The sequence below is a fragment of the Ictidomys tridecemlineatus genome, unplaced genomic scaffold, assembly GCF_052094955.1.
Source record: "Ictidomys tridecemlineatus isolate mIctTri1 unplaced genomic scaffold, mIctTri1.hap1 Scaffold_36, whole genome shotgun sequence".
NCBI lineage: Eukaryota > Metazoa > Chordata > Mammalia > Rodentia > Sciuridae > Ictidomys > Ictidomys tridecemlineatus.
The window spans coordinates 1589183-1733361 of record NW_027522439.1 but is presented as its reverse complement, the minus strand read 5'-3'; the positions used below and the strand labels follow the sequence as shown (position 1 = coordinate 1733361).

The following is a 144179-nucleotide window of genomic DNA, read 5'->3' as shown; positions in this document are numbered from 1 at the left end:
TCGCCATACACATGTCTCAGGGAGTCACTTTTTTTTCTTTAGTTGTTGATAGACCTTTATTTTTTAAAAATTTATTTACATGTAGTGCTGAGAATCGAGGCCAGTGCCTCACTCATGCTAGGCAAATGAGCCACCACTGAGCCACAGCTCCAGCCCCTGGGCTGCATTTTTTTTATCCACCCAACAACAAAGGCATTTTTATCCCCCAGTTGATAGGTAAGGAGGAGTCCACTTCAAAGACATCGAGTGGCTTCTCCACCATTGCCAATAGCTAAATGGCTGAGCCAGACAAGAATCTCAGTGTTCTCCTCTGCACTCAGGACCTGGGAGCTTGGAGAAGTGACTTGGGACTGTGGGAAGAACTGGGGTCAGAAAAGGACGATGGGGCATCTCTCAGGAACAGAGACCTGTCGGGGCACCTAAGAGAGTGCTTGTACTCAGAAAAGGAATTCTCTGGCTAGATCCACATATCCCCCTGGGGAGGAGGCTGATAAGCAGGAGTAAGACCCTCCCTCCTGGAGGGACCTGCAGGGCAGGCAAAGGGGCTGGGGACAGTGCTCAGCTTTGCACTGGGAGGCTGTGGGTGGGGGTCAGTGGGAAAGAGAACTGTAAGGAAAGTCGGGTGTGGCCCAAGGACCTCAATCAGATGGGCCTCCATTTGCCCTCAGGGGCCTGGGACCATACACTGTCACTTGACAGAGATAAAGGGAAGGGAGAAACAGAGGGCCACATACCTACAGACCTGACCTCTTCTGTGTGAAGTCAGAATGCCAAGATTTCCTCTAACATCAATAAAACAATGTGTATTTCAGCTGACTCTGGGTTCACCTCCTCTGGGGTCAAAAGGCTAAAGGCCTGACATCTCAGAAATCCAGGCACTATGTTAGAAATCCTGTTTTCTCTCACCTCTTTTCGTGTGAATTGGAGAAGGCATCTGAGCCCTCTGGAGCTCTCTCTACGGTGCAGCTCCAGGCATTGACTTTGACACTGATCATCTAAAATGCCTATATTAATTTAATATTTGTTAATACTTTCCTTAAGTTTGTTCTTTATAAGTGTGGCTCTCTACATTATTTTAATCAGTGACTTAAAAAAACAAATGATGGGAATAATGCATATGTACATAACCTATTTAGTTTTTCAAACCCAGTAAGTTGATTTTATGTTTCAAGGTTTGAAAAACATTGTTTTCCTCCCCTATAAAAGGTGAACCCTGTTGGACGCTGAACAGAGCGAGAGAGGGTAGGTGGGTTAATATTTGTACTGCACTTGGAATTGCGGCAAGACACGGTCAGCGTCAAGAAATGTCAGAAATGTATTACGGTTATTATTCCTATCACCTCTACCTTTGTGGTTATTGTTTGCTTTGCCTGAACTCTCTGCAGAACAATTTACAAAAGCTCTTTGAGTCTGTGTACAGAAAAGCAACTCTCTGTCCTTAATTACAGTGATCAATTCAATATGAATTAAAGATACGTATTTGTCAACAGAAGCTATTTTTACCCAGATCCATAGGTTCTCTTGACCCTGGTTTCTCACGTGATCAATCAGAAGCATCTTGTGAAACAACTGTCCTGCTTAAGGATCTGACCTGGGACCATGCAATGTAGGTAACCACCTCAAATAGTCACCAGATCTTGAGCTTCACCTCATTATTTGCTCTTGGTCATATAACGATCTGCATAACGATGGGTGCATATGAAAATATTTCAACGTTAAGGTGCACATGCATGTCATTTTACCTACAGATAAATGCATAACAGAAAGTGAGAAAAAAAATCATTTGCTCATTTTGGTAAGTGGAGTAATGTTGGAATAATCTCATTTCCAGGGGATGGATGTTGTGATAAATGATTCTCAGTAATGTGCTGAGCTATCAGGATACTCTGGCCATTTATCATCTTGAATGCACACAGGCAAATGGGATTATTATAACAACAAACTGCAGCTACCTACGGTTTGTCCTCTGTGTGTGGAGGCTTAGCTTTTATCCTACTTGGGAAATAAAGCTTAAACTCAAGTCACAAAATTGGGGAAGTTTTCCCTTGAAATAACTCACTGAACCTGATCATTTTTTAAAAGAGAAAAATGAATCTGGCGGATGAATTATTGGGTGGTCTGGAAGTGCAGAAACTTAAAAAAAGAAGAGAATCTATGGAAACGGAACCTCCCAGCATCTGAGATGGGAAGAAGGCCTGGGAAGCGTGGAACGTTAAACCATCTTGGGCCACGTCTTCAAAGTCCCCAGAGTTTCCCAACACTGCCACCCGAGGGACCACACTTTTACATCTGCACCTTTGAGGAACACTCAGGTAAACCATAGCATAGCCGTGTTCACCTTGAGCAACGCAGGATTCTTGGGACAGCCAAGGTGTGAAGCTAGCAGAAGTTTCCAGTACCCTCAGATACAGATTGTGTGGCTATTGTTCGAGAAGGAAAAATTGGATTCAGCAGGGGGCTGTTTGGAAGAGGAAATGTGTTTCACTTTGCCTGAGCGATTCTCTCATCTGATTTTGAGTGGGAAGGTGCGAGAATGGGTGAGCAAGACTGTCGTTTCTGACAAAAGCAGGGCTATGGCAGCTGACCTCTCCCTCGCGCTGTGGTTGATTTCTAATTTAATTCTTTTTTTCCCCCCTGTGACTGTCCTATTAATACAGGCAGGTTGTTATATCTTGTGCTTGCCATTTTTAAAAAGCACTCGAATTATTTTCTGTGTTGTGTACTGCATTGGTAATAAGGCATCTCTTAAGATAGGATGCAGAAAACTGTGGGACCTGCAATTTGAAAAGAAATGCAGAGAATCTTTGGTGGGTAATGGTGGTGTCTCAGAAAGGATGAGTGAGGCCTTGCAGCTTACAGAGTGGGGTGGCTTCCGTAAGAGGTGTTGGGAAGATTCCTAACATAGATGGTCATGAGGTGGTTTCCAAACCTCTCACTTCCCTTTCTTTGCCTTAGAGGGTCACCCAGTAGGAAATGTGCTGGATTGATGGATGCTGACAGGGACTTATTTGTGGGAGAAATGAAAGTAATAAACTTCAAAGATTGGGACCCATTCTGAGTGTCACACTTTAAGAGGAGCAACAGACAAATTGCACAGTGCGGGAGAGGGAGGGAGCTAAAACCACATTAGTGGCTAGAAAGATGAAGTCGGGGTGGATATTTGGTCCCAAGTAGAGAAGACTCAAGGAAGATGAGACACCTGCTTGCCAACATTTGCAAGTCATCCGATGGAAGAGTCGTGGAGCTTATTTTGTGTCAGGGCAGATAACAAAATTGTCATTGGTAGGATCTCAAGGTAGAAAAGGTGTGTTTTCTGAGCTACCTGACTGTGGAATGTGCTGTCTTGTTGGGGGACAGTCACAGTCAATAGGTGCCACAGAAGCAAACCAGCAGGGCTCAGTCTGATGGTGCTGGGTGTGGAAGAGGCTGAGTTCCATTTATATTGTTACAGAGCCTGGGGCAGCCTTTTGGCCCCAATGGAACCACAGTGATTGAGTTGCTAAATCTAAGAGGTGGAGTTAGAAAGAAATGACCCATAGAAAGGGCATCTTTCAACGTTCTACTTGGCATATGCAGGTGCTCAGTGAATATTAGTGGGTGACACATGAGGAGTCATGTGTCAAAATGATGGGAATGAGTTCTGCAATCTGCCACCTTGAATTTGAAATTCCGCTCTCTGCTTATGAGTTGTGTGTCATGGAGGCAGCCCACTGACCTGTTGAAGCTCCAAATTCCCCAACAAAAGAAGAGACTTGGTAATTGTATCTCCCTTCTGGGTGGCTTTAAGGATTCAATGATGGACGTGATGGTCAAACCAAACTTGTTTTTACCCCATGCCCCACAGACCGGATCCATCAAGGAGTTGCATCTTCGACACTTTCACTAGAGAGTAGATGTCATCAGAAAAGACACAGAGGGACAGAGACAGCGTCCCACGGCCCCAAGCTGCCTTCCCGCTTTCTCCCAGCACGTACCGGAACATCTTCCTTTTGGGTCTTATGACTCCAGGACCTTCCAGGTACATCCAGACATTTTGAAGCATCTCTTTTAAAGGGTTGGTGAACTCAACAGTGACAACCATGTCCAAACCGACGACCGCAGCGCCTTGGACCTGAGTCAAGGGAGAACACAGCTCATCAGTAGCCTGTAAGACCTCTCTCCTGCTTCTCTGTTTCCTTCCCCATTTTCACTTTTGCTGAAATTTTTATAGTATGTGCAACCAGCCCGAGGAGGACAGCCTATTGCTCTGACTTGTGGATACCTATGGAGAAAAAGATGAAAAATTACTAATTAGAATCACACTCTTTCCCTCATTATAAAAACCATCCTAATTAGAGTTCGGGTTAATAGCCGTGGCTACTGGCTGCTTCGTGACCGCAGGCAGCGTGGGAGTGCATTTGGTGTAGCAGCAGCCTCCTCCAACAGGGCAGCTGAGTGAACTGGCTTCTGGAAAGGACTCAAACCTCCTATCAGGACGTGAAGGATTCCTGAGCTTGAGAGAGAGAGAGAATGTTCCGTGGGGCTCGTGCCTTCTTGCTTTAAATGTCTAAGGAGAGAGTCCTTGTTGTTGAACTTGAAGAGGAAGACTCTCGACACTGAAACAGGGGAAAGAATTTTTCAGCTACAGCTGCAACAGCGGATCCCAGGAGGGTAGAAGTCTAGGATGAGATACAGCTATTTGTGGGTGAATTTGTCCATAACAACTTCCCCAAGTATCAGGTATTTGTCAAGCAGAGACAACCAGAGTTCAATGCCAGCTTTGACCCTTGCTGACAGTGGGGACCCAGGTGACTCACTAATACTCTCCAAGACTCTCTTTTCTGTAAAACTGGCCTGGTGTTCATATGCGGTGATGTTTGTAGAAGGCTATTGTTATTATTATTATTATTATTATTATTATCCATTACACCGTGTTTACTATGCACCAGGCACTTGTAACTGCATACTTTCCCAGCACAAACTTAATGTGCTGGAAAATGGCCAGGGGACTATAGAATTTCTTTTGCTTAGGGCATGTGTATGCCAAATGGGCAGATCTGTACAAGACCTAAATCACTTGAGAACAAGATAAAAAAATAATATAACAATTCCTCCCTCATAAGAAAGGGGTGGGATGAGATAATGCACAGAAAGCTGTTTGCAAGGTTCATGGCAAAGGTGCAACACATTATAGCTCGTGCTTTTTTGGAGTAGCGATGCTCTAGGTAGCTCTATTTACCTTTTATTTTAGTACACTTTTAACTCCAATAGCGACCCAGTGTCCAGTAAATATTTGTTAAGTTAGATAAACTGTTTAGAAATGGAATTTGCTGGTTGCTTGAGTTTTCTAGGTAACAACCTAGTCATTGTTAGACCTTATTTCATTTGCAAGTGTATAACCTAGAGAAGTTTCTTTTGTGTGGAGGTAAAAAGGAAGGATGTTACACAGAGAAAAGGATCCTAGCTTACTGACTCTGTAGCTAAGAATAAAAATCTTATGGCTTTACTTTTTAAGTCTTGGTTTAAGATTCAGTTTATGACTATAGAATTTTTTTGTTTTTAAAATCTGTAAGAAAACAAAACCTTCAGCAACTTCCTTATGTTTGTTACATTCGTAACCCCTTGTCTTGGGCAGCAGGTTGGTGGAGAGATGGGTTCAGGGGGATCAGGAGTGGAGCAGACATGGTCAAGATGGTAACAGCAGCAGGTACACTTGGTTTGTGTGCCTTATCTACTAGTAGTTAGTGCTTTACAACTATGGAGATCTTAACCTACGCCAAACGATTAAGTTAGAATCTCAAGTAGTGGAGGTTTTAATTCATTTATTTTCAGCATCTTTGTTGACTACCAAGGACCAACCCCAGTTGAGAATTTATGGTTCTCACATAAGCCCCACAACACGAGAGCTGAATTTGTATCAGCTCCAAGGAACCAGAAAGGAGATTATAACATAATAATAGTTGTTCCTCTAAGAAGAATAAGGTTATCTAGGAAGGATCATTGGTGCTGGAGTTCCATTTTATGAAAGAGGAAACTGTGGTTCTGAGAAATAAGTATCTTGCATGAGAATTTGAAGCTATAGCCTGGAAAGGGACTCAAGGTCAAGTCTTTCTAACTAGAGAGGCTGCACTTAGAGCCTAGGACTCCATGACCAGAGGCGGCCAGCAAAGGCAACAACTAGGCCTTCACAAGATAACCCAAACCATTTTTGTCCTGAGGTCCAGACACCAGGCAGGAGCAAGGGAGTTTTCCAAATTGGGTGGGAAGCAATGTTGGATTTGGAGCCACGGTGAAAAGACTGTGTATAAATCAGGCTCAATGGGAGAGGGGTCAATAAAATAAGGAACACACTGGAATGTGAACCAGACATTAATTTTGTGGCTGCTGGGGACAGACTGCGAGTGGATTAACTTGGTTTGAAGGCTGTGGAATAGCCAAGAGTCAAGGTCTAGCCCAGAGTCAACCTCAACATGATTGACATCTTTTTGTCTGGACTGTAGGATATTTTGCAGCATCTCTGGGTCTATCTACTGGATGCCAATTGCGCCCCTACACCTCTCATGACCACCAAAAGCAGCTCTGGAAACTGTCAAATATTTCCTGGGTAGCAAAATCCCGAACCCCACCCCCCACCCAGTTAAAAACCATTGGTACAGACAAAACATGTGGAAGTCATTCTGAATTTGTTACTTTCTTCCCAGATGTAGTCAATGTAAACACTGAAGTACATTGAAATATGTTAGTTACATGGTCCCCTTGGTTTAATCCTCTGGTGTGTCCAGGACATTTTTTTTCCCCACGTTTAAGGAATTTAAAAATCCTCTAGATTTTTAAAAATACAAAATAAAGATTAATATTTATTTTTAAAAATCCTCTCTAAATTAGAGAATGTGGGGATGCTTCAGAGACATTACTGGTCAAAGTGTTTGCTTATGATGATTTTAACTGTCTCTGAGAAAAACATTTGGGGGCCATCCCCCTTCTCCATGGCACGCTGTTACAGGTATGGGCCTGAGCCCTCAAAAATCAATCAGCATTTGCTTGTGAATGAATGGAATTGAGAACATCATGCTGAGTGAAATAAGCCAGGCTGAGAAAGTCAAGGGTTGAATGTTTTCTCTCACATGCTGAAGCCAGAACAAAATAAGGGCAGGGGGGAAGTGGAGTCGGGGGGGGGGTGATCCCAGGAGAATTCAAGGGAGATCAGTGAAGTAGAGGAAAGGGTTTGAGGGAGAAGGAGGGGCGGGAAAAGGAAGGAACTGTGGAATGAAGTTGACCAAATTATGTGTTAAGTCCATCTATGAGCAATTATGCATTATGCACAAACATGGACACACCACAGCGAATTTCACCTTTATGTCTATTTATGAAGAACCCATTAAAAACTAATAAATACATAGAAGGGAGACCAGCAGAGTTGAGGAGGGACAATGGGGGAGGGAGGAGGGAGGAAAAGAGGTAAGTACTGGGGATTGAAAGGGAGCAACTTCTGTCCCATGCAGGTATGATTATTTCAAAATAAACCCCACAATTATATATAATTATAATGTCCTAATAAAAACATTAAAAGATAAATCTGATGGCTGCTCCTAACCCTTCCTCCCCATAGACGTACGCATCAACAAGTGCAAGATACATACACTGTGGATTAAATATCTTAGGGGATTCACTATGGACTCATAAAGTCTTTCCCAGGTTCTCGAGGAGCCCATGAACCCCAACTAAGAATCTTTCCCATGTGGTGGGCTGGCTCTACAAGAAGATTCCTGAGCTGTGGAAAACAAAGTATACCCTTACAAATGTGATAGTGCAGGTCAAATGTCCCTTCTCTGAAATCCCTTATCTTGAAGTGCCTTTACCTGAAAAACTTTGGTGTTTTTCAGATTTTAGGATATTGGCATGGACTTTCTGGTTAAACATCCTCAATATGAAATACTCCAGAATCCAAAATATTTTGAACATCTTGATTTCATTGAGAAAGTTTCAGCTTTTTTTGGATTAGGAATGCCCAACCCGAAATTTGGAAGACTGTTACCCAAAACAAAAACAAACAAACAAACAAAAACCCCAGTATGTCAGTATTGGTAAGTGGCATTTAACTTGGGAATGCCTCATATGTGATTGGGCCTTGTGGGTAAACTTCAGATTGGAATATGATCAGAAGATTGGGCTTTCTGGATAATTTCAGGAGCCAGGCCTCATCAATTATCTCTGTGATTAGCTGCTGACACATGTATATCAAAAATGCCTGAATGTCCCTGATGGAGAAAGACTTGAGGGAGATGGTGAGGTGGAAGGAGGGACTGCTCTCTGATTGGAGTGTGTTTCTTTTGCAGTTAACAAAGACTTGATGTCCCCTTTCTGTTGTTTGTCTCTTGTTCTCAGAATTTAAATTTCCTGGCCCTGACTACTGAGATGATACTGAATCTTAAAAACTCAGATCAACCCCAATATAAAAATCTGCCCAGTGGTCCATATCACCCTTCCTTGTCTGGGAAATGGAGGTGGAGGTATTCCCTCCCATTTCCTCTGGGGAAAATGGAGCCTACACATAGTATTTTCATGTTATGTGTTGATCAGGTGCTGTGTCATGCTACGGTGTCTATGAAATGCTGAGATCAATGACTATTTTGGGAGACAAGGTCTGTTCTTATTGAATTCTTCCATGAATTTTCACAACTCTCTTTTCTTTAATGCTATAAAAAACAATTCCTTATCGGTATAGCTGCATTTCTGATGTTCTTGCTCTTAAAAAACCTTAAGTAAAGAGACACTTTAGGCAACCCAGAGAAGGTTAGATCAAGCAGGAACTTTCATGTGTATCAACTTTACAGAAGCATATCTAATACATGGACTTGAGAAAAAAAATGTGTAAGTCTTACTTGGTGATATCAATTGCTTTTCCAACTATTTGATGGCTATGATTTATCTTTCAATATACTATTTTAAAATATCTCTGTTCTTTAAAAACCAATCTGTTAATATGATGCATTCCCAAGTTACATGCCACTCACCAATATTGACATACTGGGTTTTTTTTTTTTTTTTTTTGGTACCAGGAATTAAACTCAGGGGTACTTGACCACTAAACCACATCCCCAGCCCTATTTTGTATTTTATTTAGAGACATGGGCTCACTGAGTTGCTTAGCACCTCGCTTTTGCTGAGGCTGACTTTGAACTCTGATCTTCCTGCCTCAGCCTCGCAAACCACTGGGATAACAGGTATTCGCCATCACATCCGGCCTGAGTTCTTGTTCTTTATACTACTTCATGATTATGAGCATCTACTCCCATTCTTTTAAACAGAAAAGTCACACACACACACACACACACACACACACCAAAGGAGGGGCGATGGAGTGATTTTTATGTAAACTTTTTAGGAAGGAATTACTTTTTAGGAGACCACAAGTAATCTTTCATGGCTCTACAAAATGTATAACCGTTTTCAAAATTGAAACTGAAATGAAGAAAAAGAGTTTGAAAACGAGTGAGAATGAATTAAGTTGGCAATTTGATTCACACAATTTATGAGATTCACCTAACAGTTCTTATTTCAAGTGCTTTCAATCACGACTTCCATGTATTATTGAAATTGAGTTCTTTCCTTCTTCCTCATCTTATGGTCACTGCTGGTAAGAAGCAAATGCTTGTTTGAAAACTCTGTTCACTGGCTCCAGCAACTGCCTTGCTCCCAGCTAAGACCTGGGCTGGCATTTAGTGAATAATACTAAAGATTAGCATGGTCAGGTTGTGAGGTCAGTCTATGCTAGTCAATATGGTAGCCACTAGTCACATGCAGCTGATTCACTTAATTAAAGCTAACTGAAATTTAAAAATTCATCTCCTTAGGGGCACTAGCCATACCTCAAGGGCTCAAGACCCTCATGTGGCTAATGAATACCATATTGGAAAGTATAGATTTAGAATATTCCTATGATCATTGAAAGCTTTATCAACTTCTTTTAATCCTCACATGAGGATTATTTAATCCCCTACCCATGCAGTAGATTCTGTGAGTCTTCATTTTACAATGAAGAAATTGAGACACAGAACCATTAAGCAACTGTTTTAAGTTCACAGAGTAAGTGATGAGACTTGAATAGAGATAGACTAGCACCTCATCCTCCTTTAATGACACCCTATAGTGACTGCTTCATAACAACAACAATGAGGACAATAACTTACCTTTATTTAGTGTTCATAATACAGTTATGATTTTCATCATTTTACTTACATGATTATTTACTTGCATTATTTAATCCCTATAGGTCTGATTTGGAGGTAGACCTTATTATTAGTACCTCTATTCTATTAGTAGAAAAGTAAAACTTAGAAGATAAATAAAAATGCTTGCTGAGACAGTAAGTTGGCAGAACCAACCTGGATATAAATCTAGGTCTTTCTGATTCTAAAACATTCATCTTTAAATACTACCTACACTGTGATCTCTGACAGATGAGAGATAAAAATAGTAACTTTTTTGGTGAGAATAGCTTCTTTATTTTCTGAAATCCACTGAAGAATCATTTGCAGTGTTAGCTTTTTATGTTATCACTAAAACCTCTGTTGAGGACAATGATTATAAGTTGACCCTGAACTAAATTTGAAAACACATCTACCACCTACCTTTCTTTTTGACTTCGTGGGGAAAGAATTAGATTCCTACGCCCGAGTGAAATGTGACAAGGTGGCCTTGAGATCTTGATATACATTACCTGATGATAACAGGATTTTCTATTTAGGGTAAAGGTAGAGATATCATTTTTAAAAGACTATCCAGTAGCCCCAATATAGTGGAATTACAAGACAGGTAGGTGGGACTGATTTTACTCTGGAATATTTTCTTTGTGTGTGTGTCTTTTTTTATTTGTTCTTTTTAGATATATATGACAATAGAGAATATCTTGACATATTTATACAAACATAGAGTATGGAGAAATGCATAGACTGCAATATGATTTAGGTGTTGTGGCAGACAGTAATGTCTCATTTTCTATCTCAAATGCAGAGCAGTGCTGGGGGGTGGGATGGCAATCACACTTGGGAGTGGCAGGACTCACCCAGGATGGAGCCAGCACGTGCCCAGCTCACATCTGTCTGATTCTGTGGCCATCATTCTCCATGACCAACAGCCAGGAATGGGTAGTCAGCTTCCTAAGCTTGTTAAAGGTGTGGCTGGAGGTGTCTCATCTGGGGTGCCCTGGGGTAAATAGGCTTCATCTGCTCAGAGTCCCCGAGGGCAGGAACTCACAGAGAAATGTGTTTTGTTTCCTCCACAAATGGCCTGGGGCAGTGTGTCTGGGAAGAGCGTAGGTGTGTATGTGTGTGTGTGTGAGTGTGTGTGTGTGTGTATGATGATCTTCCAAGGGAGGCTAAGGAGAAAGTTAGTTGAACTCAAGGTCTTCAGGGGTTGCCACTGTGTGTCCTTTGGGCAGGTCACTTGAAATCTCTGGTCTTTAGTTTTTTTTAATGCAGTTACTGGAACAATTCAATGTAATATTCAGATGGCACAGCATCTGAGACATACTAGCATGTATGAAATCTGAGCTTTTAAGGGAGAAAAAAAAATTTCCTCATTGATGGTGAGGCAGTTTCCACCGGTACATCCCCCTAGGGGAAGGATGAGGCACAGAGAGGAGAACCATAGACAAATGGATTAATCCACTTCCCTGCTGGCTCCTGGCTCCCGGCCCCTGACTTCCCTCTTCAAGGGTGGGGTAGGCTGAGTTCTAGAGAAGGGGAGTGAGTCTCTGAGAGCACAGGAAAGCTGGAGAGAGAATGGGCTTGGTCAGAGGCACGGAGAGTATTATGGCCTGGATCTGGAACAGGCCTCAAAGGCCCATGTGTTAAAGGTTTGATCATCAGCCTGTGGTGTCACTGGGAGGTGGTGGGACCTTTAAGAGGTGGGGCCCCATGGGAGAAAGTCAGGTCATTAGGGGGCGTGTCCTTGAAGGTATCCTTGTCCTCCAGCCCCTTCTCCTTGCTCTTCTTACTTCCTGGCTGCTAGGAGGTGAGCAGCCTCCTCTGCCACACACTCCTGCCATGAGCACTGAGCCACCGCAGGCCCAAAACAATAGGGTCCAGGCACCACGGACTGACACCTCTGAAACCCTGGGTCAAAATAAACCTTTTCTCCTTTAAGTTGCTTTACCTTAGGTGTTTATCACAGCGAGGTGACTGACACACAGAGGAAAATGATCAGGGCCCAGGATGATCAGAACACAGGCTCTGTTTCCTTATTATGGTGTGATGACATTGATATTTGTGTTCCGACTGAGAAAAAATATGAAGCTCTCATCTCACCTAGTGGCTGTCAAGTACACTGGGACTCTTGGTGGTTCCCCCAAGTTTAATTTGTCCTTGGGATGAAGGTGTATGAATTGTGATGCTGAAGGAACAGGACCCCAGCACTCATCTCAGCAGCCCGCCTGCCTCACTCAAGGATATGGGCAGCAGGGAATCTGAGGATTCCAAGGTTAATGTCAATAAGAATTGTGGACATTTAATGAAAGGCTCCAGCTGGAACAAAATGTCAGGACTCTGGCTGAGGCCAACCCCACTAGTGTCGGCAGTCAGAAGAGATGTGGATGCGAGGCTGAGCTGCAGTGCCCCTGGGCCAGGTGGGGGGGGGGAAGCCCTTCTTTTCTTTCTTTTTAATTTTTTTTTCTTGGTCCTGGAGATTTAACCCAGAGGCTCTCTATCACTGAGCAACATCCCCTTTCCCTTTTTAAAAATTTTGAGGGCTGGGGCTGTGGCTCAGCGGTAGAGTGCTTTGCCTAACCCATGCAAAGCCTGGGTTCGATCCTCAGCACCTAAAAATAAATAAATAAAATAAAGCTATTATGTCCAACTAAAAAATAAATATTAAAAAATAATCGTGATTTGAGACAGTGTCTTGCTGAGTTGCCATGGCTGGCCTTGAACTTGCAATCCTCCTGCCTCAGCCTCTTGAATTGCTGGGATTGCAGAGGAACACCATGGTGCCTGAGTAGGGAACCCTTTCTTATGGTGAATGCAGCTCCCCACGAGGCTGTAGGGCTTAGAAAATGATGCGTGGGTTGGACTTGGTCCCCCGTTTCCCTCTCATCCCATATGGACACAGTCTGTCCAGGTGTTGCCCTTAAGAGAAGCCTGCACAGAAGAAGTCCCTGAACACTCTTTGGGGGTGTTGAAAGAGACACTTCTTGTAAGACCTATTATTATCGTCACCGATTTACATATGAAGTGGATATTAGCCCCAAACAGCCCAGATAGGATTATGAACCAGGAAGTCTGACCCCCGGCCCATGTCTTAGCCACTGAGATTCTCTTTCTCTACATCAGATGTTGCTGCTGACCCTCCTGGTTGTCTTGTTGCAGTTGATTTCCATGAGGACTGAAAACCGTAAAACCTGCCCTCAGAATGGGAGAAAGGCACTGGTTGCTGTTCCCATGTTATGGGCTACAGGCCCCAGACAAGCAACTCTGTAGCCTGGACACCAGCTGGATTCCCCGCTGTGGCCCAGCCTCTTCAAAAACCCAGCTGTTTATCATGAATTAAAATACTGAAGAGCTTTTTCCTAACTTAAATCAGCTTACAACAATCAGCACATGGGAAGGCAGAGAAAAATTCTGTCTGCTTTTAATAAAATACACTTTCTCATCAAAATATTTTGATAGCATGAGGAAAGATATGTGTGCTCATTGAAGTTTAATGACTGTCTCTCCCTGCTATTTTCCATATGAGGATCACACACCATGACTCACACATGGTGGGTGCTGGGAATCATTAATTAGAAACAAATTTAACCTAAACCCAAACTTTATTGCCACAAGGACCAATCAAATCCAAGATGGAATCTATTGGGATTTAAGAATGTGTGGCCATTGGTCTAATGGATTTGGTTGATAATGACTTAGATGCAGGTAGGTGAGGCCCAATACCTTCCAGGAACTTCTAAAAAGGAAGCTGGGTAAGAGCAGCTGGAGTCTAGCTGCCAGGTGACTCCAGTATCAGCTGAGCTTGAAGTTACCAGAAAATGCTTTGTCCAAGACCTCGAAGAGAAAGAAAGGAGGGCTCTGGGGAGGACAGAGTTGATGACCAGGTTCTAGCCATGCTCTGGGGATGGAAGCCTCTTGTCCACAGAGTCAATTGCAAAGCTCTCATCCATAAATGTGACACTCACCTCCAAACGGCCCTAAGCTGCCTTTCTTGGGTCATCACTACTCAGGCCTGGCTTCCAACCTCCACCCCAACCAAGGCTGGCTCTTTGCTGCTCTCCACACTTGCCATCTGCCTCCTGCCTGCCCTTGCTCATGTTTTCTTCTAGTATCTAGAATGCTCTCTCCATCCATCTGTACTGGTTAAATGCCATCCATTTATTGAGGATCAGCTACCCTTCTAGAGTCTTAAGTCATGAGCATTCAACTTTGAGTGATATCTCCTCTCTCAAAACACCTAGACCTCTTAGTCAAAGCAGTCCTCAACCCTGCTTCCTGGGAGAGTCCCAGGGTGAGAGCAAGGCAGCCCAGTGGTTACCTGCATATCCTTCTGAATCAGAAGGACCCAGATTAGAAGCTCCTCGCCTTCCCTCACCAGGTGCGCCATCATGGGCAAGTCACTTGCAAACAGATGAAATTGCAATAATAGCAGCAACCAACATATACCAGGTGTTTATTGTGACTCAGGCAGCAGACATCCACTGGCTCATTAAAACTCACAAGAACCCCAGGAAGCCAGCATTGTTATCACCTTTATGACACACCCGAGAAAACAGAATCTAAGAGAGGTGCAATGATCTGTGCAGAGTTACACAGGTATTATGTTGAGAAAACAGGTTTTGAACTCTTATAATTGGCCCCAGAGCCCTATGCTGCAAGGTACTATCTTCTCTGGACATCTGCAAAATGAAGATTCTACTAATACCTCCCTACCTTGTAGGGTGACACGGAGGATTCCAAAAGATAATACAAGAGAGAGGTGTCTAGTAATTTTGTGCTTAATAGATCACAGGTGCTATCACTGTTAGCACCGTGTGCTGGCCTTATCCCTCCTCTTGTCCATGAGCTATGGATCCGAGGGCCATGTCCCCGTAACTTATCATCTCTCCTGTTTTTCCACCCCATGCCTGGCACTTTGATCCATGGTGACCTTGGGAGATTCAGTCAGTGGGGAGTCCAATTCAGGCTCAAAAAGAAAGAGGAAGGATTCTAGCATTTTCCTAGCATTTGAGTACATATGTTCTAGATAATGCTGGACTCCAAGCCATTGTAGATTTTGCACTCTGGCTTGCATTTAACTCCCTCTCCAGCTCCTGTTTTATACCACGCATCTGCATCTAACTCATCTCACTGAGGTCTCCTGTGCGACAATTCAATTCCATGTTTTCCTACTGTTCTTTTCCCTCTCCTCCCTGGTCTTCCTCGAGTCTTCTTTCCCTGCCCCCATCTCTTGCAGTGTAAGTACTGTCATAAGCAGACCATGGCCCTGGATTTCCTATCACCAGTCCACTAAGCTGGGTCCCAGGCGCCCCAGCTTGTAGACAGAGTTTCCAGAATGAGGAAGGACCTCTCACAGGTTGGAGATGCCTCTGCAGTTTTTGAGGGTGTGAGACACTTCCTAGGAACACTCCTGCCCTATTTGGATTTGGTTTACCCTTGGGGTTCAGGAGGTTGGTGGTTACAGCTCATGTGTGCTGCCACACCCTCACCTCTTTCCTGAACAAACATGACAAAAGCCAGATTTCAAATCTCCCTCACACTCCAGTCTCAGTCAAATGTCCTGCCTCTAAATTAGTTTCCACTGAGCACAGCCTTCCTGATTCCTTGGTGGAAACCAAACCAAACGGAAACAACTCTTAGTAAAGTATACCCTCCTGGCCTAGGTCCGCTCACTGGTGGAGTAAGGTATTTCTGATTCTGCTCCTGGGGAATGAAACTACCCTTTCCGTAAACCCAGAAGAGAACAAATACTCCGTCAAATTAATAATGCCTAAAAGATCAAAGGTATCCGTTTCCTTCATACATCCAGATTATTATCAGTGGTGCAATTAGATTCTATGTTGTGCTGCGATGTGCGCCTCCATAGCGTGAAAAGCTTTCTCTTGAGACACTCTTGGGGATGAGCCACTGCTTTGTAATTAGGTGAGTATGCAGGCCTCGCCCCTGATGGGAAAGGATCCATAGACAGGCCCTATTCAACGTCCCCAAGAAAACAGCCAAAGATGTCTCCACTGTGCAGCTGGGGTGGGCCTGGCACCCTTCTCCATGGACAGTCAGCCATGAAGCGGCAGCCTTCCTGGGCAGGGAGCAGGGCAGACCTCCCTGATGTGGCCCTCTGTGCCTCAAGCTGTTGAATTCCAGTTCTCCCCGCATGAAGCACCCCTGGGGCGGCCCCAGGATGCACTCCTCTGTTTTGCATGTGTTTCTGATTTTGCCTGCAACCTTCACATCCTCATTTTAATCCAGGCTCTTAAGGCCTTTTAGGTCCATGGTGGGTCTACAGGTGGTAACTGGGGTGAAAGAGCTAAAAGGGGCTTGGAGTAGTCCACGTTCCTCAGTGGGCAGTACCATTGTATTCAGGTTCAGGTGGATCTCACCTTAGGGTGGCTCAGATGCCTTCCACACAGGAACAAACCAAGAAAAGAGGCGGAGGGAGCCAGTTCCCAGCCCTGCCTCTATAAGCCAGACTGCGAGGTTTGGAGGCCCAGCTCCCCTACTTGCTGGCTGTGTGACCTTGGACAAGTTATACAGCCTATCTGACCTTCAGTTTTCTCGTGGGTGGCGTGGAAATGTGCTACTTCCTACCTCCCATTGATACATGTGAATCTTTGATAATGGCATTCAGAACCCAGTCACTGAAAGGAAAAAAAAAGTCCCCAAAGGAAGCCACCACTTTGAATGCCACACAATGGTTACCAGCTTCACTAATGTTTCACAGGAAAGAAGGTCTACTCCCCACTTGGGCCCACTGCCCCCCACCTGGAGGGCCATTAAGATATCATAGGCTTATTATGGAGCTTTAATTCATCACCACTTTAGGGGAATGCAGCTGCTTGGGATCCCTGCTTATCATGTAACCACTTCAAGAAGAATGTTATCCAGATCCTAGGGAAGGGCTCTCAGCCATGGGTAAGTGGCAGGGAGTGTCACTCCCCCTAGCTCCCTGCCAGCTGCTCAGATTCCTGATTTGTGGGTGCAAAGGGGTCTCAAGGGGGTGGCTGATGACAGACACCGTCGAAAGCTGCAGTGGTGCCCCTGGGAAGCAGGAGAAGTAGGCTCCCTGTTTCCCGCCCACCCTCAGCTCTCCCCTGCCATGGCTCTGAGGGCTTTTCACAGAAATGTCTGGTGGTACCTGGTGAGGCACCATTGCAACCATCACCTAAGTGGACAAAACAAACCCGCAGTGATGGAAGTTGGGGAAGTGGCCCTCTTGGTATTGGTGAGGGGGTTACTGAGAGGGAAAAGCAGAAAGGAACTTCCTGCTTCCAATCTGCTACTGATTGCGAAAGTCATTGTCACAGAACTGTACATTTCAGCTTATGATCCTACTGTATAAAATTATACCTCTGTGAACAATCCCACTGTCCAGGACGCAGAGGGAGGTGACACAGGCGGCTCACATATCATATGGCATGCCTGACCCACTTTAGTCCAGAGACACGGAAAGTTCTGAGTCTCTGTGATGCATTATGCATCTTGATCTTCCTCCACAAGTGTGTTTATATCCACAGGTTATATTTATATCTGCAGTCACATCTATATATTTAAATCTGGAGAGACGAGGAGTGTTATATGTGCGTGACTATATATAGGGCAGATTAGTTCTTTCAAAGAACAGGAGGATCCTAACTCTATTATTTTTTTTTCAAGCAGGACACACACACACACATATCTAATGAACAACCTTGCCTTTTTCTCTTCCCTGAGATGCTAAAACTGACCTTGATGATGACCTTGGGGATGGTCTGCACAGTGGACTTCTGCTTGGCCAGAACGTCTTTGGTCTCATTGATGCGAGCCGTGACGAATAAGTGCAGGAATCCTTGTTCCAGTAGCTGGCTCATGTACTCCCTAGCTCTGACCAGCACCTCCTCTTTTTTTAAATTTTTTTTTATTGTTGGTCGTTCAAAACATTACATAGTTCTTAATACATCATATTTCACAGTTTGATTCAAGCGGGTTATGAACTCCCAAATTTACCCCGTATACAGATTGCTGTATCACATCAGTTACCCTTCCATTGATTTGACTGACGAGAAGAAAAACAAACAGGCTGTCAGCAAGACCTGAGACAAGATCTGCTTTACTTTTCCCCTTGGTCTCTCATCCTTCCCACATTAGCACATAAGTCACCAGGAATGTAGCCAAGGTTGGGGGTAAATGGAACAAAGAGTCAATCCAGGACAAGCCCTCCTGTCTCTTGGGTGAAGAAAGAATATGTTGGAAAATTTCATATTCAGTGAAATCTTACTAGAGAAAATGTGTCAAGCTCTCCAAACATGGCTTTTTTTGTTGTTGTAAAATGGAAAGCAATAACAAAGATGTCTAAAATGGAGGATCAAGGAGTGTTTTAATTGGCTGTTTTGATTTGGGTAGGGTCAATCCAAGATAGTGGATAGGGAACAGTGAAGTCCAAAGTCCTAGTTCCAAGAACCATCCCCTTGTAGAATAAGCAACATCTCCTGCAGGGCATCGACCACCCTTGGGCAAAACTGTCAACTACCAAAACCTTGTCCTTATAGCACTTTATATTTTCTCTCCAGCTTTTTCTGTACCAATCTGATTTCATGATTTTTCTATTTAAGAGACGGAAGTTGGTGTACCCGGTTCCCACCCTAGGACTCTCTCTCCCTCCCTCCCCTACTTGTCATGTAGAAGACCAAATGCTTATTTCCTCAAGTCACTGCTGTTAGTTTTTAGAAACTGGAGACAAGCCACAAAGGGTGACACCAAGAAGATGGGGGTGGTCTTGGCTCCCCTCTGATCGTCCTTCTATGGTGAGTTCTGTCTTGTGACTCTGGCCCTCCCTCTCATTTCCCACAGCCCAGGATGCTAGACAGCAAAGGGCAGTTCTTCTGGAGGCCCAGAGCACATTGGCATCTGCTGCCACCTGGCCATAGCCAGGTGTCTGTGCCCCACATCAGCTGGCAGACCCAGCAGGTGAATGGGTGACTCATGCCTCCATCCCCACCCCCCTACAGGCCACACACTCCATAAACAGTCACAGACTGAACATATCCTCTACCTTCCTGCCCAAGGTCTGGCCCAAAATGTGTTCTTTCTGAAGAAGTTGTTGAGGGAACAGTTCCCATGACTGGTGGTTTAAGTGTTGAGAGCAGCTCGTTTTAGCCCACCCAACTCCACAGAAGAAGTCCCCTAAGGAGGCTGAATGCTGCCTGTGGCCGAGGAAGCACCAGGGCCCAGGGAGGGTGCCTGCCTCACTGCTGCCCTCTCAGGGGTGGACACATCAGCCAAGGTCATCATGCCTGGTGGGACTCTCACACCTGGGGACCTGTGGCAGCCAGCCCTGGCCTGAAGATCACCAAGAGTCCAGGAAAGGCCTCTGCCATAGGCAGTGTCCACCCTGGAAGTCTCTTTACAGATGTGTAGGAGCTGTGACTGCTCTAGCTCCTGATCAAAAGAGTTCTTAGTCTTGGTTCCTTATCACGACTACCTGGAGTCTTCAAAAAACCTGCCATTCCGGATCCCAACACTGACCAATGGAGTCAGAGTGTTGGAGATTGGGGGCTGGGCATCAGTCATTTCTTTTCAAGTTCTTCAGCTGACTCTGATGTGCAGCCTGCGTTGGGCAGCATGGCTCCAACCGCCAGGGGCAGCCCTGAAGGACCAGCCCCGTGGAAAGCCTTGGCTGCAAGGAAGGGAACAGCCTTCTCACCCAGGCTCTTGCCACTCCAGATGTGGCAGCCCACCAGCAGCAGCCCCATCACCGAGAGCCAGTTTTCTGACTCCGTCACGCGTCTGAGTCAGAATTTGAATCAGACGTCAGGCGATGCCTGTGTAAGCCAGAAGCTCTCAGGACAGGAGGCTCAGACACGAGAAGGGGTGGAGATTTGGCAGGATTAGGGCAAATTTAGGACAGTTTGGATTGTAAAATGGAAAGTTCTGCATCCAAAGAACATCAAGCATGGATTCCTGGAAAACCAAAAAGATGAGCCATCTTAGACTGGGGGTTGTCAATGGCAGGCTGTATTATCCCCTCCAGGAGACATATAGCCATGTCCAGAGACTTTTTGGGTTGTCCCAAAAAGGCTGGGGGTGGGTTGCTGTTGGCACCTCGTGGGTAGAGGTCTAAGATGCTGCTAAACATCCTACAAGGCACAGGACAGCCCCGTGAGAGAGGTATCCAGATGTCAATAGAAGCAGGGCTGAGCAATCCTGCCCTCAGCTCTGGAGATGGCTGGAATATATTAGTCCACTGGAGATGAGGACTCAACAACTGGCTGGGTTGGCTTGGTTCAGGAGAGTGCTACTCTATTCAGAGCCTATTCTTTGAAGTTAGGCTCTTACCTTGACTTTGATCCCTGAATCCTGCTTCTCGAATGACCCACTCATGCAGTCATCACTGCACCTGAGTCTGGACCCCACGTCCTCCTGCCTTCCAGTGAGTGAGACTCCAGCCCTCTCTCCATTAAGTATGACCCCGAATGAGCTTATGACCTGTTCATCATCCCCAGGTCTGGATGCACAGAGTGGAAAAGCGTCAGGTCTAAGAGGACACTGTGCTTTGCCTACAGCTGCCTCAGTAAGTGTGATAAAAAAATGAACTCCCCCCTGCATATTTCTACAGGGGCTGTGTTTGACCACAAGGTTTCTTAGGCTAGTGGGACACGCTCTTGCTACCCTTATAATCTCGGCTTCAGGACTCCTTTCTTCTCAGAGGGAGCACATTCCCTGAATCACACAGCACTAAAGAAATCATGCTGTGTTTCGGAGCCCAAGAGAACAGTGCTCCTGAAATAGTCTGTTATGTAAGTGCTGTGTTTTGCCACTGCACAAGAAATTGTTCTAGATAAAGTTTGTTAAACGTGGCAAGAGAAGGAGGAATAGATTTTCACTCTGTGAGCTGCAGAGCTGGGATGAGGCCAATATCATTTATGGTGTCTGGGGAAAACCAAGGGAGACACAGACTGGAGCAGCCTCCACTCTTTTCCAAAAAGCAAAGAAAACTAAATATAGCCAAGTGGAAATGATAGCACCTTTGAAGGTACTGGGAGGTTTAAGTTATTCAGATCTCCTAAGCTGATTCTGGCCCACACACACCCTTTAATCATCAGGCTGGACAGTATGTCTCCCATCCCACTTGGAAAACTTTCTTTGCAACAGAGGCACCTCAGAGTGCTTGAGTGAGGTCTACAAGGACGTGGCTTTTTGCCGTGGACGGCAGTTTATTTCAGATGGCAATATGCAGTTTATTGCAGGTAATTTCGTGCCACCTATCTGTGAAGTAAAAGAAGAGTTGCCGACTCCCTTTTGCTTATTGAAGATCAGCCCTGGGATGGGCTGAGTGGGCGTGGCTATGTCAATATTGACTCAGGGTTAGGTTTGGTGAGCTGTCTCTACATCTGTGACTCAGAGGGATCATTTTTATTATTATAAAAATAATTATTGTGCCTTCTAGTCCATAACTCAAGTAAGCTCATTCTTTAATTGGAGAACCACAAAGGGCATTGACAGACAGAACCCTTGTGAAGGGGAAAAAGGCAGCTGTTTGTTTTCCTGTCCAGGGATATGTGCTGGACTATAGGGAATAGGGACATCAGCAAAGGAACTGGCCAAGTTTGCAGCCTTGGGCTCCCATCATTGCCTGATGGGACCTGGACTCTGTCACCTCCTTTGCCTCTGGCTGCTCTTTGGGGTCTTGAACACATCAACTCATCCTCCCAGCTCAGTTTCCCACAATGTTGGAAGTTCATCTTTACTGAGATCCCACCAAGGTATTGCCACATGCAGTTTCCTCCACAATCTCCTTGTCTCACACCACATGGCCAATGCATGGGCCAATCAGGTGGCCTCTACCTTCAGGACATGCCCAGATCTGACTAGTTCTCACTACTCTGTTACTGTAGCCCCATCTCTCAGGTGAAAAATTGCAACAGCATCCTAACTGGTCTCTAGGCCTGGGCCCTGCTCCCCATGTAGTCTCTCAACACAACGAGCTTTTAAAACCTGTTAGAGCTTTTAAAACCTGTCAGAAACCCTCCACTGGCTCCTCAGCTCACTGGAAACAGAGTTCTTATAAAGAGTTCTTATATGTCCTGTATCCACCATTTTTTTACTCCTGATTTAATCTATTTTCCATTGCTCTAACAAAATACTTGAGCTTGGGTACTTTATAAAGAAAAGAGTTTATTTGGCTCACAATTCCAATGACTCGAGGATCCAAGTGGTGTGGTGTTGGCATGCTAGCTATGTCATACCATGGTGGATAAACAAAAAGAGAACTGGCTGTGTGCAGAAGAGGCCAAGTTTGTGGGGTGGACTCCCGTTCTAAACAATTACAAGGACTGGTCTCCTCCTCAGTCTATTTATCTAGATATCCAGATATAGATATATGGATATTTAAATACAGATATAGATATAGACATAGGTACTGGGGATTGAACCCAGAGGTACATAGGTACTGGGGATTGAACCCAGAGTCACATCCCCAGCACTGCCCCCCTCCTTTAGTTTTGAGACTCAGTGTCACTAACTTGCTTAGGGTCTTGCTCAGTTGCTGAGGCTGGCCTCGAAACTGCAATCCTTTTGCCTTGGTCTCTAATGTCACTGGAATTACAGGGGTGGGCCACTTTATTATTATTATCATCATCATCATCATAATAAAAGTCTTAAATCTTCTAGTTTTCAAAGAAAATACCCTGGTGCTTCTTAACCATTAGCCACATTACCGAGTCTAGGCCTATTCACTTCCTTCATGTTCTTGGAATTAGAATCTTTAGAGATACTTCTGCATTTTTCTGAGAGATACTGTGGGCTGGGAGAGTCATCAGATCTAGAAACTTTGAGAAAAATTAAGACATGTGTTTCAGCCGGGGGGTGCACATCAATCTTGCTCGCCTCTGCTTTATAAAACTTGTGTGCATACCTTTTATTCCCTTTTTTCATTTTTCCTTCAATGCCACGTGTCAGGTCAACAGAAATCTGGAGCCCTAAATCTGGAGTCCTTCCCAGTCTCCCCCAACTTCACGTGCTCTGCCCAGAGACCAGTTCCTTTTGGGCTGAGTCATTTTGCCAGTTGTGTGGACACTGATACCAGCAACCCCAGGAAAAATAAGAGCAGCCATAACTGTAATCCCGGATGCAAGCTAAAGCATGTTGATCTCACTCTGCTTAAAATATTCTAAATATTTATAGTGATAAAAATGTGTGTGCAAGGGAGGCTGCAAAGGCTGAGTAGGAAGCCCCATGAGAGACAGCAGAGAGCCGGAAGCCCTGCACGGCTCCTGGATGGCACGTTCTGCCTCCAGCTTCCTCTCTGGATGGGGTCTCTCCCTAGACGTCTCGCTAATCAATTTTAAGAAACAGCCTCTACGCAGAGTTTATCTCTTTCTACCTTCTTGGTAAGTAAAGCAAAACACACCAAAAGTCTTTCCTATCTCAGGAGAGAGATACCAATAAGTGGCCTATTTTCAGAGATGGGTCATTTGGACACATTTCCCAGTTTCTTGTACAGTGCAATCCCCTTGGAATGGGATCTTAGTATAATGCAAATTCTGATTCAGGAGTCCTGGGTGGGTCCTGAGATTCTGCATGGCTAAGGGGCTCCTGGGCATACTGACACGGCTGGTCTGCTGGTGTGGGGACCACACTTTGGGTAGCCAGAAGTGAGGTGACTTTTAATTCTCATGACTCACGGGGTTCTTGGCTTTGAACATTTCAGTGTTCACTTCTATGTGTGAAATAGAAAAGATGAAAACTGAGGATTTTTAGGATAGGAGAATTCTGCCTGTGTGATTCACGTTCCTGAGCTCTGGGGAGAACTTGAATTTGACAGACAGCTCTGAGTGGGCGTTGTCAGTCATTGGGACAGAGAGCCAGATACCAGGTTCTGAGAGAAGCACACCCTGGTTTGCTTACAAGATAAGGGCTCCAGCGCCACGTTGAATGTCTCCTTCTTGAATTCCGTCTTGGAGACCCCAGTGTAGAAGGTGATGTTGCCCGAGAGATAGGCAGAGATGCTGTAACCGTTGGAGCTGTTGTTCGGGAAGGTGATGGTGATCTTGAAGTCCTTTCCCAGCACAGCATTTTCCACCTCAAAGTCCATGTCCACGTCTGATCTCGATTTGACCACGCCCTCTGTGTTGAGGGCCTTCTTAGATCCATACATGAGCGCTGTCTTGAGGGCCAGCTGCCCTTCCTCTTGACCTAGAAAAGACCCAGAGATAATGATGGGGGGAAAAATACAATCCACCAAAAAGAAGGTTATCTGCATAAACACACCGCACTGCCCTGGTTGGCTGCCTGGGAAGATCCACCACTTCCCTGGTGATTATTTTTGTTATAAATACTGCAAAATGAGGTTCTTGGAGAGGCGGTGACCTGCCCAGGCTGCTGGTTGAGTAGGTGGCCATGCCAAGGTCTGTCTGGAAAGAAGGTTACTAAACGTGTTGCTCTTAAGGTTGTTTCTCCAGGGCCACTAGTGCAGGGTGCAGCAGGTAAAATTTAAAAAATCAAACTTGTCTCAAATTATGGTGTCAATTTCTTTCCTGCCCTGAGTCGTAACCATAGAGCTGGAATCTGGAGTCCACTAAGCAAGGATTTTGGAAATAGCTGTCTCTTTCTGTCCCGCCTCCTGCAATATAAGCTTTCTCTGGCTCCTGGATGTTTCTTCTCCCAAATACAAGCCCCTCTTCCTTCTCTTCCCAATCTGGCCTTTTTCAATTGTTCCTTTCTGTGTTGACTCTGGAGGGCTGCTGCCCCACCCTTCTCTACCTTCCAAGGTGGTCAGTTGGCTGTTGGCAGAGTGCAGAAAGTTTTCCCAAATCATGGCCACCCCAGGACATAGGCATCTGGCAAGATGATAACTAGTCTTCCCTGTTTCTGGGTTAGATCCTGTGGAATATCCCTGAGTCGTCTAGAGATAGCTAAAGTTTCACAGCCTTCTGAGGCCTATCAGAGGCTCTGAGATTGCCAAAGCCAATGTCTCGGCTTGGCACCAGAATCATGAGCCACCACACAGCTTCGTAGGTTCAAACAGCAAATCTTTATTCCCGCTCTCACACCGCCTCCATACAGGTCCAGGGGAAATCGCGTTCTGCTGTCTACCCGCACAATTCACCTACTCCACGAGGCTATCTCCAAATCCCATTTTAATCTCATGAGAACTCAACGGGAACAAGCAGCAGGAACACCCTAATCCCAGCAATAATCTTCAACCTCTAATTTCCCTAAAACCCATTATCTTAAACTGGCAACACCTTAAACTCAAGGAGCCGGTTACTTCCTCAAACCTGATCAGCTCTAAACCCGGATCCGCCTTGATCCTTGAGCAAGGTCACCTTATTAAAGCATGCATGCAATGTCCCATCAAATGTCCTCTAAGCAGCATGGGGTACACTTGGCAAGGAAATTTCGATGCGTCATTCCTACTTGGTAATGGCCCTCAGCATGAGATAAAAAGTCCTAGAGAAGTCCTGTCTCACCCCCTTGCTGAGAAGCAGTAATGCCACTGCTCGAATCCCCATGCATACCCAATGTTTACAGCAGCACCATGCACAATAGCCAAACTGGAACCAGCCTAGGTGTCCAACAGATGAATGGATACAGAAAGTGTGGTAGATACACACACAGTGGAGTTTTACTCAGCCATAAAGAAAAATGAAATTGTGTCATTTGCAGAAAAATGGATGAACCTAGAGACCATTATGTTAAGTGAAATAAGCCAAATTCAGAAGGACAAATTAGAGAGGAAACAGGAAAAGAAAGGGTGAGGAGATCACATAAACAACAAAGGGAGATCGGTAGAGAAAAGGGACCAGGAGGGAGGAGGAGGGGAGGGAAAGAAGAAATAATGGGGAATGATATTGGCCAAATCATAATGCTATATTGTGTGCATGTCCAAATATGTAACATCAAACCCCACCACTGTGTACAACTATAATGCACCAATTAAAAAATGAAAAAAATTAAGAAAAACACTCCAGAAAGGAGACCTGTTCAATTTTCCTGAACACAAATATCTCAGATACTCTTGATCCTGAGCTGTGTTTAAAGGGCTGTCCATTGTTTTGTGGGAATGGACCAAAGTTCTTGTGCAGTTTGAGATGCGGATGCTGTTTTGAGGAACTGTCTTTCAGAGTTATTGAAGTGATTGGGTTGGAGATGAGGGCAGGGGGAGATGCAGAAAGGGTTTTCTTTGGAAGAGGAAAATTCCTGTTAGCCTGACTCCAGGCTAACTGTCCCTACAGAGTTTTACATGAAATGTTTGGTTTCAGAAATGAGCTTGGTGCTTCTGATATCCTCGAGCATCATGGAGGACAGAGATGAAGAGTTGAAGGCAAATTCCTGGACTTGTAAAAACCAGTCACCACAATGGCTAGTAGAAAGAAAAAAGACACTTTAAATAAAGAATGCTGGTTTTTATAATTATGTTAAGATATTATCTTCTACTTTAGTGAATAATTGAATGCAGTGATGGTGAAGAAGCCAATTAATCATGACTCCTAATAAGTGCTAATTATGTGTCGGGTGTTGGGATAGATGCCTGTGCACCACCTCATCCAACAACTCCACCAGCGAGGCACTGTGATGTCATCCATTGCCACATCTGCAAAATCAGGACAGCTTCATCGTGGAGTGGTTAGGTGGATCACAGGGAGTAGATGCATAATGAATGGAAGACCCTCTGGAACGACAGAGGAAATGCCAGCAGGTGTTGTGTGCAAACGTGGATGTGTGTGTGTAGGTGTGAACAATTTCCCCGATTGTCAAGACTGCGAGAATGTGCCAGAAACAGTTGGTCTAGGACAAGCACTGGCTACAGCACATGTTGATGGATCAATAGGAGGAAGATAATGAAGGGAAACAGGCAGTGGATCCAGGGCAGCAGAAAGTGCTGTGAGATATTTTAGCGGACATCATCTGGCAGATGGGTCCGTGAGAGAGAGGGCAGTAATGATCAGCACTTTGGATGGGGGCCAAATATGCATTTAGGTAAAAGGCAGGAGGCAAATTCCAGCAGCGGGAAGGAGAGGAGAGAGGTGCTGCCTTTGGGTACAGAAGCTGAGCTGGCTGTGGAAGGAGAAGGTGAGGAGAAAAAGCTTGTGTGGAGCTGGGAGCAACCAGAGAGATGTCCTGGCTGGTGGACCCTTGGGCCTCCTTCTGGGGAAGCATCTGCCATGAGAGCAGGGCACTGCCAGGCAGAGGCCGACTGGGCTATTACAGGAAGGATGGGCCCAGCAGGAGAGAATTTTGAGGTTTCCCAGAGCCTGACAGAGTAATTCCTGTTTCTCGGCAGTTATCCTTTGTGCTCTGGTATCTTAAAAAATTCAGGGCCACGGGCAATCCTGTAGTGATACGAGAGGTAATTTAAAGAGAGATTGTATTTTCTGAGATTCCTCTGTAGCCTTCAGGAGCAAGGTCAAAATATCTCCCTGTTAACGAGGAAGTAATCCCATCTTTTTATGTTGGATGAAGCCTCTTCTCATGTCCTGATCTTAGCTCCAATGTCAGCTGCTTGAGCCCCTCCCTGCTCTGTGCAATGTGTGCCCAAACCCTAGTCCTCTCATCTCTCTCTAAAACACATGTATTTTTTTTTCCTTTTCCTCATCAGAGCACTTGCCTCTGCATGACATCACCTCCCCTGCTGAGTCCTAGCTCCAGGGACAGGGTCTGTCTTATGTGCCTCTGAGTCCTAGGGACCTGGGGCCTCCTGGCTGAAGGATCTGGGTTTGCAGACACAAGCTGCTTTCAGCCAGAGATTTAAACTGGACTATTTAAACTTATCATGAAGATGGAAGCCTTCATAATAATTTTAAATAGTCCAGTTTAAATCATTTTACATGCAATTAATCCCATCTGTAAAGTGCTGTTTTGGTGACCATTCAGGTGGTCATTTGGTGCTGTGATAACCTCCGTGATGTCTCAGGCAAAGTGCCAGGCATGATGGAAACACAGCCCTCATGGGCACCAAAGGGACAAGTGGAGAACAATTGCAGTGTAGACACGCACATCCCAGATGCTGAGGCAGATGTTGGTGGAGTGTCTGGGGATATGAAGGAGACCCTCGACCTGCCTGGGGGCAGGGAGCATTTTGGGAGAGGGGGGTCTTTCAACACAGTAAGCAGAGGCATAGGGGTGAGCAGGAGCTTGGGTTGCTGGAGGAACTGGCAGCAGTGTGCCTGGTGCTGTGTCTGATGTCTGTGGGGCATTGCCAAGAGGTGTAGTGAGGGGGGAGTGTCAAAGAATCAACCAAAAAGAGAACTTGTGATTGCAAAGCTCTGAGTGCAACGGGAAGACAACGAGGGCTTTTGAGCAGTGCTATAACAGGCTCTGGCTTAAATGTCAGGTAATATCCTTGAGCAGCAAGGCAGGGGTTAGACTGAGGGAAGGGGAGGATGAGGTGGGGAAGCTAGAGTTGTTATTTTTCTTGGAAGAAATTATAATCACCCAAACATGGGAAAAAGAGCTTCCAGGATATGCTGGGAGCAGAAATCAGGGTGCAAATGGGAAAAGAAGGAAATGGGAAAAGAAGGAAAGGAAAAGAAAGAAAGGATTTATATTCAGGCAGCTCTTTCAAGATGAAAACACATTGCAAAGACACAACGAGGCACGTTTGGTGTGGAATACACTTGAAAAGGATTTTGTGATTTTTTTTTTTTGGTACCAGGGATTGAACCCAGGGCCACTTAACCACTGAGCCACATCCCCAGCTATTTTTTAATATTTAGAGACAGGGTCTCACTAAGTTTCTTAGGGCGTCACTAAATTGCTGAGGCTGGCTTTGAATTTGCAATCCTCCTGCCTCAGCCTCCCAAGCCACTGGGATTACAGGTGTGCGCCATCATGCCCTGCTAAATTTTTTGTTTGTTTAATGTAGGAAATACTGCAATGCTAATTGAAAGAGCAGGGGAGATGAAAATATGTGACAGAGGGGTCATAATTAATGTATTAAAGAAGGACTGGGGTTGAGACACGATTATAAAAGAAGACAGATCACTACAGTGTAAGCTTTCCGAATTCTGGTTTTTCAATGCTTTATAGTTGCTGAATCTTATATTTTGAAAAAAAAACAAAGTCATAAAATTGATATTAAGTTTTCATTTGTCAAAGTGGAAAAAATGATCTTCTTGCAATTTAATTAATTAAAATGATTGATCCCCAAGTCTGGTCAGAAGTTCTTTTCTATGTTTTTACTCGACTCCATGCTTCAGTATCCACACTCAGTGCTTATGGATGCAGATAAATTATATGAGGGATTCACTATGAAGATCAGAGTGGCGCGCACACAGCCAGCCCTTTACTGTCTGCCCGTGGTAGACATCAACAATCCATCACCCTCCTCACCGTTCAGAGGGATTCTCAGCATCCTTCTCCAAATAGCACTCCACGCCATCCTTTCTAAAATTAGAGTTTGAAATGTAGATGCCAGCCTTGATTAAGAGACTAATTATTCACCTGGAATCAAACTCCAGCTCAGAAGCAGCATGGGGGGAGGTGGTCTCTTACAACTATGTATGTCGATGTAGGAGGTCTTCCAGTTGGATCAGAACACACACTGACCTCGCCCTGATCCTGGTTTTCTTGCTCAATTCTGGAAGCCAGGACCTCAGAAGTCTTCCCTACAAACATTTGGTGCATTTTATTTATTTTAGTCTTTGTCTAACCAATCCCCCAAATTCTCTTTCATGGAATACTTTTGATCTTTCCTCTCCTGGCATCGGATGCTGTCCCCTTCCTGATTTGGGCTTCACTGTCACCTGTCACCAATGAGCTTGACAGTTAATGGCAGTTGCGTTCTGCTGCCTGTTTTGGAGAAGACATCTAGTTGTGTGGCTTGCTGACTGCTCTGAGCTCAAGAGCTCACCTTTCATTCTTCTAGAATAAGAAAGTCCACACTGTTTTCTCTGTCTTCCTGACTTTTCCTGGAGAACTTGCACCCCAGTGCTCCCTGCCATTTCCAATCTATTCTTCAGCATCACTGCTCTGTACCCAGTGCGCTGGCACACAGGAGGTGCTGATTCAGTGTGATTAAATAGGTGGATAAACCACAGCACCCCTTCTGGGGGTCAGTCAAGCCCCAAGATGGGAATAAGTGAATTGCTCCTTCAAATCTACTTGGAAAACGATGACAGCCCCTGTAAGTACAGCAGAAGTAATATGTATGCTGAGGACCACAAGGCCCTCCCTGAACCGAGTCTGGGTTGGGGACAGCATCTGTCTGCCCTGTGCCGAGCAATTCTCAACCAGCCTGGCCAGTGCTTGATTCTGTTTTTTTCTGCAGCTGGAGAGGAAGGCAGGTCCCTGCAAGCCCCCACCCCAGACAGTACTTGCAATGTAGCAGATGGTTAAGTGCAAGCTGTTGAACAGATGAATGCAGGAACATCTAATGAGAGAACATTGCAGCTAGTTTCTTTCACATTTTCTACGGAATTTCTTTTTTTTTCCCTTTCTAAATCTTTTTGTTTGTAATTCTATAATAAGAGGGCATTGCTTGTTTGTTTTCTTTTATTGTGCTTTTTTTAAACGTTTCTTTCAGGGAGAAGGAAAGAGAACCCTTTTTATCTATGTCATGCCATGGATGATAATAACCAAATGAAGGAGAGAAGCAACCTTTTCAGAAATGCAGTAAAAATTCACTAGTTCAAATGACAAAATTTCTGAATTTCCAACATGAGGCACCCTCATTTTTAATTCAGCAAGCTTTTTCTTTATAGTGCAAATTGCTTTTGTAAATAAGAGCAAGGAGACTGTCTAAAATATTTTAAACAATTCCTGCACTCCTTAGCACTTCAGGAATACCAATAAATATTTAGGTATATGCTAATTACTTATCATTTTTATCCATTCACCAAAATAAATGCCGAACTCTAGAATATCTGGAGGTGAATCATTTGCAAAATATATTCCACGTTTCCCATTAAGACACCCAACATCCTCACCTCCTGTCCCTGATTGACCTTGGGAAGCTTTGTCTTTGGTCACTGGGCGTCTGAACATGATGCATTGTTAAAGCCTGCAGTACCCCAAACATAGTGGACTATGTTCCTATTGCCTGGAAGCTCTGTCCAGCTTTCTTTAGCTGAGGTCTGTGACCTCTCTTCCTGAGCTTCACTTTCTGCATCCTTTGGTTGGATCAAGTAGCCATCTTCTTTGTTCTCTGAATAATAATCCTATCTCTTGCCTGGGGACAGAAACTATGTCCTGCTCTCTGCTAGAAGGCCTCACACCAAACCAATTGTGGAGACACTCAGTATTTATTGAGATGAAATTGAACTCAATAGTGTCATTTGGAGTATTCTGTACAATAAAAGTTAACAAAAAAACCCCACTATAACATTATTTTATAATTGAAACTGGCCTTCAACGTAATTGACCTGAATTAGTGAGACATTACTAACCTATTAATATTACATTACCTCCATCATGGGGTTTCTATGACAATTCAGTGGAACAATGTATTAAAAATAATTTGTAAAGTACTAAACAAATGTGAAGCAGTTATTTAAATTTCTATTATTGGACTAAAGATAAGATTATATTAGTTATACCATGTGTTCTAAAAGGATTATTTAAAATGAAAGTCCTTGTCAACAAGAACATATTCTATATTCTGTTTAAATACATACAACTTTGAACCAACTCATTTCACAAGCCAAGGGAAGGAGAATTCTGCCCAAAGCAAGCAACCAAATAAAACTACATTGGAGAACTGAAGCTGTGATGTGTCTTTCACTCATGAGAATTTTGACTACCAAATGCTTCAAATGCCAGTGTGTTTTCTAAAACACATTTCAGGGTGACAGTGACTGTATGCTGTATGAACTGGAGCAAAACTTTAAAAAAATAATTCAATTGAGGTAAATTACCTTCTTGGAATTTGTAAGTATCAGTAATATCATGTATGCCGTCTCCTTCAAGTTTTGGGTTACAATTAGTTTTCCAATGTGGGTGGTATCCAAGGTTTCTACCATGTGAGTGCCGTCTTTTTTAGCTGTGATGTAAATAAGATCACTGTTGACCTGGAAACAGGAGAGGAGAACATTCGTCATCATCACAGGACCTTGTTGCCAATCAAAGCGCTACTCACAATTCACAATAGCTGAAATATGGAATCAACCTAGGTGCCCATGAGTAGATGAATGGATAAAGAAAATGTGGTGTATAGACAATGACATAGTATTCAGACATTGCAACAATCAAAAACCTATCATTTGCAGCAACACAGATGGGACTGGAGGTCATTATTTTAGTTGAAATAAACCAGATGCAGAAAGACAAATCCTACATGTTATCCTTTGTGGAAACTAAAAAGTCAATCTTGTGGAAGAAAGGAGTGAAAGAGTGGTTACTAAAGATTGGGAAAGAATGGAAAGTATTTCAATACAGAACACCAAAATAAAAGAGATGAGGAATTTGTTCTCTCTGTCCATCTGTCTATCAAAGTCTGGTAACTATTGATTAAAACAATTTAGAATATATTTTAAGATGACTAGAAGAGTAAAACATTCTCAACACAAAAATAATTAATGGTTGAAGAGATGGAAATTATGACCCTGATTTATTACACGTTGTATACATGTATCAAATTACCACATGTATACATAAAGATGTACAAATATTATGTCTGTATTTTTTTAAAGGCAAAATCAAAAGGTTCTTGTCACCAAAATCTTTAACTTTCCATGGGGGTGGACATCTAGAGATCCCTAGAGTTGCATCATCCCTTTCTTCAACAGCACTGGATTCCTAGGACCACGCTCATTGTAAGATCATTTTGAAGTAAGAATATGCATCTGAGTACTCATGAGTAATTTAAATGAAGGCTATCTGGGGCTGGGGCTATCAGCAGCAACCATCTCCTTTTCCCATTTTCATACTGGTAAATGCAGCCACTTTTGAGACAGCCAGAAGAATTTTATGTCCATTTCTCACCTTCTTGCACCTCTTTTAAGCTGGTAGAGGGTGTGACCTCCTTCTAGGACAAGAGGTCTGCCAGGTGTCTTCCCAGAAAGAAGTCCTGCTTTGCAAAAGGAGAGAGAGGTACGTGGGAGAGTCTGTCTTTCTCTTCCTGCTTTCAGATATTTCCATGCAAAGTGATGTTTGAAGCTGCCACAACCACCTCAGGACAGTAAAGAGAAATACCACTGCCAATCAGAAGCTTGCAGAATAGAACGAGGAGAGGGTCTGCGGGATTGGTGATGCCATTCAGTGGCTAAACCACCCTTGGAACTGCCTGATGCAGGGTCTCTTAAATGAGAAAAGCAAATCTCCAACTGTGTGGGCCATATTAATTTTGTAACTTGCAGCCAAAAGTATTTTAGTAGAAGGATAAGACTAGATCATCCAAGAGAAGTTCAAGGAATTTTTTTGGTGGTTCAGCAAGCAAAATGTGCTACTTGGAAATAGTATCGTGGGACCATAATACATGATCCCCAAACTCCTCCAAGGTTCTAAATCTGTGCTTGAAAATTGATTCTCCCAGAGACTGTTATTGCATTTTTTATAATACTTTTCTTGGGTGTTTCCTTGATTAGCATAGTAGCAGGTAGGAAAATGAAAATACATATTCATGATGTATTTTCTATATATTTTCCAAGTCCCTTTCTCAGCCTCATTTCCCTTCTCTTTAAGTAGGGTAATAATAGTTCCTTCTTGATGGCCAGCAATATTAACTGAAATAAATGCATGCAAACTATTTATCACGGTGCCTGACATAGAGCTCACACTCAGCACATGTTATTAATAAGTATGCATTATTTAATAGTATTCTCAGATGTTGTTCAAAGTGCCAGAATTCTCATAATGAACAGAATAGATTTGGTCCCTCCAAATAAGGCTTACACAGTAGTAAGGGAGATTTCATGCATGAAGATCCCCTGGATAACTTTTAAAAAAAAATAGGAAATGTGTTGTTAAGGTCTTGGGTGGAACTCTAAGTCTATTATATTTTTAAAAGATGTATTGGTCAATTTTAATGAACTCCTGCATTTCAGTATAATAAGTACCTTAGGAAGATAAGATACTTGGGAGTACCTGGGATGGTGGCAGAGAAAGGGGATTGGCTAGAAAGTAGCAACCAAGTTGAAACATGTAAGATGCTTAGGAGTTTGAGAAGTAAAGAATGGAGGGAAGGAAGACTGAGATAGTCAGAGGGATTGGCAGGTGCAGCACCTGGGAGGAAGGTCTTGAGAGAGACACTGGGTTAGCTACCAGACGCTCTGATCCTGAGTGCATTCATTTGAGAAGGTCATATTAACCTCTATGAACTTCAGTTCCTGCTTCTATAACATGAAAATTAACTACACTTGTTCTACCAACCTTATAGAAGCTCTGAGGCCAGACTGAGATCAGATCTATGTGAATATGACTTGAAAAATCTCAAAATTGAGTAAAAATGGAATGGCCATTATTAGGTACCGGGGAAACAAGATGTTGTATTCCTAACTTTTAAAATTGAGGTTACAGAGATCAAATTTTCTCCATGTTCCCACAAAATGTTGTGAATTTTCATGAAGTCTGGTCTCTATTAGGGAAGGAGGTAGCTAACATTTCCTGAATATCCACAATGTTTCAAGGATATCTTGAAACACAACAATTCTGTGAGGTCTACATCATTATCCGTACTTTAGACGTGAGATTGCCAAAACTCAGAAGGCTCAGGAAAAGTGATTGTGGCTTAGAGTGAGTGGAGAAGTATTAAGCCCTCAGCCAACTCCTAGTTTGTCCTCTTGACCTTTATCCCAGGCTGGCCTGTGGTCCATCCCCTTGGGCTTCACCTGGGGCTGGCCCATGGTCGATGTACCTGGGCTTCATAGTCGACTTCCTCCTCCATATGACCCCATAGAGCCATGAATACTACCAGGCTTGGGGCTTTGGTGTTTCCACACTTGAGACTCATATTTCTGAGTGTAATTGATGGTGACCCCAGTCCTCAGCAGAACTCAATGGTGCTAGCCACATGAAATAAAAGTCTCAAATATGCAATCAAGCATCAGGACAGGAAGGGACAGAGAACCTATCTAAGGAATATTTGTCATTTTCAGAAATAAGTTAAGGAAACTTTAAGTGAGTTGCCTGAGAACTTTGGCATTCCCTCTGGAGGGGGCCATGAATGCCCAGGGCACTCCTCCTCCACCTGCTGCTGTCGAAACAAATAGCCTTTTTAATAACAGCCCTCACAGCAGCTCATGGCTTTCTAGAGAGACAAGGTTAAATATCAAGGTGGCAAATCCTGGGCTCCCCTTGAGCAGGGGTTAAGAAGTTAATTGAGGCTAAAATCCCAGTCCAGCCCAACAACCCTGTCCCTTGTAGAGAGAAAATGGGAAACACATAGATGGGATGGATTTTGTGTGTGTGTGTGTGTGTGTGTGTGTGTGTGTGTGTGTGTGTATTGGAGGTGGGAGGTGGAGGGAAAGTCCTCTTTCCAAGTGACATTGGCAAGCTTTCTTTTCAGTTTTGGCCACTAGTTTAATGGTTCTTTATAGAAGAATCACTGAGGGGCTTTTAAGAAAGAACAACAAAGAAACAAACAAAAACCAATGATAGGGTCCACCAAGACCAAATGACTCTATATAGTAGGACCATTGTTAAGCTCAAGGGTGTACTGCAAGGAATATTGCACTTGAGCTGTGTGACTTTGGTTGAGTTACTCAGTCTCTCTGAACCTAGTTTACATAATACTTTCTTCACAGGGCTGGTTGGTAGAGTTACTTATGGAAACTCTTCAGGTTTCAGGGTTATTTATTCTCCCTGTTTTAAATGGAGAAGGGTCTTAGTGATCATGTAGTTCTACCTCTTCAGATGGAAGGGGTAATGCTCATGTCAAATTGAGCATCTTGACACGAAATCTGATATTCTTTCCTGATGCAACACCCTCGCCTCTCTGTCAGACACAAGCACTTCCCATGTAGCTTCTGTCATTTCTCAGAGGCCCAGGAGCTCAGCAAAGGTGGGCTGAGGCCTCAGAGGCTCGAGGGTTCTCTCTGCAAACTTCCACCCACAGAATATAAACGCATCTGCACAGCTGGGAGAAGCTGAGACCTCTGCTGAGGGTGGACTTGCTTTTTTAGTTTCAGGACCCAGGACAGAGTTGACTTTGGTTTGTCAATTTTTTTCCCAAGTGGAGATAACCTCACTGAAATATCTGAGGAGAGCATGCTGCTTTGTCAGGAGCATATGGAGGCAGTGGGTGCCCAGCTGGGCCAGGAGACCTTCCTGGTACAATCACCAGTTAAACATCCCTGTGCTGGCCCTGTCCTCAGCTGGGGACTGTACTGTCCCAGGCCTCCGAGTGTGCTCTCTTGTGTTTTGTACACATGCCTTTTCGCCCAGCAGAACTGCTAGCACTTCTCTTCAATGCGATTCTAGCAGCTCGTTTGCTTGATCATATCATTCAACAATGAAAGAACAACAATTTGGTAGATACCGAATATGCTCTCAGCAGTGAGAATACAACAGATTCTACCTTCCTGATGCTTCTATTTTAGAAAGGTGAAAATAAACACCAAGGCAGGGCAGGTGGAAAAAATCAGGGCAGGTAGCAATCTTTCAAGTAGGATTGGGGAGACTGAAGACCTCTTTGAAGAGGTGACCGAAGCAGAGACCTGAATGCAGTGAGGGAACAGGACATGCAAATTTGTCCTCCACCCTCATAGGAGGAGAGGACAAACGGAGAGTGTCCCTCTCATAGGCAAAAGGACAGTGTGGGTAAAAACTCAAGAGCATGTCTGGATGCTTCCAGAAGAGAAAGAAGATCAAGAGGGCTGGAGGGAAATCAGCAAGCGGTGGGGTGTCCCGAAAGCAAAGGACTGCGTCACTCAGAAACTCTGGAAGCTTTGTAGTTAATTTAATTGTAAGGCTGCTAGGAATCTTCCCCTGGAAGATTCAGGGCAGGAGAGGGGCAACTTTGAATTTACATTTTAAAGGATAATTCTGACTGTTTTTTTTTTTTTGAGAATAGATAGGAGAAGAATAAGAGCAGGGTTAGGGAGGTGAATTAGGAGGCAACTTCAGAGAGCTCAGTGCAGTGTGTAGAGCTCAGAGGGTAAGGACGGTGATCAGGGAAATGGTTGGATCTGGGCTATTTTTAAAGGTATTTCCAACAAGATGCATGAAGGATAAGAAGAAAACTTAAAAAAAAAGATTCTTAAGTTTTATCTCTTAGTTGAATGAATGGATGAATTATTTTAGATCTGAATGGAAGATGTTTAGAAGATAAGCTGCAAGTTTTCAAACATTGACAAGTTTGAATTGAGAGCAAAGTATCTACTAAGAATCAGCTGCACAAGTTGCCACGGAGACTGGCCCAGAAGTAGGGAAGGAACAGCCTCCAGAGCTGTGGGGGTGGTTAACGAGGACCTGAGGGGCCATCAGGGCTGCTGCAAAAGTCGTCTCAGAGCCCAGAGTGCGGGCCAGAGTGTTCCCACATGCATGTACACATGCGTGTGTGGGTCTGGAATGAGATGCGAAAAGCAGGCAGCGAGCCAATCAGAAGTCAAGATGGAAGAGCAACATCTTCAAAGACAATCTGCAAAATGTCTTGCTAACAGGAGTAGCGAATTCTTCGCTAAGAACCCAAGTGTCTGCTGAGCCTGGGGACTCGGATGACCCCAGTGACAGAGGCCCTCTGCTCTCATCTCTTTAGAAGCCCTGGGCCACCCTGGGTTGGGGAGAGAAGAGGCAGGAGGACCTTCAGAGATGGAGGGACTCACCATGGTGAAGAGGGCATGAGTTGGGCAGGGGTCAGAAACCAGGCTTCAAGGGCTGGCAGAAATCTAGAAATCTAGAAGGATCACTTTCCTCCATGGAAAAAAAGAAGGGAGGATTCTCTCCATGAGCATTTCTCTAAGATAAGTCAGTGAACATGATGCTTGACCTGGTTCAGGAATGAGGGAGGGATGATGGAGACCGTGGTCACCATGAGAGGAAAGAACAGGCAAATCCTGGGACAGCAAGAGGAGGGTGATGTAGCAAGGAGGAGGGGGAGGCAGGAGCCAGCGCCACCGATGTGAGGCACACCCTGCACCCTGCCCTGCGTGCAGTCCTCCAACTCTGTTCAGCCCCCACTTCAGCCCCAGAGCTTCCCCTCCCACTGCCAAAGCACAACTCCATGGTGGGTGAGAGGGAAGTGATTATAACCTGCAAATCCCTATGACATTCCTAACACCCTGATTTATATTTAATAACAGCCCAAAGTGCTTGCATTAGCAGCCATTAGTCTGTTCGCCTGTGCAGGAAGGGCCTTCCCCTCTCTCCTTCGTCGCAGCCATAAAGCATAATAAAAAAATATCAAAAGAGGGTTTTGTGGATTTTAGAGAGATTTCCCATTAAGAGCTTCTCAGAGCATTGTAAACTATCGGATGGCAGCTGGGGAGGTTTGTACAAATCTTCAAATCCCAAAGTGAAATCAAACAGATAATATTCCAAGTACAGTCAGCCCGGTCTCCGGAGACTTCTAGAAGCTGCAATGGCGGCAGGTACAGTGCCGGGAAAGCAGCTCCTTTCATGGATTTCAGATCCGCGATTTTGCTGTCTGAATATTGGACACTTATTTTACCACCTGCTTCATTCTCCATGCTCCATGCCGCCTCCTCCTTCCCCTGCTCTTGTCCTGTGTCTTGTCATCTCTGGCAGGGAGGGGGTAACTCCGCCCCTTGGCTGGTCCCCTACCTCCAATGACAGTTCCATCCCATCCATGTGCCACAAGGCCACCAGTGCCCTGGTTCCCACTCCTCCTCAGTGAGGTCTCTCCCTGGCTTCCAAGATGAAGGACAAATCTCTCAGGACATCAGGCTTCCCAAGTGGACTTCCTTCAGTCTTCATGGTGTGACAGCCTGGGACAGCCTGGTGCCTCACTGGTACCCTGGTCTGCAGAGCGTTTGATTTGTCCTACGTGGCATTAGGATGCTCCAGTCATCCCCCTCTTTCTAAAATTCCTTCCTTCCTCTTCCTAACACTTTGCCTAAATAAGTACTAATAATCTCTCCCACGCAACCCCATGTTGCTCTGCTCCTATTACTAGGGCTACACAGATGTCCTTTGACTTATGATAGGGTTGTGCCCCAATAAGTGCATTGTAAGTTGGAGAGATCCAAAGTTGAAAATGGATTTACTACACCTGACCTGTCAAGCGCCTCAGCTGAGCATCACGGCCTTTTGGGGTTGGTTTTATTTCTCCCTGATGGGGGCTAATCAGGAGCTGCAGCTGGTGGCTGCTGCCCAGCATCACCCAAGAGGATCCTGCCAGGAAAAGGTCCAAATTCAAACTCTGAAGCATGGGTTTTACTGAATGTGCATGGCTTTTGCACCAACGCAAAGTTGAAAAAAATCACAGATGGAGCGATTTTAAGTGGGGGACCATGTGCACTTTCATGGGGTATCATCCTTGTCTGTACCTGGGTCCCCCTTTCCTCAGACAGTGCCTTGTGCTCTTTGATGTTCTGCTTCATTTCCTGGGTGCAGTTTCCCAGCTAATGCACCTCTAGGCATAAATGCAGGTCCTATGCTGACTGTACTGCTCACCTGATTAGTTTCAGGGTGCCCTCATACCACTCATGGTTCCCAACCGGAATCATGCTTCCCAAGGGCAGGAGCCTCTGAGTTCCACAGCACAGGGCCTGGCACACACTACTAATGACCATTTACTCCTTTTAGCGTACGCTGCCTGTAGCACTTACCAGCTTGAGCTGAAATCTTAGGATTAATATTTATTAGCTAGATGAGGGTGGAAAGGTCATTTAAAGACTCTTTCCTTCAATTTTCCTTTCTGGAGAAGGGGGAGAATCTTAATGCCCATTTTAAAGGATTGCTAAGAGCATCAAAGGGTAGGCAAAGTGACTACCTAGTAAGAACTCAATGCACGGGAGAGAGTGTTCAGTGTGTTTTTTGGTGCAAATATATTCCGGGGAAGTTCTGTCTCTCAGCCTTTCAAACATCCCCTCACCCCCTGGGCAGCCTCCTAGCTGAGCCTTCTTTACCTGACACCTCTTTACATTTCACTTGATTGTGGGTGCTCTCCTTGGAGCACCCTTCAATGGCTCCCTCTTCCTCTGGCCCCTACTCCGTTCTGCAATTTCAGACTCTTGACCCAAGGGTCCCATGAACCCATTAATTGGGTTGCATTTCTCCACTGGAGCAGCCCCCTTTTTACCTCCCTCTCTGTCCTCCTTATAACGAGCCTGGAGTAGTAGGATGTGGATTGCAGTGCCCAAAGACCACACTTTGTGTGTGTGTGTGTGTGTGTGTGTGTGTGTTTTGTGTTACACAGATTGCTGGGCTGGCCTGAGACGGGAGACAAATACCCTGAAACTTCCATTCATGGACTGTCTCTACCAATCTCAGTTGAGTGATCCAGTTAGTCCTTTGATTTCTCTGGAGCCATTGATACCAGTGAGTTTGTGGGCACAGAGAACTCAGCTAAGGTTAGGAGATTATTTGCTTTTGGTAGAAAAACAACTGAGAAACATCAAGGAAAGAAAACCATTAAATAAGAATTTCATTTAACATTAAGATCCTGAAGGTCGGAAAGCTGTCTAATTAGCTTTGTAAACAGGAAGCATACACCCTGTACCTGGGAATGGGGACATCACAACCTTGCGTCTTATCCTTTCGAGTGTTCAGAGGTCGGGAAGGGAAACGGTGCTTTCCTCCGGCTTTCCACTCACCTCTGCAAACACGAAGGGTGCATCAAACTGGAAGCAGACGTGGCTGTGCTTGATGGCTTGAACCGAGGCGGGGCCACACCGGTATATGCCTGGGTCACACAGGGGAAGATGGCATGAGTTTTTTCTGTCTCTAATCCTGCCCACATACTGGACAGGCCATAGCACTGAGCGTGGCACTAAAGAGACCAGGCCTTGGTTTTATCACTGATTTTCCCCACATACTTTCCCTGGCAAGAGAGGGTAGATGACCACTGTGTGTCATCAAAAGAGCTTCATAGGGATCGATTCTCAGGACTATATATAAATAAATGAAATAAAGGTCCACTGACAATTAAAAACATTTTTTTTTAAAAAAGAGAGAAACTCAACCCGAAATTGGAAGTCAGGGAAAGAACCTGGCAGCATTATTTCTGCATCTATTTTACTACCTACAAACAAAGACGAAAGTACGTTTGTATGAAGCTGTTGGCCTCCTAGGGCTTATCCCTTTTTTTTTTATTGGATTGCAGAATCACATCAGTTACACATCCACGTTTTTACATATTGCCATACTAGTGACTGTTGTATTCTGCTGCCTTTCCTATCCTCTACTATCCCCCCTCCCCTCCTCTTCCCTCCCATTTTCTCTCTCTACCCCATCTACTGTAATTCATTTCTCTCCCTTGATTTTTTTTAAACTACTTCCTGGTATGCTGGGAATGTTAATTGTCTTTGGCAGGTGTGATGTTTGTTTGTTTTGTGTTTTTGGACATCCTGGACCTATGTCAAGTTTAACTATAGAATTTGGACTTTAACTACACACCCTGGCCAATGCCCAAGCTGCATTCGGAAAGCCCGGGGTAGGGGGGGGTGGGGGGTTCATGTTTACTTTTCTAACATTCTTTAAATTTTAACCATAGTTACTAAGAGATTAGCTGCCATTCTTCTTGGAAGTCTCATGACTTACAACCCAGCACGGCAGAAAGTCTTAAACTTTCTTCCTTTCAGCCAAGTCTTAGAATACAGTGCCACTATGAATAGGTACTATTTCTGCATAAATGCATATGTATGCATTTTGCTATCTCCTATCAACACCTGAGGAAGTAGACATAGATTATCAACCATCCCCAGTTCACTAACTTTTTTTTGTATGAACTTATTAAAGAGAAATGGGGGCTGAGGGACTTATGAAAATAGAGGGTCAGACATGGCTGCCACCGCTTCATAGCGTTGGCAAATTAGAAGACCAACGTCCACACACCCAAGTTTTGAAAGGAATCAAGTGACATGAAAAAAAAAAACAGGTTCTGGAAGAACAATTTAAAGACTGATCTATAATTATTTGTCAAGTTCTTTATTTTCTTTCTATCTTTATATCCGATCACCGTGGACCAGGGAAGGCTGAACTGTATTTTATAGCCTACTAAAAATGCTTACATAGTTATTTTTTTTCCTCTTGTCTTCAAAACTGCTTATCAAAGCAAGAGTAGATGAATTATATATGTGAAGTTTTATATTCTTTTTCTGAAAGTTGTAAACTCATCAGGGTAAAGCTGACTATTGAAATGAAACTGAATCTGATTGACAGGTAGTACCTACCCTACGCCTGCCCAGACCCCAAATGCCATGCCAACGTAAAAATGGAAATAAATGTCATCAGGGGAACGTTTCCCCAAGGATGATGCAGCCTTACCGTCGCTGTTTTCCTGAGGGGTGCTGTCCACAGCCTGCCGGGCTCCAAATCCCACAGGAAGATCAGGCCTGGTCATCCACGCTTCGTTCCAGCAGTGGTAGTTCCTTAGAAAACACAATCGGAAGAGGTTAAACTTCACACCAGGTTTAGTGCTTCAAGAAATCCAAAAGCCCTAGGTGTGGTGGCACATGCTATAATCCCAGCTGCTCAAGAGGCTGAGGCAGGAGGATCTCGAGTTCAGAGCCAGCCTCAGCAAAAGCGAGGTGCTAAGCAACTCAGTGAGACTTTGTCTCTAAATAAAATAAAAAATAGGGATGGGGTGTGGCTCAGTGGTGGAGTGCCCCTGAGTTCAATTCCCGAAATCTACTCCCCCACCCACCTCTCCCTGCAAATAATAATAATAATAATAACAATAATCCCAACGTGACCCCACACATTTGCCAGCTTCACATAATTGGAATGGACTACGTTAAATCTGGGGATTCCTGGAAATAGTCTGGACCCCAGGCTTGAGTTTGCTGGGCAGATCTGCTCCTGTTGGCACCCCATGCAGGGACTTCCAGGTCTGGCTATGGCTCTCCCTCCACTAAGACCAGCTTCAAGGTCACCCAGAGATATTTCAATCAGTGTGTTTAACAGTTTTGATCTCAACCATTTTCTTCTGCCTAACGGAACAGTTCTTGCTCTATGCTCTAGGAAAAGGGGATACTGACTGAAACAGAAACACTTATCATTTGAATTTCTTGTACATAGCTTCAACTATAAAAAGCATATTCCTTTGTAGCAATTAATAAGCAATACATACTTGTATTTACAGTCTTAGGTCATTGCCATAGAAACTATAACATCAGCTCCTGATGCTAATTCTCGACCATTTGTGGCCATTCCCATCTGGTGCTCAACGGGAAGAACAGGTTGTCAGGGTGAATGTCTCTACCCTTTATCAAAGGTGGGCAACCCAGGAGGTAAGGGCCAGGCAAAATTCCACAGAACTTTGCATATGACCCTTGAAGCAAGAACATGGAATAAAATGTCATTGTGAATTGTATTATTATGTCTTTGAAAAGATTTGAAATTATATGATCGCTCAGAATCAAATGAGAGCACATTAACCTCTGAGCACTATGGAAAATGTTCATATAGTAATAACGATTTAATGATGGCGAGAGGGACTTACAGCCATCTTTGTTTATAGCACTGATGAATTTCAGATCCAACAGCCACCATTCTGTCCCGAACTGTCCTTGCACATGGTCCCATCTCTCCTGAGAGTGTAGCTCAGTTCTTTCTTTTTTTGGAACCAGGAACTGAACACAAGGGTGCTTAAACCACTGAGCCACATACCCCTCCATTTTCAGTTTTTATTTTGAGACACGGTCTCACTAAGTTGCTTAAAGCCTCGTTAAATTGCTGAGGCTGACTTGAACCTGCAATCCTCCTGCCTCAGCCTCCTGAACTGCTGGGATTAGAGGGGTGTGCCACTGCACTTGGCAAGTGTAGCTCATTTCTGATCGACTCAATTAAGAGATACTAATTTAACTCTGCACCCACTATGCACTGAGCAGCTTGCTAGGTGCTGGAGAGTCTGAGATGATCATGACATAAATTCCTACCCATAAAGAATGGAGGAATGACAAAGGTGCACCCCACTTGGCAGCGCGTTGTAGGTCTGCCGAGAGGTGTAGAGGAGAGTATCTATGTAGTTAGAGCAGAGATGGGGGTGACCCGTGCCCTAGGGAGGGTAACTCAAATTTAAAAAAAAAAGAAACAATTGTTGAAGTGACGCTTGCCAAAAAGGACACTCACTTGGGGTGCCACTGGTTTCAGGCAGGGACTGTCTTGGGGCCTTAGGGAAGACCTTCCAAAGTGAGAATTGTCTGAGTCCCAGAACCTAAAGGGGAATGGAGTAGATGGGCACAGGGAGTAAAGCAAAGTCGTGGAAGCATGAAATTGCAACTGTGGTGTGTGTGGGGAACTGTGTGCTGGTGGTTGGAGTGTGCTGTGGGGTGGCCCCAAAAAAGTGACCATAATTAGGGTGGGCAGGCAGTCCCCGCAAGTAGTACACCCAACAATCCTTTGTTCCAGGCGCAGCTCCAAAACCTTTGTGTATATTAGCATATCCCATGGTCCCTGCACCATATGAGTTCTATTATAATTACCCCCAGTTTACCAGGAAAAGAAGCTGAAGCACAGAGAGGTTAAGAACCTTGTCTTAGGACACGCAGCAAGTTAATAGTAGAGCTGCCAGGTCTATTCTCTCAATCTCTGAGTAATCCAGTAGGTGAGGATATGATTGTGAGATACTCTTCCGTCAAGTTAACAGTTGTGCTTTAGATTTAGGTAATAAGAAGCCATTGGAATCATTCAAGAAGGAGAGTGAACTTTGCAAATCTGTGCTTGTGGAAGTGGATGGAGAGGCCAGAGTGGAGACAGAGCTGACTCGTTCCACCCAAGGCCCTCCCACTCTGAAGTGCTGCAGTGGTCTGCCATGGACCAAAACTTTCAGTACAGGGATGGCTGTCACCATGGAGAGGGAGAGAGCCATCTGAATACTGGCAGGGCTCCAGGGAGTGCGAAGGCTTTGTCAGACTAAGATTCTGAACAAAGAAGGAAGAGCAGAAGGTTTGTGCTGGGGGTGGTGGGCGAGGGTGGGTGGCCAGCTCAATGGTGGACACACTGGACATTGCCTGCCAGTGGGAAATCCAGGAGATGTGACCCAAGAGGCACTTGTGCATATACTTGTGGCACCAGATTGAACACAAAGGAAGTCACTTGGGGTCCTTATGGATGGTGAAGGACGTGGAAAGAAGGGGTGGCGGCCGGCACATGACACAATGCAAGAAGACAGCTTTGATTATTTAGATGAGGAAAGACCTCTTGTGGAGGGGAGAACTGGGAGAGAAGCTGTGGGAATAAAGAGGCTCAGATTCCAAGAGTGCAAGAGGATGAGCCAGGAGCGTTCCGCTGGGCAGGTGTAGGAAGCAAGGCAGGGTCTGTTGGGCCAGGAGAGAGGCGCAGGTGGGATTGGGGTCAGTGTGGATCCCTTAGCAGGAGCAGGAGGCTGGTTGCCGCCTGAGAGCTACTCTATCTCTGCTCTGAAGCTGGAGGGAAGTTGTGCATGTTAAATAATGTGTGTGCTAGCCTCCTTCCAGGACAGCAAAGAGTGCCCCAGCACACAGAGGGATCCAGGGGAAAATAGCAGTAAGCCATTTGCAATCCCGAGTGGACATCGTCCTGCCTCCTCTACAATCTTGGGTGTTTGGATACCCAGGCTTTCTCTGTACCCCATCACATCAGAATAATAGGCTCCAGGGTGTCCTTATTTAAATTCAAGTCTCCTTGACAAGGATAGCCCAAAATAAGATAAATATGCTTTGTACTTCAGATCTTCAGATCTCAAGTAAAGACTTTCATTGAAGATATTTCTTTTCAAATGACCAGAGCTGGAGAAAAATTTTTTGTTTGCTCATTATGACATTGAATTGGTGACACGATATTTCCTTTCCAGTTTCAGTTGTGACTGAGAACGTTATCTGTGTTGAGGATCGGAGAGTTTTATAGTAGGATCAGGAACTTGCAGGCATGGGGTGAGGTGGAAGAGAAGTGACATCTCCTGGTGGGGCTGGACTTGACCAACCGGGGCCAAGCCAGTGGCTCAGCTCCCAGGCTGGCCATGAGCAGGGCAGAGGGGGCTTCCTGCACAGCTGTGGGTGCATCTTGCATTGTGCAATATTTTGTGCTCGGGGATGGCTCAGGGAAATGCCACAAGGATTTACTTTTGGCAGATCTAACTCTGTGTACACATGCTTAACTGCCTGTTCAGTCACTTTTCTAATTTATAAGCTTAAAAATAAATTCGACAATCAGACATTTCTGCCTAGGGTATTGAATAATTCTTAAAATAGAAGAGAAAGAAACGTTAGAGTCTGTCTTGTGGTAAGCGTGTAATGTCACTCTAAATTGATAACAGACAAGGTCCTTGTAAATCGAACTCACCACACTGAATCCTTGGTGAGTTTGTTACTGATGCTCCCGTCTTCTTCCAGGAAGATGTCCATCTGCAAATTGGCATCATTATCGTGGGCTGAGAAATAGTTGGTGATGACTCTTGCTGGAATTCCAAGACATCGCAAAACTACAAGGAAAGAGCCGTAGTCAGACATATCACCAGTATTTAAAGAATGCATAGTAGAAGGTCCTTCTGCACATGAGACTTTCTCAAAATAAAACTTCTTTGGACATGTTCTCAAATGTTCCACACTGAAGAAAAGTGATGTGTCCAACCCTCCTGGGGACCCCAGAGAGACATCTCACTGTGTGATGCTTTAGAATTTTAGTGGGTTATTAAATGAAGCCCACTAGCATGCAATTCCAACAACAAGGTTCTAATAGTTCATATTTACTTAGTTAATGGTTCCTTATTTCTGGAAATAATATAATAATTTAAGAAAACCACAGCCAATAGGAAGTTGGGAATTTACAAAACGATTCTTCAGTGGGGTTTCTCTTCCTGGCTGGAGTTCACTCTAGTGACACTCATTGGAGGGTGACACCACAGATTCATTTTAATTGTTGGATAATAAATTGCCTGGATGCAGCTCTTGCCATATGTACCTATTGATTAAACTTAATCCAAATGCCCTCCCTGGTTCCCAGGACGCCAGACATCAGGACTCATTGAAAATAATTCAGCTGACAATTTTAAGATTAATGACTTGTTTTTTTTCTCTTCCTTCAGAATAGTTTAGCATTTTTAAACAAAGGCTATGTGCCTCCTTCAACAGAACAACCTTGGGAATCCAAACCTGAGCCTGGTAGAGACTCAAGGGTCCCCTTCCTTAAAAGACTTCATCTTAACACCCCAAACAACGTCAATGGCACTCACCCCTGGCTTTTGACACCCACCTGCCTTGATTGATTGGCAGTCCTTGTGCACCCAAGGTCTTACCAATGAAATGATCCTTCCTCTCATTCTATTTCTGGTGGATTCTAATGTGAGTTGCTGGCCGCTAATTCGTATTATCACAGGCCGAGGCTTGTTCTAGAAAACCTGCTACCCCTTCCCTGCAATTTCCCTCTTCAATTCTACTCCTTCTATGACTTTATTTCTATTGTATGTTTCTGCATCTTCTTCATAGAAGACCAAGGCCTGTTTTCTGCACAATGGGACAGCCTTTGTATACAGAAGGCATGAGTGGATATGGTGAAATGCTCACTATTTTATCTGGCTCTAAGCTCCCCCAAATCGAACTAGTATAGTGATAGTAGGCATGGGGAGGACTTGGGTCCATTTTATTTTTTCAAGAATCATTTCACAAGAGTGGCTGCCTGTGTTGGGCACCTTCTCATCATCTTGGCCTGCAAGTTGTAGGAGAGGGAGGGTCTCCTTCCAATCTTCAGACCATCATGAAGTTCAAGTTTCTATCTAAAATTTGAAAGACCAACACTTCTAAGAGACTGACTTTTGTCTATTATTGCTCCCAAGAAATACATATTCCTTTAGCCCTTAGCTATCATCAAAAGGTTAAGAAAATATTTTTATTCAGTCGATGCCACCCGGAAACAGAACAGACAAAACAAAACTTAACAGTCTTAGATCATTGACCAAGTGAGTGCCAGACTGTTACAACTTTGAACTAAAATAGGTGGATTTTAACAATCATTTTAAAAAATGGCCTTGCCTTGGCCGCCAGCTTCTCTTTTATTTCATTTAAAAATGAAAAGTACGTAAAGAGCATAATGTTTCTCCAAGGCTGTAGAAGAGGCATGCGAATAAAAATCATTACCAATGATGAAAACATACTGAAATAAATGTATTTTTTAAAATATTCACTGAATTAACTATAACATTTTCTGGGCCAAGGGAGGCAAATGCCATCTTGAAAAATGATTCACAAGACTAAAGAGGATAATTCTGCTTCTATCTATTTGGCTCTACAGATTGGATGTTGGGTGGATTAAACACTGGAGAGGCAACCGAGAAGGTAAAGATTGTTCATTACTTTCTGATATCTAATTGCTCAGGGGCCCTGAGACTTACGTGTAAAGATGAAGATGAGACCACCTGCCACAATCCTTTTCATAATTGGGATTAAAATTAAGTGAATAGACTTTCAAACTTCTCAATGATATGCAAGCAAGCAAATAAACAGATTTACACAACTTCTCAATAACAAATAAGTAATATACATATGTGCATGTATATCATAATTAGTTTTTTAAAAATTTTTTAGCCTTTTAAAGGTATGGTTTCTGGGAAGAAAATGGCTCCTACTTCCCCCTACAGCCTCACTTGGCCCCTGTGACACTCCACGGCCTTGGGTGTTATGATGGATTATGCAGGATACAGTCCATCATTCTTTCCATAAAGATTCTGCAGTCAGAGAGCTATGAGCATATTTAGCCCAGTACGATTTAATTATGCATTGACTACATCCCAGAATAGTCACCCATTAATTCTATAGCGCCAACGGGGACTGCTCAGTCCCTTTGCCAGGTTATAGATAAAATGTTTTGAAGTAAAATTTCCTTTGCATTAAAAAATATTACTCAGCTGGATACTTACATGTGTTAAAAACACCAGCAAAAACCCAGCATTGGCCATACCGGACTGGGTTCACAGAGCTCCTGTATTCCAATAGAATGTCAACGCTTCCAGTTCAGGCTGATGGGGGGACTCTATAGGCATAGATATTGTCCCATGATCCAACGAGGACACCTTCATCATCTTTGGCATTAATCTAAATGAGGCAAGGAGAGACAAAAAGAAAGAAAGGTCATTTTGATGAGTCCCCTCCACGCTACGGCACTGGGCAATCTAAAGTTTCTGGCGCCTTCTGTGTGTCCTGCGTGATGCAAACAGTTCCACTTTTCTTCAATTCACCATTATGTTGCCAGAGAAAACTAAGTATGCAAAGAGGAGGCCAAATAACCAAGAGTCTCTCTTAAATGGCACAATATTAAAGCAGAGTAAGGCTGAAGGGCAGGTAGGAAGAGTTCTCCACCTATGATTTGGAGAATTTATACCTAGGGAACGTGATTTGTTCTAGAATAGTGCTGAGATTGACCAGAAGAAGAACTGCAAAAGAAAAATACTCAAAGGGATATTGTGTTGGTGGAAGAAGAACTCAAAACTGATGAAGGAGAAATCAGTGTTCTAATGGGCTTCTACTTCTATGATGGGCAGTAAAGAATTGAACAAGCTAACAGATGTTACCATAAGAACCATGGTGGGTTAATAGGAAAATAGATTCCCATGAGTGACTTATAGAGATTTTTTATTTATTAAAAAACATTTTCCTAATGATTATTTAAAGTGGTTTAAGCTTTATAGTTTTGTTAAAAGGAATTTCTGGGATGCTATATTTTTGATATGGAGGACATTTAGGCAGAGAGTGGCAAGATGGAAAATTACAGAAAATTCTGCCACACAGACTGTAATCCTTTAGGAACAGCAGACCTCAAGTGCATGAGCAAAGACCTTTTGTGTTTATTCAATAAAACTAAAGAAAGCCAGGAAGTATCAGTTGTGAGACAACCTGCCAGTATCTCTGAGCTCTGCTGAATCTACCTCTTTTGATGTAACTTTCATCACATTTGATTATAGTCAGAAGAGTCTAGGTGGAACAGAGAAATTTTTTTCTAAAAATAAGTGCTACTTCAACAATTTTTATAATTGACAATATTTTTTATAATTGACATGATGTTGTTTAAAGTCTGGCTACTCAAAGTGTGGTCTGCGGACCAGCAGTTTGGGCATTCTATTGGAGTCAATAGAATCCGTAAATTCTCCCTGAACAAACCTATTGAACAAGAAAGAATCTGTATTTTAACAGGATCCACTGGGGGTTTGTGTGTACAGCAGTTTGAGAAGCATAGGTCTGGATTATGCTGAAAATATTTTAGCAAACAATGCAAAATATGATTTGAATATTGTGCATTTGGATTATGAAAGTCATACATGAAATGTTGAAATATGGTGAGTTTTTATGTATTTGCTGCCTCACCAACTAAGAGCACAGCCTGAGCACCTACCCAGACCTTTCTCCTTGGCTTGATGCAATTAGTGGGAGAGGAATCTGTCTTCCTCACTGGCTCCTGAGTTTACGGAGATCAAAGACAAAATCTACGCCCTTCTGAATTCCAACAAATATTAGCAAAGAATTGGTACTTCAAAATAGTTCAGTAATCTCTTGTATATTCAACAAGCATATAGGCATTGTACATTGAAAATAATAAAACCAGGTCCCTGGAAGAGATGCAAAAGAAACCAATCAAATGAAAGTAAAGATTACTGCTGGGTGCAATGGTGCCCACCTGTAATCCCAGTGGCTTGGAAGGTTGAAACAGGAGGATCATGAGTTCAAAACCAACCTCAGCAAAAGAGAGGTGCTAAGCAACTCAGTGAGACCCTATCTCTAAGTAATATACAAAATAGGGCTGGGGATGTGGCTCAGTGGTCAAGTGCCTCTGAGTTCAATCTCTGGCTACCTCCTCACTCCGCCCAAAAGAAGGGAAGTAAAGATTACGATATTTAGATTGGAAAACATATAGGTAGAGTGGAACCCAAAGCGAGGAGTAATCGGTTGGAAGGGTGAGGATGTTAGGGGTTTAGTAGAGGAGATGATATTGTTAGCTGATCAGAAAAGGCCATCCACATAACATAGTGGAAAGAGTTCAAATAGCACTTGGAATCCTAAAACCATATGTCAGATTCAGGGACCCCTTATGGGTACTTGTAAGTAAACAATATAGGATGGCATAGAAAACACTAACAGAAAACACTAACAGAAAACACTTAGATGTTCAAGCATCTTCTTCTGTGAGGAACACACTCTCCATTAAAATGTGAGGTTTACTCTAGCACCAAGTGACTTTTCCCAAGAAGGGTCCTTTTGCAGAGTGCAATCTAGAAAAAAACCTATTCAATTCCATCTAAACATACTATTTTCCCCTCCATCCAGACAGGTCAGACGTCAGTTGGGTGAACAAGTGTTTTGGTAACTACTCAGTTAATGTATTCAATGTAGAAAAAATATACTTTCATGGTTTTTGAAAGACCTGTTCAGCCAGTTCTAAACTCATGCCTTTGATGTGAACTTTGACATTAGCCTGTGGATCCCTGAAATGACTGAGGTTTAGAAGGGTTTTTAGGCCATCATTTTGTCTTTATTCACCAACAGTAATTCTTCTTGCAGACAAACCAATTACTAAAATATCTGTATGTATGATAGTGAAGCCCAGGAGAGTGTTGGTAGACTATAATGTGGTCTGGTCTTTGTGGGCAGGCAGCTCCAGATTTGAACTCACAATACTTTTCCCTTATCATTGAGAAACAGAATAGGATCTATGCATCCCAGAGGTAAAAGTTCCTAAACTGTGGACTGGTTTTCAAATAGATAGCCATAAATTATAAGAGCTATTTATAGCATAAGGCTGAACTCGATCAGCTAAGGGGAAGAGTAAGAAAAAAAAAGCTCACTTCTCTATAGATATTTTAATTGTTAATGCTGAGTGCTTCTCCTGTTGCTAGACAAATCACAACTCTCATTTATTAGCATTTGCCCAGATTAGCTACTGTTTTCTAATTAGAACATTGATTTCTAACGAGCTCAGATACTGAAAGAGATAAATCTTAAGTGACAGATGGAAAGGGTTAAAGTAATCTCTCCTTCCCCAAACAACAGAATATATGTGAGGGACACTTCAAGAGCATGCTGGTACTTCAAGGATATGTCACAGTTGGCTGCTGTGATATTATATTGTCATATCAGCCTTTGACCAATGGCAGAATGAAATGTCTTGGTCTTGGGTTACCAGTGGTCAAGCAGACCATGTGAAGAAGCATTATTTAATTTCATTAAGGTTGCACTGGTATTGACCCCCACATCGTGCCTACAGAATTCGAAATTTGAAAAAACAGCCTCCTCCCCATTACTACCAGGAACCTCAGTGGCATAACAAACACAATGCAATCAACTTTAAAACCTGGAGCCAAGAGAAAATAATAATTTTGGAGTGAAGCAGACAGGCAGCAGAGCTCAGATCCATCAATTCCTTACTGGTGAGTCAACAGAATCTTGAGGCTTAAAATTTATCTTTCAAAATCTGGAAAGAAACAAGCTGAATTAAAAAATTCCAATCCTTTTCTTGTTCCAACCAGAATCGTGGAAATAATGCTTGTTGAGAATAGGAAACGGGTTTGCACCTCAAAAGAGGTGGAAACTCTGGGGCTATGATGGGAAAATGATAAGAAGCCCAAGAGAATCCCCTATGGCAATGGCTCCACCTCCACTGAGGGGGGTGAGTTCTGGAGAGAGGATTCAACAGAATCTTAAAAGAAAGAGCAGAGTCCAAGAATTCTAATGAAGATTGCCTTCCTCTCAGATAATCTCCCTTTCTCTCTCTCCAATCTCTCTGTGGGTATTAAAGAGTAGGGAGAATGTAGCACACTGGCCTCAAACTAGTTCAGAGGAGAAATCCAATCAACCTCAGATTGAAAAGAGAGTCAAGATTTCATCTCTTTAATCTAGAGTTCTTCTATTCCTCCCATGCTCCCCCTCCCTACCCCACTATGAATCAGCCTCCTTATATCAGAGAAAACATTTGGCATTTGTTTTTTGGAGATTGGTTAACTTCTCTTAGCATTATCTTCTCTAACTCCATCCATTTACCTGCAAATGTCATCTAGGTAGGGCAGGGTGGGAGGGGAAGGGAGGGGACATGGGGTTAGAAATGATGGTGGAGTGTGATGAACATTATTATCCAAAATACATGTATAAAGACATGAATTGGTGTGAATATACTACGTATACAACCAGAGATATGAAAAATTGGGCTCTATGTGTGAATAAGAATTGTAATGCATTCTGCTGTCATATATAAATAAAAAATTAATAAAAAATAAAGATGCATAGTAGTATCAAAACAAACAAGTAAACAACAACAACAACAAAAGATTCCATCTCTCAGAGCAAATAGGATCCCTGGAGAAGATTTAGGCAAATATTAACACAAACCAAAGGAAAAAATACAGTAAGGGGGTAAGGGTAAAGTAGAGAAGAGACAGAGACAGAATGAAAAAAAATTATACACAGAAAGGGAAAGCAATTAAGAGACACAAAGAATTTTCTCACAATCTCTTAAGAGGTCACAGCTCTAAAGGAACAAATTAAGGATCAAATCGTATCATTGGAAGGCTAATAATACGTAATTAACTACAAGAAACAGGAATAAAAGCACCACTAAAAATAAAACTAATGACATAATTAAAAAAATTCTAATGAAAAATGCAAGCAGATGATGCTAGAGAGAAGCTAATAGTTATTGAAGACAGAGATGATGTGACATAAGGATTTGTGTTCTTAAAACATACAACAGATAAAACAGAAGGGATTTTCATAATAGGAGAACATTTCACTTGATAGAGGGGACAACTGAATATATACATTTTAGTGCAATATTGTGCTCCATAGTTATTTTTGCTCACTACCTAGAAATGTGAATCAATTTGGACTTTAGGACAAAATAAGTCATTCAGTTACCTAGACAAAAGAGGAAATGAGCAACAAGTGAAGCAATCCTCCTGCCTGCAGACTCCTCCACAGTACCATCCAGTGACAAAATCCTGCCAATTAGTACTTCCATCATCCTAAGAGAAAGAACGGTTAACCCAAGGACACCTGGCACAGCTCAGATGCCGTGGGTGGGTGAAGATGACCAGCACACACTGTCAAACACGCAGGATCATGGGGAAGAGGATAGCTCTCATAAAGTGCTTGAAATGTAACATTGACGCAATTAAGGATTGGATTAAAGAAAGACACTGTGACAGAAGATTGGGTGGTGAGAAAACTCCACGTAAAGTTAAACATCTCTGGCAATTACAGTTGCAGAATGAATTTGAAATCTTGATAATGTAAAAACATTAATCACCATAGGAAAAATTAGACACCAGGGAGGGAAGAAGAGAAGAAGAATTAAAATGCTAATGTTTTAATGTGTTGGTCGCTCATAGTTAATTTGCACCATCTAAAATTAAAATGTAATTTTCAAATACATGATTACTCTATTCTTTTAATGGTTTTCTTAATTTGTAAATAACTTTAGGAGGATCTGCTAGGAAATAACATCTCCTGTAGCAAAGAAATGTTTATTTGAAGTTTAACAATTTCTTCTGTTGCAACTCAATTTTTTTCTTCTATTAAAAGTAAAATTTAATAAGGTTAAATAGAATTGGAGTATAATTAAATGTAATACTTTTAAATTAATTAACATGACACCATTTGACATAAATAAAAACAAAGAGATCAATGGAACACAATAGAGAACCCAGAAATAAATCCACACAAGTACAATCAACTACGTTTTGACAAAGTTGCAAGAGAATCTCACAGACAAAGGATACTCTTTTAAACAAAAGGGACTGGAGTAATTGGAGAGTCGCATGATAAAAAAAAATGAGTTTTGACTCATACCTTGTACCAAATATAAAAATTATCTCAAAAATAGATCATAGATCTAAATATGAAACCTAAAGCTATAAAGCTTCTAGAAGAAAACAGGAAATATGTATGTGTCCTGGGGTATGGGCAAAGATTTCTTAGATATAAAAGTAAAAACATGATTAATAAACAAAGCACATATCCTAGACTTAATCAAAATTAAGAATATTTGTGTACAATCAGTGACTTGAAAAATTGTGCTCTATAGTATAATGTGAAATGAATTGCATTCTGCCATCATGTATAACCAATTAGAATAAACAGATAATTTTAAAGAATTAAGAATATTTGAACATTTGCCCTTTGGCTTGGTGCGGTGGTGCATGCACGTAATCTCAGCAGCTCATGAAGCTGAGGCAGGAGGGTCACACGTTCAAAACCAGCCTCAGCAATTAGCAAGATCCTAAGCAATTTAGAGAGATTCTGTCTCAAAATAAAAAAAAAATTGTAAAAGGCTGAGGATGTGGCTCTGTGGTTAAGTGCCCTGTGTTCAAGTTACTGGGGGCAGATGGGGGGGGGACAGGTGGAATTTGCTCTTTGGAAGGCACCTCGAAGAAAGTGAAAAGAATGGAAAAAAATTATAAATCATATATCTGATAAAGGTCATCAACGAGAATCTGTAAAGAGCCTTTAAAACTCAATAATAATAAGAAAGCAAATACAATTTTAACACAAAAGCAAAATATTTGAATAAATAAGTACACTAAAGAAGATATTTAGGTGACAATTAAATATAACAAAATGTCTTTTACACCATTAGTCATTAGGAAAATGCAAATTAAACCCCCACAGCAATAACAATACACACTAATTAGAAAGTCTAAAATGAAAAAGATTGATTATATCAAGTACTGGGAAGGATGTGGAAACACTTAGGACTCTTTAAGCTTTTATACTTTTATATGATTTAAAAGCTATATTTATCTGTTTACGTATCTATATATTTAGTTGGAATGAGTCAATAAAATATTAGCAATGGCTTCTTCTTGCTGACAAAATTTGGGCTGATTCTTTTGAGGAATTTTTTTCTTTTCACTTATTTTTAGCTGACAAATAATTATGTATGTTAATGAGTACAATATGAAGTGTTGATTTATGTATGCATTATGCAAAGATTTCATCAATCTCATTAATACATCCATCACCTCAATAACTGATCTTTTTTTATAGTGAGAATGTTAAAAATGTATTCACTTAGTAATTTTGAAATATACCAGACATGGGGACCAATAACTGTGGTCACTGTGCAATGTAATTGATCATTCTATAAAGATTGCATCATTTTATCAATATCTTCCCTTTCCCCATTCCCCAACTCCCTCCCTAGTCTTTTGTAATGATCTTTTTTTTATCTTACCCTGTCTCTATAAGACTGACTTTTCTAGATTCGTTATGTAAATAAGATCATACAGCAGTTGTCTTTCTGAGCCTGGCTTATTTATCATAATATCCTTTTTGTGTCACACAACATATAAAAATCAACTCAAAATGAGTAAAAGACTTAAACATAAGACCTAAAAGTATAAAACTACTAGGAGAAGAAAACACAAGGAGAAGGCTTCACAGCATCTCTTTGGGCAATGTTATCTTTCTTGGATTTTAGGACTCCCCCATAGCACAGGCAACAAGAACAAAGATGGACAAATGGATGTGTTCACCTAAAAAGCTTCTGCACAGCAAAGGAAACAATCATCAGAGTAAAGAGGTAATTAATATTATTTTTAATTATCACCCATGCACTGGGTGAACATTTGCAAACCATACATCTGAAAATGGACCAATATCCAAAATGAATAAGGAAATCTATATAGAGAAAACAAACCCTATTAATAAGTGAGTAATGAAGTGATCAGACATTTCTCAAAAGAAGAATGACCAACAGATATATTAAACAATGCTTGTTAGCTCTAATCATCAGGGTAATGCAAATTATAAACACAACAAGATGTAATCTTATACCAGTTAGAATGTCTGAAATCTAAAAGATGAACAAAAAGTGTTGGCAAAGATGTAGAGAAAAGAGAGCTCTTGCACACCTTTGTTGGGGGTGTAAATTAGTATAGCCATTTTGGAAAGTAGTATGAAGGTTCCTCAAAATATTTAAAATATAATTATTATAGTGTTATGAGCCAAACTATATGTGCCTTGATCAGACAAACTCCATTTTACCCTGAGACTTCATTTCATATAAGAAACTGCTAGAAAAAAACACATAGGATCAACACTTCAATATATCAGTATAGGCACTGACTTCCTTAACAAGAACCCTAAAGCTCAAGGAATAAAACCAAGAATCCATAGTGGAGTGATGTCAATTTAAAAACCTCTGCACAGCAAAGGAAATAAGAGCATGAAGAGAAAGCCTACAGAATGGGAGAGAAATATTTGCCAGCTATTCCTCTGACCAGGCATTAATATCTAGAATATATAAAGAATGCAAAAACTGAACACACACACACACACACAAAACACAACACACAAAATAAAAAACCAAGGAAAAAATAAACAACCAAATAACACAATAAATAAATTTCAAAGAACTAAACAAACATACATTTATAGACATTCGCAAAAGAAAAAATACAAATGGTCAACAAATAGATGAAACAAAATTCAACATCTCTAGCAATTAAAGAATACAAATTGAAACCACATTGAGATTTTTGTCTTCTTCGAGTCAATGGAAATCATCAAGAATGCAAATAATAATAACATGCCGGCAAGGATGTAGGGGAAAAAGTGCACTTTCATTGTTGGTAAAATTGCAAATTAGTACAACCACACTCAAAATCAGTATGAAGATTCCTCAAAAGACTAGGACTAGAGCCACCATATGACCCAGGTGTCCCACTCCAAAAGGACTGAAATCAGTACACCATAGTGTTACATGCATGTTTGTAGCAGTGCAATTCACCATAGCCAAGTCATGGAACCAGCCCAGGTGTCCATCTAGATAACGGAAATGTAGTACCTAGACACAGGGAGTTTTACTCTGGCACACTAAATGAATGAAATCATGACATCTGCTGGTACATGGATGGAACTGGAGAACATTGTGCTAAGTGAAATAAGCCAGACCCCCCAAATATCCTTTCTGCATCAGAAAAAAGTGCCTAGTGGTGTGGGCTGCTGGTTTGCTTTCCAGGCTTAGGTCTACCTGGAGGGATGAAATTGGGCTTGTTCAAATATGGGGAGAGGCAGAGACAATGGCTTGAGGGTTAAAAAGGGAGGCTCAGTAATGGAGGAGGTGGACCATCAGGCACTGGGGAAATGTGGGAAATGTAGAAACACAGTGCCTTGTGGGTACGAGGCCCTTGGTGAATGGGATGAAGTTAGGAGAACTGGTCATGCTTGGCCTGCCCTGAACTTATGAGCTGGTTCTGCATTCATGCTGGGTAGACCTCCACCCTAGAGTAAGAATAAGACATGGATTTCAGTAAAATCTAAAGGAATAGGAAGAACCCTAAAGCATGACCCACAGTGGACTTCTCTCCAGTTTTGGTCATGGGGGCTTAAGTAGATTTTAAGTTGATACTGGCAAATAAAAAAGTGGCATTTCTTATTTTTTCTAATTTCCTGTAGTACAGACACTTACATTTTGTACAGTGATTTTTAAATATGTAAATGTACTTTTTTCTTCTGTGTGCCATTTTACATGGCTGTGATGAAATGACTTTTCTCTGTTATAAATCTATTATATCTTGTTAAATTTTAATGTGATTTTCTCATAAAGACTAGGATTTCTCTATAAGAAAAAATTCTATAAGAAAACAATTTTATACCTAATCTTATCTGTAATAGTTTCTCAAAGACTACTGGATATAAATTTGGGGTAGCATGCATTAGCTTCTAAAGCATAAACTTAGGTTTGGAAATGAGAATTATTACTTGTAAAAATCCTTCCATGGTTCTGTGAACCACAAGTCCCCAGCTACAGTCTGGTGGGGATCAATCTTAATTGCAGGTGGAAGTGGGAGAGGGGATGTTCAATTGTGCTCCATGACACTCTGGGATTTTGTAATGAACCTCGGTGGTTACCATGTTGGAGGGTGAAGCAGGAGAGGACTGAGTTTGGTGGGGGCAGCTGTAGTCACCACTTTGCTACAAGAAAAGCTGCTCCAACCTTTCTCTTTTGTGCACTTGGGTTCAATTGATATTTTAGAAAACAATTCTAGAAAACAAAATTTGGAAACCCATTAGTCTTGGGATGCAGCTGTCTGTTTCTTGTGCTGCCCTGCAATGGACCAAGTCCTGCAGCAGGGATAGGAGGGGAGAGGCCTGCAGATGAGGCGCTCTATTGGGTAACTCCATGGACAGGCATCCCAGCAAATTCACATAAGAGAAAAGAAATAGGGAGGCAGTCATCCTATTTTCTCCCTTGCCTGGCTCCTCAACCCTGATTCTTTCAGGGCTTTCATGACACTTAACAATAGACAGGGTCACACACATGATCCCAAGAAAAAGAAAGCCATCCACCTGCTCCTGCACTTTTCATAGTGGTGGGTTCAGCAAGCTGCTCTCCCCTTGGTATTGTTAGAAATGTCATGCTCTCTCCTGAATGAATGCCCTTCCACCCACAAACCCCTTCTTCTCCTGGTCAGGAGCCTATTGACTGTTTAACACTTGGCTGGTTTCACTCTGGAAATTTCTATTTCTTTGATGTCCTGACTCTGTGCTCATATGGCACTAGTTATGGTTTTGATATGAGATGTTCCCCAAAAGCGCACATGTGAGACAATGCAAGGATTTTCAGAGGCGAAATGATGAGATTCTGAGAGGTGGATTAGATCCTAGTCAGTGGATCAATCCACTGATATGAATTAAATGGCTATTACTGTAGGCAATTAGGGTGTGGAAGGAGGAGGGTCATCTTATGTCATTGGTGTGGTCCTCTTTGTTTCCATTACCAGATCGTATATTCCTGAAAGGAGAGAAAAAAGGAAGGAAGTTCCCATGCTCTTTTGTCTTTGTATTCCCAGTAATAGCACTCAATAAATTCTACTGAATGAATGAACATGATATCACGGGAGGATGGGTAGAGGTCATCTTTTAATATTTCTTTACGAGGTCACCTCAGTGGGTTAGTTTGGATGCCAACTGACATGCTGAAATTGGCAAGTTCTTGAAATTGTATAGAAATGAAAAGAACCTAGAGTAACCAAAGCAATACTGAAAAAGAACAAAGTTGAAAAACTACCTGATTTGGAGATTTACTATAACAACCCAATAATCGATACACTAGGTTGAAATGGTATAAGAATCAACAAAAACCAAAGGGAACAGGAGAGTCCAGAAGAACAGTCACACTTATATTTGTTATCTGATTTTCAACAAAGTCACCAAAGCAATTCAGTGGCGCAAATAATTTTTTTTCCAACAAATGAAAAACAACGTGAACTAACCTTAGTCTGCATTGTGATACATATAACCACTCCTATCAACTATCCTTTGGTACATGTCCATGAGTCATTCATTTTTTTCATGATAATCATTGCCACAAGAGACGATTAACTTGTGTCTCTCTCAGTAACTGAGGATTCTCATTTGGCCTCAGTATATTTTACTAGTTGACAATCATGACAGAAATAGCCAAAAGTGGGCCAAGAGAGAAACTGAGAGTTGACAAGCTCTCCAAGTGCTGTCTAGTTTCTTTCGTTGCCATATCACTGCCGCATGGTCTAAGGCTGGTTGGTCCAGGGCCGGTCTCCAATGATATTTGAATGACAGGTGTGGGTGGAAGGGAGAGGGGAAAATATAGAGCAAGAGAGGAAGGAGGTGAAGGTAGGAAAGAGAAGGATGAGACAGAAACCCCAAGTGCATGAAGGGCATATCCTCTGGACCTCTCTGGCTTTACTGCCGACTCTCCATCTATCCTGGGGACATTTGTCCCAGGAGACCAGCGCAGCTTCGGCTGCACAGCTTGGAGGGAGTGCTGAAAAGCAAGCACCCCCGTGTTTCAGAAATAGCCTGTGTGATTACAAAATAGATGCTGCATTGAAACCTCATTCCAGGAAGCAATTCAGGGAAAGCAAGACATTTAGATTGACTATGATTATCACATTCGAGAGATGGCTTGTAATAAATGTCTGTTTTTCTCCAAAAAATATGGGAAGAACAGGCATAAGAAATGTAACCTTAATAATTGAGAAACCAAGCTGTTTGCCCACAAATGGAAACTTCATTGCATTTCTGGCTTTTACCAGAGAGGAAAAAAATGAGGTCTAAACGGCTCATTGTCCCTCATTTCCCCCCACCTCAAGGAGCGTGATTGAACCAGACAGAGTACATAAAAGGCATTATATTTGTAGCCAAGGAGCTCATGTGATATGGAGAAAGGACAGGAATAGGGCAAATCCAGGGGAAATGTAACATTGAGGGTAGAACAGAGGGATCAGGCAGCCAGATATCATCTCCAGTGCCACCTGTGATCTTGGATAAAGTTACTCAACTTCCTGATACCTCAGTCTCTTCATCTGCACAGTGGTTATTTATGGACGGATGTGATTTCTCAATAGTGTCTGTAAAGATAATTTCTGTTAGGGAAATTCTCTTTTTCCATTGGCTTCCAATGAAATTGTTGAAAATCTTTAATAAACAGAAATGAGAATCCCTGGTGAATACGGTGACCTTATGGTATCATGTTTTGTTAGAAATGTATTAGATGCAGGGTGTAGTGTGACTCATGCCTGTAATCCCAACAACTCAGGAGGCTGAGGCAAGAGGATCACAATTTTGAGACCAGCATCCGCAGTTTGGGGAGGCCCTGAGTAACTTAGCAAGATCTTGTCTCCAAATTAAAAAACAAACAAACAAACAAACAAACAAAAAAAACTAAAAAGGGCTGGGGATGTAGCTCAGTGGTAAAGCACCTATGGGTTCAATTTAATAAAAAATGTAGGAGACTTGTTCTGACTTCCCCTTCATCATTGGATTTCCATGGTCATTCAGGAATTACAGAAATACCTTCGATTTTTAGGAGTACTTTGACTCTAAGTTAGGATTTAAAAAACAAAATCATTTCATAAGTGGTAATTTAGTATTTTACTATATTGGACTGCCATACCTTTCTACTAATCAGAAGATTCTCCAAAGGTGGCCACCATGGGAGCTCCTACAGATTGAGTTATGTTGCCATTTGAATGGTTACAAACACCACCAGAGGCCTCTCCTTTTTCTGCCATTCCAAACTGAAGAATGTCTTCCCTGATACCCAGGCATGAATCATGGAGACAGACGATAATAACCTCAAATAAAAGTCAATAGATCTGAGACACAGAAACTCTGGGCAGGAGCCTTGACTCTACCATGGAGCCTCCATCTGACAATGGCCATCAACTTGGGAATTTTGGTTTCTAGGATCCAGCAAGTTAGTAAGTCGTATCACTCTTACAAAACACCAAGCAGAGATTGTATGTTTATTCTCCCAAAGGTGGCACTGAATTACATCAGTGTGGTTGCATTGATGAGGTGGCACTGATCATTACCACCACCATTACCACTGGAAGTTCTGGTTGGCAATTATATAAACCAGGCACAGAATGAAATGGGAAAACAAATTACTCTTACGTAATCATGCTTTTCTTGATAGACACAAGATTCATTCCGTGATATGGGGAAAAAGCTCCTTGGTGGTAAAAGGTTGGAGACAATGGCCACCAACCACCTGAGTCCTCAGATTTCTTTGACAGTTCATTCCAAGAAAGGAGGCAGGGGTTGGTTGTCTTCTGAACCAAAGGAGCAGTTAGACATTGCTTCATACATTTAAAAGTATTTTTAAAATGAAAACTGTTAGGGAATCATACTGCGGTGAATTGTATGATCAGAGAGTTTATGTATTTATTTCTGACTCGGAAGTTCATTCAGAATGACTCAGGATGTGGAATTTCTAACTCAAGCAAAATTTTAAATGCAATCTGAATATTTTAAATGAAGGTTTGTTGCATGAAGAAGTCTTCTGAATGTTCAGCTTTCCATTCAAGGTGGGCAAGTAAACAACTAGAGGAAAAACTATTCAAAACATGGTTTTGTAGTAAATTCCCTGTGTAGTTGCGTGGCAACAACTCAAAGCAGTGTGGGCATGACTGTCTTTTTCATGTGTGGAAAGAAAAAAAAAACCCTTTCTAAATACTGGTTCAGGGGAAAAGGTAGAAAAGATGGACAAAAAAAAAAACTAGCCTTACTTTCAGTTTATCTGTGGGATCACTGGTACTTGAGAATCAGAAGCCATGAAACCCATTTGGTCTCAAAGGTGTATAGCTATGCATCTTGTGCTGGGCTCTGGAAGAACTCAGGATCTGCCTCCAGTTGTTAGATTTACTAGCTGGAGTCCAAGTTCTTTTTAGGTACACTAAAGAGTACGCAGAACATCGATTGGTTAAAAAAGTTCAATCTTGAGTTAATTCCCCAAAGGCACAGTCAGAACAAGGTATTAATGGGGATTAATGATGGCACCATGGTTCGATATTAGCAAAAGACTAGGGTTAAAAATAAACGTGCACACCTCAAGAGAAGCTGGAAAGTCCTGTCTGGCAACAGTGGAAAGCCCTGGAATTTTAAAATATGTAATTATATTGACATTTTCTTCCCTACCACCTTCAAATTTCCCCCCATTAATATCACCTTTTTTTTAAATCACTATAATTGAATCAAAATAGAGTTTCAAGGAATCAAGCAAGTGTGGGTGTTGGGACCCCATGGGACAAACTTGAGTTGTGGCAACCTTGTGTTTCCTGAATTGCAAAACGCACAAGTCCCAAGAGGAGCAAATCGATATATCCCCTTACTATGCTTTAGTGACTGAAAATGTGGATATAATTTCCACTGTGGAGAGAGGGCTTCTCTGAATAATAGTGTGGCTTATTATTGCTATGGGTCTTTGTTAGCCATTCCTCTATCTTTTGATTCAATATCTCAACACTCAGGGTTTAGTCCTGGGGAAACTTTTAGCTAAATTTGAGAGATTTGTTTTCCTAAACAATCGTATGTTTAATTCCACAAGAGAATTTGCTATATCATGTTGAAGTTTTCTATTTACTAGTCTGTCTATTCTATTAAACTATAAGCTCTGTTGATGTAGAAACAATGTTTTGTTCATGACTGGGCTCTTGTGCCCAGATTGGTAGTGCTGAGGCTCAATAAATACTTGTTGAATGAATGACTGAGTGGGTGAGTGTTTTCCTACAATCACAATCATTGCCACCACTACCAACATCACCACCACCACTATAATCATTATTACCATCACCCCACTATTGTTACCACCACCATTACCATTGCCACCACCACCACCATTAATCCTTACCATTACCACCACGCTTGCCACCATCATAACCATATCGTCACCACCATGGTGATGGAAAGAAAAAAACCTACCATCCATCACCTACCATCATCACCACCACCACCACCACCACTGCTATCTTCATCACCAGCACCATTATACCACATGTGGTACCTAATCCTTTTGGGACCTCTTTCCAAGGCACCCATTGACTTCTTCTATCTGGAATCTTCTGATTTACACCTTTCCTCGTTTATTCCTGTTTATTGAAATTCACCTACCTGTTCTGAGCTCAATTGCTTGGGGGCTTTTTCTTTTCTATGAGACAGCTGCTCAATTCGATAGAGAGCTGTGTTATTTGTCATAATGTGTTGGTAGGAGCCTTCTAAAGCGATACGACCTGAGAGCAAGGGCAATATCTAGTTCTAGCTCAGCCATTTTTTTTAGTGGTGTGACCTTGAGTGAATGACATCCCTTCCCAAGGCCTCTCCTTTCCTCATCAAAAAGTCCCCTGGAGAATCTTCCAGATCTCATGTGCTACTTTCAACACAGATCTTCTTTTATGGGTAAAATCTCACCATACAGAGGAACAAGTGGGCATGAAGGTGAGAGGCTCAGAGGGTTCACGGTGACTAAGCAAGCCCTTCTCTGCAGTAGCAGAGGCCTCTGCAGCAGCAACTTCGTCTCTCTGGGGAAAGAGCTCTGCCTACCGTTCCTGCCAAATCCAATTAGTCACGGGGCAAAGCCGGCACGGACAGGTAACCAGCAGCAGTAATGATGGGGTATTATCACTGCCACCCCCTCTCCCCAGGACCAGACTGTTCTTGTCACCTGTCAGGGAATAAGCATTTTGATACTATGACGGGGAGCTCAGAATCCACGTCTGGTGGCTTCATAGCAATTTAGGGCTGGCATGCTTTACTAATGGCATGTGAGTGAAGTGGATTTTCAGATGGCACAAAGCATCCTCCTTAACTTCTCCTGGCACATTTCCTGGCAATTTTCTTGGTGGAGACTGTCACATTAGAAATGAGGTGGAAAGGAAACAGCAATCAAGGGGTGCAATTTAAGAGAAGAAGCACAACGTTGGACAAATGTCGTCTTTTTTTTCTAATTTCCTCTTTTTTTCCCCTTTTCTCTCTTAAACAAATCTTTAGTATAGATTTTATAAAATGCACAAATCGGTATTTAGAAAAGCCTAAATAAAATTGGCTTAGGTGAGGCTATAAAAATCTCAGGCCCAATCCCCAGACAAGGGGATTACAGGATTTTTCTTTTCTCTTGGGAGAGTCCAGTAGTCCAAGGGTGTCCAGATTATCATGAAGTTTTCTTACTTCTATTTGAAAGAAAAGTAACAGCAACCCACAATAAGACGGGTATACTGAATGTATAAGGGAGAAAAATGGAAGAAAGGAGAACTTTGTTTTGAAGAATTAAAAAGAAAAAACACAAAATTCTTGCTGTCAATGGAAATTACAAATGTGATTTGAGTACAGAGACAAAGTTTGAATTTCAAGAAGAAGTGAACCCTGTAGTTGAGTTATTGGCCCCAGCTCACATATTATGTTAGCAGCAGAAACAGATCCAAGGTCCTATCTCCTGACATGGGACCTGGTCCTTTGTATGCAATGCTGTCTCCACTGTCCATTCCTTGGCAGAATAAAACCAGCAGGCTTTGAACAAATTAATCCTCTATGAAGGCCAGGAGAAAATGTTATTTCTGTTTCACAGCCAGGAAAACTGAGATGAAGAGGGGCTAAATGCTGTGGTTCTCACTAGGAATGACCTTTTACCCCAAGGGAGCATTTTACAATATCCAAAGACATCTTGGGATGTCACAACTGGTGTGGATGGGAGAAGGAGCTACTGACATCTGAGGCCTCACAACGATTAGTCAAGGTCATGTACACTGGACCATAAAGGTTTTTAGCTGGGGACTGTGCACCTAAAATCCAAGTGCATATGATTGTTATTAGAAAGTCTGCTCAGTTTCAGTCATTCTCTGTGCTTTTTTAGCACCATGCACAGTGTTTCCTTGCCTCTGTATTTTGGGTTACTGTTACTTTGCTTTTAAAGAAAACTTCATGATAAACTTCACGGATGCCAGAATCAGCCATAACCACAGTAAGTCAATTTGTCTGAGGGTCCCAGGTCATGCATGTGCTTCTTGCCCCTACTCAGCTCCATTTTCTTCAGGTACCCAACTAGGGCAGGGCTGTTTGTGCCCATTCCTTCCTGGCATTGGCTACTCTTAGGAAAGTCTGCCTGCCATTGCCCTGGTCTTGGCATGCACTGAAGTTACTGTGTCCCACCTTCGGGAGGATTGGTGTGTCACATGCATCTCTTTCTGAGAGTTGGTTTTTCTATGAGAGGAATTCCAGACTCTGCAACAGGCTGTGAGGCATTTGAGAGGGACTCAGAATAAAAACAAAACACCTGGTACATCAAGCTCTGTTGCTCCTGAAGCCTGGGCCTCATTCCTGGAGTGCATACAGAGGCCTGTCCTCCTGTGAATCTGGATTCCTGCTAGACTCTAACTCAGAGCTCTTGCTGGGTTTTCTAAATACAACTTTTCATACTTTAAAGTAAACCTTTGAGAAATTTGAAGGATTTTTCCCCTCCCCAAGATCTTTGTTTAACTGCACTCAGAATTTTAATGATTTTAAGAAATATCAAATTTCATGAAATTTCACTTCCGAAATTTTGAATTTCAAGGATTTGCGAACAGGAGCCCAACGGCCCTAAGGATTAAAAACCAGTTGAGACTTTTTTCTTAGGGTTGTTTTCTCTTTTTGGAGGCTCAATATTTTAGTTTTTAAAGATCACCACAACCGAATAGATGTTGGAATGACTCACAGAGCTGTTGCAAGGATTAAAGGAGATCACAGATATGAAAGGGTTTTGTAAACCATCACAATTTCTCTGTGTTGTGATCAAGGATAAGGAACTACAGATGTGGCTTAAAATTGGTCAGGTAAGAGTAGAGATGCTCTACTCCTTAACATACATGGTCTCGGTCTCCCCTTCCAAAAGCCAAATCCAACCAGAGCCAAACCATTGCCCAGACAGACTCTCTAATTCCAAACCTTGTAACTGGGGATATACATTTTCCAAATTAGAACTTCATAGGCTGTTTGTAATTAAAAAAATATTTCAAGGCAATTTGCAATAGCACTTCGGACTTAATTCCATACCTAACAACTTCTGCTTGGCCAGAGGCCACTAGAGACAGCATTATGTCAGATGTTCCCTTTCTGCTTTCCTCCTGTGTTGACTTGTGTTTCAGGGATTTCTGGATTTGTAAAAATACACCCAATGTGTGAGTAAGCTTAGGATGAGAGCCATGCCATTAAATATCGCTTAGGAAGGAATTAATTTGTATTTAATAACTCCTAGCTCTTCCCTTCCCACTGCAAACTTGTTGTGGTAACTTCTAAGAAGAGAAAAAAAGTGAAATTTTTTTTTGAAGTAGGAAAAATAGTTATCTAATATATATTGCAGGTCTAATATATATTGCTAACCATGGTTAGTATAATATTTCCAAAATCTTTAGAAATCATTGTATTTTCATTATGTAGTATAACTAACAACAGAAAACAAAGTCACTTTTTAATTTATTTCAGTGCTGGAATTGAACTTGGGGCCTGACCCATGTTAAAACACACATTCTACCACTGAGCTGCACCCTCATCCTAAAACCACCTCCACTTTTTACGTCCTCACATGTCCTAAATTTACAAGTAACTTAGTTCTGAAAAAATAGAAACCACCATAAGAAATTACATGCCATATCATCCTTGGACTAATATTTGTATGTCAGCAATACTGATTTTGTTTAAGTCAAAAGAATATATAGCTGGGTACGGGGGCACACACTTCTAATCCCAGCAGCTCAGGGGAGGCTGAGGCAGAATGATTGCAAGTTCAAAGCCAGCCTCAGCAAAAGCGAGGCTCTAAGCAACTCAGTGAGACCCTGTGTCTAAATAAAATAAAATAAGACTGGGGACGTGGCTCAGTGGTTGAGTGCCCCTGAGTTAAATCGCCAGTAACCCCCTCTCCCTCAAAAAAAGAATATATAAACTCAACTCAAAGATAAAATTCTTCAAGGAGAATGTTTTATAAAACTTAAGGACATTGCTAAAATCAAATTTTCAGTCTTTGTATGAAATAGAGCCTGTTTTAAGATTTTTTTTTCAGGAATATTATGCTCCTGAACCAAATGTGATACATATGTTTTTTCCACCAAGAGCTGTATGCTGGTGTATGAGTACCCAGGGTCCCATTTAATCTGCTTCTAACCCTGGCTCCAAGCTTCCCACTCATGGGTATTCTTTATCCTTTTCAGCCATCCCACTGCAGGATCTCTGTATCCTCAAAGACATTTCACGATAGCCTACAAAGAGTAGCATGAAATGTAGAACCTGTCTAGCTTTGGAGTTAAAAACTGACATCACCCTGCTTCCTTAAAATGGCATGGGAATACCTATTGCACCTACCTTATTAGATGACTGGGCAGAATTGATATCCACTTCATAAGCAATAAAGCTCTCTGGTGAGATATCACAGCTATAGAGACTAGAATTCTATAGAGCTATTTATTGTTTACTCTTAACACCAGTGTAAATGTGGAGAAAATCTGGGTCTTGTACATCTTTGTGCTCCTTGATGTTTGATTGATCGACCCTTTGATTAGTCATTGATGTATTTTTTTAAAGTCAGTTCTTAGTTGCCAGGCAAGAGGTTCTTAAGGATAACTGTGCAGTAGGATGATATCTATCAGCATTTGACTGAAGCCCAAGAAACATACAGTATTGAGATAAAATTTTTGTTTTACAGCACATGACAAGCTCAGAGAAGTCAAGAGCTATGCAGGGTGTCATAAGTCAGAGTGTCACAAATAAAAGTCTATTAAGTGTGAGTTGCTATTTCAACAGTTTTTAATGAACCAACAACTATGCTGAGGCAAGTGGTGCACGTGGTAGTTTTCAGCCATCAATAGAAGTTGCTTACCATTGCAGATCCAACCTGGCTGACTTTGATGGGATTCCCTCTACCAGAGAAGTCCATTTGTGCTCTGTCCATCACGTACAAACAAGCATCAAGGATGCCATCTTCAAACTATTTTGGGGGGAAAAATGAGAAGCTACTTAATAACCACTCTTAAAACAAGATAGTTTCTGTATTCTGGAGACTCCGGAGGCTAAGGCAGGAGGATTGCAAGTTTGAGGCCAGCCTCAGCTACGTATGTAGTGAGGCTCTAAGTAACTTAGTAAGACCTTGTCTTAAAAATAAAAAAATAAGAAAGGGCTAGAAATGAATGTGACTCAGTGGTTAAGCACCGCCAGGTTCAATCTCTGATATAAAAAAAAAAAGTCTCTACAGAAAATAAAAATAAATAAAATCACAACTTAGTGCCTAAAAAAAAAATGTGTATTTTCTACACAGTGATCTCCCAGAATGTTTAGTATGAACTGCTAAAGTGGAAGAAAGAAGTTCTTTATAAAAAATTTTTTCAGTGACGTACCTTTATAAAAAATTTTTTCAGTGACGTACAGAGGAACATCAAAGGATGCTAGAAATACAAAAGAACTACTAGAGAGCAGACGTGTCCAAGGGTCGTGAGCTGACTCAAAATTCTTTGAAAAATTGTACAAGTTAATTTAAAAGAGCTATCCAAGATATGACTGCAGGTGAAGGAAGGACTGATTGACAGAGTCACTCGGAAGTCTTTTGACCTTGGAAGTAACACGAGTTCTTATGTGTCTTGAAAATAAGTGGCTCTAAGGTGTGTCACAGAAAGGTCCTCAGGCCCACTTAGCTTGCACCCCCAATAGAAGGAGACTGCACATAGCAACTGTCCTCTACGGTACCCCTTTGATGACCTCAGGGCCAAGGGAGTTTCACTTAGATAATATCTTAGGCTCAGAGCAGGTAGACAGCATTATCGTGGGCAGAGCCCACGAGCCAATTCAGCTTCCTTAGAAGGAATGCTGGCCACAGGGACACCAGCATTGTCTTTGAGAGGAATAAAGGCCAAATAATAATAAGCTGGCCAGATGGGGAGTCTCTGCCTACACTGTAGGACACAGCGAGAGGAGACAACTTTAAATACAGGAACCTTGCATGTCACCGACCTGAGTACTGGTGACAGAGACCACCATCTTTCTGGCTCATTACCAACTCCTTCTGTACTAAATCTGGTTAGAGTATCAACTCTTGGGGGTACCTCAAACTGATGCACTGGGTGCAGTAATCTGTATTTCCACCAGTTTTCCAGCTATAAGATAAATAAAGAACTCATTATTCTGGTTCCCATAAGCCACACATCTCCGTTGTGTTTGTGAACATGCTAGCGGCTCTTGAGTTAAAGAAATTTACAAAGTTCACTATTCCCTGTATCTCTGCAAGCAACGGGTATGGCTGATTATTTTGGCTGAAAGACATAAACTAATGGTCTCTTTTGAATGATGGTAGCCATAGGGCCTGAGATCAAGGGTGCCTACCTGAAGGCATGCTGGCTCGGAGCACCCTGACCCTGACTCCTTATTTTCCTTTCTACTTACCTTGATAACTTTCCCCCCATTAAACTATCTGAAGAGAGTCAAGTTAGGGCCATAAAGGGTCTCACAAGTGAGTTAGTTTTTGTGAGAACAGCTTATAAAGCAAGCCCACGCCATGTACATGGCTAGTTCTTTTTGTTTCTCCATCATCTTGTGATACAGCCTAGGGGGACCTTCCAGAGGCTGAACAGACGGGGCTTTCCAACCTGGGACTCTGAGCTTCCAAAACCATGAGCTAAATAGATTTTTTTCCTTTATAAAGTCTCACCCTCAGGAATTCTGTTATAGCAACAGAAAACAGACTAAGACATCACATTACGGCTAGAAAATGGGGATCTAACATAAAGGCACTGGACAACAGACAGTAGTCAAAGGTGATGTCTCTGAGGAAGGAGAGGGCTTTTATCTGGGGAGCCAGGAAAGAATCTAAAAACAAGGCAAGCAAACATAAATCTTAGCTTGGCAGGATATCAGAAACATAGGTGGGCAAGCCTGGACACTAGATAGAGCATTCTCAGAAGTTAGGGTGAAGCTTGTCACAAAGCTGGCTGGTGGCAATAAGAGTTCATGACATGAGTCCCAATGGTCAGCCTGGGGCTGAGGGTGAAAGACATATGGAAATCCCATATGGAGGTCAAAGCAAGACACCAGAAGTTATGAATGTATCATGTGACTTGTTGTAGTCAGGTTCTGTGGAATCTCTGAGATTCCAAGGTTTTCTGGATACTCAGAAAAATAATGCACAGTTATAGTCATCTCAGCCAGGAATCGCTGAGAAATTATACATTCACCTTTTCTTGTAGTGCTAACAAAAAAAAAAAGCATTTTGAATCATAGACCGGGCATTCATGTATGGAAATGTGGCAAAATATTATTCATCTGCACCATTGTTAAAGACACCAAATTGAAAGTTTGAATTCTTGAATATCTTAAGGAAATACCACTTGCTATTTTATATCTAGACAGTAACTTGAGGTTGCAGCTGATAACATGTGTCTATGTAAAAGTCCAGTGGCCCTTCCTTGATAAAAATGCTAATAGTCTTTTTTTTAATTAGTGGCATCTCAGACTAATAATTTTTTAAAGTTTTTCTTTTAGTCAGACACACATCTTGCAGTGTTCTTTGCATTGCTATCAAAACACCTTTTTTAAAAAAAAATAAGAAAATGAGGTTTTCAATCCATTCTAGGTTGACTTAATGAGATTTCATTATATTAAGATGCCAAAGTATTTCTCAATTGGAGCCATGACATCCACAGAATCTCTGATCTCTGTAACATTTGTCATCAGAGGAAGATATGTGGTTTCAGCTGATAAATTATGCAGTTGCCTTTATAAGTCTCTACTCTAATGCCTTCTGTCTCTGAGTCTTAGATCCTGAAAAGTAGGAAATTGTACCTGTCTAATATCAATGTATGGGACCCTGCAGTAATGTATGTGACAAAAAAAATATATTAACTAAAAACGCCTTGACAATGACAAATTTTAAGCAGCTCACCTGACCATAGCTCCAGCTTCTACTCTTGATGTCATTGAAGTCTCCGTAAAAAATGACCCCGATGTCATTCAGGACATATTGTTCTCTTTCATTCTCATTGTCCAGATAGACAGCATCCTCTGCATCAGAAATTGAACACAAGGACCATTACCAAACCAGACTGCTTTCAAATACTTCCAAGTTGATTTTGTTACCAAACTTCAATGTAATATACCTAATGAAGAAAAAATGCCTATTGTTTCACTTGTGTTAATCACTGCATTAGCTTTCTAACTAGTTACCCTGCCTAAAATACTGCTTTTCCACATTACTACCAGAATTAAATCTTTTAAAGTCAATTTCCGTGGTTAAAAACCTGAGTTTGAAATAATATGTGACTCTGAATGCGACCCAGCATGTACTTTGAGGAGTTATAACACAAATTCTCTTTTCAAATCCTCAAAAACCAGAATCAGTAACACATGGTTGCCACAGTAACCAAAGCTTCTCCAGCTGGCTCTCATTTCCCAGAACCCAAGGTTATAGAGCATAAGGGGAAAAAACTCGGAAGGAAAACACGGGTAAATCCAAGCACACCCTTTTTGTCTTCTTCTAAACAAGTAAGCTCGCAATTATACTCGCAGCACTCACCCACCTACCGCGGGGCTCCGCAGGAAACCGCCTCCACTCCAGAAGAAAGCTCTCACCGGAAATTGTGAGCGTGCGCTTGCTCTGAGCATGCCCCAAAACCTGCCTTGGGAGCATGCGCAAAACCTAGCCCCGCCCCAACTCCTCCTTTGAAGGTTGGAACGAAGTTGCCCGCCCCTTGAGCCGCTACCGGCTAACGGAAGTGAACCAAGAACTGACTATAGGCTGCTGCCTTCCCATTTGTTTGGCCAGAGATTTGCATCATTCTGTTTCATCCAGAAGGTGTAAGATTTCCATTGCAAATAGAGATTGTGGAGAGGGGACGGCGGCTGGACTAGGGGAGTAAGATGTCACTTTACCTGGTGGTCCTTTGGATTTTGCTTCGCTTTCCGACGGGAGTGGTGGTGCACACCTGTAATTCCAGTGGCTCAGGAGGCTGAGGTAGGAGGAGTTTGTCAGTTCTACCTTTGGTTAAACAATCCCTGCGAAAGGAAACCACATAAGCAGTAATAAATACCTAGAGCAAAGGACTCATCAGGTTATGTAAAGCCAAATCATAGAATAAGGAAAAAATAACAAAGAATTTTTATTTTAAACCATTAAGTTTATTACACAGTTAACTAAAACACACAGTGCATCTGTTTCTACCTGATGGATCATCTCCTTTTATCCTGAAGAGGTTCTTTTAGCATTGTTAATAGTAGAGATCTATTGGTATTGAATTTTCTTACTTTTTATTTATTTTAAAATGTCTATTCTGCTTTCAGTTTTGAAGAGATTTATCCTGGATTAGCAGTTTTTGTCTTCTAGCACCTTAAACCTTTCCATTAACTTTAACCTCTCATTTCTGATAAGAAGTCAGCTATCATTTTAGTCATTTTTACAAATGCATAACACACCACTTTTTTCTAATTGCCTTCAAGACCTTTTTCCTTCTAATTGATCATTTACAGTTGACTCTGATGCATCTAGATGTGATTTGCTTTGTAACTAACCTTAGTATTCACTGAGTTTCCTAAATCTCTTGACATCTTTTTTGTTAATTTGGGATAATTTTAGTCATCATTGTCTTAAATATTTTTTTTCTGTACAATTTATGCCTCTATTCTTCTAGAAATGTAATTATATGTATGTTAGGTCACTTTGTATTGATAGTAACCAAGTCTCTATTTTTTTCTTTCTAATTTTTAGACCAGATAATTTTTATTGGTCTATCTCCAAGTTAACTTTTTGCTGTTTTTGCACTATACAATCTGATGATAGATTTGTTTCATGAATTTTTCGTTTCCAATACCGTACTTTTTATTTCTTTTAAAAGAAATTTTTCATTTATATGTTGACACCCATATCTACGTATTCATTATGATTAAGCTTTTCTTTAACTCCTTGAAATTAGTTATAAAAACTATTTAAATTTTTTTCTGCTAATCCTAACATCTGGGTCAGCTCACGGAACTTTTTTTATATGTGATATTTTCTCTTGTGGTTCTCATTTTTCTATCTTCTTTGCATTCTGGCAAAATTTAATGATATTCTACATGCCTATAATCCCAGCGACTCAGGAGGCTAAGGCAGGAGGATCAAGAGTTCAAAGTTAGCCTCCGCAACTAAGGGATGCACTTAGCAACTCAATGAGACCCTGTATCTAAATAAAATGCAAAAAAGGGCTGAGGTTGTGGCTCAATGGTTAAGCACCCCTGGGTTCAATCCCTGGTACCAAAAAATTTTTTTTAATTATATTCTGGTCATTTATAGATGATACATCATAGGAAGTCTGGATTATGTTTTCTTCCTATAAAGGATATTCTGTTTTATGTGTCATGCAGGCTAATTACTGGTGAATTGTTTTGATCATATTAGATTTGGTATTATTATTATTATTATTATTATTATTATTATTATTATTTGGTTCCAGAGATTGAACTCAGGGTACTCAATTACTGAGCCACATCCCCAGACCTATTTTGTATTTTATTGAGAGACAGGGTCTTGCTGAGCTGCTTTAGCACCTCTATTTACTAAGGCTGGCTTTGAGCTCGTGATCCTCTTGCTTCATCCACCTGAGTCACTGGGATTATAAGCATATTCCGTGCCTCACTAGGTTTGGTATTTTTCTTTATTTCCATATTTCATGGTGCATTATACTTGTACATAATGGTGGGATTTGTTGTTATGTTTTCATACATATGTACAATATAGTGATAAAACTTAGCCAATATCATTCTTGAGTATTTCTCTTTTACCTGCTTTCCTCTCTCCCCTGATCCCTTTCCTCTATTCTACTGATCTCCCTTTGATTGCCCTCAGATTCCTTTCACACACACACACCTTTCTTTTCCTTTTTCCTTTCTGGCTGCCTCATACATTTTCAGCATGAATCAATTTTGGTTTCAAATTTAGGTCTACCATTTTCCCTTTACTCTTTTTTGTGTGGTTCTTTTTGCTAAGGCTTATTTATGAACTCTTAATTAAGTACCTGATATATTAGTGAAGCTGCTGCAACCTGACTCTGCTGAAAACCTAATTTCTTCCAACATTGCCATTTAGCATCATCTTCAGTCTCCTTTATAGCAGTCAACCTCTGCTAAGCCTTAAAGAGTCTCATCTGGTACATTCATATCAAAAATAAATTTCCTCCAGGCTTTTAGTATTCTCTCTCTCTAACACACACACATAATCACATTGCACCCACCATAAATAGCTCAGACATTCTTGTCCACAAAATTCCAACCACTATGATAATCTTGCACTTTGATAATTTTCTCCTTACCTCAATATGACCACCATCTTACTTGAGCTTCATCTCTCTGAAATTAATACCTGAAAATGTTTAGTTTTTCTAGTTTTATACTTTTTTGTGTCAGGAAAACAAATCCCGTACAGTAGAACTATAACAGTTTCAAGTAAAAGTACTAAATTAGTTATATCCTTGCCCATCAATAGTGGTAGAAGCACTTAGATGAACTTACATAGAAACTGCAACATCTTACATACTCAACAACAATTTAATTGCCCATGGAACCCAAAATTAATTGAAAGAGTAAACCCCAAAATGGATATCTGAAAAATAAACTGGTCAAAATTAGTAAGGCAATCAGAGTTAAATAATCATATATTTTACCAATAGCACTAGCTTAAAAGTATGGGTCTACAATAAGTAGAAAAATACAAGTTAATGGCTAGAGTCATAAAAGTTTCTATTATGATAGGCAGTCTCTTATGATGCTTTAATATTATATGATAGTTGTGAAATGATTACAAACTAATAATGAACATAATCTATTTGCAGATTAAAATGTTCTTCCCTGTATTATCTACAAATTTTAGATACACCTCAAAATGCCCTGGAAAAGAAATTTCTTAAGTCTCATCAAAATGAACTGCCAGGTTTTTTCCTACATTTGACATGACACAGTGCCAAGATTTCTAGTCCTGAATACACACTTTCTATAGGGAAGAGACATATATCTTGGCAATTAATAGATCATTTATCTCATTTCATACAGCCAATTTTAGTCGTAAGAAAAGAAATGTTTATGTATTCATTCTGCTGACTTTAGTCTATAATCTAATCATGGATCAACAAACTTTTTCTGAAAAGAGACTGATAATAAACATATTAAACTTTGTAGGCAAGTCTTAATTGCCACTCAAATGCCAGTGTAGCACAAAAACAGCCTAGACTATGGGTAAATAATATTAGCTTCTGTGTTCTAATAAAACTTTGTTTACAAAATCAAGTGTCATTGTTGGACACCGTGGTGTGCTCCAACAGTCACAACTACTCAGAAAGCTGAGGCAGGAAGATTACTTGAGCCTAGGAGTTCAGGCCAGCCTGGGAAATAAGAAAGAAAGAAAGAGAGAGAGGGGGGGGGAGGGAGGGAGGGAGGGAAGGAGGGAAGGGAGAGAGAGAGAGGAATGAATGAAAGAAAGAAAGAAAGAAAGAAAGAAAGAAAGAACGAAAGAGAAAAAAGGAATAAAGGGAACAATTTAAAAAAACAGTGTCAGGCTTACACCTATGATTTGCTCAACACTGTTCCAGAGTATTAATGTTATGCTCACAATAGATGTTTGGCTAGGCTGTATACATACATACATACATACATACATACATACATATATACATGAAAGCAATTTTGTTCTTTTGTTTGCTTTCTTTTATTTTTTCCATTTTTTTGTTGATACATTATAGTCGTAAATCATGGCAGTATTTGTCATTACATATTTCCACATGCACAATATAACACTACAGTTTGGCCAATATCATTCCCCAGTATTTTCCCTTCACTCCTCCCTCTCCTGGTCTCTTTCCTACACTCTACTGATCTCCATTTGATTTTCACTTTTTTTTTCCTTTTTCCTCTCTTGCTTCCACATCCGAGAGAAAACATAGGCTCCCTTGATCTTATGAGTTTAGCTTATTTTGTGTAACAGAATGTTCTCAAGTTTCATCCATTTTCCAGCAAATGACATAATTCACCTTTATGGCTGAATAAAGCTCCATTGTGTGTATATGCCACATTTTCTTTATTTATTCATTCTTGATAAGCACCTAGTTTGGTTCCATAGTTTGGCAACTGTGAATTGTGCTGCTATAAACATGGGTATGCATGTACTACTCTAGTATTATGACTTTAATTCATTAGGATAAACATTGAGTAGTTGTATAGCTTGGTTATATGGTGGTTTCCTGCCTAGTCTTTTGAGGAACCTCCATACTGATTTCAATAGTGGTTATATTCATTTATAATCCTATCAACAGAGAAAAAAGTGTCCCTTCTTCTCCACATTCTCTCTAGCATTTATTATTGTGCATATTCTTTTTTTTAAGTAGTTGGACACAATACCTTTATTTTTATTTATTTATTTTTAATGTGGTGCTGAGGATCGAACCCAGGGCCTTGCACGTGCTAGACAAGCAATGTGCTGTTGAGCCACAACCCCAGCCCCATATCGTTCATATTCTTGATGGCTGCTATTCTGACTAAAGTGAGATGAAAGCTCACTGTAGTTTTGATTTGCATTTCCCTAATTGCTAATGATGTTGAACATTTTTATAGATTTGTTGTCCATTTTTATTTCTTCTTTTGAGAAGTATCTTTTTAATTCATTTGCCCAATTAAGCTAGGTTATTTGAGGTTTTGGTGTTAAGTTTTTAAAAGTTTCTTATATAGTTTGGATATTAATCCTGTGTCAAAGAGTAGTTAGCAGGGCTGGGGATGTGGCTCAAGCGGTAGCACGCTCGCCTGGCATGCATGTAGTCCAGGTTCGATCCTCAGCATCACATACAAACAAAGATGTTGTGTCCGCCAAAAACTAAAAAATAAATATTAAAAAATTCTCTCTCACTCTCTTAAAAAAAAAAGAGTAGTTAGCAAATATATTTTCTCCAATTCCTTAGGTTCTTTCTTCATGTTACTAATTGTTTCCTTTGCTGTGCAGAAGCTTTTTAATTTGATGCCATTCTGTTTATTAACTTTTGTCATTATTTTCTGAGCTTTAGGAGTTCTAAAAAGAAAGTCATTGCCTGTACCTATATGCTGGAGTCTCAAATGTATATTTTCTTCCAAGGATTTGCATAGTTTCTGGTCTAATTCCTGGGCTTTTGATCTCTTTCAAGTTTGTACAGGGTCTAATCTTATTTGTCTACATATGGATAACCAATTTTCCTGGCACCACTTGTTTAAAGCCTGTCTTTTCTCCCAATATGTTTTTGGCATCTTTGTCAAGAATCAGATGAGTGTTAACTGTGTTGGATCTTTTTCTGTGTCTTCTCTTCTTTCCCATTGGTCTATGTATCTGGTTTTATGACAGAGCCATGCAGTGGTTATTTCCATAGCTTTGTAGTACAATTTGAAGTCAGGTATTGTGATGATGCCTCCAGCTTGCTTTATTGACTTAGAATTGTTTTGGCTATTCTGAATATTTTATTCTTCCAAATGGATTTCAGGACTGTTTGTTCTAGTTCTGGAAAAATGACATTTATTATTATTATTATTATTTTAAATTTATATATGACAACAGAATGCTTTACAATTCATATTACATATATAGAGCACAATTTTTCATATCTCTCATTGTATATTAAGTATATTCACACCAATTCATGGGTATTTTGATGGGAATTGCATCAAATCTGTATGTTGCTCCTAAAACCAATTTCAAACATATACAATCATATTAGTAGTGATTTTAGTGTCCAAAAAGAGATCTACTAAACAATAATTACTGGGCTGGTTTGGTGACTTGTAGTCCTAACTACTCAGAAGGCCAAGCCAGGAGGATTGCTTGAGTCCAGGTGTTGGAGATCAGGTTAGGCAACATAGCAAGACCCCCATCTTAAAAATAATAATAATTACTGATGTCAAAACACATCTCAATCATTATGCTAGTCACCAACTCTTCATTGTTTTCCTTGAAACTCTAATATACAATTAGTGAATGTCAATTTAGGACTAATTGTGCTGTTTTATAGAGGAGAAAGCTGATTATAATAGTAAGTGAAATCATCTGTCATGAACTGATTTGTGTTTATTTAATCACAATTATCATGCTGATGACTCTACATATTAAGTCTCCACCTATAGTCCCCTAGGTGCTAATTTTAAAAAACATGAGTTTTCATTAAAAATAAGAAAAGAAACCCCTCCATATGCATTTCAATAATTCAAATTGTATCATAATTTGACTATTAACACAAGGGAAAATCAATGCAACTAATTCAGATTTAAATTCAAGATTACACAGTGCAAAAGAGGGAATAGTCTTGGAAAGGGAAGTAGAAAAATGTAAGATCCCTCTTAGAGGTCAGAAAAAATAAAATAAAATTTCCTTCAGAATAACAACTGGACATAAAGCTTTCAAGAAATGTTAGCTACTAGCTTTCTTCTCTGACAATCGGTTTTGTCAGTTGGTTCCCACTAAGTTGTGGACTTTTTCCGACCAGGACCAGATATCTTGTCTTTTGATTTTCATCCACTCCCACACCATGCTAGGGCTTTGGTAGCACAAAATGAGAATTAAAAATATGCTTTTGAATTAAATAATTTCTTCCCTTACGGATAAAGATAAGAATCTCAAGATCTTAGCCTGAAGACTAATGTCCATCTCTCTGCCCCCACCTGTCCCCGCCTTAAAAAAAAAGCAGGCCACTGTCTCCAGTTTACACCCTCACTCACAGTTCTATTCACCTTCCCCTTTCCTAATCAGAGGGATCTTGGGGTGGGGCTTCAAGGAACCTCAAAGAGATTGAAGGGGAGGGAGCCTGGAACCATAGACTAGCTGTGACAAGTCATGGGTGGGATTTGGTAGTTCAGAAAAGGAGGTACCAGACCAGGAATGGGGGATGGGAGTGATGGTGAAGTGGAGTGGGCTAGTTTAGGATGGACCAGAAATGAGACATTAAGGAAAGCCAGAAAGGACCAGTTGGCGGGGGGGGGGGGGGGGATGGGTGGGTGACTACTAGAATCATGTGGAGGGTCGCTTGTGAAGTCACAGGAGCAAAGGCAGGTGATTGGACGAGAAGGAGAGTTCTAGTTGCCAAGGCAGCGACTAGAGGAGAAGGTCTTCAGTCCATGAGAAGGTCTTGACTAGAGAAGGACGGAGCTCCAGCTCCGTGTGTTCTCCAGTAGAGTCTGTGGATTGACCCCCAGATATCCCTGCTGAGGTGTCACCCGGGAAAGGCTTAAGCCTTCCCGGGCGCCACCCCTCTGTGCTTTGCTACCCACCCCACCCGCCCCCCTGAGCCCCGCCTCCGCCCCCTGACGCCCGCCACAGCCTACTCCACCCTGTCACCGACTCCCCAAGGTGACCACAACATGGCTGCAGCGCCAGTGCTGCTCTTCTTGCTGTTCGTGCTGTGGCTGACCTGGCGAGTGCCGGGCCAACTGGACCCGAGCACCAGCTGGCCCTTGTGGAAGCACAAACTCTGTGCAGACGACGAATGCAGCAGTGAGTCCACAGGTGGGCGGGCAGCCCAGGGTCTCCGTGGTGGCTCTTTGGGGCCGCATGGGGCTCTGATCCCCCGGTCCCCTGCCCCGTGGGCTGGGCTAGGGGGTCGTAGGATGATGGGTGGGGCGCAGGAGTGACAGAGCCTCAGGACCCTGCGTGTGTCCCCTCCGGCTCTGCTGGCGCCTCAGCCAGCCCGCTCAGGTTGCTGAGATGCTGAGCCAATGGTGCAGACTTCACCAGCAGTCAAATTCATAGACCAATAGTGAATGGAGGGCCTGGGGTTGTAGCTCAGTGGTAGAGCGCTTGTCTAACATGTGAGGCACTGGGTTTGATTCTCAGCACTGCATACAAATAAATAAAATAAAGGTCCATCAAAAACTAAAATAAAAAAAATTAGGCAAAAGCTTAAAAAAATAGTAGTGAATGGGAATCTCAGGGTTGAGAAAGACCTTAGAAGCAACTGGTCCAACTTCTTAATAACTGCATGTTGGACTCCTGCTGTTTAATCAAACGTACCCCAGGCTGTAACTCATACTGAAATTCCACCCCTACAAGCTCTCAGTTCTTACTGGAATTCTACCTCATTCACAGAGCCTCAATGCAGGTCTGTATCCAATTCCCTTTAGTCTCTCTTGATATTACTGTGTTCTTTTTAAATAGCTGTCATCTGTCCATTCAATAAATAATTGTTGAGTATCTCTGCCAGGTGCCAGATACTGTGTTAAGCCTTGGCTCATTCCACCTGCAAATCTGCAAACCAAGACTCCCTCTCTTTCAGCTTTCCTAAAATTTTAAACACAAGGTTTCACCAGCACTAAATCCATGTTTGTTGAATGTGACCCTGGTCTATATATCTCTGGTTTTAAATTTTCCCTTGAGTAAATATTGTTCTGGTAGCAGTTGTATGGCCATAGAAGTAGTGGGGAGTAGACTGGAGATTGTTCATTTTATAATTGAAGGGTCTAATAGCTCTAATTAGGATTGTGAGGTTTTCTTCTCTGTGTTAATTGTCTTTAGGAGAGCCAAATATTCCAGGCACTGTGACTCATATATTTAGTGAAACACTCGATGAATATTGAAACTGAAGAGAGACAATTCTTATTCTATAGCATAAAATAAAATAGCCATTTCCCCTTTCAATTTTAGAGCTACTTATAACAGAAGGTACTCCTGTTGATGCTGCTGATACAGAAAACCAACTAGAGATAAAGGTGGAAGAGCCAGAAGATGCCACCACCATACTTTTCTTGTTACATTCATTCTTGCTTTATTTGTCTAAGATGGTAAGTTTGACATAGTTTCTTCAATTAGAATGTTGATTATTTATTAGTTTTTAAGTGGCTTCTGGTGATGAAGTGAAGAACTTAAAATGTCTTTATGAAAATTACTCCTGATCCTTTGAGTAGATAGCTCCTGAAACAAAAGCCATAGGGGTGTGGCTTTAATGGCTACTTGGTTTAGCACATGAGGAAGATTTGCTGTCTACCAAGGCTGGACATTTGCACACCTATAAAAACTTGGTTCTTCCCCTCAGAACCTTTCATTCTGGCAGGGAGATAACAGCATTCACTTGAAACACAGTAAGATAATGGCAGAAAGAGAGGTATTTATTCGATGGTAGAACATTATTGTCCATAAATGCATTTATTATGGTTGGAAGGGTGATCAGTAAGGTCAGAAAGTGGTTGAGATGTGTTTGAAGCACAGGCAAAGGGCAAACAGGAGTCTGACATGTGGTTTGTTGTTGATTAGACAGGCTGGGGTGGTGGGGGAAGCTGGCAGTCAGAAGAAATGTGTTCAGAGAAATGGAAACATGAAGAAAGGATATTTGGGGAGGGCAGGAGAATGTGAATAGTTGGTGTTGTAAAGTGTGAAGTTGGAGGGGGATGGGCCTGTTGGAGAGGCCAGCAAATCTTAACTGAAGTCATGAGCCAAAGTAGCATTAGACCATTAATAGTGGGGATCCTTAGAAAGTTTTAAGAATGAAAAGGAATTAGGTTAGATCTGTTTCTTAGAAAGAGTCACTTAAGGCTGATCTTTCTAAAGAAAATCATGATTCAAACAAGACATTTAATCTGTCTAGAAGCTTATCTAAGCATTTTAGGACTTACCTCCCCCCCCATTGGTATTTGTTGATATTGGACTTTTAGAATTTAATTATAGGAATGAGAAAGCTTTTAGAGGTTGGAGGTCCTAGGGCCTTTGTGACAGTAATCCTCCCCAACTGAAGTTGTTTCCTGTAGATTGTGTTATTTCAAGGCTTGTGTAAGAAAGATGATGTTGTTGTTTTCCTTGTAAAATGTATAGATTTTGAAGCCAGGTAGATGTGGTTTCAAATCCCAAGGTTATCATTTAGAAGTTTGGGCAAATAACTAAACTTTTGAAAAAAGTTTTCCTCATCTGAAAAATGTAGATAATGGTTACTCCAATCATAAGAATTAAATGATTTGACAAGGTAAAATGTCTGGTGAGGTGTCTGGCATTTTGAAGGGTTTTACCCCTACGCACCCCCTAATTCTCATGTAGGCAGTCAGAAGGTGGTATAAATCAATGAATACCTGGGGAGAAAAGACCACCAGGGTGGAAAAGATGTGGTGGGGAGAAACAAATCATTCTTCAGTTGGCTCCATGTTTGTTCATGATGGTGGCAGCCACCTGGGTAAGGTACAAGCCAGGCAGTTAGAATAATGATATTTCCAGTGATTAAAGCAGTCTTCCACAGTCATAATTTGATTATCAGAATGAATCAGCATCACTTGGAAAGTTAACAGCCTCACGATATGGAAAGGATTTCTTTATTCATATTTTTAGGTATGCACAGAGCCCTCCTCTAGGTCTAGGTCGGGGGACACGAATGTGGTGCAGGTGTGTCAGTGATTGTACGGTGATAGGTAAGACATAGACGTGAGTGGCAAAGAAGAGGCACAATGTTAAAAGACTGATTTGAAAGGAGATTTCAAAAAGGCATTTTGATGGCCCAGTATGTACAGGACATTGTGTGAGGACTAAAAGAGTCTAACAGGTGTAAGGCATGATTGTGATTTTTGAAAGCCTTAAGAAAAGGACTTAACAAATATATGCAAAAATTATGAACAAATCAATGTAAAATCTTAAACAAGTAGTATGATATCTGATAGGACTGGAGAGTAATAGGCTCTGATGTGTTTGGGAGATGTGCACCAATCAGGTTCATTGATCAATGGAATCTTAGTAGAATCTTAGTGTTAGAAGAAACCTTGGAAGGCTGTTAGTCTAGTTTCTCACTCATTGCTGTTATTTTCTTTACTGTGGCCCTGACGAGTAGTTATGAGGCCTGTACACCAGTATTTCCTAGCATGAGTCACTCTCTTACAAGGCTATATGTTCTTCTGTTGTCTACTTCATCCTTGTATTGACTCCAAATTTTCCTCCACATAATTTCCTCTATAAAACTGAATTCTTTTCTACATAGAAATCCTTTAAATATTTGAAGTTATATCTTAATTTAAAAATTATTTTTAGTATTTTTATCATGGAAACTTTCAAATAAGAGCAGAGAGAATAGTAGGGGACTATAGGTAACCATAACATACTGTACATTTTAGAATACTAGAAGAAAAGGTTGTGAAAGTTTTACCATAGAGAAATGATGTTTGAGGAGGTAGATATATTTAACTGATTTAAATGTTACATAGTGTAATCATGCATCAAAATGTCATGTTACCTACTTCAATAATTATAATGTTTGTTTCTATGTACTAGTTAAAAAATAAATTTAATTAGAAAAGCTTTAAAGAAAAGCACAGAGAATAGTATAATGAACCCACGGGCCATCACCCAACTTAACAGTAATTCCTTGATAGCCAATATCAGTGAGTTTTTTTTAATTTGTTCTAATTGGTTATGCATGATAGCAGAATGCATTTCGATTCATTGTATATAAATGGAACAAAACTTTTCCTAGTTGTACACAACACATTTGTATTCCTACATGTACCTCGGGTAATAAGGTTCATCTCATTCCACCATCTTTCCTATCCCTATGCCCCCTCACCTGTCCTACCTCCCCTTTGCCCAGTCAAAGTTTCTCCATTCTTTCCATGCCTCTTACCACCCACCTTACCCCCATTATGGGTCAGCATCCACTTTCAGAGAGAACATACAGCTTTTGGTTTTTGGGATTGGCTTACTTCCCTTAACCTGATATTCCCATTCACCCGCAGATGCCATAATTTTTTTCTCTTTTAAGGCTATAAGTAATATTCCATTTCATATATGTACTACAGTTTCTTTATCCATTCATCTGTTGAAGGGTTGGTTCCACAAAACTATGGAATGCTTCACAAATGTGGGTGTCATCCTTGCTCAGGGACCATGCTAATTTTTTTTGTATTGTTCCAATTTTAGTATATGTGCTGCCAAAGCAAGCACACTCTGAGTTTTAACAAATGTAGATACCCATGTAAAAACTACCATAATCAAGATATAGAACAGTTTTTTCACTAGAAAAGGGGTTTCCTTGGGATCCTTCCCAGTGAGTTCCTTCACCACCTGTTCCAGGCAACCACTGATAACTTTTTTTTTAAACTATAGATTCATTTTTCCTACAGTACTATTTCATATATATGCCACTATAAATGGACTCATATCTAGGAGTGCAATTGCCTCTTACATTTAATGTATGTTTTTATCTTATGTGATACTGTCAAGCCATGCTAAAAAATGACCACAATCATTTTATACTTCCACCAGCAATTTAGGAGACTTCCACTTGACTTCATCTTCACTAGCACTTGGGCCATTCTAGTGGGTATGTCTTTGTGAGTTTATTTCCTGATAATTAATGATATTGAGTGAACTTTTTTTTTTCTTTTGAGATAGGGTCTCACTAACTTGCTTAGGCCCTTGATAAGTTGCCAGCCTCAAACTTGGGATCCTCCTGCCTCAACCTTCTGAGTTGCTGAAATTACAGACATGTGCCATGATGCCTGGATCAAATACTTCTTCATGAGCTTGTTGACCATACTGTTTTTGTATGTCAACTCTCTCTGGCTAGCTGGAATCCAGACTTCTCCCAGCTCAGTGCCAACTGTGGGATTGGTTAGCTTATAGTTGTTCTTGGCCCTCGCAGGTACTGCTTAGAATGTAGCCCCAAACTGAAGACCACCTCCATGCAGATTTCTGGAACTCTCTTTCTTTGTGGCTCCCATCTTTCTGGTAGTTTTCTCTACATATTTTTGGCTGCTTAAACTCCTGGAACTCTGGTCTCTCTCTCCTCAGTGAGACTGTTATGCCCTATTTGGGTTCCCCTTCCCAAACTGAGGTCTAGAGGGTGCCTCCAGGTGAAATGCTCATCTATTTGTTCTCCTGATCTTAGGGGTGACAGTTGCATGTCCCTTGTGGCTTTCTATCTGAAAAATAGCTCTTTAAAAATATATTTTGACTGGGCATGGTGGCACATGCCTTAATCCTAGTGGCTCAGGAGGCTGAGACAGGAGGATCATGAGTTCAAAGCCAAAAGTGAGGTGCTAAGTAATTCAGTGAAACCCTGTCTCTAAATAAAATACAAAATGGGGCTGAGACTGGGGATGTGGCTCAGTGATCAAGTGCTTCTGAGTTTAATCCCTGGTACCAAAATATATATATATATTCCAACTTTCTGGTTGCTTTCAGTGGGAGAACAAGTCTCATATAAGTTACTCTCTATTGATTTATCCTTTTTTTGTAACTTTTTGCGATAATTGAAAAAAATATGTTTGTGGGACTTCTAGGATATATTGTAGTTTTGGTGAATAAATGACATCCCCGTGGTACAACAATTTAACCTGTTTCTCTATTGCCTTTTTTTTGTTTGTTTGTTTGGTGGTGTTGGGGATTGAACCTCGGGCTCCATGCATTCTAGGCAAGTGCTGAGCTAACAACCTCAGCCTTTCTCTGTTGCTTTATATTTCTTGGAAATTGGTAGTCAGGTTTAGGTTCAATTCTGTTTCTTATGAAAACTTAATAAAATATTGCATTGACATCTGCATGTCCTCTCCTTTGATGTTGACTACTAGTCAACAGTGACTTTGGTGAGATTTGCTAATATATTACAGGTTGCAAAATAGCAATGGTCTGAGTTGCTGGGATTTTTCTTTCTTCATTTAAAGGCTGGGATGCCTATACAAATAAAAATTTATGATTGATTATTCTTTCTTTCTTTTTTTTTTTGTACTGGGGATTAAACTCAGGGGCACTTGGCTAGTGAGCCATATCCCCAGCCTTATTTTGTATTTTATTTATATACAGGGTCTCACTGAGTTGCTTAGCAATTCGCTTTTGCTGAGGCTGACTTTGAACTTGCTATCTTCCCTCCTCAGCCTCCCGAACTACTGGGATTACAAGTGTGTGCCACGGCGCCTGGCTATGATTGATTATTCTTTACACAGATATTTGGTTTGTATAGTTAAGGCAGGAGATAAACATTTGATTCCTTTTCTTCATTACTTTTCAGAATAGTAAGGTGGTATTCTAGCATTATCAAATGATACCCAAAGGGGCTTTTGAAATCTTTTTAACTTTTATTTAAGAGTTAATATGATGTCATGCATTTAAAAATATTTGGTGTGTTTAATCCAGTTAGGAATAGTAATTGTTCTTACCTGATGCTCAATTTCTCCCCCTTTTGCCTTGTAGAAGCCTCTTTATCTTGGCTCCTGGGACCCTTTGCCACCACCTAGTGGTCATTGTTACCTATTTCCCTTGCTTTTGAACTATGAGATATTCCAAGTTCATCTTAAACATTCCCTGTCCAGACCTTGAAGGAACTATTTCTCTAAAAGAACTTTGGTTCCTTTCAATAGGAAATGATATTTAGAGGCTACATTCCAAGTACTAGGATTGCTTATTGCTCAAATTGACTGTCATTTGTAGGCCTTTTTAGTGAACAAAGCTCAGAAATATGTGGGGATTTTTCATCATGTCATTTAGATAATTCCCATGAAAATTCAGGAGAGATTTTACTTCACTTCATCTATCTTAGATTTGTGTTTTCTTTCTCTGATGTTGGAGTTCCAGTTTTCAATGACATCAGTATAATTGTTTACAGTCTTGTGCCACTTAATGACATTTTGGTCATTAGTGCATAATAATGGAGCTAAAAAATTCTTGTCACCTAGTATTTTTAATATATTTTTTGTGTTTTGATATGTTTAGATATATAAACATTTACAACGTTACAATTGTCTACAGAATTCAGTATAATAATATCTTATAGGTTTTTATCCCCAAAGTGATGATATACCATATATGAATACCTACGTGTGGAAATGGCTATATTTTCTAGGTTTGTATAAGTATGCTCAATAATGTTTACATGCTGAAATTGCCTAAGATGTGTTTCTCAGAATTTATTCCTATCATTAAGCAACACAAGACTATATTTATGTTATTTAAAATACTTTCAGGAATGTATTCCTGAAATGAAATTCTCTTGTCTTTAAGCTATATCCCACTAAGGTATGTTTGAACTAATTCATTTCTGTGGTTTGTCACCAACTTGATGTCACAGGTTGTTTCATTTTTGCTTTCAATATTTAGGTATTACTTTATAAAGATTTTTTTGTTTATTTTACAATTATTTAAATATTTAGAAGAGCCAAAGTTAATTTGTAAAAATAAGTTGTTTCTGTTTTCTAGTACTGGTGATTGAACCCAGGGCTCCTATCCACTGAGCCACATACCTAGCCTCTTTATTTTTTATTTAGAGATAGTTCTCACTAAATTGCGTAGGGACTTGCTAAGTTGCTGAGGCTAGCTTTGAACTTGTGATTCTCCTGCCTGATTTTGAAAGAATTCTAGCTTTTGTCCCAGTTCTGTCTACCCTGATGTTACTCTCTTTTATAGTTAACTTTTAAAATTTATTTCATTATGTATTCTGTTATTAAAAAAATAAGCAAATGAGAAAAGGGATATGTAGCTCAGTGGTAGAGCACTTGCCTACCATACATGAGGCCATGTGTTCAATCCCCAGCACCATAAAAAGAAAAAGAAAAGCAAATGATTTTTACATCTAGCTATGATAGCTTTATATAGGTACTGGCTTCACCTTCCCAACTGAAACAACTAAAATAAATATGAAAAAAAAACCCCACAAACAGATAAAATTTGAAGATCCAGCAACATTGAAGATCAAGCAACAAAGAATGATTCTGGAAACATAAGGAACAAATGCTGTGAGCTCTTTAGTTGTCCCAGCTTTTACTATGTTAAGAGATTCCCAAGCCATGACAAAGAAGGGGAAGTCAGGCAGAACCAGAGGATACCATGAATTGAGAGATGGTGCTGAGATTCCAGGAAAACCGAAGTGACTAGAATTCACAGGGTGGAGTACCAAAAGAAGGTTGCTACATTGAGAGACAATTCTGGAAATCTGTGAAAGGCTCTCTGAGTGTTCAGCAGGGTATTGATCTGCACATAAGTGTGATGAAACTGCTTAGCAAGTCAGAGAAACAATCTTAAGTGATTAGAAGGAACAGGTCCTAACACAGGGACCAGAATAGCACCTGGAAAAAACTATCTAAGGAAGTTGGGTAGAATAATCAGAAGGGCGTTACCTCGGACTGACTATTACAATTTATGTAATACCTAGCAAATATTCAGACCCAAGAGAATCAAATTGTTTCCAGTAATTTAATTGTATACAAAATATTAAGAATAGTAATTCGTAATGTATGGCATCGAATCAAAGCTTACCAGGCATGCAAAGAAGCAAGAAAAATACAATCCACAATGATGAGGAGAAGAATCATCCAATCAAAGCCAACCGAGAACTGCCGGAGATGTTAGAATGAGGTAATGGCATTTTTTAAAAAGTTATTACTACTATATTTCGTGTGTTAAAAAGGTAAAAAGAGATATAGAAGATACATTTTAAGAAAATCAGACTTCTAGAGTTGAAAATATATGATAAACACAGTGGATGGGATTAATGTCAGAATAAGCATTTGTGATGAAATTGTTAGTGAACTTGAGGACATAACAGGAGAAGTACCCCAAATGAAACACAGGGAAAATTTCTTCTGTTAAAGAAAAGTGAACCAGAGCATCAGTGAGCTGTGGGACAGTTTCAAGTTGAGCGTTGAGAGGTATTCAGAAAAATATTTTAAGAAATGATGGCCAAAAATTTTCAAAAATTTGTGAAAACTGTACATCAGCAGATCCAAGATATTAAAAGGAACTAGAGTACAAAAAGCATGAATAAAGCTATATCAAGGTATATTATATCATAAATAAATTGCTCAAAACCAGTGATAAAGAGCAATCTTAGCAGTTAGAGAAAACATTTATGTAGAGAAGAACTAAGGATGACATCAGATTTCTTGTCAGAAATTAGGCATAAGAGAATATAGTGGAGTGATACCTTTAATATATTTGAAGAGTAATAATGTTGGCCGATAATATCATGCCCAGTGAAATATCTTTCTAAAATGAAGACTTGTACTGACATACAAGCTGAAAGAATTCACCCTACACTTGCACCAAGACAGCAGATGGAAATAATGGAATAAAGGAGTAAAGAACACTGAAAATGGTGACTGTGTGCATAAATATTTAAAATAATTTTTCTTATTTGAACATTTTAAAAAGTCATTGTCTGTTTAAAGACAAACATCAGTGTAGTATGGGATTTAGAAAACATGTAAAGTAAAATACATGACAACAGTATAAATCTCAGAAGGGTAGTAATTATTGTAACGTTCTTATTGAATATGTGAAGTAATACAGTATCATCTGAAGGTATATTGTGACAAATTAAAGATGTACATTCTAAACCCTGAAGCACTAAGATTAGAAAACAGAGTTATAGCTTAATAAGCCAATAGAGGAATCACTAAAAATACCGATAGTGGTATTTCTGCGAAAGAAGACAGAAAGAAAAGAAAAAGAACAAAGAACAGAAGGAACAAATAGAAGATTATATTAAGCTTACACCTATGCACAGCAGTAATCCTATTAAGTGGAAAGTATCTAAATACATCAGTTAAAAACAGAGATTGTCATATTGCCTAAAGAAGCAAGACCCAAATAGATGTCTAAGGGAGTAACACTGTAAATAGACAGAAAGAAGTCAAAATTAGAATGATTGAAAAAGGTATCTCATGTTAAACACTAGTGAAAGAAAATCTGGAGTAGCTACATTAAACCAAAAGAGGTTGTGGGGCAAAATATATCATCGGGACTCAAGAAAGTTATTTCCTAATGATAAAGGAATCAGTCAAGATTATATAATAAACTTAAATGCTTGTACTTTTAATATTAGACCTTCAAAATACATGAAGTATAAAAATTGATAGAATTATGAGGAAAATGATGAATCCTATAGATTACATTTAGAGATTTCAATATCCTCTCCTCAGCAATTGGCAGAAAATGAAAAATAAAAGTAAGATTGTAGAAAGTGTGAATGACATAATCAATCCATCCATTTGAAATTAATTGACGTTTATAGAAAACTCCCAAGGAGCTTAGTGCACATGGAACATTTACCAAGATAAACTGTATTCTGGATCTTAAAAAAATTATCAGTAAATATAAAAGTATTCAAAGTCAGGCAAAGCTTGTTCTCTGAACACAATAAAATGAGAAATCAATAATGGAAAAATCTGGAAATTTCTCAAATATTTGAAAACTTTAGTGCCAGACTGCTAAATATATATATATATATATATATATATATATATATATATATATATATATATATATATATATGTATGTATAAATGAACAACACAGTACATTTATTTTTATGTGGTGCTGGGGATCGAACCCAGTGCCTCACACATGTGAGGCAAGCACTTTACCACTGAGCTACAACCTTAGCCCCCACTGCTAAATAATTTTTGAGTCAAATAAATCAAAGAAGAAATTCATATTTTGAGTTCAATAAAACTGAAAACAACATATCCATTTGTGCAATGTCACTAAAGCGTTATTGGAAAATTTATAGCACTACCAGGCCCAAGATAGCTTTATTAAAAAAGAAGTCTCCAGTCATTGACTTTAGTTCCTACTATGAGAAACTAGAAAAGGAAAAATAAGTTAATCTCCAAGTAAGCAAGAAAAAAAGATATAATAAAGACTATAAGTCAGTAAAATTTTAAAAAAGGAAAATAAGAGAAAATCAATGAAACCCAAAGCTAGTTCTTTAAGATGAATAAAATTGATCAACATCTAGTGAGGGAAATAAAAGAGGAGACACAGATTACCAATATCCGCAATCAGAGAAGGGATATAACTACAGATTTCACAGATACTAGACTGATAATGGGGATATTATGAACAGTTTATGTTAATTAACTTGACAATTTAGATGAAATGAAGAAATTCTATTTAAGCCACAAATTGCAAAAGTTCACTCAAGAAAAACAGACAACTTCATAAACCTTGTTGACTATTAAAGAAATTGAAGGTATAGGTAAAAACCTTTCTACAAAGAAAAAAATATAAGACCCAGATAGCTTTATTGGTGATCCAATTCCTGTAAGGAAGAAATGATACTAATTCCTAATAGTATTAGTAATACTAAACCCTTGTAGAATATTAAAGCAAGGAAATATTTCTCCTATGAAGCCAGTGTTATCACTACACCAAACCAAGACAAAGATATAACAAGAAAAGAAAATCACATACCTCTCAAGAGATCTCCAATGAATCTGTACAGAAATTCTAAACAAAAATTTAAGTCGAATACAACAATATGTAAAAGGAAAATACATCATAGACAAAAACTAGACTGATGATGGGGATTTATGTCAAGAATCCAAAATTTATTTAACATTTGAAAATCAATGAAATTTACCACATTGATGTACCTAAAAGCTGAATAAGAGAAGCCATAGAAAATACATTATTCCATACACATATCCCATACTCTTGTTTAGCTCAAGAGATACAAAACAAGCATTTAAAAAATATAGCAGAGGGGGTAAATGTTGGGGAGTAATATTGGCCAAATTATATTGTTATTTTGTGTGCATGTACAAGTAGGTGACAATAAATCCCATCGACATGTAAAAAAAATCAGCCCTGATTATTATTTAAAAATTTTTTTTAGATTTTGATTGACTTTTATTATATTCACTTATTTATATGCGGTGCTGAGAATCGAACCCATTGCCTCACACATGCTAGGCAAGTGCTCTACCACTGAGTATCAACCCCAGCCCCTCAGAATTTATTATTGATGTAGAAAAACAAATAACAAACTAAGAATAGAAGGGAGCTTAAAATATCCTCTGAAAAAATGCAGCTAACCTCAAACTTAATGGTTGATAATTGAATACTTTTCCCCAAGATCAGAAACCAAACAGAGATGTCCACTCTCATTACATCTATTTAGCATTGTACTGGGGTGCAGTAAGGAAATAGCTAGTATACTAAGGCAAGAAAAAGAAATAAAATGCACTCAGATTGGAAAGAAAGAAATAAAATTCTCTTTATTTTCAGATAACATGAATATATATAGATACAATCTGGTATGATCTAGAAAAAAGCTATTGTAAGGTTGACAGATAAAATTTACATCTAAAAGCAATTATATTTTCTATATATTAACAATGAATAATTAGAAATTGAAATTTTAAAGATTTCCATGTACAATAGAATAAAAATATGAAGTATTTAAACATAAATGTGGCAAAAACTAAAATGTATATATTAAAAACTATAAAATATTGCTGATAAAAATTAAAGAGAACCTAAATGGAGAGATATACCTAATTTATGAGTCAGAAGACTAAGGTGTCCATTCATCCCAGTTTAATCACCAGAGTCAACATTATTCCAATCAAAATTCCTGCAGAGTTTTGTAGAAAATGACAAGCTGATTGCAACAGACCTAGAATACGTGGCTTCAAGACTTAATCTAGGCCTGGGGATGTAGCTCAGTGGTAGAGCACTTGCCTAGCATATGCAAGGTCCTGTGTTCAATCCCTAGTACCATACGAAGAGGAAAAAAAGAAAAAAAATATTCTAAAGCTACAGTAATCAGGATTGCAGACAAAACATTGGAACAGAGCCAAGAATTCAGAGATAGATACACAATATATATGGCAACAGTCATTGACAAAGATGGAAAGACAAGTAGAGAATGGGAAGTTTTTCAGCAAATGGTACTGAAATTACTGCATATTTATATGCAAAATATTGATCCATGCCTTGCATTAGACACCTGAATTAACTCACAGACTTAAATATTAAACTCAAAACTACAAAACCTCTAGGAAAAAAATAAGAGAAAAATTTTTGTTGAACTTAGGTTTGGCAAAGATTTCTTAAATTTGACAACAAAAGCATTAAAAAGGATTTGACAATGTGGGATTCATCAAACTAAAACCTCTGTAATTCAAAATACACTTTGAAGTGAATGAAATAGACAAAACACAAGCTGGGAGGAAATTACTGTAAAGCATTTATCAAGACTTGCATCAAGAATATATGAAGAACTCTTAGAACTCATTAGAAAAAATATAGTCCTGTAAAATAACACTTCATCAAAGAAGATAAACAGATAGTAAATAAAGACATTAAAAATGCTTGACATAATTATCAGGGAAATGCAATTTTGAAGCATAAGAGTTACCACTACACACTTATTAAATATCTAATATTAAAGACAATTGTGCTGAGTGGTTGGAGATGGAGGAACTGGATGGGTACACAGCTGGTGGGGATATAAAGTGGTAGAATCACCTTCTTAAAAAGGTAAACATATACCAGTCATATCCAACCATTCTTTTCCAAAGAAAAGATAAGTTATATAGCAATAGGAGGAATTTTATATTTGTAAAAGCCCCAAACTGGAAAAAAATCCAAATGTCTATCAATAGATGATAGACAAATTGTGGTATGTACATATAATGAAATGCTACTCAGCAATAAAAATAGATGATAGATAAACTGATGTAGATGAATCTCAAATTATGCTGAATAAGAGAAGCCATAGAAAATACATTATCCCATACACATAAAACTTGAGGAATACAAAGCAATCTATTAAGATAGACATTTTGCTGGAGGAATGGGAAAGTGGGGGGCAAGAAGGAAGGGTGACAAAGGGCAGAATTACCTAGAGAATGAGAATATTTTTGGAAGTAAAGGATGTGTATATTATCTTGATTATAATGGTGATTTCATAATTTCATGTTAAAATTTATCAAATTGCACACTTTAAATACATGTAATTTATTGCATGTCAATTTTACCTCAAAGCTATAAGAAATAATATACTCATCTTTTTTCACTTTCTAAGATACAATTAGTATTCTACAAATATTTTTCTCTACTTCATTTTAAAAATATATATTCTGGAAACCAGCTCTTAGCCGTATTTAAAATTATTTTCTTTCTTCTTTGGTTTATTCAACAACTTTCATTGATGACGGTTGTTTCAGCCTTTTGTGACCATCTTGTATTATTATAATTAATGCTTGAATAACATAGTTTTGTAAATACAAGTTTTAAACATTTGTTGTTGTATTCCCAGTATCTTTAGAAGTTAGGGCTGGGGGACTATAGCTCAGCAGTAGAGCACTTGCCCTAGATACCCTTCCCCAGCACTGAAAAAGTTAAAAAAAAAAAGTGCGATTGTTGAGTTAATAGGTAAATATATAAGCAGTTTTGGGAGATGTTGCCAAATCTCATTCATAAGGGTTGTATCATTTTGTATACTTATCTGAGAATTTGTATTCCCCCACATTCTCTCACCTACTGAGTATGTGGTCAAACATTTGGATCTTGCCAATGCAAGTGAGAAATGGTATCTTGGTGTGGTTTAATTTGTATTTTGTTCATTATGAGCTAAGCAGAGCATGTTTCCATATGTTATAGCTATTTGCATTTCTTTTCCTGAGATCTGTTTATTTCTTCAGCCCATTTTTGTATAGGTTTGCTGGCCATTTTATTTATAATGTTCTTTATATTTCAGGAACATGATTCTTTGGACAATAATAGGTTGCAAATATTTTTTCTCAGGTTGTCATTGTCAAACTGTGTGTGTGTGTGTGTGTGTGTGTGTGTGTGTGTGTGTGTGTGTGTGTGTGTAGCAGGTTTAGATACAGCCAGGAAAGATTTTTTCAATGAGGCAGGTTTTGCCCACTCATAATACATAGAAAATTTCACCCAATATTTTCTAGTACTTGTTTATTTTCTATTTTTACATTCATGTTTCTTATCCATTTGTAGTTTATCTTTTGAATAAGTAGAGAAAAATCCAATTTTATAATTTTCCATGTGGTAACGCTACTTATTAGAAAGTCTATTTTCCCCAAACTAACTTTTATTGTACCCCAAGTGTCCAGTTGGTTCTGTTTCTGAATTCTCTATTCTGTCCCACAATCTCTATGTATTCTTGGGCTTGGACGAGGGTACATGAATTAATTATATAGTCTGCCCTCCCTGTACCCTTCATTGCTCTTCTTTTTCAGTGCTTTCCTGCTTATTCTTGTTCTTTTGAATTGACTATAATCAACTTGATGACAGATTTTTAAAGATCCACATATGTTCATTCCCTCCCCAAGTTAAACGTCCCCAGTTTCTTCAATTTTTAGCACGTGCTTTTCGGGGGCTATTCATGATTCTGTTCTTTTCCACAAGTCATGCAACCTTAAAATGTGGCATCCAGAAATGAAGCCACCGGAGTGGGGTGATAATGACATGATTCCTTAGGGTAAGGCTTTTTAAAAAGAGTGTCATCCACAATTGGAGAAAGTAACAGGACTGGATTGAGCAGGGAAGGAAAGCCGAGTCCAAGCAGTAGTCCTTTATAAGGGAGCAGGAGAAGCTTCTCCTCTTCTGTCTGCACTTTTGGGGCAGGTAGGTACCTGGTGTCTCAACACGTTGACAAAAGGGTTTTGCTCTGGGAGGAGCTGGGAGGCCTGACTTTCTCCTTTTTCCTAGTCTCTGCCTATAATCCCCTTTTGCTAGTTCCCTGGCTTCCTCCAGGGCCTTCTAAATCGCTGGTCCTCTCCCAGTTCCGGGGACAGGTGAGCCTCTTTCCTTCTGGAGTCCTTTCATTTGGACTCTTCTGCTGGGCTCTCCTTGCGCTGTCCCCCGCTGGGCTCCGCAGTTGGTTCTTTCTGCTCCCTGCCCGCCCCTCTGCATCCTCTGTCCTCTCACTGCTGTCGGCCCAGGGGCTTCCTCTGATGACGCGTTTTACTTGCGTTGGGCGGAAAGCGCCTGCGGTGGAGGAAGGCAAAGTTCACTCCCAGTACCCGCCCCCTGCGCTGGGTCCTACCGAAGTAGGAAACGGTGAAAGAGGGTCCTGTGCTGTTCTGCATGGAAGCGTTGCTTCCGCTCAGCTGTCCCTACACCATGGACTCAGTACCTGCCACTGTGCCTTCTGTCACTGCTTTCCCGGGGGACCCGGAGCTCCTGGGACCCCTGTCGGTGCTCTACGCAGCCCTCATTGCCAAGCTACTGGAGGTGACGGTCCCATTCCCAGGGAGGGACCCCAGCTCTGGCAGGCGGGTGGCTGAGTCCTGGTGGAGTGGGTGCACTGACTGTAGTGGCGACGGAGAAATGGAGTGTGTCGGGCCCAAGGCAGGCAGGACTTGAGTGTATTGTTAAGCGAGGCCGGTGAGAGTGTACTTGAGCTTTCCCCACTTGCACTTTTTTTTTTTTTTTGACGGAATAGAGGTGACAACCTCATGGTATGTTCCGAAATGCAGCCAACAATCCAAACAGCTAAGGTTACTACAGGTGTTTTCCCTACAGAGACTGCTGGGGAATTGGGCCCAAATGACAGTTATCTCCTATTACCTGTAGAGGGCGGTGAAAACAGGGAAGAGTAGGCAGGTGTTTACTGCACTGCCTTTGAGCAACCATTTAAAATTAGGCTTTGAATTTTATAGAAGGATGTTAAATTCAGAGAAGTTTAAGCCAGTTTTCAAGAGTTGTCTGAAATTACATGTCACTTATCTGTTTATATAAGAGTGGAATGGAAGTAAGATTTAAAATCTTATATCATCATTGTTTTTATTTGTTGCCATAAAATTAATTAGTTCTTTCATATATTTAAGTTTTTGTCTTAAATGAATTTTTTAAATTATAAAAACCAGGTTATCTAAGAGAAAAGAATGATCCAGAGGGATTCTAGCCAGGTGTTAGACAATGTGATGATATAGGGCCTGTTACAAACTGGAAATGTATGCTCAATTTAAAGTATTTAGATTCGGGCTGGGGTTGTGGTTCAGTGGTAGAGCGCTTGCCTAGCATACATGAGGCACTGGGTTGGATCCTCTGCACCATATAAAAACAAAACAATGTGTCCACCCTAAAACTAAAGATACATAAATAAATATTTTTTAAAAAAGTATTTAGATTCATTATACTTGAAAACACTGCAAGCCAACAAAAAATGTGAGACTGCCAGTATCCTCTCTCTTGAAGAAGCTATTGGAAAATATTGAGGAGGTTGATTTCTGATGAGGAGGTTGGTTTAGAATTGCCATGATTCTTTGTGACTGTTTTGTTATAAATTTAAGGTTTCCCATTTCTTCTAATTTGTCTGTTTCAGCTGTTTACTACATTGCCTGATGATACTCAACCTGGGCCTGATTTTTATGGACTACCATGGAAGCCTGTAGTTTTCACTGTTTTCTTTGGGATTGTATCCTTTGTCATTTTCTTTTGGAGAACTGTTCTTTTTGTGAGTAAATTAACTTACTTATACCTCAGCACATAAGCACAAGGATTATTTTATATAGTCACTGCCCCCCCCTTTTTATTTTCTTTTTCAGTTGCTAAAAGTGATTAGTGGTTTAAGTCAAACTAACCTTATAAAATAATTTAGTGTGGGTGCAGTTGGTAGAACTGGTAATTCTTACAGCCATCCTGACCAGTAGTTTCATATGTATCAGAAGTCTTAAAAGTGGGATAAAAGATGGGATAGGTTAGATAAATATCCTTTTATGTAGCATATATGTCTAGTAATCTATCTTAAAGAAATAACTATGCTTTGAAGATTTTGGTAATGTTTTTCAATGGAACAGTGTATTATATTGAAGACTTAGCACAACATAATTCATTTAGGGGTTATTGTATGTTCAATTAATGGAATAGTAGGCAGATGTATTTATTTCAAAGATTTGAGGTACAGAAAATGCTCACAATTAAATGTGAAGTGGGGAAAAAAAGCAGAAACTAAGATTTAAATGTTGATGAACTGTATGTTAATATAAACACATATAAACAGGGGGAAATGCTGCAAAGAAATACAGTAAAATGAGAAAAAGGAGATGAGATAATTTTTCCAGTCTTTTATATAAATTTTTTCCAGATTTTATGATTTGATCATATGTTCAGAAAATACCTTTTTATTTGGAAGTATAGATTATGTGTTGTCCAAAAATCCATTAAATGTTTTGTTCATTAAGTCTTTTTTTTTCCTGAGCAGAATTAGTCTATCTCTGTGTATATGTGTACATATATGTATAAGTGTGTGTGTGTGTGTGTGTGTGTGTGTATATATATATATATATATGTGCTTATACATACTTATGTTTGTACTGTAGGTCATTCTGTTTCATAGTTATTTAACATAATTGGAAGAAAATTATTTTAGGTAAATGGACTTTGCATATGAAAAGCCTAACAGTTAAAGAGGTCAAAAGCATTGGATACAAATCTTTTCAAATCTGATTGTTCTTTTTCTGATTTCTTAATTATATCAGACATATCATTGTTAAGATAAGTTTCCTCTCCTTGTACAATTGAGTGTAAAATCTCCTAGAAAGTATTCCCTTCTTAAATAGAAGAATCATTTGCCTGGATTCCTGTGAGGAATTTTCTAATCTCATTGAACTTTTTCTCAGCTAAAAGGAAAAAGGAAATAGAAGGATAAAGAGAAGGGAAAAACATGACAACATTTTATATTTCTCTCTCTTGTTTCTTTCATTTCAAAAACCCTGGTACCTGTTTCTCTTTTCACTAGGTTATGTGGGATCTGGTTCCTAGCTTGTTGCTCCTCAGTTTCAGCATTTGACTTTGGAACTTTAGTCCTTACCTTAGATGACTGCTTTTATGCTACTTCCCATTTTCCTCTGTTGTCATTTTGAGTAAAAGGTTAGCAAGGGTATGACATTAAAGAAATGTTCATTTCTTTCTGTGTTGGAGTTTTCTGAATGCAATTTCCTATTACGAAGATCCCATGGATGATCCATGGACACATCTGAGTATCCCATCACCATTTATAACATTTGAAAGGACAAGTAATATGCTAAGTTATAAAGAAATTTAGTGATGTTTTAAAAAAATTTCTGCTTACGTTTTATTATCAGGTAGTTTATTGCTGTCTTTTGGAAATGATTGTTTTTGTCCTTTCCAGAATATGTTAATTGTCATTTCTCTTGTTGCTTGTGCATTTTCTTCTAGCAGTCTTCCCTTTCAGAATTCTTGCTATACATTTAGTGGTTTGCAGAAATAAGATGATGTAGTCTCTTAGATTCTAAATTCAGCCAATAGCCAAATTTAAATTGGAGTTCTAAGATGTTTTCTGGTGAGTGAAAGTGGCATATCTTAGTACAAAGATTATGCCTTTAATATTGTTTCCTCAGATTCCTTTTGAATAGTCATTGTTTCTAGACTTTATCCTGGTTATTTAGAATTGTCAAGTAAATGATTTTGAGTACACACACACACACACACACACACACACACACATACACACACACATATTTACTGTGAAATAAGGTGCATATCTTAGTGTTTTTATGTCAGAGGCTATTTATGAAATATCACTACCAATTAAATTTAAAAGGCTTGTTAACCTTTACTTATTTTTAATCCTATAAATTATTATCCTGAACCAGAATGTTATTAAATTCTCACTTGGTTATGATTCTGATTGTTGTTTTAGGAATGCTGTTTCTATTGAGCAGATGTTTGATATCAAATTTAATCTTTTTTCTCTCTTCTAGGTAAAAGATAGAGTATATCAAGGTAAATTTTTAGGTCTCTTAAACTTGTAATAACCCTTTGTATTGGTGTTTGATGTGTGTTTTATGTATGTTAGAAGTAGATACAGTGACTTTTAATGTCTATTATCTTTTTTACCTCCTGAAAATTTTACTGTTCCTAGGTTGCTAGCATGGATAATAGAGTAGATGATGATGGTTCCAACTCTGAGATAGGAGATAAAGAGGAGGAACAAATTGTGGATAGGGAGATGATAAGTTTTAATTTGGGGCAGATTAACTTTGAATATTGATATAATGCAGATGTATTACATTTGAAGAGTATTTCTATGCTAATGATTTAATCATGCATTAAGTAATTGAGTAGATAATTTAAAGAATGGTAATGTGAATCAGTATGTTTTCATTTCTGTTTTTCTTTGCAAAGAATTAAATGATTCCATTTTCTGAAAAGAAAGTGTTTTGAGAAGGGAGGAATATCAAGCTACAACAATTTACTGTATTTCCCATCTGTGAAATAAGCTTAAATTGAAATATCATTTTGGATGGGAGGGGTACCTGGGATTGAACTTTGGGGCACGCTACTGAGCCACATCCCCAACCTCCTATATTTAGAGACCAAGTCTCACTTAGTTGCTTAGTGTCTCGCTCTTGCTGAGGCTGGCTTTGAACTTGGGATCCTTCTAGCTCAGCCTCCTGAGCCACTGGGATTACAGGTGTGTACCATTGCGCCCAGCAAAATATCATTGTTCTTATATTTTTCTTAAATTTTAATAATTTTTATACTCTTATTGCTAATAAGCATAGATTGCTTTTTAAAAGCATAATAGCTATGCTAAGAAGTATTTCCTCATAGTACCATATAACATGTCTTTGCTTTTAGTAGATTGAATAATTGAATTTCATTTAGTGATTGTAATAATCTTGGATATTTCCCCCTTTTAGTCAATGAACAGCAAATTTCCAAAAAGGTGAACAATTTCATAAAAGAAAATGAAGAACTAATGCAGAAATTGTCAAATTATGAACAGAAGGTATAATTATTTTTTTGTTTCTTTCTCCCTTGGTTCTAGCTTGAATCATTTCTACCTGTTTTAATTTAAAAATTGTATTTTAAAATTTTTTTCATTATTTCCTACAAATCATCCAAATTCTAAGCAGTCATGTATTAAGTACTGCTTTCTTCTGGAAAGGGTCACTTGTCTGGAAGTAACTTGTATAGTAGCACTATAATTTGTGTATCTTAATTCTGAATGCTTTATTTGCATAGGTGAAGGAATCAAAGAAACAGGTTCAAGAAACCATGAAACAAAAAATGATTCTTTCTGATGAAACAACTAAATACAAGGTAAAAATCCCTTTTTTGGGGGGAATTACATTCTAAACTCAAAAGTAAATGTAATGAGTGAGTAATCTTGACACCTATTTTTTCCAGGATAAAATGAAGCTTCTTGAAAAAGCTAATGAACTTCTGGATGAGAGAGCTAAAAGTCTTCATGTTATGTTAGAATCTGAGAAAGAACAGAAAGCTAAGAATCAGGACTTGGTAAGAGTTTTGCTGCTAAGTGTTACTGCAATTTGGCTTTTGGAATATTTTGTAAAATTGGTTAAGTTAAACTTAGTCTAGCTGTTAACTAAAGTAAGATTAGGAGCCAAGGAAGTTGAACCCACTTCTGCCCATTTTGTGGAACTTTTAAGTACTGATACAACAAATTATTTTTATGGGCCTAGGAAATATTTTTATTCTCAACCTTGGATAATTTTCATATTGCTTTGCTCTGCCCTTGGAAACATGCAGAACAACTAAAAAACTATTGTCCAGTTGAACAGTATTTCTTTACTTTTTACTTGAAAGAGTAATGAATTAATCAATTTTCTGTACTTAAAAAAAATTTATTTCATTTTCAATTCATGTTTCATTTTCAATTTCTATAAGTTTCTATAATTACATAAAAGTTGCAAAAGATAGTAGAGAGTGTGTTCTAAAATATCCTACCCCCAAGTAAGCTTGATCACCTAGCTGAGGTAGTATTTATCAGATTTCTCCACTGTAAAAATTCTTTCCAATCCTTTTCATATTGTATTCTTTGGAAGTTACCATGCACAGCCCACAGTTAAAGTATGAAGAGTTACAAGCTCAGGATGCAGCTCATGGGAGAGCACTTGCCTAGCATACATGAGGCCCAGGATTCAATCCCAGGCATTGCAAACAAAGATTGCAGAGTTGTATCCACTTCCTTAAGGAGCGGGTATATTTATAAATTTTTTGGATTTCTTCTGTATGTGAGATTAGTCTATTCTTCCTTAAATTTTATCATTTTTTACTTCAGATAAGAAAATTTTAAAAATGATCTTGGGAAATTTTTTTCTCTATCACTAGAAAAAAATTACTAATTTGAACTGGTTTACTTGAAACAGTAATTAATTAGTTAATTTTCTGTGCTTTAAAACATTTTATTTACTTATTGCATTATGATTTTCTATACTTTGACCTTTTTTTTCTGGTTATCTCATAAACAGTAAGGTTGTGGATGCCATGAAATATTTATGACTTCATTTTCCCTCATCTCTTTCAGTTCTTGATTTTTTGCTTAGTCCAAAGCTGGATCCCCTGCATTTACCTGAAATGTAATGGGATGGCTTGACAAAAATTTTGTTGTGTTTATCTTTTTAGTATATATATGTGTGTGTACACACACACACACATATATATCAGTATTTCTACTGAAATCCTAATGCATATTTTGTGTTCTGTTTTCACCTGGCAGATAATGGAAAATAAGAAAACTATAGAGAAGCTTAAAGATGTCATTTCAGTGAATACTTCTGAACTTTCAGAGGTAAAGCTGCCAACTCTTGCTAACGGATATTAATACTATATCTTAGTTTTGTTGCAGACCAAAAATTTGAGGTTTGCTAAAATGTGCAAAAAATGAGAACTGTATGATGTGTGGTTTGGGAAAGTATAACTTTGTTTTTTCTTTGGAATTAATTCACTAACTGTAGTGTTTTGCATTAGCTTCACATTGTCCTTAATGAAGCTAAGCTTCGTGAAGAGAAGGTGAAGTTGGAATGCTGTCAGCTTCAGAAAGAAAATACCATGCTTAAGAAGAAGAAAGAGCAGGTAAATAAAATTTGATGTCATACATAATGTAAACTAGAGAAGTGAATATCATTATCTTGTATCTTTTTTGGATCTGTTTCTGAGGTAAGGAATATTCATGTAGGACCTTTTCTAGATATGCAAAGTTTAAACAATGCTCCCCAAATTGAGTGCATATATATGGTCTCCATCTGTTTTGGATTTTTGGATTATTGCTTTTCTTATCAAATGTCAATCAGTTATTAACTTGCATAGCCTCAAAGAAACTTTTTAAACCAGAAAATTAAGTATTTTATGATCCTCTTTTGAGTAGTTACTGATTCACCGGCCAAGGGAAGATTACATGATAAGGAATCTAAATTTAGGAGACAGTCATATGTGCCCAGCCATTCCTGCTGGAGGTAAATTATTTGAATTGGCAGCAATTTTCTGGGGAATGCAATAAACAGGGTCAACTTCCTGATAGCTCTGATGTTCTTACTGCAGCTGTGAGAGTTGAGGCCACTCTGCCCTCTTCCTTAACCAAGGTCTCAACCTCCTCGATTGAGGGAGGCCACCGAGGAGTATGGCTCTGTATTTCTTTGTCTAAGTCTTGTAGTCCTGATGTATCCAGTGCAGAAACCCCTCCCTAACCCATAGGAATTCATGTGTTTTGACTTTTCAGTTGCAGCAGGAAGTGAAAGACTGGAGTACATCACACGCTGAGCTCAGTGAACAAATGAAATCATTTGAGAAGTCACAGAAAGATTTACAAGTAACGCTTAGTCTTAAAGATGATACTATTAATGTAAGTTTATACTCCAAATACATGTTTCATCTCATGAATTCTCCTGAAATCTTTGAATTAAAATTGAGAGTCTTCCAACCTTTTGCTTCTTTTCTAGGCTCTAACTAATTACATCACACAGTTGAATCGGTTACAATGTGAATCTGAATCTGAGGATCAAAGTCGAGATGAGTCAGATGAATTAACCAATGGAGAGTTAGCAGGTAAGATCAGTCTCAGGGAGGTTGAATTCTTTTTTGCTTTCCTGTCTTTAATTAAGTATACAGATGCCACTTTTCAGCTGGCTGAATTTCTTCTTAAGCTTCAGGGTTGTAGACACATATCACTGGATCTATAGATATGTCTGTTGCATTGTCAGAGGTGGGTTGCTGGGGTATAATGTAGCAATAGGCATGTGAAGAACACTTGACTTTTTCTATCCCATTGAAAACTAGTAAGTACACTGCAGCTACAATAGTCACATCCTATACCTCTAAGTATTGAACATTGTACAGTAAGAGAAATTTATTTCTTAACTTATGCAGATGATACTTGATTTTGATACTCATCATCTCTATGGCTCTGTGGTTTTAAGTCCACAGTCAGTCTTAAGAGTCCGGAGGTAGTTGGAACCATAAACTAAGGCTGTGAGAACAGAGGCTAGAGACTATCAGAAAGCTAGAGAGGGAGTGTAACAGTGTTTACTGATTTGGAAAATATTTCCAGATGTTTTCTCCCAACTTGGATATTGCTTACATAGCAAGTATTTCAAACCACACCTGGTAGTAGATTCAGGGAGAAAATAGAGGATTGAATCTTTCTAAACAAGACACTTACTTGCCCAGGTGAAGATAGATCTGAGAGAGAAGAAAAGCTTTTATCTTAAAAGAATAACATAGATAACATTTTAGTTGTGCAAACTAGAAATTCACCTTTTTTTTTAAAAAACAGACACAGTACTTTTATTTATTTTTATGCTGAGGATCAAACTCAGTGCCTCACACATGCTAGGTGAGCACTCTACCACTGAGCCACAACCCCAGTCTGAAATTCACCTCTTTCTTTTTTTTTTTTAAATCTAAGCTTGCAATTCTCTTAAAAGTCATTAGTCTAATCAGTTTAATTATTTAATTGATTTTTTTTTTCTTCCGGTGTTTGAACACAATCATTTTTTAGTTTGGGGAAGTTAGGAGAATATAGAGTTAAAAGTAAGGAAAGGAAAAGCTAAAAGTCTTTTGTTTTTTAGGTGATCGGAACGAGAAGATCAAAGATCAAATTAAGCAGATGATGGATGTCTCTCGGGTATAGTTCTTTGTAAGAGTCCCATAGTGCCTGTGAATTCTTCCTGTGCCTCACTTTTAAGAATACCTCTCTTTTCTGCAATTTTTAGACACAAACTACAATATCAGTAGTTGAAGAGGATCTAAAACTTTTACAACTTAAGCAAAGCGCCTTGATGTCCACAATATGTAATCTAGAAGGTGGGTTCTTCTTGAGAAGAAATTGCCATGTTGAAAAGACTTAAAATTTTATTGGAAAGATAAAGAATGGCTTCTTGCTTTCATGCTTCTTACTTTTCTTGGCACTACTCCCTCAAACAAGTTCTTAAGTCCTTGTACACATATAGAGATAAGCTGTTTTATCCTTTACAGACCAAATAAAGAAATTAGAAAGTGATTGCAATTCACTACGGTCTTCTAAAGCTGAACTGGAAGAGGAATGCAAAACTCTTAGGCAGAAAGTGGAGATTTTAAATGAACTCTACCAGCAAAATGAGATGGCACTCCAAAAGTAAGATTTTCATTGTTTGTTATTGTTATCACTGTGTGAACTAACAGATAATTTTATCTTTTCTTAAGATTATTTACAATTTTTTCTAGTTGTAATAAGTAGAGATTTGTCTTTTTTCCTTTGTGTTTTGTTTCCTATAAGTTGCATTTTTCTTTCCATCATCAGTCTTAAGAGTCCTGAGGTAGTTGGAACCATAAACTAAGGCTGTGAGGACATCGTAATCAATTGTCAAATTCATATGAAGGCAGGAAGTGGTAAACTGGTATTAACAGTCACTGATGTGGAAATACCTCTCAAAAGATCTAGGCCCTTTCTATGATCCCACTATTTATTTTAATTACCTTTCATTGTGATCAGTTATGTAATTCTAATGTTTTGAACTTTTATCTCTAACTCTGGACCTTTAAAAATACTGAGTGATTTGGAATGACATGTTTTAGTAGAATAAAAACTTCAAAAAGGAATAATATTTACTTATTGATGGTACAAGTTTTGGACTTGAATATCTCAGATGTTCACACTAAAAATTGAACTGTGGCAAGGACCTTAGGAGTTATGATTACAGAAGTACTTGTTTGTAGTATATATTTATATATTAATCTTCTCAGTGTGGAGCTAGTTATTTTTTGAAAGTTCATTTGAAGTTTTTAATCCACAAAAATACTTGAATTCTCTAAAACTAGGTTTTTTGTGTCAGATTTTGTTTGTTTGCACCTGATTTTACTCTTCGGCATATATATATATCTTGTTAAAGCAAAGACAGACCTTCTTATAGACCTAACTATTTTTAGGTATTTTGACTTCTGTTGCCTAATTAATGCATTAAATATTGAAACCTTTCCATTAACTTTTCTAAAATTCTGTGATCTCCAAGCGACCTTTTTAGAATCTCAAATTTTTGTTCAGGCCAGTTCTAAATGCCTGGCCTGTTTCAAAGAAACATTTCTCATTTTATCACTTTTTATTTAAGAGAACACTTGTTTTCTCTGTCCCTACTAGTAATATGAATGACCTAAATGGCAATTAATTTTCTTTGTAATGCAGTTAAATTATAGCACTATTTTGCTCAACTCCTCCAAAATTCATTCAGTCATCATCTGTGGTTTGTACTCTTTTTACTCATCCCCAGGTACTATGTTAGTTCATGCCTGTGTCATCTTTTCTGTTTCTAACCTAGGTCATCTGTCTTCATTCTCCATTATTTATATTTTTATATAATTTATTTCAAATTCTTAGTAATTAGTATAGCTGCTTGAGTGGACTTTTTAAAATATGTCTGTCCATGTCAATATGTGCCTGTGGTTTATGAAGAATTTGCTTTCTATTTGATGACCTGTTCTTTTTTTCTTCCTTGTATCTTTTTAATAGTTTAAATATTTTTAATTATTTTCCTCATCCCCTGTATAAGCTTGATGTAATCATAAATTATAATGGAATTATAATTATATAATTGTAATTATATAATTATAATTATAATTTTATTCATCTTCTCATAATTTAAAGGCCATGGTATATATTCTGGATTTAATAAAAACCTGACATAGATTAATAGGTTTATTATTTTTTTTTATGGGCTTTAAGTAGCTCCCGAATCAGATAACTGTTGTGGCATTGTATGTTAGTACTTCATATACCGTGAACTCCATAAGACATTCATTCAATTTATACACATATTTAAAGTTTCTGTAGTTCTGCATTCTACACTGTTGGTTTCATATTTGAAATTATTTTCATTCTATTTGAACATTGTCCTTTAATGATAGATTTGATTAGTGTATCAAAGTAGTACAAGGATAAACAGAATAGTATTTTATCCACTAAATATTGCTACCTTTATAATCTGTATTAGGTTGACATGAACTTCATGATTAGAGTTAAAACCAGTTTCCATTTTTAAAGGATCTCTCTTTTGGCTACTGAATTTTGACTGTTACTTAGTTTTAGCAATTTAAAAATATCCAATTAATTACCATCTGTTCTAAATTTTTTCTTTAAGGAGTCCATTATCATTGTTGTTTGGTCTTATCCCTCCCCTAGTTCCTGTAGTCATTTCTCTGGTTTTTTAACAGTTTTATTGGGATGTGCCTAGGTGTAGTTTTCCCCACCCCACCCACTTTTTCCTCTTGCAGTTATGTTGTTTGGGACCATTAAATATTTCTTGAGTCTTTTTTTAAATGTTGATTTTACCTCATTCTCTCGATTATAATAATGCATATTAGAATTTGATTTCCCCTGCCTCCTACATTCTGGATTTACTTCTTCTGGATATTTTCTTCTGACCTGTCTTAAAAGTGCTAGGATTTATTTTACTTCCCAAATCTGCTGCTAAAATCATTCATTGAGTTTAGGATTTTAAAAAGTTCAGGGTTTAAAATATTATTTTAGTTGTAGATGGACATAATATTTTATTTTATTTTTTATAGAATTTTTTTAAGAGAGAGAGAAAGAGAGAATTTTAATATTTATTTTTTAGTTTTTAGCGGACACAACATCTTTGTTTGTATGTGGTCCTGAGGATTGAACCCGGGCTGCATACATGCCAGGCGAGCGCACTATTGCTTGAGCCACATCCCCAGCCCGACACAATATTTTATTTATTTTATGTGGTGTTGAGGACTGATCCCAGTGCCCCACACATGTGGGGCACGTGCTTCACCACTGAGCCACAACCCCAGTCCTATTTCATTACTACAGCTCAAACCCAGGACCTTGAGCCATGTGCTCTACTATTGAGCTACCTCCCCAGACTCCTTGCTCTTTCTCATAAGGGACTAGTGTCTTACTGCTTTCCAAGCTATCTTTAATCTCATCATTCTGCCTCTGCCTCCTGAGTATCTTCGATTGTAGGTAGGTCACCACACTCAACTATTTCTTGGTTTTATAGTTTCTAATCCTTTGACAAAATTCATAATCTTTTTTTTTTCCTCTTTTGTGGTGCTGGGGTTTGAACTCAGAGCCTTGTGCATGCAAGGCAGCACTCTAACAACTAAACTATATTCCCAAACCTGAAATTCATAATCTTGACTTTACTTTTTTGAGTATATAAAGCACAGTGATTTTAAAACATGTGCGGATAACCCCATTAGGTGGTTTCCTTTTCTGTGGGATTTTTTTCTCACAGAATTTTGTCTTATGGAGTGCCTGATCAGTTTTGATTGGCTAACATTGTTGTGATAATTATAGATGAAATTTGAGGACTAAGATGAAGTTATCTTCTTATAGAAAAGTGTTGAGGTTACTTGAGTAAGATTGTCTGTCACTTTAAACTTAGTCAGCAATTAAGATAATTCAAAAATGACTTTTCTTTTCAATGTTTCAGTATTATTCCTTTTGGATTTTTTGCCTGTTCATCACTTAAGTGTGCAGTACTTTCTAATCTAAACTCAAAGGCTAGGGCTTTTATTAAGGGTCCCTTTATTTGTAGCCCCAAACACTTGTTTTTTCCCCTAAGCCCAGGAATTTGATGAAGGCTTAGTTCAGACTCATTATATCTCTGTGTTATCTTCAATATGTGGGTAAACCTAGGAGAAAAGTACCTTAAAGTGCCAGCCTTACTTGTAATTCTGAGATTCCTTTTTCTAATGGATCTTGGCCACATACATATATCTTCACTGCCTTTTTAGCTTGGATCCTTTCAAACACAATTTTATATTCTTATAAAGATGTTTTGATTGTTCTTAGTACTCTCAGACTAACTCTTTGATAATTGGAAACAAAATTCTCTCTGTCCTTCAAGATTCAGTTTTCTCCATATTCCTTCTTAAGCCAGTGGGGAAAATTATTATATTCCTTTAGGTGTCATTTATACCTGAAACAGTGAGCTCTTTTATTCTTTAGCATCTTACAAGGTAACTAGTATATTATAGCCACTCATAAAATACTTGCTGAAGAATTAAATGAGAAGCTATATAAGAATATATAATCCCCTTTTTCTATTTGGTATCAATAATCCTTTTTTACTATAGTTCTTCTGATTTATGGAAAATTAAGTTTCAATTTAATTATCTTTTGAATTAGAACTATGGCTAAAGTAATACAAGGATAGCAGAAAATAGTATTTTTTGAATCATTAAATGTGGCTACCTTTGTCTCAGTAGATGAACATCTTGAGTTTCATGATCAGAGTTAAAACTTGTCAGTAGATAATACTCTGATCGTGGGTCAGTTTGGCTTTTTTTCAGACATTATCAAAACTCAGATTTGTCTTTTTGCTTAATTGCAATTCTTTTGAAATAGATATCTAAAGTGTGAAAAATGTTCTGTCGTTAATTGCATAGCTAAAAAGACATATTCTAGAAGATTTTTTCTTTGACTGACTATATCTTTATTATGGTACCAGTCTTGGATTGAGAAAAGAGTTCCTCCATGAGAAAGATATACTTAGTGTCCTACCCATGGCAGAAACAAGAAAAGAATTATCCCCTGCTTTATCCTAATATGTTTAATTATGTTAGGTTGATCAGTCCTGATCTTCCACATTGAAGTAAAGTAAAGTGAGTTTTTATTATCTTACACACAGGATACTTGCCCTTGGGGCACATGTTGTTTTCACATTTATTTTATTTACTGGTAGGTAGAGAATTAAGAGGAGAAGTTAGAAAATGTAAGTGATTTGCCAGAGTTTGATTTACGAAATTGCAGGTTTGAATTTCTATTTTATGTGCCTAAGCATTTTATAGAATTGTGGGAAGTGATATTTACAAAGAGAAACTTTTGATTTGATAACTGGCTTTATTTTAGGAAACTAAGCCATGAAGAATATGAGAGACTAGAAAAAGAGCAGCGGCTGTCAGCTGCAGATGAAACGGTGGTTTCCGCTGTACAGGAAGTTAAAAATTACAAGTGAGTTCAGTTTCTAAAGGAGGGTGTCAATGTCTAATGATCTAGTGTTAGCTTTCTTTTTTAATCTTTTTTTACATTATGTAGATAGAAGAAAATAGCATGGAAGTATAAATAATGAGAGGATATGAATACATTCAATTCACACAGGAGAAAAAATAAATTTCAACTTTACAAATGAAAAATGTTAACAAAAAATTTACTTACACCCAATGGGAAAGACCATAGGGAACTTGGTCAATGCAAACAATTCTGGGGGTTTTGATTGTTGTAGTAATTCTTTAAGAAATCAGTTTGCTGTGTGATGTATCAAGACCCACAAAAGTGTGGCATTTGATAGACCTTGGAAATCTTCTATGGATATAATTTGAAAAAAATAAAAAATGTTTTAAGGAGGAAGATATTTCTAGCAGAATTACTTGAGAACACACTGATGAACCGTTACAGAAATTATAATTTATCATTCAGAATCTTTAGCAATTAAATGATAAAGAAGTTATTAGTATTAGGTTTTTATTTTATTTATTTATTTATTTTTGGTGCTTTACTACTAAGCTACATCCTTAGACCTTTTTTTTCCCTTGAGACAGGGTCTCAGTTGCATAGGTTCCCACTTAATTGCTGAGACTGACCTCGAACTTGTGATCCTCCTGCCTCAGCTTCCCAATCATTGGGATTACTGGCATGTGGCATTGCACCTGGTCTGTAGTATTAGTTTTGATCACACTGGATTCATATAACTATAGAAATGTTTTTCTTATGTATGATAAAGTCTTTAAAAGTATAGCTGATGGAATAAAGGGAAAATGGTCAGAATGTTTCAAATGTTATTCAATTGTTGTAATTCTTAGGTGGAGAATTGAAGAACTGGAAGAAGAACTACAGAAAACCGAGCGCTCATTTAAAAACCAGGTAGTAATTAATACTGTCCTGTAGTTGCAGAATTCTTTGTATCTAATACAGACAATTATAGGCTATTATAATGAGTCCCTAAAAACATATTTTTTAATGTGTTGTCTTTTTCAGATTGCTGTGCAGGAGAAGAAAGCTCATGATAATTGGGTAAGATTTTTTTCCCCCTTTTCTTCATTTTGTGCATAGCCTACAGCAACTGAATTTGAATATTTTCTCTTTAATAGCTCAAAGCTCGTTCTGCAGAAAGAGCTATAGCTGAAGAGAAAAGGGAAGCTGCTAATTTGAGACAGAAGTATGTGATTTTGGTATCTTACTATATGTTTTATAGTGTTTTAAGGTTATGCTAGATATTATCTATGAAGGAATAGATTGCTGTTTCATAATTCAGCCCATTCTTTCTCAATATTCAAGACTATTGGAAATGACCCAAAAGATGGCAATGCAGCAAGATGAACCCATGATTGTAAAACCTATGCCGGGAAGACCAAATTTACAAAATCCTCCTCTGAGAGGTAGGGGGCACTTTGTAAAAGGAGCTATTTTATTTCTTGGTGCAGAATGTATGTAAATTACTTTTTATTTCTGTGTGTAATGGTTATGAAATAATCTGAATGATTTGCTAAAGCAGGAGGTGAGGGTTGGTGTCAGGGAGAAGGCTACCTTAAAGTAGTAACACGGCATTGTTGTCTTTAGGTCCACTGAACCATAATGGCTCTTTTGGTCCAGCCCCCGTGAGTGGTGGAGAATGTTCCCCTCCACTGATGGCAGAGCAAGCTGGAATACCTCCTTCTGCTACTCTTAATCAAAAAGATATGCCCAGAAACGGATTTGGTGAGCATTCACATGTTGCTTTATAGTAAACTGCTTCAAGGTTTTGTTTTTTTTTCCCTTTTGAATATTCTAATAAAAACATAGAATTTGGGCCTGTACAATACATAGAAGATAATTTCTTACGTTATCTTTGTGAATGTTTTCTGTAAAATCTGTTCTAGAATAGAAAACATTTTTTTTTTTTCCTGGAGGTCCCTATATTGTTTTTTTTCTTTTAAATTTTACACTGTGAAGTGTAAACCTTTATCTTTAAATTAAATCTCTATGGTGTTCCTTTCCAAAATATTATAAAAGTAGCCTTAAACTTTATGTAGCATACATATTTCCAACATGAAATACTGAGTCTTATTTCCAATTCTAAATAGGACTGTAGTCTTGGTAAGATTGGAAGTCAGGTTATACAGACTAAAGAAAAAACAGCCTACACATACTTCAAGTCTATAGCTTAAAGTTTAGGACCAGTACTTATTAATCTGCTGTTCTATCAACCCAAGGCAGTTCTTTATTTTACTTAAGTCTCTTCATAAATTGTGATTTATGTATTGGGAAACCCATTTTTTTTAAAAAAACATTTTTAATTGTAGATGGACATGATATCTTTATTTATTTTTTAAATGTGTGCTGAGAATCAAACCCAGTGCCTCACACATGCTAGGCAAACACTCTACAACTGAGCTATGACCCCAACCCCTGGGCAACCCATTTTTAATGTTGCTTTCCAGTTATTGTTGAACACTGACCTGTCCACCAGTGGTTTATTTCTTCTGAAAAATACATACAAGGGCTCTGTTTCTTTCCCAAGGGTCAATGGATGGACCTTTACCTCGTACTGGTCTTCTGAGGCATCTGGGAAACCCGTTGCCTCTGGTAAAGGACCAAGTAATTTCAAAGAATCTGTAATTGTGGATGGAGGATTTTTATTCTTTTCATGTTAGATTAAGTCTGAATCCATTCTTTGATCTCTAACAGACCCAGGATGTGGTCCAGCTCACATGAACAGCAGCTCCAGAAGTTCTTCTCCAGCTAAGGTGACGAATGAGGGCAAGGTAAGTTTTGTAGTTACTGTGAATCATGTGGTCATGCAGGAACATGTAGCTTTCCTACAGTACTTTCTCTTTGCTTTATCCTTCTTTGTGTTCTATTTGTACTATCCCATTTGTTTTTTAAAAAGCAAACTGTTCCCCAAGAACCTGAGACCCCCTCAGTCTCCACCATTACTTCTTTGACTGAGCATCCAGTTGGAGTAAGTACTTAGAGGTTGAGAACTGAATTGGGTTTTATTCTGTGCATTTCTGGGAAGGATATTCAGAGCATGACACTGATCTTGTTTGCTTTAAACTGCATGCAATATTGAGCTTACTTTTCTCCTTAACTTGGGAATGTTGCTTAAGTGTGTACAACTATAATGAACTACAGAATGTAAAAAGTTATCACTCTAACTTTATATGGTGTTTTGTGTTGAATCTTCTAAGGCAAAGTAAATTCATTATAAATTATATAATTCATCATTTTTATTTTTGTTTGGAAGAATGTTATTTAAGAATTCCTCCATTTGTGCAAACCCTATTTTGAGTGATTTGAATTAGATTGGTATCAGATTTTCTGAAAGTGAAATACTGTTTCAGTGAAACAATGATAATCTGAAATGACCTCTTGAGCCAGTCCCAAGCAATGGTCTCATTTGTTCACATAAGTGTATTCTCTTGTAACTGTGTTGCTATTATATCTGGTAGGTCTTCTGCAGCTCTATAATAAAATAAATTTTTAATTGTTTAGTTTCAAACCCACTACTCATAGGAAATGATAAATCAATATCTCAAATGGTGTACAGTAAATGAAAGTAAATATTAAAGCCTTTTCTTCCTAATTTGTGTATATAGCACTGTGATGGAAAATACTTCTCAAGTTCCAGTGTATATATATTCTAGGAATATACATCTCTGGAGAAATCTAAGGGCAGCTTAGATAAGACCCCAAACCCCTTTGTAGTAGAAGATTTAAAAGAGAGCAAAGACCCATTGTTAGAGAGGAGCAGAGGTGGGAAAAGCATGGCTTGGAGGCAAACCTGGGATTGAGTTTCTTTAATATGCAGTGTGGCCTTCAACAAATTATGATATTCCATTTGCTTTTGTTCCCTCTTATTTAAAACAAGACAGTTACTTAAAGATCTCAGAGGTTGAATAATATATGAAAGACTTACCGAAGATACTCTGAATAGTAGCTATTATTACATGGGTAGAGAATGGATTTTTCATTTTATTCTGTTCATTCTTAATATGGAAGTAATGAGCTATTGTGATGAAAGGGAAGTGATGGGGAGGGGGGGGAGTCCCTTTGAAATAGATTGTAGTGAATACAACATGACATACTGGTCAGAAATCACCTCTGTTAACAACCTCTGCCAGTCCTCTTGCCTTTCCCTTTCCTGTGCAGATATAATCAGTAACAAACTGGTCCCTCTTGTGGCATCCTTCCAACTTCTGTAAGCTGTCAGTGGGAATACACAGGAGGGGTGGGTAGAGTTTTGTTGCACTGATGGTGTTCTCTGGACAGGTGCCTGTTTGGGGTTTTAGCTTTTATCGGTGTTGGTACTTTGTCTTAATACATAGGAATTTTAAAACTTTTAACTTCTTTCAAATCTTAAATTGCAGGTTCATATGGCTATGAAAGGGCCCCCTCCTTTCTCAGGGGTACCCTTCATGGGCCCCCCCATGGGACCCCCAATGGGATGGCCTCCACCACCTCCCATTCGGTATGGACTGCCACTTCAGCTCGGTGGGCCTTTTGGGCCTCAGCCAATTCCTCCACCTTTTGGTATGATGATCTGAATAGTAGTGATTGACTTATAAATCACATTCATCTTCCACTTCTATTGCTTGCTAAAACAGTTGGTTGCTATCTCAGGTCTTAACAATGAAAGGATAAAGCTGAGTACATTTTAACTTTTCCTCCAGTTTTCTGGCACATATGGGACACTACATAATCTTATACTGAGATAGGCAATAGCTATCTCATAGACAAGGATAAGGGGCTATATACAGAAAAGCCAGAAATATTACTTCTGCAGATGTTTGTTGAAAATCTGTTGATATGCACTGCAATAGATGGAAAGGTGGATGAGATGCATGCCATAACTTAAAATTTTGTCACAGATATGAAAATCCTACAACATAAAGTTTGTAATCACCCATAATGGAAGCATAAGCAGTAGGTTATAGAATATAGAAAAGGAAAAGTCAAACCCTCCTTACCTTGAGAAAAGTCAGAGGGAAGTGTTAAAGAGGAGGATTTAACAGTGATCTAATAAATGTTGCTGATTTAATTAGGTGGCTGTGGAAGGCCTTTTCCTGGAGGGCCTGCACCTTGATTCTGATGGCATGTGTAAAGTCCATGCTGAAATACTTCATGAATTTTTAATGGATAGAGTAATAAATAGTGGGATTTCCTTTTATCAAAATTTCTTTGATGTAGTAAAGTTCTTATTTCATAATCTATCATCTTTTCATGGTAATATAGTACTTCCAAATATAAATGGAGCTCTTGTGAGATAGAAATAATTCTGCAATTATATAGTAGGAAAAGAAAAACGACAAGCCTGGAGCTAGGTAGAGCCATATTTAAATCCTTAATATGTTGCTTCATGGCTGGTTGGCCAAAGTCTATAACCTAAACTTGTTCCATTTCAGTTTGCCTCATCTGGCAAGTCAGGATGTTCACCAGTTGATGTTCTAGGCTTGAGAGAAATTAAAGACTATAATATCAACATACTTGAAATCACCCTAGTTCAGAAATTTCTGGGTATTTACATAACTTCCTTTTTATTTTCCAGGTCCTGGTATTCATCCACCAATAGGCTTCAGAGAATATGCACCAGGTGTTTCACCTGGAAAACGGGATTTGCCTTTTGACCCTCGTGATTTTTTTCCAGAACCTGCACCAGCACCATTTAGACCTTTAGGCTCATTTGGCCCAAGAGAGTACTTCATTTCTGGTGCCCCATTACCACCTCCAACTCATGGTCCCCAAGACTATGGGCCACCACCTGCTGCAAAAGTCTTAATGCCTTCAGGCTTTAAAGATGAAGCTCCACCTACACCTGATTCTCAGGTGTGAGGGATGTTCACAGGCCTTAAAACAGGGCCTGTAAAATTAACCTCTGACACTTAGTCAGAAAATGGACTATGAACTATTCATCGAGTTAAAGGATTATTGGCTTCAAAATATAAAAGTTTATTTTAAAAGATTTATGTTTTTAGAATAAAGCTGCCTTGGCGCAGTATACATTTTGAGCCAAAATATTTTCCCCCTAAATATCCCCACTTAAGCTAGAGTATTCTTCCAATTTTAAAATGTGCAATAAGGAATATCTTTGTTTTAGTTAATGTAGCATATACAATTGCTAAATGATTTAGAATGTCATAATTATGGACATTTCTTGTGGAAATGCTTTAAGAACATGTATTTCCATTATCCTATTTTTAGTGTATTGCAGTTGAAAACAGAGAAATGGTGTTTTATAAGCTTGATTTTTTTCTCTTTCAATATCTGGTCGCAGAGACTGTTACGCTAAAAATGTTTACTCAAAGATCATAAACTTCATTTTCCTTCTTGCTGAAGTTCTTTGTTGTAATAGTTCATAAAAAATTGTTTATTAATATTTCCCAAGTGTCTGTTGATTCATTGGATCGTCATGAGACTTTGTGCCATTGGGGAAGCATGTAAACTCACTCTCAGAACTGAAGATGGTGACTTGGCAGCATATTCCCTGTTGCTCACTGTTAAGGAGGCTGGACCTTGGTCAACTGTGGATTTCTATAGAGGATTTCTTTTACTTGTGAGAAGTCTTGTGGCTCTATTTTTGTAGCACATTCCTGTACTTTTTTCTAACCACTGTCTATGTGAGAATGGTTTTCTGAGAATGAGTTTACATTAGTAGCAAGAGTTGTTTGACCTGAAGTTCTACTGCTTTTGCCATTATTGCATTATAACAGTAAAATATAAGGTGGTATGTTGTGTCTATAAAATAAGGAAATTTCTTTTTAAAAATGTACACAACACACTCTTCTCTTTCCCATACCTTGCCACTGATTTTCAAGGAATATGATAAAAAAATTAGAAAAGTATAATCCTCTAAGAATGAATGAAACTCATAAACTTATAATGTCTATAATCAGCAAATATGGGCTGAATTAAATTCTTTTTTTGATAGATACTCAAATATATTTTATTTAAAAATCAATTAAAGCAAATCCTGAATCTGTAACTACTGTCTTTAAAACAATGTTTCTAAGAACTAGCTCTCCAGAACTGTAATATTAATTACGTCAATTTTAACAGTACATTTTAAGAGGTTTAAGATTTAAATAAAATTATAAAAGCCTAGTACTTTTTTTTACTGCTAGACCATATTCTTCCATTCTTTTAAATTCTAGAAAGTAATAGGATTGTTAAAACCTAGAACATAACATATCATTGTTCTTTTTATGTCCCCTAAGTATTCTCAAAATAGGGGCAAAAGCTTCAGTGTGAAACAAAATCTCTAAACTACTGAAGATAAGTCAGAATAAAAAGAATTTGAGTCCTTTAGGAAGAATTCAATCTACATAACCTCCATTTAATATTAGAAGCAGCAGCTGTGTGTGTAAGAGGAAAACCATATAATAGCTTATGCCATTTTTAACCATGTAAAATAAAATTTAAGTCACAAACACCAATTTTGAATGTATCTTTCAACCTCTACAGGACACAAGGCAATGCTGAAGTTACTAAAACTTCTAATTTTAAAATAGCATTTAAATAATGGTGATGTCAGCTAGGAAGATAGATTTTCAAGGAAAGGCAGATTTATTATTTTATTCAAAGCAACAGTAGTTTTCCCTCTAAAGCCTTTTTTGTATTTATTCTATTAGTAAGTTATAATGCATTCTACGTAGTTTATCTGAGCAGTTCTGAACCCACCTATAGTTGCCTCTCCTTACATCCATCTGATTGTACCACTTCTGTAGCAAAGCCCAAGGTATCTGCCAATATACAGGTTGTGTAGAGAATACTGTCCCCTGATTCAATTATACTTTTGTATCTCAAAAGTTTTAGAAGTCCTCTCCAGCAAATTGTGTTTCAGTTTAGTTACTAAAATCATTTCATTTGTGAAGCAGTAGTGTTTCAACCTGAAAGTATTACTGCTATAGTTGTAATTATTGTCCAGTGACTCATCCCCTCCCACACTAGAAAGTAAATTTAAACAACTAATTTGTGAGACACAGATTGCTTTGTGTTAACTGCTTCAAGATAAAATCACCTTTTTTTGGGGGGGGGTTGGTCAATCAGGTCTGAATTAAAGCTAAGCTGACGACAATGTTCAATTTAAGTTTGTTTAATGCTGATGAAAGACATTCATATAAAGCATCCTCTTTTTTTTCCATATAACCCCATTCTTTGGTGGCAGCTGGGGTTGTGGCTCAGTGGTAGAGTACTTGCCTAGCACAGGCAAGGCCTTGGGTTTAATCCTCAGCACCACATAAATAAATCGAGGTTAAAAAAAAGCATTCTTATGTGAAGGATGCTAAATATTTCTTCATATAAATTATCACTTTGAGGGGCTGGGGTTGCATGTGAGGCACTGGGTTTGATCCTCAGCACCACATATAAATATAAAGGTACTGTGTCCATCTACAACCAAAAAAAGTTTGTTTTTTTTAAATTATCACTTTGATATACATATTTTATAGTATGAGAAAACAGAAAGAACAATGTATCAGTTTTGCTACATTTTAATAGTAGATTTTAAGGGAGCAACATCAAACATCAGTAACATCAAACAAAAAGGTACTGAGCACTCCACAGGGTACAGAGTAGAGTGCTGCCAAGCACCTTGGAAAGTTTACATGACATGGAGAAGATGAGGCCCTTCTCTTGAGAAGTTTACAGTCTGGAAATTTTGACTACTCAGAGTTTCGATTGATTGAACATTTTATTAAGGCAAATTCTTCATTTCCTAGAACTACTGTATACTGAACTATTTTTGCACTTGTGAAATTAACCCAATCCAGATGAAAGAAAAGACTAAATTTGGTTGAGAATTCTTTCAGGCTCATATAGTTTTATTAACATTCATCTAGTAAACAAAACTGACCTAACAGACAACTGAAAAATTAAAGACTAGATCTCTTGAAGTGCAAGGGCTAAAATAACTGTTATTCATTTTAAAAAGCAAATTGATGGTATGATTAGGGTTTACACTAGTTTAAAAATAGGCCAAGTATTGCATTCCCTTCATGCATTGTTCATTTAAAATAGTGAATATTAAAATACATGGGTTCTACATGTAACCCACAAAAAAGCTCCTCACAAATCTTTATTTTCTGTGTATCAAATATCCACCTTGTGTACTATGACAGTTTTATTTATGTCTCATCAAGTTAAAAGTAATGTAAATAGTGAAATTATAATAGGCTAATAACCTGCATATTTTCATATGAATGTCAATATATCTAAATAGGAAATAAATGGCAGTCGTATCTACCTATATTAAAAAAATAGAATATCTTTCCAAATTTTGCATACTCATCACTTTATAAAGACAAGGTATGCAGGTTTTAAGGTTTCACAATCAGTTGTCAGAAAAACAGCAGTTGTTCCTGCAGAATCTCATTAGCATCTGACTCAATTATTTTTAGATGACATGATTTAGACGACGTAAACCCACTCAAAAATTTGTAATTATTCTGAGAGAGATAGTTTTAATGTTAACCCTAGAATCATTTAATGTTAACCGTAGAAACAATAGCAATGTGATATAGAACAACTAATCAACATGACTAAAAATATGCTCACTTTCAGAAAAACAATCTGGTCATCTAGAAAAAAATCACAGCTACAATCTGGGGAACACTCCCATATAAGATATTGATCTGATCAAGGCACACTATTTCTAAGTAGAACTATCAGATGAGGGTGAATTTAGGCCAGCTCTAAGGAACAGCCTAAAAGACAGACCATAACTGATCCAATTTCCTTTCAAAGCAATCTAGTACTATCCTACCCACTTCAATTCAAAAGTTTGAAGTTAATTCAAATCAAAAGACCATATTGGAGCAAAAGTGAGCAAATGTGTAAACTCTAGTACATTCTTATTGCTGTATTAAGTTTGAAGATGAGCATACCTACCACAGCAATATTGTTCCAGGAAGCAGGGTAGGAACAGTGGTAAATTAGGAAACAGACTATTAATTGCACAATTAATAGAAAAGTAAAAACAAGTTTCAAAATCTACAATAAATCTATCTAAAGGAGTCATAACAATGAGGTGCTGGACTTTAGTTCTGTGGTACAGCTTTGCAATGGACTCACTGGCCTATAGATACGGTTCACTTCCTGCCTCCTGAAGGATGAATATGCTACACAGAGCTATGATGGTTTCTACTGAGTGGTAAAATTCACAGAAATTCCACATTACTCATGTCAGAATCATTCCTTGTGCAAAGTTTGATGTAGATGAAGATAAAGTGGTTTCTTGGTCAATAACTGCAATTTCTTTCTTTTAAAGTCAGTGGGTTTCTTGTATCTGTAACCACAATAGAAAGATCATTGTTTAAAATACTTTGATGATTGATCTACTCCAATGTTACATTCTCGATAAGAGGGACTAAGAAGAAACATGAACTAGTAACCATTAGAACAGTATGAATCCTATATGTATATCACTTACAGTTCTATTACAGTTGGCCCAGGTTTAATCTCATCCATCTCCATGAAAGCAAAACACTTGATGCTGGTAAACCTTTTTTAGGCTTGTAGTGTTTGAATTCAAAGAAGATAGCTGTACCTAAGGAATTAAAACAAACAACATAAGCCAGAGACCACACATTTCTTATGTGTCACCAGAAGCCTATGATTTTACAAAGTAACATGTGTCAAACCGTCTGATGACACAACTGTTGATAACTCACTGTGGCTGTCACTCCAAGCTCTGGTACTAGCATGTCTGAGTGACATTTCTCCATATCATTTAATTCTACAAAGTACAACAAAAATGTATAGCAAGAATGTAAGTTATGTACACAGGTAGAATCATAAACTACCAAAGAATATAAAATATTAAATACCACAAGAAAAACAGAAGTTACTTAAGTATCAGCAGTACCTATAGAAATGGTTTCAATAAGCACCTGTATTAGATAGAATAGAAATTTAAGAGTTCCTTTAAAAAAAATTCTACCTTATATCATTTCTCTCCCTCCTGAAACCACGCCCAGATTGTCCTTTCCATATTCTTACAAACTAACTGCCAGTTATAGTATCTTTTTACCCAATGCATCTTATTGAAAGAAAAAAAAAATAATTCTTTAACTGTTAGAAAGTAATCATTAGGTTCCTAAAAGGACTTAAGGTAATTATTAGGGAACCTGCTTCCTTAACTCTGTATTATGAGAAAAACTTCCCTATCAAATAATATTTAACCACATTTATTACACAACTAGATAATGCAACTGCTAATTCTCATATTTTAAAAAAATTGATTTGACTTTAAGTCAATATTCATAACTATGTGACATAAGATCTTGTGTTAAGTATACTATGAACACAAACCCAGATAAGTACTGTATCCTTAAGAAGTCAGTAACTGATAATTACAAACCTTTGGTTAATTTTTCAATATGCTTCTGGAGCTCAATGTCCACATTAAAATGAACATATGTATCTTCTTTTCTTGAAGCCACAGGAGTATCTTGCACAGGAGTTAAATCTATGTCATTCAGATCTGGAGAAACAATTAAGTTTCTGCTTATGAGCATTCACATATACAGACGGAAAATATAGAAACTGCAAAGGTTACAGTTCCTAAAGAGGCATGGAAAGAGCTGAGAGGAGATTCTCAGGCTAAGAGATTCCTATTTGGTGTGAGCAAGTATGTGAGAGTTGTTAAAGTTCATGGGGTATGTGGAGATAAATGAATATAGACTGGATAGGAGACCTCATGAAGGGGACAAGGAAGCCTTTACATGGCCCAAGTGGACAAAACTTGATCTTCATAGTGAAGTGGTAGGAAGCCTTTACATGGCCAAGTGGACAAAACTTGATCTTCATAGTGAAGTGGTAAAAAGAACAAACATGTTTTTTTTTTTTCATAGGGAATATCCCACTATATATTTCTATGCCAAAAAAAATCTGGAGTATAAAATTTGCCACAATGGAGCTCTGCCACCAATTTCTAACTTTGATCAAGTATATGACTTATTTAGAAAAGCCTTTAAACCTAACCTTATAATTTCCCTGTTAAGAACCAAAAATGGATGAGAACAGCCAACAAAAACCCTTTGGTTAATAATTTTTCATATATATTATCTAAATTCTGGTTATACTGTTTACAACATACCCTGAATTTACAACAACCAGATGGCACGTTATATATAGTTTTAATTTTCTGGGTTTAAAAATCTCAGTTTAGTCAAATTCAACATGGACTCATTTAATAACTCCTCAGTGTTTATGTGTTATTCATTTATGTGTCTCAAAAAGCTCAAAAAACAATTTAGTACATTTAATAATTAAAAAAATATTTACATAAAAATATTTCAGTATAACATATGCAAAGGTAATTTAACATTTATAACATCATTAAATATTTTTGTGTTTTAAGTATACTTTCTCAATGAGTATGCAGTTTTATAATTGGCCTATCAAACAATGTAAATATTTTCCGGTACACTATATATTTGATAACTGGTAACCTCGGAATTTAAAAGTGTACCAGTATTAGTGCTGTGGATTATGTTCTTTAAATAAATGTTTTTCTTTGTGGTCATATTTTTCTTTTAATTAGCACTAATGAACCCATGGATCTGACTTTATTTCTGCAATTGATAAAAGTTCCTCCATTTAATTTCAGCACCGATCTGTTCCTTTGGTGCAAAACTACAGATTAAAATAAGCCGTTTGTACTAACTATAGTTATTTCTGTAAAATGGTATAATTTATTCCTTAATCACATCATCATCCCATGGGATTGCTTTCAGGGCATGGATGTTATGGTTGCACCCTACTTCCCTGTCCCCTGATTTTCATCTGCCTCTGTAGGATTCACCTAAGTAGATACCTCAGTAGCACAGGAAGAAGAAGGGGCTGAAGCAGGAGAGATGGGAAAATAGGACATGGGGCTTTGTGGAGAGAAATGAATATAGACTGGATAGGAGAAGGTGAGGGGTGCTATTGTTAATCTATATCCTGAAGACTGTAGCTGCTGTTAAGGACAATGTGTATGTTTAGTCTGCACATTAGATGGAATCTGAAGAGCAAAAATCTATACAAACTCAAAAGCAAAAGTGAGTGTATAAGTAGGAAATATTTTTTGTAAGTCTTTCGAACTATGTTCTGCTATGATCTCTTCTAGGATTTTGCCTCATTATAGAATGCATTAAAGTAAGTTGTCACATATACAAGACCATCCCCTGTCAAAAACTTTGTCCCATATGAGAAAAAACATAATGCAATTTGCCAGTAATTTACCCTTTATACTAACTGTAATATAGGGATCGATGCACTGTCCAGTGTCTTTCAGACCAATTTTCTCAATCCTGATAGTGAGTAATGTCATTCCCGGTTCTGATGGCAACCTTGGTAATAAAGTACCTGGCAACAGAGAAACCTCAGTAAAAGTTAGCTCCACCAACAATTCAGAGTAAATACTTTGACAAACAGAAGATATAGCCTACCTCTTAGGAACTAGCTAGGCATTATGTATTTTTATTTCCGAAATTCATGAACATCTGATGTTATACTTTTTTAGAAAAATATTTAATTTTACACATAATATATCTGCATTTCCCAACCATAAATCACCTTTAAGCAGAAATAATCATTTCTATAATAATAGTATATAGTATGTATAATAAAAGTATGTTAAAAAGATTACTTGAGGAAGCCCAATTATACATAATTGTATAATATGCTCACATAATATTTATATTCCATATGTACTTCTATATTATACTCAGCATCTTAATATGAAGTGGTAGAACAAAGACAAGAAAAGCTTTTAAAATACTTGTTATACTGTTCTAAAGTCTGAGACATTTAATATCAGAGTTGATCAATACATTCTTCTCTTTAGTTACTCCTAATAAAGAAAATAATTTACAATTTGATATTTATGTTTTAATTTAACTATATAGTCTAACTTCTATTCTTCATTCTATTTTGTATGAGTTATTCTCTCAGAAATTAGTACTATACAGACTGCCATATAAAATGGCCATTTGTATAACTGAACATTTTCCCCAAAACCAACTAAAATTTTTAAAACTAAAAACCTACCCAGAACAACATGACAACATTCACCCACCAAGGACATATGAAGGAAGAAATCAACTGTTCAGTATGTTCCCTTTTTTGAAACTAGCAATAGAGAACAGATGCAAATAAGCTGATTTTAATCAAGAATGTATACAGAACCTCAAAATACACTTAACAAAAGATTTTGGTTGATGTTTTTCAAGTTTCTATTCAACAATGTGTTATGCTACTTTTAATGATGAGTTATTTGAAATACATGAAGCAATAAACACACTACATTTGAAAATACACATTTGATTGATGGCAAATGTGGCTTGAGAAAATTTTGGGAGGTGATGGGAATGTTCTGAACTTGTATAGTGATGACAGATGCAAAACTCTATAGAGGTGTCAAAAATCGATGAATTTTATACTTACAGAAGGGAAATGTTATGAAATGCAAATTATACCTCAACAGTGCTGTTAAAAATGTATTACTTTCTAATTTAAACAAATATGAAAAAATACAGACAAATGCAATAATGGGAAGGCCTGGAGGCTGCAGTCCACTGTTGCATTAACAAACCTAAATGGGCTCAGGCTGATATCATTAAATATATACATAATACCTTTTATGCATCTTCTTTGATTGACAAATGAGGGTACTTTTAGAAGAGGGGCTTGTACCTGGACATCTGGGATGAACTTCAGAGAGTTAAAAAACACCTCTGAAATTTTATGAAAAATGTGAATATGTATACATTTATATTTATATACATACATATTCACATGTATGTATATCATATATGAATTTTTCTGCAGAAAAGTTCATTCTATTATGTAGTACATGGCTGTATAAATATGCTACAGTTTATGTACACATTCTTGTGTTGATAGACATTTGAATTACTTCAAGTGTTTGGATATAGTTAACAAGGCTATAATAAATACTCTTCTGAACATCTTCTGGTTCCCATAAGCACCCATTTCTGAAACAGAGGAATCACTAAGTCACCTGGCATGTTACCTCCATACCTACTATGTAATGACAATCCATTTCCTAAGGTGGTTGTGCCAATTTTTATTCCTAGCCCAAGTGCAGTAGTGTTCCCATTGCTCCACATCCTCACTAGGTACTGTTTTCTCAGATTCTTCATGTTAGCCAATTTTGGTATAAAGAAATCAATCATTTTAATTTGCATTCCTCTGAAGATTAATAAGGTTGAGCACCTTTTAGAATAAATCAAATATATGATTTCCTCTTTTCTGAAGTGTGTTCAATTATTTTGCTCGATTTTTTATTGAGATATCTATCTTATTGAGCTGTAGGAGGTCTCTATTATTTTGCTGGACAAATGTTTTACAAATAGCTTCTTAGTACTTTTCCTTTATAAAGACTTTTTGTTGAAGTAGAGCATATACATTTTAAAATGTACAAATTGTTAGTACAGTTTGCTGAACTTCCACAAAGTGAACACACCTGTATAACAAGTATCAGATCTAGGAAAGATATGATCAGCCTCCTGGGAGTGTCCTTCCCCCCACCATATCCAATTCACTCTTCCAAAAGATAGCAACCATTGCTAACTTCTAACACCAAGTATTAGTTTTGAATGTTAAGAATGACTTTTCTCTGCCATGGTGTCTTCTGATTATGATAAATACTTACTGCTAGTAATATCAAATTTCTTAATATCTTCCTTTACTATCAGTGCTTTTTATGTCATATTTAAGACAACTTACCCCACTCCAAAATCATAAAGGTATTATCTTGAAAGCATTTTATTGTTTTGCCATTCACACTTAATTCCATATGTCACACAGAATTATTGACTACGGTGTATAGTAGGGGCTTTAATTTCATTCAATTTCACATAAATACTCAATTGTCTCAGCACTACTCATTAAAAAGACTGACATTTTCCACCACTGATCTGCAGTCCCACTTCAATCATAAATCATGTGGCAATCACTTTCTGAGTTTTCTATTCTGTCTTACCGGACTGTTTATCCTCTTACCACTGATACAGTATCTTCATTCTATAGCTGCAATAAAAATTCAGATGAGTTTCAGAAAGAGTCTATCTTTATAAACTGCTTCTTCTAATTTATGAACTAGTATATATCTTTACATTTTAAAAATCATTACAATTATTTAATAGAATTTTATTTGACCTAAAAGCCTTCAGAAATAAAGACCTAGAGATCCAGGGAAAACTCCTGTTTTTATGTTTATGTTCCATGAAGAATGGATGGCCATGTAGAAATGACTGGAAAAGGGGGTGTGAGCTAATGGTAAAAGGCTGCCAGGGTCCCAGCAAGCCCTGTCTGGTCATCTTCTTGGCCTCTCTGTATAGCCTTCTTTCCTTCTGGACCTAAGGCAGGTCCTGTCTGGAATGAGGGTTTTTAAGAGAGGGGGGAAGGGAGGGTAGGGGGACAGGAAGGGAATAGCAGGGAAGGAAGGAAAGAGAGAGGGAGAGAGAGAGAGGGAGAGAGAGAGAGAGAGAGAGAGAGAGAGAGAGAGAGAGAGAGAGAGAGAGAGCACTTTCTAGGTTTTATGACTTGCTTTGGGAGAGAAGGGTGAACGGACAGGAGGGCAGGAGGAGAGCAAAGGCTTTGCTGCTGAGCTTGCTTTTGAGATTCCAATCTCCTTCAGTTAGAAGTTCTCAGCAGGCCAAACCCCACCCTTTGGGTTATCATATTCTGATCTGACCCTGCCCAACTTCCCCCTCTCCCTCCCTCCTCCTCCTTTTCTCCTTTTAAGAAGGGAATGTGTAGATCTTTCCATCTTTTAAGATCTTCTTTGATTTCTCTCTTTAGGGTTCTGTAGTTTTTATTGTATAGATCTTTGACTTCTTTAATTGATTCTCAAGTATCATTTTTTTGAGGTTATTGTGAATGGAGTAGTTTTCCTCATTTCCTTCTCAGAGGCTTTGTCACTGATATACAGAAATGCCTTTGATTTATGGGTGTTGATTTATATCCTGCTCCTTTGCTGAATTCAATTACTATTTCTGGAAAGATCTACCTTGCTCTTGGATAGGCAGAATTAATATTATCAAAATGACCAAACTACCAAAAGCACTATATAGATTTAATGCAATTCCAATCAAAATCTCAATGGCATTCCTCATAGAAATAGAAAAGGCAATCATGAAATTCATCTGGAAAAATAAGAGACCAAGAATTGCTAAAGAAATCCTTAGCAGGAAGAGTGAAGCAGGGAGTATCGCTATATGAGACCTTAAACTATACTACAGAGCAATAGTAACAAAAACAGCTTGGTTTTGGCACTAAAACAGACTGGTAGACCAATGGTACAGAATAGAGGACACAGAGACTAACCCACAAAATTACAATCATCTTATTTTAGACAAAGGTGCCAAAAACATGCACTGGAGAAAAGATAGCATTTTCAACAAATGGTGCTGGGAAAACTGGAAATCCATATGCAACAAAATGGAATTAAACTCATGGAGATTCCTTGGAAATCTGGGAATGGAACCACCATTTGACCAAGCTATTCCTCTCCTTGGACTATACCCAAAGGACTTAAAAACAACATACTACAGGGACACAGCCACATCAATGTTTATAGCAGCACAATTCACAATAGCTAAACTGTGGAGCCAACCTACATGCCCTTCAGTGGATGAATGGATTTTTAAAAATGTGGCATATATACACTATGAACGTTTTTTTTTTTTTTTTAAAGAGAGAGTGAGAGAGAGAGGGGGACAGAGAGAGAGAGAATTTTAACATTTATTTATTTTTTCTTAGTTCTTGGCGGACACAACATCTTTGTTGGTATGTGGTGCTGCTGAGGATCGAACCCGGGCCACACGCATGCTAGGCGAGCGCGCTACCGCTTGAGCCACATCCCCAGCCCCATGAACGTTTTTTAAAGAGAATAAAATTATGGCATTTGCAGGTAAATGGATGGCATTGGAGAAGATAACGCTAAGTGAAGTTAGTCAATCCCCAAAAAACAAATGCCAAATGTTTTCTCTGATATAAGGAGGCTGACTCATAATAGGGTAGGGAAGAGGAACATGGGATGAATAGATGGATTTTAGATAGGGAAGAGGGGAGTGAGGGAAAGGGAGGAGGCAGGGGATTAGCCTCCTAATGAATGTGGAATGAATGTGATGGACATCATTATCCAAAGTACATGTCTGAAGACACATATTGGATGTCAACCTACTTTATATACAAACAGAGATATGAAAAATTGTGGTATATATGTGTAATAAGAATTGTAATGCAAAAAAAACAAGTATATGTATAACATGAATTGGCATGAACATACTTTATACAAAGATAAAAAAAATGTGCTCTATATGTGTAATAAGAATTGTAATACACTCCATTGTCGTGTATTTAAAAAAAAATAAAATCAATAAAAGAAAAAGAAGGGAATGGGGAGTGGGTAGGGAAAAACTGTGGAATGAAACCAAATTAACTTTTCAATGCACATATGTGAATATACTATAATGAAACTCATCATTTTGAATATCTATAACATACTAATTTTAAAAAATGTAAATAAATAGATCAGTAAAGTAGATGAAAGGGAACAGTGGGAGGGAGGATGGGGAGGGTGAAGGGACTGAATTGGAGCAAATTATATCCCATGCATTTATAATTAGTCCAAATGAATCTAATGTCAAGAATAACTATTATGAACAAATGAAAAAAAGAATAATGACTTCACTGTTTTTATAAAATGCATTCTCATAAACAATTCAATTGAGAGAAATGAAAAAAGTAAAAGAGAATGTACAATTCAACATCTCACCAACCATAACAATTATTAAGTCACTCTTCCATCTTTTTCCCTAATTTCAAGATTGCTCTAGTTTCCTTTTCCTTTTGATATTCTTTTATTTCTTTCAATAAAGGTTTATTTTCTACATAAAATTCTTATATTTCTTTTGTTGAATTTATAATAAGGTCCTTGATATTATTTAATACTACTATAAATATTATAATAGTTCATTTTCTAAGCAATTATTACTTGTTTGAGATAAAATTGATTTGTCTGTACAGATTTTCTATCCAGGAACCACATTATCTTATTAATGAGTTATGAATAGGTTTTTTGCATATATTCTCTATATATTCATAAATGTGCAAATAAATAACATCCCCCCTTTTATATTTCATTTTCTTGTCCTAGTGCAGTAGCTAGAGCTTCCAAAACAATGCTGATGAAAAGAAGTAATAGACACTCTTGTTTTGTTCAAATTCATCATTAAACGATTTTGGGCTGTAAATGTCATGTAGCCATGTTTTATCAGGTTAAGGATGTTTTTCTGTTCTTTGACAAGAATTGTTTAAAATCAAGGCTGTATTTCAAACTTAACTGAAAACTTTTTCTGCATTGTTGACAACCTTATGAAATCTTTCCCCTTAATCTGCTAATGTGAACTACCTTGATAAATTCTGCTAACAATAATTTGAAAAATCACTCATTAGTTCATGGAGATTTTCTGAATTATTTTCTACAGCATCCTATGTTTATTCAGTCAATCTTCATATGGCAGTTACTTTATTTCTAACTTTTTATCATTATAAAAAACACCTAAACAGAGAATCTTGTGTATATGCAAATGTTTCCTCCTCTTTTTCCTGTATTTTGGGGGTGCATCTTCAAAGTAAATTCTCAGGAATGGGATTGCTAAGGAAAAAATATGTACTTATATGTTGTTAGAGAATGCTCAATTCCCCTCCAAAGGAACCTCACCATTTTTTGTTCCCACCAGTGATTAATAAGTACCTATTTCCCCTAAGACTCACCAACAGTAGCTTTAATTTCTGTTTTTTATTAAAAATAAAGTTGAGTATCTTTTTATGTTTAACGGATGTTTTTTAAATGTATGTGTGTGTGTGTGTGTGTGTGTGTGTGTGTGTGTGTGCACGCTCATGCGCTCGCTCATATTGTCTGTTCCTCTCATGTATTCTGCTTTGGTTATTACAATTAAAATTTTTCTTTATATATTAAGAATGTTGGGTTGGGATGTAGCTCAGTGGCAAAGTGTCTGCCTTGCATTTGCAAAATACTGGATTCAAACCCCAGTTCTAAAAAAGACAAAAAAAGAACCCACCCCACCCCCAAAAACCCCCAAGAATGTTACTTCTTTTATGTATTACCTCTTTACTACCTTTTTTGACATTCAAAAGATGATTGCTTTACAACTTTCAAAGTCTTTTTGATGTTAAGATTATTTTTTTCCAAGTTGATATTAAACTTGTTGTTACTTTGGGGTGAGTCAATTTTATAACCTGTCATCATCTAGGTCTTTCAGTTGAAATGGTAGGGCTGATGCTACATTCCTTACCAACAATCTTTTTGCCTGAGACTACACAGTAAGGTTTAATGTAATCATTATGCTTCGAATAATTTAATATGGAGGCAGTGATTTCAAGTCTGAATTTCTTGTTTAATTCAAGGTAGAATGTCAAACATTGTGTTCCATTATGAAGGAAGCTGAGTGTAATTAAGATCATAGATTACATAGAAAGGTGCCTATTTAAGGTGTTTCAGAATGGTCTATGATGTGCTCTCTCTCTCTGCATGGTCAACTCCTACATACTCAGTGGGTCCTAAATATGGCTAGATTTATTGAATTCCCTCAGCCCTTCTTTTTTGCCAACCTATGACATTGGTGCACATCTCTAATCATAATCATGTGCTTTTGGCTCTGTCTTGCTGACTACACAATAAGCATCCTGAAAGGTGTGGGAACTGTTCCTTTTGTAGTATGCACAAGGAATAAACAGATCTTTGTTGAAGAAATATTTTATTGAATGAATGACTGAATTTTCAGTTCTAGAGGTTATCATGCTCTAGTAAACAAATGGCTAGAGAATCTATATCAATGAGTGAAGAAATAATAAACATAAAAGAAGATCAAATGCTAAAATAATACCATACCATCTATATGCATGTTTTTGCATCAAAGATAAAACCATGATAGTTGTAAATTGAGCCAATGCATTAAAAGGAAGATTTCTAAGTGAAGAATTAACATATCCAATTACATAGTGTAATATGAGAACAAGTCAACTACATTCATAAAATTCGAAGACTAACAAGGATAAGAAAGAAATCACTACACACAATCCAGTGTAAACTGTGCTATTCCAGCTAGATCATCTGCTCTCAGATCTAGAGCAAAGATCAGAAGAAATGTTCTTCCACATGGAATTGCTATGTAAATAAGAAATAGCTAACACTTGTGAGTATTTGTGATGTGCCACATACTATCCTAATCCTCTCATCTAATCCTCACAACAATAGTTTAGTTCTATTTTTCAGAGGTGAAAAGTGAGGCATAGAAAAACAAATTATCCATAATCACACAGAAGTTTGGCTACAGAGTCCATGCTTTTAACCATCATGTCTCATTTTAACATCTTTATTTTAATTGTCCCTAAAGCCTTAAAAGGAACTGCAGGAGAACCTCCCTATCTCAAGCTTCTGCAAAGTTCCTTTTGCCATGTAAACATAACAGTCACAGGTTCCCAGGATTAGAATATAGACATTTTTGTGAGGCCACTATTTATGCCTCATACTTTTAAATATGGAAAACTCTAAATGGCTACAGCTGTCCAAACCAAGTTTTCAATAACATCCCATGGATGTTATTGAGCTGTCACTAAGAACTCCAAGTAAGGGAGTGATTAAAAAAGAGTAACATTTGAACTTTGTACACTGGGCAATGCACATTCACAGGAATGGACAGAGACTGAGCAGCCCAGATAGCAATATGATAGGTCTTTAACACTCATATAGCAGTGAGCAGCAGGACTGTGTTCATTTGGTTAATTCCACTTTCAGTTTTTACTGCAAGACAAAGGAAGCCATTGGTAGCTGGTGAGCCCCAAGTTGTACTGAACACAGAAAGCATGTCTTTTTCTGACTTATCTGCCCCCAACCACCTCTTATGCACCAACCAGAGCAAGCATGCTCTCACTGGTGTCAAAAAGAGTTGGAAGGAATTACTCAATTCAGTGTGATTTTCTGCGAGAGGAAGATTCTAAGCCTAAACCTAAAGACAACTCTGATAAAGTAATGACAATGAATTAGAAGGTTTGGAACCATTTTACCACACTACTGTAATAGGGGATACCAAAAAGTCCATCTTGTTGATGGAAACTGTTTATTAACAGGTGGTACTTGGGTAAAAACTCAAGTTGTTCTATTTCATTGTGCTTCATCTGTGGAAAACAATTTGTGAAGGTAGCTATGGATCCCCCAAATGGCTGTTTGTTAAACATAGACAAGTTCCCTCAAGAATGTTTTAAAAACTGTGTAAAAGCATCTGACCTAGCCAAGAATGTTACAGCCACTGCCACTGTGGAGAGGAAAGGGAATTGTGCAAGTAAGGCCTCGGCCTCTGCTGGGCACCCCACAGCACTGACACAGACCAAGCAATGAAGCACCACTCTACCTGCAACAGGTACAGAAAAACAATGGGAGAACATCTGAAGCCCCCCACCCCCTGCCCATAACTTCTTTGTTCCAAGAGGATGCTGAGAAAAATGAAGGTCTAAGTATCAAGTAGGATGGCCATAGAGATCATGGAGAATCAGACAATGAAAGGACCACCAGCCTGAGGATGAGTCTGGAGTGACATGGATATGAAGGTCAATGGGATCCTTAAGACCCTGTCCTCACATGCAGAAGAGGAAGTCATTCTTTTCTTTCAACTTTTTTATTTTTGCTTTTTAAAAATTTCTATTGTTTATATCTCATATCATACTATAAGGACAATTTCTAGTCCAAAATTGGAAATGGCATGACAGTCTTTGTTCCAAAATAGTACATCATTGTCTAGGTCAGAACATTAAAAGAGGAAAATTACCAAAGATTATATTTTTTAAAACACTGATTTGAATTTGCTTTTTACATGATATTGTACAAATGTTTGTCACAGGCATTTACTTCAATAAGAGGTGAGTCAGTCTTCATTTTGCCTTGGTGCTTGGTAAATTAAATGTCATGAATAAGGAGTACAAAATTTGTTGTCCATACTTTTAGGACAGAGATGAACCTGATATCTAAAATGTAAACTAAGCATTATCATATGTGTGTGATTATATATTTATGTCTTCTTTGTTTTAGATTTATCATACTTGTAATTAAATTCAGATGTTTGATACTACCAATTCAAAGTCTGTCACACACATTTTTTAAGTGCACATTTCTTTGTAATTTTAAAATCCAATAAAAACGATATATATAAAATAATATTTTCTATTATTTTGGGATAATTTTAACATAATTTAAAATAATGGTATTATCAAATCATTATTTGGTCATAACATTTTGTAAATGGCACAAAACATGAAATGGGTCTTAAAAATCTAGCAAGAGAAAAATTTTGCAATTTGTACTGCACATCTGCAATTTGTACACACATACAAATTGTGTGAAAATATGAAAACACATGCACAATTTCTTTTGGTTGGTAACTGATTAGTAGTTGAGAAACTGGTCCAACCTTTCAAGATAAAGAGTAAAATCATAAGAAGTTTGTTCACTTTGAAATTATATTAAAAGTTTGATAAAAATCTTAGGGGTCATTAGCATTCAAATAATAATATTTCTAGGTCTGTGAAAAATTATACCTGATTAAAGTTGTTTGTATATAAGTTATATGAATATATTCTTGTTTTTATTTTCTTTATTGACTGGTACTAGAAATATGTATTTTTCTGTGTTCAGAAATATGTGATTTGGATAATGGCTGAATTCTTAAGTGTAACCATCATATCTGGAAAAAAATAATAAATACTCTCACAAAACCTAAGATGAATCAGTGGGTATATGCTTCATACACAGATGCCATTTAGCATGCAAGGAAGAGTTACTACAGGTGTTGGGTTAAAAATTTGAGTGGCCAGAGGACTTTCAAGACAAAGCAGGCCAGATGTTGCTTAGAGCCTTGATGAAGAGCATACTCAATAGAAATTTCCTATAAACCAATTTCTGCAAAGCTCTGGAGAAAACCTTTTGACTTCAAGTGACAAGATTCATGGATTAAAAAAAACTTAGCCAGACTTAGTGGTGCATGCCTGTAATCCCAGGAACTTGGCAAGTTAAGGCAGGAGAGGCCAGCCTGGGCAACTTATCAAAACCCTGTTTCAAAATAAAAAAAAATAAGTCAAAGAGCTGGGGATGTAGCTATGTGGTAGAGCACCCCAGACTTCAATCCCCAGTACTACAAACAAACAAGACAAATTATAAAAAAGAAATCTTAAAATGTTTCCAAAACTGCTTGAGAGTAATAGAATATTAACAAGCCTTAAAACTATTGAAAAATAGCTAGGAGAACTTCCAGATAACATTGAATGGTATTTTCCTTTCCTTTCAATATAAGTACATGACTGGATAAAGAACTCTGGCTCTGACTGTTCTGCTCAGTCTGAGAATTTGAGACTTTGAGAGAAAGGAAGTGCATGGAGAGCCAGAGTTTAACTGCACACTTTGGTAGTATTTACTGCTTAACCCTAAATATATTCTGAAATTCTGTGAAATAAGGATGCCCTAATATTCATGGAACAGCAATGAATATTTTGTTGCAGTTTTCAACTTCCTATATGCATGAGTAAGAAAAACACTGCACTTTAGCTGAAAATGAAATCCATATTTGCTTAACTCTCAAGTTCAACTCAGAATTGAATATTTATGCAGGAAAGAAACAAGTACAGGCTTGATATTAAAGAAGTAAGATTCACTCTTCATTTTGAGTTTCAAAAAACAGTTTTTGTACATATTTAAGACTATATAAAAGATGAATAACCAATACAAATTTAGAATAATGTTGAGATTGCTAGGCTTATGTTTAGGTCACTCAGAAATGTTTTTTTAAATTTTGTCTAAAATTGTGTCATGGCTATTTGTGCATGTGGTACTAGGAAACAAATGTAGGGCTTCACACAGGTGAGGCAAGCACCCTACCACTGAGCTACATCCCTAGTTCTTTCTATTTTGAGACAAAGTCTCTCTAAGTTGCCCCCACTGGCCTCAAACTTGCAATCCTCCTGCCTCAATTTCTTAAGTAGCTAGGATTATAAGCATATAATCCTGATCAGCTATTTTTTTATTTGTATTACTTTGGTTTATCATTTAGAAGCTTTAATATTCAAAATGATAAATAAGTTTTCAGGTAATAAATAATAGGTTATAAATTTATATCCTCTATTTAAATGAAATCTACTGAGATTACCTTAAGAAAATTAAACTACTATTTGTGCTTAAGCCAGTTAGTGTTTAAAGCAGTACACAAAAGTTACTGTTTGTCTTATGAGAATTGAAGGCTTTGAAAATGATATTAATGTCAAAGAAAGGTTTAACAATTTTTTATTCTTTTCAAGAAAGGTTGGATAAAAATTCATTTTTAATTTTAAATGGGAATAAACTACTCTTGGTCATACCATAGTCATATATTATACTTCATCTCATTAGCTTAACAGTAGTAGTGTTTAGCATGTGTGTTTGTCAAAACTCATAAAGCTGCACACTAAAAAAAGATGCCTTTTATATATGTAAGGGACACCTTAATCAATATTTTTTCAAAAGATCATAATAAGCTAGATGCTATGGCACAAGCCTGTAATCCAGGTGACTTGGGAGGCTGAGGCAGGAGGATCCCAAGTTTAAGACTAATCTCAGCAACTCAGTGAGGCCCTCAGCAACTAAGTGAAATCCTGTCTCAAAATGAAAAATAAAAAGGGCTGAGGATGTGGCTCACTGGTAAAGTACGCCTGTGTTCAATCCTCAGTACCAAAAAAAAAAAAATACAACAAACTTACAATTATATAAATTACATAAAATAAAGATAATAAAAATGTTATAATTCTTAGGAGCACCCTGCCATGATAATATAGACACAACAGCCTTATCATGAATGAAATCTTGGATGTCCACAGTATAACAATTTTCCCCATTCTACAATTAAGTTAAAGGTCAAATTGTCCTTCAATGACATTTTTAATTTTATAATGACACAGGCCCTGGAAAATATGATCGAAAATCAAATATAGCCAATTGAACTATATGTACTCTTTCTTACTTTGAGGAAAATAATTCAGGGAATAGAAAGGTTTAGTGAGCTTTCTGTATCTCTGAAATAAAATACCAAAATGCTATATCAGAATACAAAAATCTAATTACTTTGGGCTTAATCTTTCATAGCAAATAGACTTAATTTACAGAGTTTCTTTTCAACTCAGCAACCTGAAACCCATAAAGACCTTAATCTGTCCATTTCATGACTTACATCATCTGCTTCAAGGATCTTGTTTGCTACAGAAGTATAGCTAGTGAACAAATAATCAAACCAGAAATTTATAGAACTGGAATCTATTTCAAGTACAGCATGTGGTTTGAAAAGGAAATAAAAAATACAGAAAAATTTTAGCAAATTTATTTACCTCATCATCTCAGCAATCTTGAAATTTCCTACAAATATGACAAGTAAAATATAGCTCTTTCTTCATAAGGACAAACAGATTGGAAATAATTACCTTGTATCAAAGAAACACTAACAATAACATTTTATAGTGACTGTAATTTTTCCAATAACCCTATGGTGTAGGACTGTTAGCACCATTTAGAAGTGATAATGAAAATACAGTAGCCACCACTACCCCAGCAAATGAAAAGTATCATGCCAAATGCTTTGTATGTGGTGCCTTAATTTTCATTGTAACCCTATGAATTAGGCATTGTCAACATCTCCTTTTATAAAGAAAAAAGTACAGTCACTCAACTACTGATTGGCAGATGTTAGACTCAAAAGCGCAGGTATCTTGTTTGTCTAAGCCTATACTGTTTATATTTCAAACGTCTTCTACCAAAGAGTATTTAAATTACTGGAATATGACTTTAATTATGAAGTTTTCTGGATGATATGTATATTATATTTAATTATACCATAAAGCATAAAAAATGCATCACAATAGTACAGTGTTATTTCCACACTTCCAAAAAATGAACTAGTTCATCAGAAGTAAAAACTGTGCACTGTATAAGAACAGAAGAAATTATAGAAGTGGAAGAGGCAAAAAATTCACTCAGGGTGCTTGACTAGGGTATTTTACAACCTTGTCAAGATCTTCCACAAATAAAAAGAACTTGCTATGTATTCTTTATTTCCCTGTTAAGGGCAACTGTATAGTATCTGTTCCTCCAGGTCCAGGTTTCACAATCATATATGATTATTTAAAGAACAGCTAGATATATAAAGAAAAGAATTAACATAGCAAACAGTTACTCTAGAAAGCCTACTTACAATGTTGGTCCATGGCTAGCATCTGGGAACCTGGATTTCAGCAGGATTCCCATCATGCCCTGTTAAGAAGATCACTGTGCCTAAACCGTCCATGCAAACAATATGGTTTGTGCTGAACACTTGCTTTCTTCCTGGAGTCTTTAGTTTTGGTTCATGCTAACCCCAATAAGTGTCTTGTGCACTGAATCTCTACAGTGTTTCCCCAATAGACAATATTTTTCATTTTACAGGTGTGAAATAATGTTGAGAGAATCAAGTACATATTTGACTCTGCTGGGAGAGGACTCTTAGAAGTTTGGTTTCCTCTGGAATTTGCCTGTGTGCTTTTACCCTTTGCTAATTTTGTTCTTGTGTTTTCTTGTTGTAATGACTCAGAATACAACTGTGAGTACAGCTATATGCTGAGTCCTGTGGGTCTTCCTAGCCAATCACTAAACCCGGGATGTTTTGAGGATCCCTGACACAAATAGTAAGATACTTTCACAATAAACCATTAGCTACCGCTATCAGAATGGCCATGATAATTTGCTTAAGATTGGCAAACCTGGAGATGTTTTACCCGCCACTAACAAGTACAAAAGTAAGTTCCAAACACCTGACCTTGAATTATATAATGTACATTTTTTGTACCCACCAGGCACTCTAGCAGGAAAAGAATCAGGAGACCCTGCTCCAGCACCACCTTCTTCTTCATCTTCTTCAAATTCCAAATGCTCTTCCTCACCAGGGGCTGAAATTCTCCTATATAAAAAAGGACAGAAAAATTAGTGAGCTACTCCACTTAATACACCAGCTAACCCTCATAGCCACTAACTTCCCAGATAAGATGCTGATTATTAGGTTAATGTTGATATAAATGTCAATGTCAATCATCTCATTGCTACCAATGGTATCAGCCATATCACCAATACCAAATTTGATAGGGAAAAAATACAGAAATATTTGAAAAACAGGCATAAAATAGATAATAAAATCAGAAGATAAAATATGGATGCTTATTTATTTACCTTAATGGGACAGGCTGAACATCAAATGGAAATTCTTTATTATATGTGAGAATATTCTTTAGGACTAGAAAAAATACATAGACCAACATTAGACTTATATCATAATCTTAGACTTATATATTAGTTAGTCTTATATGTTATATCTTAAATTGATACTTTTAATCATATTTTATAGTGTATTAACCACACATTAATATATGTATTTTAAATTCCGAGCTTCACTATCATTTCAAGACTCTGCAATTGACTACTGAATGTCATAGCAAAATAAAAATGTCCATTGTGGACTGCAGGTACCAGTATTTTCAGAGTACTGTAAGATCTCCAAGGAAAGTCTCAGAGCCCTCATAGAAAATGAACCATAAAATAGTTCTCCAATGTACAAGGTCCTAGGTGATATGAGGTACCAGTGAAAGAGAATACCTCTTCTCCTGAAGTATTTTAATTAAAAGATTGATACTGAAGATGACTAATTAAAGAGAAATAGATAATCACATCTTATTCTTTATCCTCAGTAGATTTTCCTCAATACTTATCACACTGGTAAGGTTTGTAGAAGCAAGGTTATAATTCTAATATTCCTTTTATGATGAAATTTATTGTATATGTGTAAATACATATATACATGCATATATATATATATATATATATATATTTTTACACGTGTGTACACACACATACACATACACACACACACACACACACACACACACACACAGCAGACTTTCTCCTCAGGGAAGTCATCAAACAACATAATGCTATCACCTCTTGTGTCCTGGTTGATTACTTTCTGGCATGTAAGCCTACAGACAGATGTTCTACAATTCTATCTGTATCTGGAAAAGTATTTTATGAAATTTATTGTTTCATTCCCCAATTTATGGGTTCCTAGTGACTACCTGCAATTATTTCAAGGTGAATATTTAGCATTATTAATTGTGCAACCCATGGTTTTTACTCTAATTACTCAGACTTTAATTTTGGAGTCTTGCAGATTTGAGTTAAAAGGAGTATGGCATATTGGATTCCTAAATAAGGAAATTCAAAAAGAACAGGTTGTAATTACATAACTTATTCCAATAGGAGTCAATCATCCAGTGAGAAAAGAGTTGGAAACTTGTACCTAGATTCTCATTACTCACTCTTATTCTCTCTCCCTTTAGCTCTTCCTCATCCTTTATCTCTTTCTTCATCTCAATAAATGCATACCGAGTACTCACAATGTTCCAATCACTGTTTTAGGTGCTAAAGATACACACAGTTATCAAGAACTCATATCTGGACCTTAGACCTTACTAAGGAAAAGTAGACAATAAATATGCCAACAAATAAACAAGATAATGTAAGATTGATTAATGGTATGAAGGATACAAACAGGATGCTGTGTAAAAGCAGAGAGAACTTGGTGGAGTAGCTAAGGTAGACAGGGTGCCTTTCAAAACTATACTGTAAGAAGACATTTGAGCCAAGACCTGAGATGAGAGGAATCATCCACAAGTGGCTCTAGCATAAGGGCTTCCCAGGTATTAGAGAACAGGCTGGAGCAACAACAAAGGTTCCAAGTAGGAAAGAGTTTGTCTTATTCAAGGCACAGAAAGGACTGTGGGAACTTAAGTCTGACAAGCAAAGGGGAAGCAGCAGGAGATCAAAGTAGAAGGTTTAGATCAAAACCTAGCCCTACAATTACAACAATAACTTCAACATTTACATAAATACTCTAATCTTCCCAGTTCTAAAATGAGAATGCTACTTCCTTTACAGGCTAATGAGAGAATTACAGCCTAAATAAATTTATACAAAATGGCAACGGAAAATCTAAAATGGACATTCACTCTCTCCATGACCTTCTTGATCTAGTTGACTAGAATCCTAATATTTCTTATCTCACTAAGAAATACTGTTTATTTTTTAATATAAGAACATCTTTTCTATACTTCTGCATGATCATTGTTACTAAACTGTTAAATCAACTCAATATTAATAAGTAATATTAATAAATATTGATCACTTACACAACAATGGAATAGATACCAAGAATGGGGAGCAGGTAACAAAAAGATCATGTCTCACTCATATCAGAAACAAAAACACAGAAATGATCATATTGTAATAAGAGTTTAATGAAATGGGCAAAAAAATCAACCATTAAAAATGTATATAACAAAAATTTTTAAAAGTTGATCCTGTTATGGTAGCATGTGTCTGTAATTCCAGGTACCAAAAGCCTGAGTCAAGAGGACTAGAAGTTCATCTGCCTAAGCAACATAGGGAGACCCTGTCTCAAGAAGCATCATGATGGCCCCCTGGTTCTGACAAGGTTCACATGGGGCCAGGAATGGACCTGTCCCAGGTTCTTCTCCTAGATGTCTGGGGCCACAGATCCATTCAATGGTTATTTCAAATTCTCTGAATTTGTAACTGAAATGAATCATCCATGGACTTAGTGAGTCACCTGTGGAGTCAGGGATACCCTAGTAGAGAGGGTCAAGTACAATCTTCTGACACTACTTTCCCCAGACCAATATGTTTAAAATAGTATCCCATCCTGGAGAACACACATTTGTCCTCTACTAAGTGTATCACTTCACCTTGAGCTCACACCTGTGGCTTTAGAAAGTGTACCCTATAATCCGCATGAACCGAAGAATCCACTGGGCAGCAAAGGGTGTGAGTGTGGGTGGGGGTACAGTAGGCCTCAATCTACAGGAACCCCTCCTAAACACCAGACCATCTGAAGCCACAGGAGCATAAAATATGCATCTGCAGAATCACTTGGGAAAGACAGCATAAGGATGGGCACCAACACTGGAGACACAGGAGATACCCTAATCTAGGGTGAGAAAACTAGGGCATAGAAATCTATGCCAGTGCCCCATTCATTGGCATGTAGTCTTCAGTTGCTCTCATGAGTACTTCATATAGAGACAGTTATAGTGTGGCCTGCAGAGGCCTGCCACCCCTTACTATCTGCCTTTATGGAGAAAGTAAACAACTTGTGCCTACTTTATACCCTTATATGATGCTGGATCCTCAAGAGTTAGATGAGGCTAGGATCCAAGGTCAGAAGTCTATAGATGCTACTACAGAAATGTATAGATGTACCATTGCTGTTAGGGGACAGACAGATGAGGAGGGTGGGAACACACGTTTAGAGAATAATTCTATGAAATGTCCCACTGTGCTGATTCCCACATGCTTTCTTCACCCCCACATGCTTTCTTTGCCAAAAACCAATTTATCTGCAGCCCTGACTAACCAAAGTGGAAAGAATATGTCTTATTCTTCAGCAAACTATTATCTACAAGGAAATTCAGGCAGGAAGTAACATTGACAAGAATAACCCAAGTTATGTGTCCCTTCACAGACCAGATTCTGGAAGATAAAGATAATTCCTCCTAACCATAAAACCTGTAAAAATGATTAAGAATCCAGATAGAACCAGTCAGCATGGGCCAAGGTGACAGAGTTGTCATGGCAAAGCAGACTTGAAATTCTGATGTCACCCTGCTGTCAGTCAAGAGCCAAGAGGTGGGCCTGGTGGGACTCTCTGGAAACTTTCCTGCCCCCACCCCCCAAAGAAAGAACTGGAGCACAGGAGAGTGCTCTTTGTCTCTCCCCTCTGAGAGGACCCACTCTCTCCCTTGAGAATGTCCCTTTTCCTACTTTGAGCAATGTCTGAAACCTTTCTGAGTTGATCAAAAGAATCAGGGTTTGAAGATGGGGGTCTTCCAGCTGCCTCAGTTTTTAGGAAGACCCCCAGCTGTATAACATCACCAGGGTCATTAGAGAAATGGGGCCCCTGCTCTTGCTTTAGGATCTTGGGTGAGGTGGGGGATGTTTGCAGGGTATGTCCTCAGGCAGAGGCATATGGTGCCAGGTGGTCCTGGTGGAGGTTAGGGTCCCTAGGAGGAAGGGAACTGGGGAGGCCCTGGATGGGGCGTGGCTAGATGAGAAAAGGAGTGAAGGGAGGTGAGCTGGGTGGTGGCTCACTGAATCACAGAAAAGTGATTGTGGCTGTTGGCTGGTGAGGCTCTGTGGGCGCATGTGCTGAGATCCCCAGGCAAAGTGTGGTGGGAAGTTCAAGAGTCAACAGCCTTGGGATGCTGAGGGTTTGCAGTGGGTGAAAGTCTGTAGAGCAGAGCTGGGTCTTGGAGTGTCTGTTGTCCTGACCCTGGGGGGATCACGCCCCTGTGCACGACCACACCTGGTCCTGGGGGTTGTGGCTCTGGCTCCGCTTCCTGGCTGCGAGATGTCACCAGAGACTGCCAGCCTGTGGTCTCCTTCCCTATTGTCTCTCCCACCTCCTGCCCTTTTCTTTCTCGCTCCTCTCGAGGGCCTCAGGAGAAGAGCCAGACACTTGCACCAGGTGGGACTGACCCCGCGGGGGCGGTGGAGGGGCCTGGGGAGGGACCCAGGCTCAGTCCTGTGATCTGGTGTCTGGACTGGAACCCTGTCCCAGTGATCCTCTGCCACACCCCTTAAATTGTAATGTGGGAACTCACCGGTGCTGACAGAAAAGAGCCAGG

General features: G+C 38.9%; 2 protein-coding genes, 1 non-coding gene and 1 pseudogene across 8 annotated transcripts; 1 reads left to right on the top strand and 3 right to left on the bottom strand.

Moving 5' to 3' along the window:
* Positions 1-24003: 24003 nt before the first annotated feature.
* Positions 24004-73064, bottom strand: LOC144373353 (coagulation factor XIII A chain-like; annotated as a pseudogene). Its single transcript, XR_013433066.1, has 9 exons — positions 72959-73064; positions 72321-72439; positions 69273-69380; positions 49045-49219; positions 46476-46614; positions 42480-42583; positions 40808-40896; positions 32012-32164; positions 24004-24350 (listed from the first exon to the last, which is right to left on the bottom strand). The product of XR_013433066.1 is annotated as a coagulation factor XIII A chain-like (transcript).
* Positions 73065-73151: 87 nt separating this feature from the next.
* Positions 73152-117729, top strand: LOC144373332 (transport and Golgi organization protein 1 homolog). Of its 5 annotated transcripts, XM_078036421.1 has the most exons (23): positions 73152-73388; positions 82044-82180; positions 98430-98561; positions 100831-100852; positions 101773-101861; positions 102098-102175; positions 102263-102373; positions 103596-103667; positions 103847-103951; positions 104595-104717; positions 104815-104920; positions 105943-105998; positions 106087-106177; positions 106349-106487; positions 111228-111329; positions 112178-112238; positions 112353-112388; positions 112466-112533; positions 112653-112753; positions 112935-113072; positions 114042-114118; positions 115724-115886; positions 116902-117729. In XM_078036421.1, the coding sequence occupies exons 2-23, from the start codon at positions 82178-82180 to the stop codon at positions 117183-117185; spliced, it is 2157 nt and encodes a 718-aa protein (XP_077892547.1). In that variant the 5' UTR covers positions 73152-73388; positions 82044-82177; the 3' UTR covers positions 117186-117729. The 5 variants fall into 5 exon arrangements, with proteins under 5 accessions (XP_077892547.1, XP_077892548.1, XP_077892549.1 ...); XM_078036422.1 differs by lacking the exon at positions 82044-82180 and having other exon boundaries at positions 73154-73388; XM_078036420.1 differs by lacking the exons at positions 73152-73388; positions 82044-82180 and adding an exon at positions 97046-97336.
* Positions 85201-85307, bottom strand: LOC144373355 (U6 spliceosomal RNA). Its single transcript, XR_013433068.1, has one exon. It is a non-coding gene; the product is annotated as a U6 spliceosomal RNA (small nuclear RNA).
* A 4945-nt stretch (positions 117730-122674) lies between the features above and the next one.
* LOC144373333 (axin interactor, dorsalization-associated protein-like) lies at positions 122675-139742 on the bottom strand. Its single transcript, XM_078036425.1, has 4 exons — positions 139654-139742; positions 139281-139387; positions 124578-124700; positions 122675-122832 (listed from the first exon to the last, which is right to left on the bottom strand). Exons 1-4 carry the CDS (start codon positions 139740-139742, stop codon positions 122702-122704), a joined length of 450 nt encoding a protein of 149 aa, XP_077892551.1. The 3' UTR covers positions 122675-122701.
* Positions 139743-144179: the final 4437 nt, after the last annotated feature.

Coding starts and splice junctions, on each gene's coding strand:
- LOC144373332 (XM_078036420.1), top strand. CDS start 97,190: ATGGAAGCGTTGCTTCCGCTCAGCTGTCCCTACACCATGGACTCAGTA. Junction 97,337..98,429: donor TCATTGCCAAGCTACTGGAG/GTGACGGTCCCA, acceptor TGTCTGTTTCAG/CTGTTTACTACATTGCCTGA. Junction 105,999..106,086: donor AGATGATGGATGTCTCTCGG/GTATAGTTCTTT, acceptor TGCAATTTTTAG/ACACAAACTACAATATCAGT.
- LOC144373333 (XM_078036425.1), bottom strand. CDS start 139,742: ATGTTGGTCTATGTATTTTTTCTAGTCCTAAAGAATATTCTCACATAT. Junction 139,388..139,653: donor GTTCAGCCTGTCCCATTAAG/GTAAATAAATAA, acceptor TTTTTTATATAG/GAGAATTTCAGCCCCTGGTG. Junction 122,833..124,577: donor TATTACAGTTAGTATAAAGG/GTAAATTACTGG, acceptor TTGTTTCTCCAG/ATCTGAATGACATAGATTTA.